At 39.9% G+C, this 129,011-nt stretch overlaps 9 protein-coding genes across 9 annotated transcripts; 2 read left to right on the top strand and 7 right to left on the bottom strand.

Moving 5' to 3' along the window:
• The first annotated feature begins 2,459 nt into the window (after nt 1-2,459).
• On the top strand, nt 2,460-6,143 carry pym1 (PYM homolog 1, exon junction complex associated factor). The gene is made up of 3 exons (XM_083894531.1): nt 2,460-2,690; nt 5,031-5,124; nt 5,335-6,143. Exons 1-3 carry the CDS (start codon nt 2,660-2,662, stop codon nt 5,849-5,851), a joined length of 642 nt encoding a protein of 213 aa, XP_083750657.1. The 5' UTR covers nt 2,460-2,659; the 3' UTR covers nt 5,852-6,143.
• Nucleotides 6,144-8,055: 1,912 nt separating this feature from the next.
• On the top strand, nt 8,056-11,854 carry LOC310932276 (matrix metalloproteinase-19-like; the record flags this gene model as incomplete). The annotated part of the gene is made up of 9 exons (XM_083895569.1): nt 8,056-8,136; nt 8,551-8,639; nt 8,732-8,862; nt 8,932-9,144; nt 10,031-10,276; nt 10,371-10,469; nt 11,022-11,186; nt 11,358-11,485; nt 11,570-11,854. 9 exons carry the CDS (start codon nt 8,056-8,058, stop codon nt 11,807-11,809), a joined length of 1,392 nt encoding a protein of 463 aa, XP_083751695.1. The 3' UTR covers nt 11,810-11,854.
• Nucleotides 11,855-12,099: 245 nt separating this feature from the next.
• LOC310931876 (transmembrane protein 198-like) lies at nt 12,100-18,151 on the bottom strand. The gene is made up of 5 exons (XM_083895116.1): nt 18,015-18,151; nt 16,047-16,337; nt 14,402-14,977; nt 13,935-14,068; nt 12,100-13,355 (listed from the first exon to the last, which is right to left on the bottom strand). The coding sequence occupies exons 2-5, from the start codon at nt 16,177-16,179 to the stop codon at nt 13,200-13,202; spliced, it is 999 nt and encodes a 332-aa protein (XP_083751242.1). The 5' UTR covers nt 16,180-16,337; nt 18,015-18,151; the 3' UTR covers nt 12,100-13,199.
• An 8,919-nt stretch (nt 18,152-27,070) lies between these two features.
• Nucleotides 27,071-29,106, bottom strand: LOC310932275 (thyrotropin-releasing hormone receptor-like; the record flags this gene model as incomplete). Its single annotated transcript, XM_083895568.1, has 2 exons — nt 27,071-27,469; nt 28,330-29,106. The coding sequence occupies 2 exons, from the start codon at nt 29,104-29,106 to the stop codon at nt 27,071-27,073; spliced, it is 1,176 nt and encodes a 391-aa protein (XP_083751694.1).
• Nucleotides 29,107-35,418: 6,312 nt separating this feature from the next.
• ocstamp (osteoclast stimulatory transmembrane protein) lies at nt 35,419-37,031 on the bottom strand (the record flags this gene model as incomplete). Its single annotated transcript, XM_083895567.1, has 3 exons — nt 35,419-35,772; nt 35,863-36,871; nt 36,991-37,031. 3 exons carry the CDS (start codon nt 37,029-37,031, stop codon nt 35,419-35,421), a joined length of 1,404 nt encoding a protein of 467 aa, XP_083751693.1.
• Nucleotides 37,032-38,717: 1,686 nt separating this feature from the next.
• On the bottom strand, nt 38,718-53,469 carry LOC310932273 (Na(+)/dicarboxylate cotransporter 3-like; the record flags this gene model as incomplete). The annotated part of the gene is made up of 13 exons (XM_083895566.1): nt 53,219-53,469; nt 52,592-52,770; nt 51,556-51,625; nt 49,757-49,936; nt 49,554-49,679; nt 49,317-49,409; nt 49,097-49,201; nt 48,917-49,014; nt 46,781-46,893; nt 45,555-45,716; nt 44,628-44,765; nt 43,893-44,045; nt 38,718-38,858 (listed from the first exon to the last, which is right to left on the bottom strand). The coding sequence occupies exons 1-13, from the start codon at nt 53,452-53,454 to the stop codon at nt 38,718-38,720; spliced, it is 1,794 nt and encodes a 597-aa protein (XP_083751692.1). The 5' UTR covers nt 53,455-53,469.
• Nucleotides 53,470-53,532: 63 nt separating this feature from the next.
• On the bottom strand, nt 53,533-66,261 carry LOC310932272 (Na(+)/dicarboxylate cotransporter 3-like; the record flags this gene model as incomplete). The annotated part of the gene is made up of 18 exons (XM_083895565.1): nt 53,533-53,550; nt 54,464-54,598; nt 55,463-55,544; nt 55,762-55,899; nt 56,567-56,712; nt 58,073-58,225; nt 58,524-58,661; nt 59,249-59,410; nt 61,065-61,177; nt 61,864-61,961; nt 62,037-62,141; nt 62,251-62,343; nt 62,488-62,613; nt 62,696-62,875; nt 63,814-63,883; nt 64,645-64,823; nt 65,181-65,446; nt 66,154-66,261. 18 exons carry the CDS (start codon nt 66,259-66,261, stop codon nt 53,533-53,535), a joined length of 2,310 nt encoding a protein of 769 aa, XP_083751691.1.
• A 16,324-nt stretch (nt 66,262-82,585) lies between these two features.
• On the bottom strand, nt 82,586-83,702 carry tcf15 (transcription factor 15; the record flags this gene model as incomplete). Its single annotated transcript, XM_083895394.1, has 2 exons — nt 82,586-82,778; nt 83,226-83,702. The coding sequence occupies 2 exons, from the start codon at nt 83,700-83,702 to the stop codon at nt 82,716-82,718; spliced, it is 540 nt and encodes a 179-aa protein (XP_083751520.1). The 3' UTR covers nt 82,586-82,715.
• Nucleotides 83,703-105,398: 21,696 nt separating this feature from the next.
• scrt2 (scratch family zinc finger 2) lies at nt 105,399-109,745 on the bottom strand (the record flags this gene model as incomplete). The annotated part of the gene is made up of 2 exons (XM_083895720.1): nt 105,399-106,198; nt 109,583-109,745. 2 exons carry the CDS (start codon nt 109,743-109,745, stop codon nt 105,399-105,401), a joined length of 963 nt encoding a protein of 320 aa, XP_083751846.1.
• Between the last annotated feature and the right edge of the window lie 19,266 nt (nt 109,746-129,011).

Below are 129,011 nucleotides of genomic sequence, written 5' to 3'. Positions count from 1 at the left end.
TCTAAAATGTACTTAAGTTTTAGAAATATAAAGTCAGGAGGAGATTGAGCCATGGTGGCTCAGTGGTAGGGCGAGTTGTCTTTCAACTGGAAGGTTGTGGGTCAAATTCCTGGCCATGCTAGTCTATAATATGTGGCTGGAATTGGTAGTAATGAGTAATAAAGATAGTTATTACATTACAACACAGATTACTGCCTGTTTTTTTTAAAAAAACAGTGGTATAAATAGACAAGCTACATGCTTTTCACAGGAGGCTGATTTATTTATTCCCAATAGCTTAATTTGCTCTCTCATCTTCCTCCTCTTTCTCACATACACATCACACACTGTAAATATAGTGAAATTAAAGTCTGTCCCACACTACAGGATAATCTGTTTAAATCAGCCTAAAAGAAGACACCCATCATTGCTGGAAGATCAGCACCGTAATCTGGCCAATTCTGCTTTAGTGTGGAGCAGGCGTAAAATAGAGTGAATCTAATTATCATTATTTTATTTAATTTATTATAACTTTTATTTTATTTTATAAGTTATTAATTTCGTTTTTTTTTAATGTATTCTAGTCAAAATTCCTCAGCTCCACTCTGCTCATATACCCATGCACAGTACAACAGTATTTGTAGTGGCGAACGTACACTCAATTCCAAGGGTTCCAATGGGCTTGACTAGAAAGTACTGTTTTAATTAATCAATCACAAAGGGAAGAGAAGGTCGTGTGAAGGGTGTGCACATTTATTTCCACTTGCCGTATATATCCAAGTTACATTACTGTCCACGTGTATCCAAGCATGTCGAGGATCACAGATGCATAGAAATATTCCCTTGATGTTCCAGGTTGTGAATGACGATCAATGGGTTCGAACAGTAAGATGACGTCATCCAATATCACAGCTGCCTGATGGTCAAAAAACCTTATTTCACCAAACTTAGCACAGCTAGAGCGGACGGACACAACCTGCTAGATATTTTCAGTACATATCTCCCCGATGCGTCTTTCTATCATAGCCGTCAAAGATATCAAAGTGTCATCATCATGGTAACTTTTATCTAAAGAACTAAATTAAATTAAAACCGCAACAAAGGGCCACAAACCCGTGCATATTTAATCAAAGGCTTAAGGCCAACAACAGTTGACATTAGCTGTTCACAAATCACGCCATTACAAGTAATCCTGCACCAACCACCTGAACCAACTCCAAACTAACCCCACATTGGCTCCTACATTTCCATTGGGAGGGAATTACTCTAAAAAAAAAAAGTAGCAAGAAGCAGCCTACAACATACATATATATGCATACATATACACCCCCCCCCCCCCATACACTTCAGTTATATGAGTCCATTTTGTTTTGACCAACACGCTGCAAACAAGTCCCTTTGCATCTGGAATGGTTTGGATGACTCGACCCAAGCTTTTCTTGGTGAAGTCGTCAACAATCATTACTCCAGAACTCGGGTTTTTGCCTGACTTGAGTCCATTGTTGACACTCACTCCTGCAGAAGTGACAGATATTCACGTATCCATCGCTTCCAGAATAGGTCGGCTAGGTACTGCACTTGCTTCCACCTTCTGCGGGAATACAAGTCATCCTTCCCGAAACAATCCTGGTGGCAGCAGTGGTTCCCTTTTCAAAGCTTCAAGGTCGTTCAGGTCATCAGATGAAGTTGTTGTTGGCCGCTCATTTATTATTAATTTTATCTAATTTTCCTCCAGGTACCACCAGAGGAAGCTCATGTACCACGAACATTTTTAAATCAACGTATTCGTTGTCTACCACTTTATCCTCCAGATATGGGTCCACACACTGTCCATATGAATCATTATCATGGTTATTATTATTGTAAGATGATTAAAGACTGGTTTTTGCTCTTGAGTGAAAGTGAAACAACCCATTTATTGTGGTTTTAGACAAGGAAAAAAAAGCTAACATTTCTGAGGTGATAATTCAACATTTGCAATGTCTCAAAGTGTATTTTTTCAATGTATAAACAGTAGAATAATAATGTAAATTTCCTGCACAAATGCAGTTGATGATGTTAACTATCCATGTCTTTCTCTGAGGAGAAAAAGCTGCAGAAAATGTAAAATATAAACATTTTTAATGGTGAAAATGTTATAAACAAGCAAACATTTTGACATATTGGTTGTTCACTTGTAACTGAGTATTTCCACAGTAGTATTTGCACTTAAATACCCAATACTTTCAGTTGATGTTATATCTGTTCCTATGTTTTGTTGCTGTTGCTCACAATATTATTGTTCGTTCACAAGCTGCATCAAGCGTTGCATTGGGAAAAGCGTCTAAAGAGAGAAACCTGGCAACCCACAATCCACGTCGTCATTTCCGAAGGCGAAGAATTGGGTTCGTTTGATTTGTCGTCCTGAACCCCCCGTCATTATACGCACACTTTAGCGGCCGTTGATTGTTATCCGGGGCGACGGTCTTTACACTAACAGCCGCATGTAGTTGCTGACATGACAGCTCTCGCGTGGAGGGAAGACACGTATCCACCGCAAATGTTTTAAATGTTGTATTATTTGTACGGCGTGGGGTCTAAGTGAGCGGGAGGACATTTGAGGACACCGTTTACCGTCCGTCCGTCTGAGCCGAGCCGAGCCGAGCGAGCCGAGCGGAGCAGCAAACTCCACTCCACCAAAATGGCAACCCCTTATGTGACAGATGAGTCTGGTGAGGCTGCTGCATGTGTCAGACCTTTGTTTAAATGAAACACAAACACATTCGTTAAACACAGAAAGTACAACGGAGGCCAAGTTGATTTTCCGATCACATTATCACCAATCATAACATACTTAGCGCCGTGATCTTACAGCTAGCTCTTGCTAATGTTAGCCGACACGGCTAACGTTAGGGTATCCTCTTTAGCTTAGCGTGTTGCTAATCGCGCGTCCTTTAGTGTGGACACACAGCGTGAGTTAAATGTGATCCGCGGGAAAGATTCATGGCTTAAAGTTGTAATTTTACGTCTGTGTACAATAATTCGACTGTTGATTGCAAAGCTGCGAAATGTAGCAACAACAAAGGAAACTGTGTGGCGATCAAAGGTGTTGTGTTATTGTATTTAATGTAGTGTTTATTGTTATTTCTCAACTGACAGTCAAAGCAAGGACTGTCCTGCTCATTTCACACAGTATCCGTTACTGGGGGATGGAGATGACGATACACGGTGCACGATGCCAATCACGGTTCTGTGATCGTCAATACATTGCAAGACAATCGTATAGCGATATGGCACAATATGTGTGTCTACCTGAAGAGAACAAAACCATCTGTGAAAAGTTAAAAGTGCAGGATTTCTCTATTTATTCACAACATAGAGAATACAGTGCATAAAGTAGTGAACGTCATAACATCAGTTTAGTTTCACCACAGAAGTTTATCTTAGTGTATATTTAATGCTATTAAAACTGTCAGGGAAGCCACTAAAGGATTTATAGAAAAGTGTCCAACGTGATTAGTGTACTGACTGTTTTAATATATTTTACTTTTGAGACCCTTTAAATCAGGGGTCACCAACGTGGTGCCCGCGGGCACCTGGTAGCCCTCGGGCAGCCAATATGGTGCCCGCGGGTTCACTTCACCTCAAACTCACTTGCATGCATCCATATATTCACTCGGTAAAATATCATTGATATTGTTTATAAAAACTGATAATCGTTAGGAGTAAGCACTGGAATGAATGTGTATGCAAATGAATGCATAATATTAATCATTTGGTAAATGGTAAAAAAAAAAAAATGGTGCATAAAATGTTTATATGGTAGCCCTCCATATTATTCTTTACCCTTCAGGTAGCTCTCGGTCTCAAAAAGGTTGGCGACCCCTGCTTTAAATGGACCTGACGCAGTGTGGAAACAACATCTAGTCGATCGTCTTTATTGATCATCAGGAGGAACAGAATGTTGATTGTTTTGCAGTGAATATTGGCGTTTTACCTTCACTAATATCATCAGAAAATGTTGTCTATGTATATATATATATATACACCTTGTACCTTCATTTTTGGTGTTAGGAGAGTACCACATGATTGTATGCGTTCACAAGTGCATAAAAGTTATCACACACACACACGTACACATGTTGTGTAACCTTGTTGTGTTTCCTTTGAAAGACTCTACATTGACTTCCATTCATTTGGACAGTAAACAAGGCATTATCCCTGTCCTCAACCCTAATCTTAACCTAATTACATTTCAAACCTTAGCCTAACACTTGACCAACTCTTCAAATATGAGGTTCTGTATTATTAAGGCCAGGTTTTGTTCAGTGTTTATGCCAGAAAAGGTCCTAAAAAATCTACAATTACACACACACACACACACCAAGCTAATGATGAAGTTTCACAGGTCAAAGCTTTGGTACCGTAAACTCTCACAGTGACATCTGGTGGTTTGTGAAATGTACTACAGTCCTTTCAATACTGCATCACACCACACTTCACTGACTTACTAACACATTCAGCCTGGAGTGTGTGATGAAAGTCCAAATTTAGGACCGCAATAAATACACAGTATTATAAGACGCCACTGTATTTGTAAAACCTACAAAATATTCCCACTAACACATTTTGTTCATCAAAAATAGACATTTAAAGATGTTTTTAGCACGTCGATCAACCTCAATCATCTTTGACTGCTTTATCATCCATAAGGTCTTGGGGGGGGGGGGTGCTGATGTCAATCGCAGCTTGACATAGGGCAAAAGATGGGGGTACTGGCTGAACAATTTGCTAGTTCATCACAGGACCACATAGAGACAAACAACCATTCACTCTCACTGTCAAACCTACAGTCAATTTATAGTGACCAATTTAGCTAATCCCCAAATCTGCATGTTTTTGGACTGTGGGAGGAAACTGGAGAAAATGCACACATGCAAACTCTATGCAGTCTTGAAAATATTACTTCTATTAATAACAACCTTATTGGTTAACCTCAGAGGGATCAACAACATAAGATTTGTTATGCAAATAAATCAAGATAATTGAAAATGTTGTACATGTTCCTTCAGGGAAATACATCGCTTCCACTCAGCGACCTGATGGGACATGGAGGAAGCCGAGGCGGGTGAAGGATGGTTATGTTCCCCAGGAGGAAGTACCAGTGTAAGAGCACCTTTTCTTTCCCTGCAACAATTATAGTTTTTTTAAGTTAATTTAGTTCTCTGAGATATTATCATGCTATACTTTTTTTTTCTTCCAAATATACCAGGAAAACATTTTTAGCCCATATCACTTACATTAGAATTGTTCAGTAATCCCTCATTAAAATGTAACTTTCGTTCTGATTCTCATTTCTGTTTCTCGCTGTTTTAGTTATGAAAACAAGTATGTGAAGTTTTTCAAGAGCAAACCAGACCTGCCGCCTGGCATGAGCTCATCTGAGGCAGCTTCACCCAAACAGCAGCAGATCCCCGGCTGTGTCGACAGTGAGGGAGCCGCTCTCTCCAAGTCAGCCAAACGCAACATGAAGCGAAAAGAAAAACGAAAACAGCAAAACCAAGACCAGGATGGAGACCCGGACATGGAATCTGTAAACGATGCTGTCGAAAATGTGTCCATTTCAGACAGCGGAGAGTCTTCAAACAAAGCAGCGGCGGCGGCGGCGGCGGCCCCCGTCTCTCCTCCCGAGGATTCCTCAGCAGCAACAGAAGACGCTGCCGAAAGAGTCAAGAAGATCAAAAACCTGAAAAAGAAGCTGCGCCAAGTTGAGGATCTGCAACAGAAAGTGGACTCTGGGGAAATAAAGCAACCAACAAAGGATCAGTTGGAAAAGCTGGGCCGAGCAAAGGGCTTAGTGGAGGAGTTACACGAGCTGGAGTGTGAGTCGTGAAGCAATAATGAACAACAGAATCAGAGTCAGACAGACTGAACATACACGGTGTAACAGAACGAAAGGGACCTTTGATCATCACACTTTCCATTTCAAGATAGTCTATCTATTTTATTTTCATCATGAACTTTGAAAATGAATGAATGATGGGATGTTGACGTAGCAGGCACTACACCTACAGGACTGACAGGCCTGTGGGATTTTTTTTAGACCCAGATCTCTAAATGACATCATGTGTTCTGCTCATATTCTTCTATTAACCAGGCCATTCAGTTATAAACGTCTGTAATAATAAAAAAAAAAAAAGGACCTCAGCGTGAATTGTTTTGTGCATGTCTGTCTTTTCCATTTTGTACCTTTCATACCATCATGTAGCTCTTAGACACAAACAAACAAACAAACAAACAAAAAGGATTTGTTGAAGAAAGCATATTTTTGTTTTTCTGTTTTAACATTTTTGGCTGGCCTCTTCTCGTCACTCTGTTGTACAGTCATTACATGAATTAAAGTTACTTACTGTGTAAAATGTTAAAATGTCATTGCTTTGCAGTTTACATCAATAACAGACTTATTTTGGTGTCATTTGGTACTTTTTGGGAAGTCGCCCTCTCTTAAAGATGAGGCCGGTGATGTGTAATTTACAACAAATATCATGAAACATCCAAAACCAGCAAAACACAGACAGTATTACTGCAAACAATCCTGTCCCCCCCCCCCCAACATATTCTTACTTCACTGTAGAGATGCTACAAACCGTAAATGATACATTAATAAAAAAAACAGCAAATCTATACTTTCTGTGACCCTTTTCGTCTTCTTACGTTTAACGGAGCGTCTGACTCGACTTAGTGCAGGAAGAACTGGAAGGAGCATTTTAATTAAGTTTGCTCACTGCAATTTCTTAAAGCCTCGCATTTTACGAGCGGAACTCCTACAACGCTACAGCAGAAAAGGAGGCGTTGACCGTCACCACTGAGACAAGTGTTGGAGGCGCTGGTTACATGGGGGCGTCATTGTTACTCCATGAATGGGCTCCTGCATTTTGGAACAATATAATTAACTGTTGTTTCACAGAGGAAGTGTGGTTAGTTGTTTTCTTCACAGAGCTGCATTACAGAGAGCAAAGAATGTCCAGATTTATGCATCTTATCACACACATTAATCACAATGGAGCAAGAGTGGCAGTATTTCTGTCATGCAATCTGGACAATGATTTTTATTTTATAAAGTTGTGCAGCTTGACTTTGTTCACACCTCATTTAGTCGACGCTATGGCTGTAATTTCTACGCGAGTACATTTTTCGTTTCGCTTCCTTTGACGTAAACAAACCTAAATCGGAAGTTCTTCTTGAATAAACAGTCACGTTGACAGACGGCTCTGAGTGATTGTGTAAGAAGGCGTGATCGCGATGTATTGTTTTCTTTTGTCATCCACACATTCCTCATAAAAGGTTTGCAATGTGGTTTTGAGGCCGGTCCCGGAGCAGATAAATGATGGTATAAAAAGTGAATCCATCAGCATCAGCTCTGACACAGGACTCACAGACGGACGGATCCACAGACGGTTGGTGCACATGGACCTGCAGTGTTGTTCCTCAGTGATGCTCAGAAACATCGAGTGAAAAAGATCCAACTTGATGTTTGTGGATCATACTTTTATTTGTATCTCTCATTAATGGAACAAGATCCAAACCAGAGAATGGGATTTACACTGGAGTTAATGACGCTTGTTGTTGTTGCTGTGGTGATGAAGCAAGTTTCATGTGTTTCCCTGAGCAGAGAAGAATTCACAGAAGCAGTGGTAAGAAAATGCAGAAAAACTGGAGATGGAGATGCAGAAATTATTATTTAGCGATGTCGAAGTTAGCACGGCTAATAACCAAACGTTCCCTCTGATAATGTCAATGCCTGATAATACTGTTCATTCTTGTTAACAAAAAGCTGGCATCTTGAGAATTAAGTGCAATCATTTTTAGAGGCATTTACAGTTATGTCAATAACATCAATTTCTGCTGTCAAGAAAACAGAGAGCGTAAACATCTGCCAAGGCCGCTCAGTTTTCCTCACGGTCAGTACATGAACCTGAATCTCATGGTTAGACAACTGTACAAAAAAAATAAATAAACGTAGAATCCAGAAAGCACAGGAAGACTTCACCGTATGAAGGGACCATTGAATGGAACCACATATCATAGAGTCTAAAAATGGGTAAAAACCAGTGTGAATATGACCCAAAACATACGGTCAAGACAACAAAGGAGTGGCTCAAGAAGAAGCACATTAAGGTTGTGGAGTGGTCTAGTCAGTCTCCAGACCTTTAATCCAATAAAAAATCTGTGGAGGGAGCTGAAAAGTGGAGTTTCCAGGCGATATCGACCTCACAAACTTGGTGATCGACCACAAGAAACGTCTGACCTGTGCTTTGCCAACGGTTTCTCCAAGTACTAAGTCACATTTTTTTCTCTTTATTTAAATAGAGCTACCATGAAAATTCAGTTTATTTATTTATCAGGTGTAATCTTGCAAATTCAGCGGGGGATCAAATAATTATCCCCCCCCCCACTGAGATTGAGATTGTTTTCCTGTACATTAACACATCTAACATTATTTACACACGTTAAAATTACCTCCAAGGCCATCATTTAAATACTGTCTGAGTGTGAAAGCATTAGTAATGATCCAAAGTGCCTTCTTTTCAGGTGTATTTAAGAAAGTACGGCTATCTGCACATTCCACTGGACACTAAAGGCCCAAACCATCCACCAGAGGCAGTAGCTGAGGCAGCGCGGTGACTGCATTTTCAAACACATCTGCATTTACCTTCACCCCACGTCTGTTTGCTTGTTGCGTTTTATATTTTGTATTGTCTTTGTATGTCAGAATCTTTCAGAGAGTAACAAACCTGCAAATATCAGGGAAACTAGATTCAGCTACGCTGGTGATGATGAACAGACCTCGATGTGGACTACAGGACTTTTTCACTGACAAATCTCTCAAATATCGAGTCTTGGGTGAGTAACTGCACTCATATTACACACATGTATGTTCTCAGAGAGCTGATTCATTTCTCCGCTGAACAGGTTATTGGCGTAAGAAGATGCTGACCTACCGCCTCTATAACTACACACCAGACTTGGGTCAGGGAAAGACCCGCGTGGCCATCCAGAGCGCCTTTAAGTACTGGAGCGACGTGTCACCTCTGAGGTTCAGGGAACTGCATCAAGGAAGAGCAGACATCAAAATCTCCTTTCACAAGAAAGACAAGACATGTCCAGTCCCCTTCGATGGTCGAGGTAAGAGAGTGTTTTATTACAAGGATATTAAAGCTGCAGTAGGTAGGTTCATGACCTGAGGTTAGCTCTCCATCACTTTATTGTCAGACTACTCTCTTCTTCTCTTTCGTTGCAGCATAAACAGTAATGATCTTTCCATTGACGCTTTCTCTAGTAGGAAATAGAACTTCCTCTATACAATCTTTTTTCATTTGCGTTCCTAGAAATTTCTTAATATACTGTGTATGCCAGGAATGTGGTGCTGTAACACTTCACAGAAATAAACCACAAATGGAGAAGACCTGGATTATTTGTGTGTCGACACTAGAAACGTCTGCAGAGAAGAAACCGTCTTTTGTGTGAAACCGTTTCTACAACTTCTTCTTCAACAATGATCTGGCTGGTGGTGATAGACGCGATTGGCTCAGAGCGACATGTGAACACAGCATAAGTGAGGAGGATGCTAGTCAAATTAAGAAGGTATAGGAAACCAAATTAAAATACAAAACAAGGCTATCAGAGATTTCTCAGACTTCACCCCCTTCATGCAGCAGGCCTCTGGCGGCCTCTGTTGGACATTGGAAAGTGCAAGTGCAGAAGCACAAACAGACAGACACACAGAGCCACTAAAACAATACTTCAGTCCCACTCTGTCGGGTGAAGTAACAAGAATAGCACCCCTAAGTCTGACATCGCAAGACAATGAATATTTAAACTAAACTAAAAGACAGGTCCAGGCCTTCAACACCAGTCAAAATATGCCGCACAGCCAAAAGCGCCAAAACAAATCCTGCCTGCAGCATCTTTAAAACTAAACATAGTAATCCCGGAAAGTTTTCTGATCTCAATGATACTTGGAGTCAGGTGTGAGTTTGTGTGTCCAAGTACATGAGTTCTTCATCTTTAGGTCACATTTTAGCCCATGCTGATGCCCCCGAGTCAGGCATCGTGCACTTTGATGAGGACGAAGTGTGGACAGAGGGGAAGAGCCAGGGATCCAACCTGAGGATTGTTGCAGCGCACGAGATTGGCCACGCCCTCGGCCTCGGCCACTCGCAGTACTACAGTGCACTTATGGGACCTCTGTACAACGGATACCGCTCCAACTTCAAGCTGCATGCTGACGACATACGAGGGATTCAAGCTTTGTACGGTAACGCAAAAATACTTTTATTCTGCTCAAGTGCGTACGTGTTTATACTCTTTGACAGATCAGTCATGTAATAGTCAGTGTTGTTCTCTCTCAGGAAAGCCTGACAAATTTCCTCCACCCAGAAAACCAGCAGCAGGAGGTGGAGGAGCTGTTGTAGATCCCTGCAAGGCCACGTTGGACGCAGTTTTGTTAGGTAAAGACGTTGGGGGCTGCAGGCATGAAAACCCACTGTGTCTCATTTTTTCCCTCTCTGCTTTTAGCCTTTACTTTATTTAATCGCTGACTTTTCAGACACAAGTCCATGATTCATACTCTGCCACTCTGCATTTATGAAGCAGAAAGCTATAATGGCACAGGCTGTGGTGTGACCTGGCCTTGTTTCAGATCTCAGCAGCTGATCATAAAAGTTGTGGCTGTTCTCACAATCTTGCTGCATGTGGACTTGGAAATAAAAAGAATCACCAGCTAGAGCCGATCTGCTTCGAGTTTGACAGTTTGTGCATTCAGAAATGGTCGAGATGGAGATGCTGTTTTCATCTCTCTGTAAACTCTAGAGATGACTGTGTGAAAACCAATTCTTCTTTAATCAGCCGACTTCCCCATTCACACGTTTAGTTTGAATTTCTGCACAAACTTGACCTCAAGCTTACATACACATACAGTAAGTGTATGAAAGTGTTCAGCAACTTCCTCCTTCAATGACCTGTATCTACAGATAGTGTTTTTCCGTGTCTTGTCCCTGCAGGTCCTCTGCATAAGACATATGTCTTCAGTGGCCAGTACGTGTGGACAGTGTCCAAATCCGGCTACAATTCTCCCACACTGATCTCTGCACTGTGGAAGGAGCTGCCCGGGAGCCTCAATGCAGCTGTTCACTCTCCGAGGACTGGCAAGTCCTATTTTCTGAAAGGTGGATTCATATCATAGTTTCTGAATTACTCAACCCCCCCCCCCCCCCCGACCAGAGGGTGGAACAATGTACCATTCTAGCAGGATGTGAACATTTTCTGGAGCTTACAAAATTTGCCATCCAGTTTTCAGCAGCACATTTGTCTTTGTCTCTCCAAATGTTCTCTCACAGGAGACAAAGTCTGGAGATTTACAGGCTTCAAACTTGACCACGGCTTCCCCAGACGCTTGGTCAACATCCCTGCAAACGTTAACTCGGCCTTTTACTTTAACAAGAACAAAAAACTGATCTTTTTCAAAGTAAGCTTTATACAGTAAGCATCACTTGATTTGTTTACATGCAGTTTCTGTAAAAAAGAAAAAATCATATATTCCATGTGTTAGGGTTCTGGATACTGGCAGTGGGACGAAATGGGTCCAACGGACTTCAGTTCATATCCCAAACAAGTTGGACAACTCTTCCATGGGGCACCGAGTAACACCGACGCGGCCGTAACATGGACAAATGGTTATATATACATGTTCAAGGGCACACAGTACTGGCGCGTAAACCACAACCAGCAAACAGTGGAGAAGGCCTCTCCTCAGAACACTGCTAAAAACTGGATGCAGTGTGATGACTGAGCCACCAGAGGTCACCAGGGGTTCACCATAAACCTTACTCCTTCACCGTGAAGAGCAGTGAATGACGCTTAGTCAATGTGCATCATACTGTATGAATCACACAATAATAATTATAATTAGTGGACAAAAATGTAATAAATACAACAAAAATAATTAAAAAAGTGTTATGTTTATTTTTTTGTTGTTGTTGCAATGATATGAAGTTACTCGAAAGAGAATAATACAAAGACTTTGTGATTCAGTGACCGTTTGTTCTTATCCACTGATAATAGTCGTCTCTGAAAGCAGTGACGTCGATGAAAAGGTAAAGTAGAGGCAACAGAAAACTTGTATTGCTTTCGTTTGATGTCGTGCTTTTCTCGTTATATTATGGGATTTTGTCAATTTGACAGGGACACTTATTATTTACATTGTTTACTTTAAAAAAGAAAGAAAGAAAGAAGAATTTAAATAACAGCGAATCTCTCACATGAATAGAAGAGTTGTGTTTTGTTTTTTTCATACGACATAACCATGACCAGGCTACTACTTCAATCATAATGATGATTAAACAACACCAGAAAAACTTGCAGAGTAACATTATCTGCAGTTTATGTACAATAAGCTCTAATTATGAATATTTGATACTGTACTTTGCTGAATAAGCGCAACTTCTTTAATGGGCTTTATTTAAGTTTAGTGACGGTGACAATTTAGCAACAAAAGGCATAATATGAATGATATGTACATGATATGCTGTTTGTTCTGTGTCCAAAATGAGTGCATGGATAATTAAACCGGACTTTTGTACCTTCCCAATAAGAGCCTTTTAAAAGATTAAATATTACATTCGCCACCGTACAAATTAATTGACTGTAAGCAATTACTAGATAATATTCACCATTGTCTTTTAATTGCCCACAGTTGTAATTTCATAAATAACTTGAGCAGAAATGTAAAATAAGTCATTACTGCTGTTAACAAGCTGTGCTGCAGTGGTTCACTGCTTTATTGTCCGTCCTTAATTTCACAGCATTTGCTGGAGTTCATTTGTTTTTGCAGACATTTAATCTCGACATTTTTGTTTTCCAAGAACGAAATAGTGTAGTGACAGTAAAAAGAAATGTGTGTGTGAAGATCAACTGCTCCATGGACTTTGCGATGAGATGAATTTGCTCACCGTGGACGTCGCAGTCGTTGATCATCTCCGAGCGTCTCATGGTTATGGAGGATGATGACCTTAAATCACACAGTGATGGTTATCTGATGAAGTGGGTTGTATTAGTTTCAAGGGAACAGTCGCGATGATTGCCGTGAACAGCTTCAGATTCACAGATCCAGGTCCAACATAATGGATTCCTCATTTGGTGTGTGCATACCTTTACAAATATTTGATGCAGGTTTGATTCTTTCAGACTGTAAAAGCCGGGGAGGCTGCAGTCAGAGGCACCATGGAGCCCGTCTCAAAGTCAAAGTCAATTAGAGTGTGTGTGATCGTGCTGACGCTGCTGCTGCTGCTGGAGGAGCCTGTTCCCATACGACGCTCCTGAAAGCTCTGGATGTAACTCTGAAAGGCGAAGGATGCGTTAATGCACTGATCATTTGCAGGAAGTTTGACAAAAAAAGAAAATCACACACGATAGAAATAGTTTCATCTATTAGACTGTAATTCTCTACAGCTGACTGATACATTAAAGTGCATATTATCTGATCTTACGCAGCTCTCACAAATATTACGTTATTTTTGCTGATCATGCATGCAGAAATATAAATAGCACTTTTCTAGTCTTGATGACCACTCAAAGCTGCTTCATACTAAAGTTGTGCCATTCATCCATTCACACCCGTGCACTCACACATTCATACAGCTCATCAGGACAGCAGCAACTTGGGTTTAAATGTCTTGCCCAGGGACACATCAACACGTAGACTAATGGAGCCAGGGATCAAACCTTCAAATCCATGGATGCCGCCTTTTTAAACATTTCTTTGTATTTTACAGCGTTTGTGTGTGGCTGGTTAGTCTTAAAACTGATGATCAGGCTAATTCTTCCTCTTTCTTGTAATTGTTCAATCATCAGTTTATCAGCATTTATCGTCAGCATAAAACATTTCAGTCTGAAGAAATGAAAGCAGGTGTACTAACCGGTGCCAAGACATCTCCTGTGTAGCGTTTCAGGGGCGGAGGGCCCCTCCTCCTCCTCCGGTGCGACTGAGGGCGTCTCCTACACTCTCTGTATCTGTACTTGTTGGCGTCTTTCTTCTGTTTTTCATTTGCAGCTGAGAAGAATCCAGAGGGAAGAAAAGAGGAAGTCGTGAATTCGAATGAGGAAAATCACCAACATGTACCCTACCGAAAGTTTCATAGGTTTGGGGTCACTTAAAAGATGTTCTTATTTTTGAAGTAAAAGCACTTTTTATTAAATGAATATAACATTAAATGAATCAGAAATACACTCTATACATTGTGGTAAACGACTATTCTAGCTGTAAATGTCTGAAAAGTGTGATATTTAACGGAAAACACAAACATTTTTTTAGGTGACCCCAAACTTTTGAATGGTAGTGTATGCAATGCAGATTTAACATGAAAACAAATGGGACTGAACTCACCTTCTCTGTGTGATAGTCCTTTTGCAGTAAATTTCCACTGCACTAAAACACCCAAAAGACTCAACGCAGGACAAATGGCGACGATCACCCAGTCAAACCAACACAGTGGGTTCGGGACAACTTGGCGAAGCAGATCATAAACCTGATCGGGCAACATAAAGGTCCCCACCAGGTGATCCACACCCAACATCACAATGGTGGCTCCAAACACCGACGTGTACAAGACGATGAACAGTTTCTGCCACTTCAGCGCAAAGACAGCGGTGGTGATGCCGACGACCAGGATGCTGGTGAGAGGCACCCACGCAGGAGTGAGGCTGTAAAACTGTCCGATTACCACCAGGGTGATGAGGGTGAGCAGGGTCCCCAGCTGTAGACCGCTGAGGACGAGACCCAGTGTTGACACTAATGTTGTCATCAGGCCACAGAGAACGCCCACGCCAAGGCAAATCCCCGCCTTGCTCTCTATGCCCAGCTGGACGTCCAACAGAGGCTCTTTGTGGAACAACAGGAGTACGGCTGTCGTGCCAAACATGAAGCCAGAAAGAAACATGACCATCTTAAAGCAGCGGTACCCTGGAGAGATGATTAAAGACAAGGTCAATGATCTAATCAGAAACTTAAGGGCAAAATATTCATTTTTGTTGTAATGGTTGAGCCTGTCATTTGATTTTGGTACACTTTGTTTTTATTTGTTTCGTATCTAAAAGAAATAAACGACAAATAAGAAGAGAACCTGGAGTCTCACAGGTTACTCCTGTATCAAAACACTGAGGAGCTTCATTGATACACTAAACATGATCATAATGAGCCACACTGGCAGACAGGTTGATCAATGACAGCTACACCAACAAATCAATCAACTTGTGAATCAATCACTCATGTTTATGACAGTATTGTGCTGACTTTATAGAGTTCATATCCTCCCACAGAAATGTATTTAGTGATAGCTATCAAGATGTGAAGAGGATAAAAAAATATAGCCAATAGCTTTACATGAACACACACTTCACTGGAACAGCAACTTAACTGATCCTTGACTTAAGCCTTTATCTGAAATCTCACTGTTTCGATTTTGGACTATCAAAAACGGCAATAAATACACATTAATATGTTTTTTTCTGCTTTTCTACTGTGTTTTTTCATAAATAACAAGTGAAAAAAAGCAACAACAAAAAAAAAAACATCAATTTTTAATGTTTTGGAAGTGGATATTGTTGTTCTCCAATGACTTAGCGTAATGTCCATAATGATGCCTGAGGGCTAAATTGTCTTCAAACAGCTGATCTGCTGTCGCATGAACAAGCTGTTTATTTCTACAAAAATGAATCAGTCACGCTTAGTTTAACACAACACTACACAAAAGAAGTGATGCGAGTCGGTGCAACAGGTGGCGCCTCATATTTGCTGCCTCTGTCAGATTCCTTCTCAGGACTAACCATCTGTCTTCTCAAGATTTGGGCTCATCCACCCTAAAGCCTTGGCAGGCCGCATACACCTGCCAGAAGGCTTAAACCATCAGATGAGGAACTGAATCACGTGAAAGTAAGATGTTGAAATCGTGATTTTAAGGGGGAGTGAGGTTTACTGTTAAAATCTTATCATCTCCACTTTGATACCGCAAAGTTTATCTCAGAATACATACCCAGAAAGCAGTAGATGAGGCCGAATGAAAGGCAAACGGAGCAGACAACATACGACATGACTTCATATTTCATATTAAACTCAAGCATGCATAAGTCCACTCCTGGCTCCTCTGTGTTTAAAGTGACAGCCATCTTAGAGGATTACTGCGCCTGTTGTTGTGTGGCTGCTCTGGACGCAAATCTGCTTTGTTCACTGGAGGGAGGAAACTGCAAAGTCCTGCATGCAACATCCAGGAAAAGAGGAAACTCCTGACTGAAGAACTTGATTCAAAACGTTTCCTGCTGAGCACCTGCAAAAAAGATAAATGTTTTCAGCTCTGTGGCAGCACGTTAAAGCAAAACAGTTCAGCTCTAGGTTTTTTCTGACTTCAGTTATTAATCATCAAACACTTTAATTCTCAGCTTAAGGTTGACATCAACAGTAAAAGACAGAAACCATCTGAGTAATGTGGAACCACATTATTGGTACATGCTTGAAATGACCTTCTCAGACTGAGAGAAACGTGTCCTACAGAAGGCAAAATAATGTTACGCAAAATAATTTGATCCCTCAACTATTAAACTACTAATAGCAGCATCAGTGCACATTGTAATCTCTCCGTTAGCATGGCTGTCTTTAAGCATGTGGAAGTGGCTTTTTTAGTTATCTAACCAAAGTCACACTTGCCAAGTCTGGCTACACAAGATGGCGTCATCATAAAGCAAGGCCCATGCCTAATGCATGCATATAGAAGCCAGGGTTAGGGTTGAACATAACACCCTTACAAACATTGCAATCTTGTGACCTGTGAGGTTTTGTCGATACCACCAACAATGCTTAGATTAATAGAGATGGTCATCCTCAAACGAAATCCAGTCCAAGTACGACTTAAATTTAACAGGAAACATGTTTCTGAATGGCACGGTTGTTATTTGTGTGCTTTTATGAACGGATATAGCTTTTTTTCCCCCACGTGTTAACATCTGTTCAGGAACCAGTGAAGGGACACAGATGAGGAAACGTCCTGGTGGCTCGATGCCATCTTCGAACAGACTTATTGTTCCAGGAATAATGGTTTGGCACTCACAAAAAACTAATAACTCTCTACAATAATTCAGTTTTAACAAATTAAAATATGCAGAATGGCCCATTTTCTAATAATTAACTTAATGTTGTATTACTGGAATATCATTACTCATGCATGTACTGTACATTATGAGACTGACACAGAGGGAGATTATTATTTCATAAATGTAGTATTTAGTAAATAGTATTTAGGTCATCCGGCATCATCAAATATGCAGATCATCGAAATGGACCCCTCGAGAGGGAGAGTCCAAAAGAGTAAGAAAGAAAACAAACATTATTAATTTGATTTGGAACAAACATTTTAGTTGTCAAATAATATGTACAATGTTTGTCTGAGTAGTAGAATTACTTTGAATTAATAATAAAATCATCATTAACTAAGTTTGTGTAAATATATAAAAGCACAAATTAACACGCCTTCACCTTGGCTCACACGACAGCCACTGTGTGTTATTGCACTGTAAGGACCTTTTAAGACGTCCAGGCAGATACCCTGGTCAGCAAATGGAATTAGTGGCGCTTAAGCACGTGAGTGATCCTCTTGTCTGTTTATGTCAAGGCTGTGTCCCTTCACAAAGGTGAACGTTGATCACAAAAACACTTACATTTTCTACACTTTACACAATAACAACTGACGCTCTGTGGAGGATGAAAAGCTCCGGAAATGATTCTCTTTTTATTGGTTTGACGTGTCTTTGCTGTAGGAAAACTGTCATTAAAAACAGTTCCTTCTGTGATTTTATTCTGCAGTAAGGGCATCAAGAAGAATCACACACACACACACACACACACACAGTCTATACATCCGAAGGTTTGCCCGCGGAAACGGGATCAAGAAATTCTAGGTTTATCTATGGAAAATGAAAACTTGAAACATACTAATATTTCAGTGGCCTACCTGGATCGAGACATTATCTCCACAGAGCAGATGGTATCAGCTAAGTGATGTCAGTGATATGTTTTTTCTTTTCAAGGTTTTTTTTTCCGCAAATTCCAGTATAGAGCCAGCAGAGAGCGAGCCGTCAGGAGTCTGTTAGCTGTGAGTGAGACTCTAACTCTAACTCTCACCTCGTCTGTGCTCATATGCTCAACAGCTGACGCCTGACTGTGGGAGAAACACCATCTGCCCCCAGCGTCAGCACAAGGCTGCTGCTGCCAAGTCCAAGGCCAGACTCTGGAGTTTACCTTCATTATACATGAGGGTAGAACACTCAGGTGTTTAACTGTGGATTTGCAGCTATAAGGAATGACATCATGCATAATATCAATGGTGTTTTTTATCTGCTGTAACTATGTATAATCCTCTTTGTTAACACGACGGGGTTGTAAAGCTTCTGTCATCCAGTTTAGTGTATTCAGTAGTAGTACACAGACGGGGACAACAGGGGCATTAACAAGGGTCAGTTATATTCAGTCTGTCGGGTTCTGGGATTGAAAATGCGCAGTGAACTGTGATGTTAGGCACTTCATTTGTTGCAGAAGCTTCTGCACTGCCAAACGTGACAGTGTAAACAAACTGAGCCACGCTATGTTTGGAGCTCTACAGGCTTAGTTTATCCATAAGGCAATCCTGCCTTTATTACTTCCTTATTTTGGGTCCTACAATATTGCGGTAACACTTTAGATTAGGGAACACATATTCACAATTAACGAGGTGCTTACTAACATACATATAAGTAGCATACTAGTGCTTTCTCAGTTAATATTAAGCACATAACTCCTTATGTAGGAAAAATCTTAATTCATGTCATAATAGAGGTAGAATAAGGTGTTAATACATGCTTAAAGGTTACTTATAAAGGGCTAGTACGCTACTTATATATGTTAGTTAGCACCTAGTTAATGGTGGATATGTGTTCCCTAAGTGGCGTATTAGCTAGTAAGTGCAGTACGGACATTTTTAATTAATTTACTAGTTACTACTAGTAAAAACTACAGGGGGTTTCTCGTGATATCTACACTTCAGCACTTGCACTTGATAGAAATGAATTCAAACACATTACTTTGCTGTTGTTTCCTTGCATATTTGATTTTTCCTTTCAAAAAGAAGATGGGAAAACCAACCACCGTCTCTGATAATCAGTTACCAAAGAACGTTTGTGTTTTAATTTGCCAACTGATCATAAACAGACCTGATGTGGTTTATTATTTTTTGTTTGTTTTTGTGCAGAATCTGGAGGAAAATGTGTCAATATTCAGAAGTTTACATCAGAATTCTGGCGTTATTCTTTTAAAATTCAATTGGCCCGAACCCTCTTCTGTATTTAATATGATTTAATATGAAAATTCAACAGTTTCAATATAATAGACTAAAAGATTAACAATAAAAACCAAAAAATTAATTGATCCATATATATATATATTTATTTATTTTCTTCCTCCCAGGTCGGTGACACTACCAGTGATATGCATAGTCACACTTCTACTTAACACAGAGGTAAAGTACATACGACTGCACCGTTTGAAGATTATCCATTGGCTGTTGATATTATTCATCACTCTCAGGTCCCCTGGCTTTACATTATACAGCAGTGAGATACCGTATATGATGTGTGCCCATACGTAGATTCAATTAAGTGGAATTGTAAAAACATGCAGCTCATGCAACACGTTTTAATTCAAATTCACTCAAACCATTAGGTTTTTTTTCCTCGCAGCACTATAGAAGAAAATGTAACAGTGCAGAAAATAATATTGACTTTAAACCCAAAACAGGCCCCAGAAACGTTCAAAGTACACTGCGATAACCACTAATCAATATGAAAATGTTGGCCGAGGCTGTACAAAGTAAAGATGAAAGCTCTGCTCGTGGAAGCATCCATTCACATTTGCTTTGTAATGACACGTTTTCATTGTGCGTATCCACTTTATAGACAGAAAATACATCTCACATGATGAACAGGCTTAGGTTTGATGTTTGATTTCATTTTTCATCTGTTCTCCTTTATGTATACACATCGATTCTTTAAACATCCTTATGTCTTTACTCACCTCAGTGTTTCTGCTTCCAGTCTTTGTAACCTCTGGAGACAATCGAGGACCACTACTGACAGGAAAGAAAGAAATACAATATCCCAGCAAACAAAGGCTGTGCTTTTCTTTAAGATGTGATGAGACAAGATAAGGGAAATTCACATTGACATAGACATTACCTTTGCAGCAAGAAGACCTGGGTTAGCAACCAGGTTGGAATGAGGGCCTTTCCACGTGGAGTTTGCATGTTCTCCCTGTATGTGTGACAGTTTTCTCCTACAATCAAACAACATGCAGATTTGGGGATTAGGCAAATTGGACTAAATTCACAGTAGGTATGAATGTGAGAGTGAATGGTCATTTGTCTCTATATGTGGCCCTGTGATGGACTGACGACCTGTCCGCCCTTCGACCCATTTCAGCTGGGGTTGGCACCAGCGCTCGCTGCAACCCTGAGCACAAGAAGGCAATAAAAGATGAATGAGAACAGATAATGAAACAGAAACAAAGTGACAGCAAAATACATGTATATATGTTTAATAGAACAATCACATACAAAACAAACAAGATGACAGTTTGACAGGGTGGCAACCAACATCTATAATATTCTGGCAGCTATACAATGCAGTGTTTGTTATGTACAGTTCAAGGGTTGTAAACATCACCCCTGTCCTCCACAGAGCCTGCACTGGTTTCCCATCCCACAGCGTATCCAGTTCAAAGTCCCCTCTTACCTCATAGGGCTGGGCGGAATACCGGTTCACACCGAATACCGGTTTATGAATTTTTAATATACCGCCATACCGCTGTATTTGATTACAACGTTTGGAACGCTGTGCCGAGCGACGCTGTTTCAGATGGAGCCCTTTTCAATAGTTGTGCATCTAAACACGCATGGTGAGACTGCGAGGTTTGAGGTTTAAAGCACTCTGTTGTTACGTGAAGGTGAAGATGGATAGGATATACATGGAAAGTTACGAACTCGAACTACTAGTAGAACATGCTGACACAGAAGAACTTGGAAAAGGGAATATTTGAATATCATGCGAACCTGTACTAGTGTGGAGTTATTCTACAGTATTCATGACAGTAAAATAGACCGTCCTAAGTTAATCTACTGCAGTAATTCTGTTCTTAACCAATAGAAAATGCTGTGAACACCTGATTATGCATGAAAAAAAAAAATACCGTTAGAATTTTGAAAAATACTGCGATATATATTTTTGGTCATACCACCCAGCACCATCACCTCACAGAACTTCTCCAGTCCTCAGACTTCAACCTGCTACAGCCACAACCCAGCAACCAATCACAAAACCTGAGGAGACAGAACCTGATCAACACCCCAACCAATCTCCTCTAAACTTACATTTCAAAATGTGTCTTTTCCTTTTTTCATTCTTGTGCGTTTAATGTAAAGCAAAATATAAACATATTTATACATCACACTGAGTGAACACCTTAAACAAGCTGAAGCATGTAAACATATCATACAGTGTAAACGTCAGTAAAAAAAGACACTAAAGAGATGAGACCCACTGAGCTGCTGAAAACACGTACATGTACACATATATATTGCATACACCGCTGCACACGTTTTATCCACCATCAATATAATGTACGACACGGGATAAAAGATCAGGCCGTCTCATAGCAACCTCTCCTCAACCCCGGTTTCTATAAGACTGTATATGAAAGGTCTGGCACAGGATATAGAAAAACCCATGAATCATGAAACACACAATATATGGCTTCTTTCAGCGCTGCATTGTAACTGGTATGCTGCAGGTGGTGAAGAATTTTAGAGCATAGGTTATTTATTTACAGCACATTTTGAACATACCACATACATTTCTACCCAGTTATGAACTGATGTGCAGCATCATTACAAAAAGTAAATACATTGGTAGTACATTCTGTCTTTAAACAACACATATTGCATTTTCATTTCAGTATATTCAGCAAATCAGAAGCCAGTACCTTATGTTTCACGGGGCATATCAAGTACTGAATCCTTCAACTCCCACATACGTGCTCTGTCTTGACAAAATCTGCTCTCTGCATGATGTAGTTTCAGTGAAGAAGCCTCTAGAACAGAGAAATTGATTAAAACATTAGAGGATTAATGAGGAAACACAAAAGAGAAAACAAACACAGTCTCTTGAGCGTGACATAATGGGCTCTTTAAAAACAACAAGGCTGTCCTTCAGTATGTTGATACTAAGAGGACAAGAGCTCTTCACTAACACGGTTTATAAATGAGCCATTGTCACGGAATAGATCTTCATTTTCCTTATAATACAAAGAAATTATAATATAGTACAGGTTAGCCGACAGCAGCTACTCATCCTATCTTTTATTCATGATCTTTAAATAATTGGTACAATGGCGTTTCTTTCTGAGTTTCACATATTACATATTCAATAGCAATATATGAATACAAGACAGAAAGATATGAGATATTATAAGAGAGCCAGAGATGAAAGTTCACATAAATATCACCACATGAAAAGGCTGCGGGATATTCTATTCTCACTGATAAGGATTTAACTGTCAAACCTAATATTATCCCACCATAATGGCACATTATTCAAACGGTATGAAATGTAAAGCTACACATTTAAATCAAACATAGCAATATGATACTTTAAATACAGATATTGTATCACAAGTATAAAAAAAAGTTGTGCTTTTCATCATCTTTTCCCCCCATTACCATACTGTAGCTATTATCTGCAAGTCCTAATTAAAACAAAACAAAATGTGACCAAAGTGTTTCTTTGTGTATATTTTTATTATTGCTATTTATTATATTACTACTAAATCTGACACCCACCAAGCAGAGGGAAGTTTTGTGACTGTGTTCCAGAAAATAAAAAGTTGAAATGTAATATTCAAATTTCTATTGACAAATATAGATTATTTTTTTTAAAATTCCAAATATTGTTACATGTGAGAGGTGAGATATACAACATATATAATATAAATGCCACTGTCAGAGCATCATTACTCCTCTGTGACTCCTCTTTTGTCACAAACCCCTTGTATGGAATTACACAGCCTATAAAATGTACAGAGACAATGACAAGGTTGAGTGATGTCAGGAAGCTCAAGTGAAGGGCCACACATTATTTGTTATGAAGGTCTGTGACATGTAACATGTATGCTGAATCGTTTTGTTTCCTGTGGCTATTTCAAAATAAAAGCCTGGCTGTCTTTCACTAGTCAAATGAAAAAGTGAAATGTTTGGTCTGTGTTTGCGGTGTTTCATTGTGCCTTTCACAACTCTTTAGATATGTCAAAATCCAACCTTCATAAATAAAAAAGGCTCCTTTTTGAGGCAACTCTTCTGTTTTGGAGGACGTTTCTCGTCTCTTAGCTCTGATTCCGTCATCAAAAATGCTAAGCTCACAAGCGTGATCTGTCACTGCCGAGCAAGACCAACGACTCGAGGTAAACCCGCGACGATGTTGCTCTTCAAGAAGCTCTTGAAAACCCAGCTTTTCCAAGAGCATCTTCTGTCCTAGCACTTACCCTCCCTCTGCACTCTCACCCTCCATCAGTACACTGTTCCCATCTAGTGGATTTCTTTACAAGACTACTTCTATGTAGCGTATTCCTCTTTTGTGAGTCACTTTGGATAAAAGCATCTGCTAAATGCTTAAATGTAAATTTTGACCATGTGTGCTCTTCATGCACCAAGATTGAGAAGTTCAGCACTTACAAAGCGCATGTTGCTGCGATTGTCTTTTTTGTCTGACACATGCTGAATGTGTGTCTTCACTTTGATCTATGTAGCTTAGATCAGCAACACGATACAGGAGAAAGAGGAAAACTGGTTTGCACGACGAAATGATGACAATGAGTTATGACTGAGACCTCAACATTATCCGTCCATCTCCAGTTTAATGTGGTTATAATGTTATATATGTGTGTAAATTCATGAAACAAGAATATAGTGGGTGAATAACTTTTGAGATCTGTTTTAATTCAACACATTACTCACAGTCAGTAACATGTATACATTTGTAGGGTTGTAAAGATATTTGTTAATCCCACAGGTCAGAGTCTGTATACAAAATGCAATTACATAGGATAAACATCTGCTTTAATCATGTTATCATGACAGGGTTCGTGACTGGTGTTCTATAATAAACACCAAGAGCTGGAGATGTTGAAATACAGAGACCTCCAGATTTGTGGCTACCAGCAATAAGATGACTGTAGGCTGTTCAGGCAACAAAAAAGCAGAAGGCTACATTTTTAATATACCTGCTGTAAGATCTGCTGCTCATATACAGCTGCTGAAAATACAACTTTATTTCCCTTCTCTGGAACTAATCTGTTATTCCATAGCCATCAGTCCGTATCTATCAGACAGAAAGTCTATTGATTCAAACTTTATTAATTCTCTTGTCAGACTTAATTTGAGCAGATGTGCTGACCCTGAGTTATAGTTTATGTTTTGCTTTTTTTGTGCTTATTATTGACCTAAATTATAGGAGAAAAACATGAAGCAGTTTGTGAATGAGAGAAAACACTGAGTGAACCCATGCACTCAATTACTCGGTCTGATCAGACCTCCATGGGCTGTAATTATGGACCTAGTCTAGATATCACACATTGTTAACAAACTCCGCTGAGTAATTATAACAATTAAAATGGTGTCAATGGTTTGTTGGTGCAAGCAGGTGAAACAAATACAGCACAGTAGTTCTTATAGCTCTTATCAGTGGTGTTTTTAAATACATACTCATCTTATAATGTGCTGAATGTGACAATGTTGGTCTGCTGACGGATCACAGGTGTGAATAATCTAATTTATGATCATTATGTACCATTTAGCTTTGTCATTTTCAGGGTGCGTTGCTTAACACGATTAATAGACCACCTGTCATAAAAATTAGGGGGGGGGGGGGTGATTTAGACAGGGGGCCCCAAACTTTAAACAGTGTTGGAAAAAAACAATTGTGGTTATAATAATGATATTCGTGGCCATATTTGACAGTATTCCATTTAAACATGGTGTTTGTTTTGATTTTTTTTTTAAAAAACAACGCAATATAGTTAAATAAAAAACATATTAATGATGCAAAATTAATAAAAACAACTCTTGGTATTAAGTGATGGGCCACATAAAATTGATTGGGGTCCTCCGCAAGTTTGAGACAAGCACAAACACAAGCACTGTCATATATAGCTACTATAAACTTACTGAACACAAACAAGACTAATGTTCAGGACAAAAGCTGCCATGACGAGCCTGAGTTTAAATGTATTTTACAAACACATTTAAACTCAGGCTTGTTGTTTTAGTACAAACACATACAGTTAAAATTGTCCTGAGCAGCGTGAGTCTCAATTAGTCTCGATAAACATCTCACTTAATTAGCACTCACAGCTCACATCAGTCTCTGGACACACTGAGCAAAACACACCACCCGTTTAAAAATAAAATAAAAATGATTAATAAATAAAATACTGGACTCACAATAAGAAGAGTTGACACACGTCCTGTCCTCTGTCCTCTGTCCTCTGTCCTGCTGACCGGGGACAGCGGGGCACTAGCTGTAGAGCTAACGCTAATGCTAGCTTGCTATTCTGTCGAGATTTCGACGCTTTCTCCTCCCGGAACAACTGTCTTCTGTCTTCTGTCTTCTGTCTCCAGACTGGATTGACTCGCTTGAAGTCTTGTTGTGTCTGCTGCCAAATACGCAATTGTCGTATATCCATCTTTACCATAAGTGTCTCATTTAGGATGTGAACGTCAACTTCTGACGTTCTTTGAGCGTAAACCTCACGTGACCTGATGTCACAGGTTAAAGGTTAAAGGTGAGCGAGAGTTAGCTAAAGACTTAGCTAAACACGAAAAGCACCAATACAAACTAATATCTGCATGATAATATCTAATGAATCCACAAATACAAAACACAGACATTTTTTATTTTTATTTAGTCATTGTATAGGGTTAGGGGCACGACAACAGGCTAAAGTTATTTAACTCAACCACAATTCTGCACCATAGATGAGCAGAATAAGTCCATCCAAGCCGATAACTAGAAGTAGCTTAATTTAAATTTAGACAAATGTATACATTTATTTTACCTCCAAATACTCATGGTTATTTAACTCCCTAGAAAAATACTTTGACTAATTAACACTGACATTAAACATATGATCGGTTCCTGGTGGAGCAGAACTACAGTAGAGTCGTCTCTGGATAGAACAAAACTTTAAACATTATTTTGAATAACAATCCATAACATACACTAATAACATTATTTATTTAAAGGTGCATTATGTAATAAATCTAAAATCCTCCTAATATGTCACAGAGACTCAGGAATAATGTTCATATAACAAACTGAACTCACCAACAACAACAGTACAGACAAAATATTCACATTTAAAAAAATATGTTGCAGACTGCAAATCATGTTTATGTTTTGAAATCATGTTTTGGCATGTGGCGCCACCTACCGCCATCTTCCAATCATTGCAGTCAGTAGAGTCTCAGCTGCAGAGCAACCACGAGTTGCCAGTTACGTCAGAAAACGAAACCTAAAAGACCTCAGTATTTTGAATTTGAATGTAGTAACTGTTTTTGGCCACATTCTTACATATGGCACCTTTAAAACATGTATCACATAAAATTACATCGTCCACTAAAATTAAGAGTATATTTATTCCAAAAACATTAACTTATTCTCTTGAAGTAGTGATGCACAACTTAATGTTATCACTAGACATTTCGAATAACATCTTAAACACCAGTTTTACAACACAGTAACGCGTTATTCAAGCGTATCACGGCGAAGAAACCAGAAACAGAACTTGTGTAACAACAAACACAAAGAACATCTACAAGTTCCAGTGTACAAATACTTTTTTCGATAAGGTGTAAATAACATTCAGTCAAAACAATAACATGAACCTCACACAGTTTGCCCTGAAGGAGCCAGAAACTCAGAGAAGCCTTTATCAAGAGATGCTGAAATTGCATGTGTCCTCATCCTTCACTTTGAACCTCCTGGTGGTTTGGCCGCTCACATGATCCTGATCTGTGAGCGGATCATTGCTCTCATGGGACGAATCCTTCATCACGCTGTAATACATGGGCACGTTATACTTGGCTGCCTTCTCTTTGTTCTGCCAGTCGCACTTGCAGAGGTTTTTGAAGGCAACCCGGAACTTCTGAGACATGAGGTTGTAAATGATGGGGTTAATGGCACTGTTGGTGTAGATGCACATGCGGCAGAAGAGCAGGAACCACGTGTTATGGTAGGGAGGTTCGATGAAGGAGTTGACCACCACCAGCGTCCGGTACGGCATCCAGAGCAAGGCAAAGAGGACGACGACCACAGCCAGCATCTTTGTTATCTGGTGATACAGAGATGGAGACGGAGGAGCAAGAGTGATGGAAGAAAGAGCATAAATGTTTCATCATACTTTGATCTAAATAACAGTTCGATTTTGTCAGAAAAGAACTAAAGGTTTTTAAACTAAACAGTTTGGTGTTGAGGAAAAATTAGGTGAAATTTCAAGAACCTTAGGAAACACACTAACCTTTCATCAGTTTTCTTTCCTGGAGATTTTCCTGGTATATTCTCACATGAGGCCAGTTAGACTTTTTGTGGACATTTTAAGTGAAACAGTTCCAGAAAATGAGTAACATTTCTGGACATTTGAGGATTGTTGTTTTTTTTTTTACATACATATACACCGTTAGTTGTTGAGATATATTTTCTGGACCAAACTGGTAAAACCAGTAGAAATGATAAGAAACTTTTCGGATATTGTTTACAGTGAAGTTTAACCCTTTAAAGTACACACTAAGAAAAAATCAAAGGAAAAATGATTTATTTGCATTTTTTTTTTATTTACTTACTATTGTCGTTTACTTAATAACGACAATCAATATTTTTTTTTGTTTTTTAAATTAGACAGTACAGTACAGTACAGTACTACAGAAACAGACCTCTACCAAACGGTTGAGACGTCTGTTCATAATAAACCTGGTTTGCATAATTCATAAAGTACAACATTCAGAACAAGTAACATTAAGTGTTAGTGAGTTCAGTTTGATGCATTTTTCAATGAGATATAATGATTTAAAGTGTGCTCGACCAAATGGTTGAGTTGTACCTTAAAGGGTTAAAGAAGAGATTTCATAAGAAATAGTTTCCTCCCTTTTGATGTAAACTTCATTCCAGTCAGTCCGTCCGTCAGTCAGTCCATACCTGCTTCCTTGCAGAGACCGATCCCTTGTTGGCCTTGTTGTTGCTGCTGGACTGACCCTGGTGAACCGACCCTCCGCCAACTCTGTCGGTGAGATGCGACGGCAGAGGACTCATAAACAAAATCCTCGCGATGAGCCAGTAGAGGACTGTGGCCACGATTAGGGGGATCACATAGAATAGGGTGAAGTCCAGGAAGTAGATTGGCATATAGAGACTCCTGGAGACACGGTAGCCACAAGTGACCACCACTCCGTTGGCATAGACGGTTTCGTGTGTGTCCACCAAGAAGAACCACATAATGCAGTAGAGCGAAGTGAAGATCCAGACTCCAGCGATGATCCTCTTGGCACGGGAAACAGTGCATAAGAACTGTGCCTTAATGGAGTGACAAATAGCAATGTAGCGTTCAATGGTGAAGGCCATGATGGAGCAGGACGACACGTTGATGCCCAAGTACTGAAGATACGTTATGCACAAGCATCCCGTGTAGCCGTATATCCAGAAGGCCACAACATCGGAGATATTGGGCAGCCCTGCAGCCAGGAGCACAATGAGGTCTGCGACGGCCAGGCTGACCAGGTAACAGTTGGTCGGGGTCACCATGTGTTTAGTGCGCAGCACGACCAGCACCACCATGATATTCCCCGCGATCCCAACGCCGCAGATGAGCATTGTCAAAAATATTGTGATGACCTGCTCCTCAACACGTTTCAGAGGCATTTCAGCCTGTGTGAAAGTCCGAGTGACATCGTGAAAGACGGTCGTGTTGTTCTCCATTGTGTTTGCACCTCTGGCCTCAATTCAACCGATCTCCAGTGGCACAAAACATGAATTCTAAATGCAGGTATTCAAAGACAGATTGGTCAGGCACTGTGCTAACTTTATGGGTGTAAGGAGAGAGAGAGAGAGAAAGCAAAATCAGCAATAAAATCACTAAAAACTTAGAGAAACTTTAGTTAGACAGGCTGCAACTAGCTGTGGATAATGTGAATAGATTTAACACGAAAAACTGTCACATCGTCAAACCAGTTGCTTCTGGACTTTCCTCTCCTTGGCTTTAATTCTATGGTGCGGCTTCTTCCTTATTTTATTATATTATATATTTCAATATGTATCTTGTAGTTTGTTCTTCACCTGTTTCTGTTGTGTATTTGCTGTGCATGTGCAGAACTTTGGTCAATTAAGGTTGTTTTAAAAGTGCTATATCAATAAAGTTGACATTGACATTGACCCTCCTTATACTGTATAGTGTAGTGAGCATACACACAGAGAGAATACAGTACACACACCTGTCTATAGCGTAATAGAATATCTACACAATAGGTATAAATATAGGCAGATTTAGTGTAAAGTTGAATTGAAAGATGAATGTACTGTAAGAGACAGATATTTCAGTCAGTTTAATTGTCAGAATGAATCCCTTACACTCTGCACTTACATAATATAACAGATGTCTATTTAATACTGCCCTCATTGTGTGTTCTTTCATTACTTTTAAGTATTTATCTTTATTATTATCTATTATTATGACTATTTCTTTTTTACTTTTATCTTGGCATTTGTGTGGAGAGCAAAGAAAGAATTTGTTACTGTACACATGACAATAAACTCTTTATAATAAAAATCTCTGGATGTGTATAAAAGCAACCGTTTGCTGCATCGTGTAAACACCAACAAAGTCTTAGCGATGTGTTTTCTCAAGTGTTCAACAGCAAAATGGTGAAAAATTATAAATTATGAGAAAAATCATCAAATACCACATTTATAGAGGGATAAGAAATGTTTAAATTCTGGATATTAGAAGTAATAAATATAATGCAGATATTGACTAAGAGAGTATTTACACAGATTTTATTTGAATTGCTGAACACTTGATATCCAGCTGCAAAGATTCATGTGTACAGAAAACACTAAAACATCAACAGCATTTATCATAATAATAATAATAATAATGATAAGATATTGTACAATTGGGGTGACTGAAATGAAAAGATCTGCTCTTATCGAGAAGTCCAACAAACCTCCACACAACAAACATATAAAGAAAAACACTGGTCAAATCAAGTCAATAAATATGATGAGAATAAGAACATAAATATTAGAAGAGAAGAAAAAGTGGCAGCTTACCATCACTGACATGGTCACAGCATAGTCTCAGGTTCAATCAACCAAGAAACAACTGCTTAGTTCATCTCCACAGCTGCTCTAGTCATCCACCTCTCTCTCTCTCTCTCTCTCTCTCTCTCTCTCTCTCTCTCTCTCTCTCTCTCTTTTCTCAATCCACCACTCCCTCTCTCATCACACTCTAGATTACAGTAGATCTTCAGTGCAACACAAAGCCTTGTTCCGTCTTTGGAAATCAATTCCACCTCCTCACCGGAGCTCGTAATATCACGCCGTCCACCGCTGTCGTGGCTGTGACTAAAGAGCCTGTAATTATCCAAAGGGTCGAGGATGTAGTGTGTAATTGAACGCATCATCAACTGCAGTAACTGGTCATTTTCATTGAAATGGAAAGAGAAAAAGGGTTTTGTTTTGTTCATCTAGCTGATATAATGCACTCGTTAACACTTCATCTTGGGCAAAATTAGCAAAATAAAATGTGTTGTGTCTTGAGGAAATGTACATCACCAGGTTAAGATTCCTGCTGGGAATACTTTCACAGCTCCAGGCCGCCTTACTGTGAGATGTTAAACTTTATAGGTGGACGCTGACAGCTGCTCGTGATCACTGAAAGTATTAAAGTAAAAGTAAAACTCACTGTTGAAAGAGGGAGAGAAATAAATGCAGTGAAAGCAGATTTTAATAAACCACTAAAGAGCTGGGAGCGCTCGCTCTCTCTCTCTCTATATATATATATATATCTGCATGCACATGACGGGCACTTGCATTTTTACAGAAGAATAATTTTCCATTTGCAGAGAGTGCAGTCCAGCAGACAGACTCTAATGAAGGGATAACTTCTCAGACGGGAAAAACTCGTAACAGCCTTTCTCCAGATTATTGTCTGATTGAATCTTTGCATTCTAAGTAGCAGAAATATATTTATATATATATGGAGTTATAAAATGTTAAAAGCCTGTCCATGCCAATGGAACTTTAATATACCGTTTTGCTACCCTTGAACAGATAGACAGAACAGAACAAATGTAAAACATAAAGGCACTATACCGTTATATACAAGTTTCGAATCCATATAATGTTTGAAAGAAAGAAGAACACTGAGGTGAGACTCACAGCATCAGAGAACACTCACCCTTCAATGTATTAGGTGCACAGGACACAGAATAAAGTGTTTTGCTGCTGCTGTAGATCATCTGCTTCAAGGCTGTGCATTCAGAGATGTTCTTCATACATTGGGGTCGTAACGGGGGGGTTTAACTGTTGCCTTTCAAGTCAAGTCAATTTTATTTATATAGCACAACGACGCAAACACAATTTGCCTCAAATGCTTTTACAAGTCTGCACAGAAAGTGACACCTTTGTATCCTTAGACCCTCACATCGAGTCAGGAAAAACGCCAGAAAAAAACCTTGGAAAAATCAAACCCAGGACGCACAGACGTAATAAAATAAAAATTAAATCATCACTGCTGCAACTTTGAGTCTCTTTTCACGTCCTGTTTCTTTTACCTCTCTATTTAATGTTTTTACAAATATACTCGTCTAGCTCACGAAAAACATCAAATTCGCAAAGAAAACACAGAATTTTAGTTAGAGTTTAAATGTAGACAGTGACAGAGTTTATAACAGAAGCTGATAGAGAGACACATGGTTCTATCATCTCTGACCAGTCTGACCGTTCTCCTCCTCTGATCAACTATACATTTACTGTATATTTTCTCCAGAGCTGGTTGTGTAACAGTCGATCAACAGTGTGAAACACTCAGACCAGGTCGTCAGACACCAGTTACAGTCTGAGCCACATTAAAAGTCACTTACATCACATTTCCTCCCCATTCTGATGAGTGGTTTGAACCTCGACAGAACCACCGGATGATTAGATATTTGTGTTAGTAAGCAGCGGTAACAAGTGTACCTAATATAGTGGCTGGTGAGTGTATGAATTATTTATCGTTCGCATTACATTTTGAATCAAATCATTTTGAGACAATTATGGCGCAGCCAGGAAGTCAGGAGTAAAAATAGATGATAAGGAGTTATTCTATTATTACTCGAGTCTTAAAATAAACTCCTGAAGCCTGTTGGGAATTTTCACGCAGGAGAGTGTTGATATTCAAAGGACGTGATTGTGATTCTTAGTTGTCAAGTTACACTAAAATAGACCTAATGAAGGATTAGATGTGTGCATGAAACATGCATCTGGGGAATTAAATCTGGGGAATTATCTAGGCCAATGCTGGCATCTAGTGGGGCTGCAGAGTAAAAATCTATCTATCTATCTATCTATCTATTATCTAACTATCTATCTATCTATCTATCTATCTATCTATCTATCTATCTATCTATCTATCTATCTATCTATCTATCTATCTATCTATCTATCTATCTAACTATCTATCTATCTATCTATCTATCTATCTATTATCTAACTATCTATCTATCTATCTATCTATCTATCTATCTATCTATCTATCTATCTATCTATCTATCTATCTATCTATCTATTATCTAACTATCTATCTATCTATCTATCTATCTATCTATCTAACTATCTATCTATCTATCTATCTATCTATCTATCTATCTATCTATTATCTAACTATCTATCTATCTATCTATCTATCTATCTATCTATTATCTATCTATCTATCTATCTATCTATTATCTATCTATCTATCTATCTATCTATCTATCTATCTATCTATCTATCTATCTATCTATCTATCTATCTATCTATCTATCTATCTATCTATCTATCTATCTACTGAATACAAACTTTTAAATAGGTAAGGTAACTTTATTGATAGAGTAAAATACAAAGACACTCTGAAAAGGTATATAACATGAATATTATTGCTGCCTTCACATCACTCACTCACTTCACTCAGAAAAGTGAAATCCGAAGTACGAGTGCGTTACATTTGTAGATTCACCTGCTCGAGCATTATCGTTAACATTTTGTTCACAATCAACAATAAAGGAATTATAATAATTATAATAAATGAATTGGAAAATCACAGGAACTAGTATAGTTACCTTAATTCCGATGGCACCTGAAGGCAGCATAATGGTAATAATGTAATTCCATGCATAAATCAGCATGTGTCTCACAGTGGCATAATAGTGATAAAATAAAAGATATAGTATTTACAATAAAACTCTCAGGTAAATTATTCCGAGGGTCACATTCACAGTAATGATTGCGATGATATTAAATGATCACAAAATTAGTTGGAATTCGTCCAAATTTAACCACAATCCATTACAGCTGGAGTCATTTCCCCCAATATGACAACTCACAAATCAACTCACTCACTCGTCTTCTGCCGCTTTATCCTTTACATGAGGGTCGCTGGTGCCAATCCCAGCTGACATAGGGTCACATAGAGACAAACAACTATTATGGTGGTAAATTTCAAGTCATTCCGAGATACTTTTTGTTTTCGAGAAGAAAGTCAGCTCACTGTCAAAGTGCATCAGGGCAAATGGATAATTTCCTGAATTTCAAAAATTCTTTAAAATTATTCCTTAAGAGGTTTGCAAATATTTTCAACAGATCCTTGTTCAGGGTGATGCCGAATATCATGATGGGAAATTTCAAGTCATTCTGAGATACTTTTTTTTTTTTTTTTTTGAAGCTCACTGTCAAAGTACTGTACTGTGTGGAAGTCCAAGAACATCGGCAGGAGAATTACGGCTCACTCAAAGACACCAGGTTTCTCAATCCTGTAAGTAGCAGTGACAAAAACATCTACTGCATCTGCAATATCAGAGAAATGTGTGTAAAAAAATCCAAATACAAATGAACAGGCAATTGCACAATGCAAGATGGAAAAACAGTCAAAGTTACAGCAAAGCAAATATTCTTCAGTATTAAATTTGTGATCCAATGATTATCTTGAAAATAAACTTGCCTTTATTTGAATCTGCCCTATCACACACAATAATAAGCATGCACTGTCTTTAAAGTGTCAAAAGCTCTATTCGCACTGGATTAATTACCTGGGGTCACCAGAGTTCCCCAAGTAAAACTATTCTTGAATAGAGTAAATTGCATAGACGGTAAAATGTTTACACAAACTATCATAAAGTTTAATTAATTCAAACAAAATGCAGGTGCCAACAAATGTTAACTTTGTAGAAAACTAATCAAATCAAACAATATTATATGTTATATGAATCAATATAATAAAGTTGCTACTCACCAAATAATTGGTAAGATGGAGATGGATCATGTAAATAGCTTCACATGTGCAGCTCAGACAATGCTCTTCTATCTAATACACTTTAACGGTAAAGTGCTGTATAATATGAATACATCAGAGTTCTGTTTAAAAATAAATAAATAAATGAGCTGTAATTTCACTGATGTTCTGTAAAGCACTGTTCATTAAAAAAAACAACTTAATACTGTTGAAATTCTGCCGTAAATTTACAGAAATGATTTACAGTGTCCACCAGAGGGTCACACTGTAAATACTATGTTTGCTGACAGAGGGCGATAGAGGCCTAGAGTGACCAATTCACCTAATCCACAGAAAACCCACAAACACACACGAGGAGAACATGCAAACTCTTTGCAGAAAGGCTCTTTGTCTCACAACCAGGGATCAAAAGCCAAAATCATTGTATTTTAAAACAGTTTTCACTGCACAAGTGAAGACTGTGACCATTGGGTGGCGCTGCCTGACAAATCAAGGGATCACCAAAGTCACACTGATCCATTGTCTGGAAACAACTTTAATAAAAACCTGTTCGTTAGCTGTGGAGACATTTCACTGCTGCTCAACTCATGTTAGCACTGAAAGTAAAGCAAACACACAAATCTATAGGTTTAGTTCTCTGTAGGTTCAAAATACAAAAACTTTCATTCCAAAACCACCTGATTATGTTATAATCGATATGTTATTCTTGAATTAAAAATCTACTGACTAGTGTCTCAATGTGCTGCTAAACATCTGAAACTTCACCCACTGTCAACCTCTACAAAAACTGTCTCTTCCTGCTCCTTTACATTCTGCTTCTCCTGCACTTTCCTCATCATGTAGGTCGTTCTCTTCTCCTGCTGCTCTCTGAAAAACGATGCAGAGATTTTCCTGCGCAGTCGTCTGGCGTAAACCTCGAGGAACACCAGGGAATAGCTCGTCAGCCAGAGACATCCCAGCAGGAGAGCGACTCCCGGGCTCGGCGCTGAGGTTGTCACGTCGCAGAGCGATGGCTCGGGGCTGAAGGTCCACTTATAATCCCTGTGGAAGTTTGTCAACTCCTGTGTGACGCAGTATTGTGGGATGAGACAGAGAGCTGGAGCGAACCACTCAACCTAAAAATAAAACACACACAAGAACAAATAAGCTGATACTTAAATGCTGTTTGAGCGAATAAAAGGAGACACAGAGACAGTTTGTCTCACCTTATAACTGACACTTATGCTGGCAGACGTAGGCGGAAAGTCCAGCAACAAAGGCAAAATCACCTGAACTATATGATACACGATATGATCCAAAGCGACTATCAAAGTGATCGCAGTGTAATATAACGTCACCACGACCAGAGATATGAAGCAGGACGTACACTCCTGAGTTGTTATTCTGCAGCACGAGGCCTTGATCTTATTTTGAGTTCGTCTTTTGCCGCCGACAGGAGTCGGCAGCTCTTTGGAGAAGCGGCCGTTGTCAAACTGAAGTGACGTCAGGTAAGATTTCAAGTAGCACGAGGCTTCAAAGATCAGCAGAGCAACAAAAATGGCAGCAAGGATCCTGTTTGACAGCAGTTTGCACTCTTTGATCAGATCCCTGGCGTAAGAGAAGTTGACCTCCATCTGCACAATCATCTTATTAAACCTGCCTTTAACCTCTGACACATCAATGTGAGTGAAATGGTCCAACTTCCTTAAATTAGTGACGAAGCTCAAGTCTTCCCGTTTCACTTTGATGGTTTCTGCGACCAGGTCTTGTTTGGCCTTGTTCAAGGGTTCAGATGAGTTTATCAGAGTCTTTGTAAATCCCTCAGCGCTGCACTTCAGGATGTGGGCCACGGCGCCAACGTTCACCGTGATGTTAGGGATCACGTTCAGCACCAAAATCATGACGGAGGCTGAGATGAGGAGTTTGCGGCCCTGTTTGGTGCAGACGGTGGGAAGAATCATGGTCAACACACAACGCAGAGGGTGAGACAGGAACGAGAGCATGAACACAGACACGCTGTAGACAGACGCCGTCTGAACAGACGCCTCATGGTCGTATCTCAGAGTCCTGAACAGCCAGTGATGAAGAAGGACGCCAGTAATGATGGCGAGTGTGAAACAGAGTGACAACAGAGTGAGGACGTCTCTGCCTGAAGGTGAACGTGAGGAGTAAACATCCCAGAGATAAAACAGCACAGATTTTAGAAACTGTCTTCGAGATCCTGATCTGCTGCTGCTGGATTAAAGAGAAAGAAAATACAAAGTGAACAACATTAGGTCAGGGGTCATGTTTTCCACATCTGTGATTCAGCACATTTCTCATTACTTTGCCCTTTTTTGAGCAGTGAGTTGTACGTGTGGGACTTCCTCATATAACCTTTAGCTTTAGTTTCCATGGTTACAATGATCTTCATTGGCTCTGACTAGACTGTACCACTAACTGGACGGGTCAGTGTCACAGGGAGCTTTTGCAGTGGACACACAGTCTGTGACGACTCAAAATAGAGGCTATGTTTTGCATTATGTTCACTTTAGGTCCAGACGCAGACATGGACGAGCATCTGTCCTCAAAGTTAGGGCGGGAAATCATTTTCTGGAGCATTATTTTTTTTTACTGTATTACTTAAAATCCTCTTCACAGCCCGATTGTAACCAATTCATTACTGCATTACACAAAAAGGAAAAATGTCAGTCAGTTGTGTTACAGACAGGTCTGTAAAAACACCATCACAATCATATTGAACGGCCAAACGGCGCGGATGAAATAATTGGATCGTGATCATCATCAATTAAACTGTATTCTAAGCCCCTGTCCCTCTCTACGGTGGCCCTGAGGTGCAAATCACCACCACAAATTAAAAAACACAGGAAAACATTAACTTAGGAAAGAACAACATTAACAACACAACGTCATTAACTCAAAACACGACGACAAAAGCAGTAAACACACAATTAGCTAAAACACTCAGACATTTACTAAAACACGACAACATTAACTGAAACACGACAACATTAACTAAAACACGACAGCACTAACTTAAACACAACATTAACTTAAACACAACAACATTAACTAAAACATGACAACATAAAACACGACAACATTAAAACAACAACATTAACTGAAACACGACAACATTAACTGAAACACGACAACATTAACTAAAACACGACAGCACTAACTTAAACACAACATTAACTGAAACACAACATTAACTAAAACACGACAACATTAAAACAACAACATTAACTGAAACACAACATTAACTAAAATACAACAACATTAACTGAAACACAACAACATTAACTAAAATACAACAACATTAACTAAAACACGACAACATTAAAACAACAACATTAACTAAAACACGACAACATTAAAACAACAACATTAACTAAAACACGACAACATTAAAACAACAACATTAACTGAAACACGACAACATTAACTGAAACACGACAACATTAACTAAAACACGACAGCACTAACTTAAACACAACATTAACTGAAACACAACATTAACTAAAACACGACAACATTAAAACAACAACATTAACTGAAACACAACATTAACTAAAATACAACAACATTAACTGAAACACAACAACATTAACTAAAATACAACAACATTAACTAAAACACGACAACATTAAAACAACAACATTAACTAAAACACGACAACATTAAAACAACAACATTAACTGAAACACGACAACATTAAAACAACAACATTAACTAAAACACGACAACATTAAAACAACATTAACTGAAACACGAATTGTAAGTGGATCAAAAAAGTAAACTTAAATAAATGTCTTGTCCACATTCTGATCAAACACATTCTATCATCATCTTTATATATGAACCTAACATATGAGCTGATATCAGTGACAAGACGTGCAAACTTACAGATGATCAACATCAAAAGTGACTCTGTCCAAAGTTTAGAATAATAGTTTACCAGTAAATCCATAGATCACTCATTAACATATTAAACCTCTAACACTTTAATCCTAAACAAACACTAGACAAATCTCTCTAGATATCACAACCCTCCACCAAAGCTGTTCCCACAACAGTGTCAACAATCTTGAGTCTGGATCTGGATCTGGATCCGGATCTGGATCTGGATCCGGATCACTACTTCCACCAATTCCTTGGGCCATAATTTACATTCCCAGAAATGTTCATACAAATGTGCTTTATGGTTATTGTTATACATCTGCTCACACACAAACACAACCTCTGATAAATATGAATTGTTAAAGCTCCTAATGTCACTTATTTACTTCATATTGACACAGAAAAGTGACTTTAAGTGAAAAGAAATGGTTACAGTTTTATCATTATGACACATTAACACACACATAAAATAGGATTATTATATTTGAGTGATAAAATCTGACTTACCTTAAAACTGTGTCTGTGATCAACTTCATCATCGCTATGAAATAATGAACATGGAGTCAAAACAGAACTGGGAAGGTTTTATAAAAAAAAGGGAACTTGAACACAGTCACAGTCACAGTCAGGGTGATGTTTGTGGGTCACTGACATGTTTCCACGTGAAAACACACACACACACACACACACAGTGCTCTTCTCCATTGATGACGCAAAATCATATGTAGAGGGGTATGATGATGCACTCACACACACACACACACACACACGTGACCATGGCGCACATCCAGAGTGACGAAAGTATGATTTGACAGTGGATGTGAAACAGACCTGACGTTGTTTTAAATGATGTGACGTATGTTTTTGGACAATTAGCGGCTGTATATTTCATGTTCATTTTTATTGATTGTAAGAGCCATTTTTTGTTGTTGTTGTTTTTGGAGCCTCTCACCACTTAGGCAAAGGTGATATTACACTACCGTTCAAAAGTTTGGGGTCACCTACACCAGTGTTTTTCAACCAGTGTGCTGTGAGAGATCGTCAGGTGTGACGTGGGAAATGATCCAATTTCACCTAATTAGTCTAAAAACATTTTTTGAAAACAAATAATTAATTATCTGCAAATAATATGGATATAAATATTCAAGACACTTTGATAAGAATGACTAAATGTTAATATAGGCTACAGAGTATCATTTTTTTAACATTTTTGTTTGGTGGTGCCTCGTGATTTTCTTCAATGAAAAAATGTACCATGGCTCAAAAAAGGTTGAAAAAAACTGACTTATACAAATGTTGCTGTTGTTTTTCATATAGTCAAGACATTGAAAAGATGAGAAATAATGATTTTTGTTTGTTTTTTAAATAATAATTTTGCTTTGGTCAAAAAACCAACAAAACTGCACATAGGTTTTCAAGAGTTTTCTAATCATCAATAGTCTTCTAACACCATTATCAAACACAATGTACGATTAGAACAGTGTAAATGTGCCTCTATACACCTATGTACATATTACATTAAAAACCAGACGTTTGCAGCTAGAATAGTCGTTTACCACATTAACAATGTATAGAGTGTATTTATGATTGATTTGATGTTGTATTCATTAAAAAAAGAGCTTTTCCTACAAAAACAAGGACGTCTCTAAGTGACCCCAAACGTCTGAACGGTCGTGTATCTCAATCAGCTCAATCAGGAGAAGAAACAAGCCTTTTTCTGACCATGTATAATGCTTTGTTGCATTATAATTTGACTGAATAATTGTTTTGCGTTAAGTTTAGGGAAGGGAAGGAATAAATACTTTTATTTTGGGACTTCGTTTCCTGGTTAGTTGGTGTCTAAAGTTGTTGTTTACCAACTTACTCACAAACTTCTTCTGTGTTCAAGCAGGAACTTTTACAAGTTAGTCTCAGTGTTAATTAACCTTGTGGCTACAAAACATAACACGTATATAATGAACCATATTTATTGTCCACCATGTTCACTGCTCACTACTGACTGACCCACAAGTGGAATAGTGAAGAGTGAGTGATTGATGTTTCACATGCACTTAAACAAATGTAACATGTGTGTGTGAAATTGTGTAAGTATTACTCAGTGTTGCTTTGTGATTGTTGATGCGTTACAGTAGCTCACTCCTTACTAAGCTAACATCTGACTCGGGTTTTAAAAACGTGGCAGAGCACAGACACGACGAACTCTGTGACCGATTTTCAACGTCTTAATCCTGAGTAAACACAGACTAGATGATCCAGTCAAGACACAGGACCACACACACAATCAAACCATTTCAGGGAGGAGATTCCAGGGATTTGGAATATCGCAGAATCTTGTGTGATCTACTTCACACTGTCAGTTAATAGCTGTTGTGTGTGCGATGTTTTGTGTTGGGAAATGCAAAAGAAAATGGTGATGTTGACACGTCTCTGCAGAGTCCCGCAAGGCAAACAGTATACGGTTCATACGGCTCAGTCTTCTCCTGCATCTACAGCAATATCTCAAAAACTAATGATGGTAATTTCAATCAATCAGGTTTGTTGGAGCAGGAGAACGTCTAAAACATGGACCAGGATTGGGAAACACTCTTCTATAATGTTCTAAAAAATAATGTTCCTTTCACTCTAACTCACTCCATATGGTATGATATGGTACCTTCATGGACCTTCATTTCCTACATGAAAATAAAACAATTTGAAAAATGGAACATGTTAAAAGTCTATCCTCCAATAACACTCTGCCCTCTACAGGATTAAGTTAGGTACTTTACCCAAATGTTAGCATTTTGATTTCAAAAGTTTCATTTTAATGTACAAGTGATACTTTTTTTCATAGTTGCATGCAAAGATTTAAAGACTTTTGCAAACTTCATTACTGTTCAAAAGTTTGGGGTCACCTATACTGTACAATTTTTGTTGTGTTTTCCATTAAAAGTCACTTTTACTCATCAAAAGAGTTGCGAAATGAATAGAAAATATGGTCAAGACATTGACAAGATTAGAAATAATGATTTTTATTCAAAATAATCATTTTACCCTTCAAACTGCGTTATAATCTGTTGCCTTTGCTAACGTTGACTCTTTGTTCAAAGGTTTCCACAGAATCTTTGTTCTCAACATTAAAACTTTGTAATGCCAAGTTCAATTTGTTTTTCTCACCACTGTTTCATTCATATACATATATATATATACACATATCTATACATGTATACGTATATACGTATATATATATAAATACATACATATACATGTAGTATTTTCCACCTTTATTGAAAGTGCAGTATACAATACACACAGACAAACTTCAGTGTAGAATCACATTGTAATTACATTCATTAAGTGATGATTCAAACTTACAGTGTGTTTAGACATTAGAGTTATTAATCTTGGTTGCCAGGTTGGGCTCATAAGTGATGACAGAAAACATATTTTTAATGCCAGGGTGTAAAGAGAGTTGTAAGAGTTTTGTCTCTATGTTTATTTGTAACACCATGTCACTGACATGCTCGCACTGACCTCGCCGACACTGAATAACCACATAAACTCGCACAAGTTAGCCATTGTTGATCGTAAAATCCAGTCCCACAGACGGCTAACAACGGCAAATAAATATTGTTAGGAATTTACGACGCTGTGCTCTCGTTCTGAGGCCACAATATGTCAAATATGTTCAACGCGGAGTGATTTATTGAGAGTTTTATTTCGGTTTCTCCCAAAAAACATAATTTAACTTGCAGAGTCTCTCAATAATACTGTATACCTGTTAGACGTAGGTATTAGCAGCAAATACACAAACCACATTTTGACTAAATTACCACAACACAAAGAATTTAAAATAGCAGCTGAACTGAAAAGAACGTGAATCACTTTGTGAAAACAATGACAAACTCATTAGGTGATGTTAATACTACACAGAAAAGACAATAAGTTTTGCTCATTAAAACAACAAATAAAGAAATATTCACAGATGCCTCTCATTCTTTAAGCAGAGGACAGTCGAGTCGTACCTTTCGTAAAAACAGCTATCTGACACAGAAAATAATATCGTTTCTTGTTTTTATTTGTTTATAAATATAACCCTTTAACGACACTTTGCTCAAGCGCACTTTGCATTACCGTAATTACACCACGGTTCGTGCTATGGGAAAAGTCAAAGTCAACATGTGGTCATTACGGTAATTTCCTCGCAATTTTGCACAAAGTCTGCCAGAGAGGAGAGAGTTGGGAAAATTCCTCAACATAGTTTCATTTTCTGGTGTTCATGTACGACAGCTTTAAAATAAATTGTAAATACACTATTTTAACATGCAGTAAATTGTAAATAATTGGCAGTTATTGAAACATTTCCTGTAAAAATCTGGCCCTTATATGGTTAAAATAAGCACACAAAAAAAGTCCAGACAGACATTTTGAGGCTTAAGTGTTAAAGGGTTAAAAGTAATTATTCCAATTAGATCTGATAAAGGCTTAAGCTGCAGTGGGATTCTGTGGCATCTCCATCACGGCCCCTGTACTCATCATTTTCCACAACAATCAGTGATAATGTAAAGATAATACCTAGTAGTACCTAGACTGACATGTGCTAGTGACAGCTTTATACAGTTTGGAAACTGATCTCACACACGTATAAGTTATGTGTAAACACACAATATACATTCATTGTATTAAACTACTGTCATCAACAACAACACATAGCGTCAGTTGAATAATGAAGGTGAAGAAAAAGACAGATGCAGTGCAATGATACAGATGTGATAGACACACACAGACAGTCTGTGGAAAGAGTGAAAGAGGTAGAGGCTCTGATCAGCTCAGGTGTTTGATTAATGCACTTCCTGTCTGAGGCTGCAGGTCGCTTCATAACAAATGATAACTATTGTAGCGTGACGACTCAGATCATGTCCTCAGTGCGGCTGAAAAGCTACAGTATTCACTGCCGTCAGTCTATAATTTGAGTTTGTCCTACGTCTACTCACGACTCAACGAGTGAACACGATATTCAGCCCACAGCAAAACTTCAAAAGTTAATTCCATGGTAAAAAAAAAAAACTTCTCCAGAAAAAGGAGTTATAGGTTCATTCATTGTATTGCATATTTATTCATACTTAACATTAACTTCTATACCTACTCATAAGTTGATGTTTTAAGTCTAATTTTCTAATGATGGTAGGTTTGGTTCCTCCATTCTTGAATATGAAAACTCATTAAAAAGCCGTTTTTGTGACTGTGCAGACATCTACAGACACACTCTTGTCCCTGTTTAGTGTTAAATCTTTACACAGTCCTTTGGGATACTCCATTTATGCTCACGCTGTGATCGGCTGAGCGGTCAGAGAGTACCGTTGAGCAAACCCACAGACGAGCGATGCACATCTGTAAAAACAGTGTTGTTGCCGTCGTGAGCCCACTCCGGATACGTGTTCAAGTCAAACATCGCGACACCCCACGTGTTCATGGCCAGAGCCACTGAGAGGATGCCCAGGATGTTCATGACAAAGCCAGTCTTCACCTGAGTGAGTGGACATGAGAATATGTGATGAACCATTATACGTACACTACCGTTCAAAGGTTTGGGGTCACCTATACCATTTTTTTGTGTTTTCCATTAAAACTCACTCTATTATTCAAAAAAAGAGTTGCAAAATATATAGAAAGTGTCGTCAAGACATTGACAAGATTAGAAATAATGATTTTTATTCAAAATAATGATTTTGCCCTTTTGTCAAAGAACCAGCAAAACTGTTTTCAGCTGTGCTAACATCATTGCACAAGGGTTTTCAAGGGTTTTCTAATCATCAATAGTCTTCTAACACCATTAGCAAACACAATGTACCATTAGAACAGTGGAAATGGGCCTCTATACACCTATGTACATATTACATTAAAAACCAGACGTTTGCAGCTAGAATAGTCGTTTACCACATTAACAATGTATAGAGTGTATTTCTGATTCATTTAATGTTATATTCATTGAAAAAAAAGTTATTTTTCTTTAAAAAAAATAAGGACATTTCTAAGTGACTCCAAACTTTTGAATGGTAGTGTATATGTGCCGCATTAGTGTTAAAGTGCCGCAGCGACCTTGTCTTACCATGTCTTTGACCATGAGGTGTCCCGAGGCAAAAGCGATGGAGTTGGGCGGCGTAGACACTGGCAGCATGAAGGCGTATGAACATCCAACTGTAGCAGGTATCATGAAGTACAAAGGGTTCACTGAGACACGATTAGCCTGCGGAGACAGACAAAAAACTGTTTTATTGGTGTTTGACTTCCTGTTGCTCTGTGTTCTGCCATATGGAAAAAATTGTCATTGACTAAAGTGGATCACTTCTGATGCTGCAAGATGCATTCATCGGAACCCCACAGGGAAAACACTTTGAAATCATATATAAGCGGCCGAGACATTCAGATTGCAGATCAGAGAACAGATCTGCAAGAAATCACATTGAAAACCACTTTCCATATGTGGTTTGAATCAGTTTTTGAAAAAAATAAAAATAAAAATCAGATCTCAGAAAGAGAAAATTGAACTTTAATTCTAGTTAAGAAGCAACGCAGTCCAGATATATAATTCTGTTGAGCACAGCAGAAGAGAAAATCTTTCATTTGATGCATCGGTGCAGCCATGCAAATAATTAAATCTTTTAGGACAAACCCTCTCCTCCTCCAGCCCACAACAACATACTCACTGAACCTTCTATACGTCTTGTAAACGATTGTTTGAATGGATACTTTACAGTATAGACAGCATTGCACAGCACAAAACATCCAGATAATAATTACTAACAACAGTTAATGTCCAACACATCTATTTCAAAGTGCTTAACAAAACCCACTCAGCCTTTAACCAACATGAAGAACGAGGTCAGCAACAAACCATTCTATCTGTCCACCTTACATGTTTCCACTGAGCCTCACCATTTATCTACCTACTGACCCATGACGGCCTGTTACACATACAGTCGGTCACTGAAGCTGAACTCTCTGTGTGAGCTCAAAGTTGAAGACCAAGCCTTACCAGTTCAGCAATGACGGGTAAAAATATGATAATGGTGGCTGTGTTGCTGGCAAACTCAGTGAATGCGGCCAGGAAAGCAGTGATGAGCATCACAGCTGCAGCAGGAGGGACCTCAGCTAAAGGTTGGAGGTGGCCCCCGATCCAGACGGCGAGGCCGGACTCCTGCCAAACCACACATGTTTGGGTTAAGGGTTAAACATCACAATAAAAGCAGAGCAGATCAACAGAGAGACAACAGAGAAGAGGAGATACCACAGATTATATTACCCAGAAACAACTGTATGATTAATACACCTTACTCGAACACTGGAACGACAGCCTGTTAGCTTAGCATAGCATAAAGACGCAATGAAAAAGCTATGTATCATAGCACATATGCAAAAATAACTCTGAATGGAGGTTCATTCGAAAATAAGGCTGGCACATGGAACATGTGAGTGGAGACCAGTGTGACTGATAGCTGGTATCGTCCAATAGGAGCCTGGCTATGTCTGTGAATCAAAAAAAGAAGATATTTTGCAACCAATACATCCATTTTTATACAAAGTACATGCTATGTATCTGGTTCTGTCAACCAAATCTACCTTTGGGTATAAATAAAGTTTCCTTGACCAGCAACACTAACATGGTTCAGTGTCTTACATACAGCTGACTGCACTCTGCGCCCCCTGTGGTGAGAAGCTACAGGACACAGCCAGGCAAACACTCAGCAAAAACATGGCTGCCAGCAGGGACATCAGAAGAAGATAAAAGAAGCAGATTCAAGCCACTTAACAAATAAAATATACACCATCTTAAGTTATTAATAATATGTTTGCTGCTATATCTCATCATTAGACAGCTTAATCTGACAGGAAACTAAAGTTGTATAACTCTCCTGTACCAAACATCCAGAAAATCATAGATTTTAACAAAAACATACAATTGATGATCTACTGACTCTTTCAATTGGAAACTTCAAATGAGTTATATTGTAGTTTTGGCATTTCCAAAACTTTACTTTACTGATATAACCTTACCAAACATGACACCAGCAGATCAGTTCTCTGTGTATCTGTGAGATAAAAAACCTCACACAAACATCAGCCTCCTGTCTAATGGTCGTCTAAAACACACACTTAAGATTTTATTTTGGTATTTTTGCAAATATGTATATACTCTTTTAAGAGAGAACAGAGAACATGAGCATTTAGGACATTATTCTATTTATTATTGTGTGTGTTTACCTCACAAGCTTTGGCCATAGCGAAGCCACCTCCGAGTAAAAGGATGATATTCCAGGGAACAGAGTCCTGCGCTTTCTTCCATGATAAGAGAGGAACATATGGAGTGTTTGAACCTGAGAGAAAAATACACAGGGAAACATAATTATTATTATTCTATATCAAGTTGTTAAAGTTATAGATGCGTGATATTTAGGATGTGTTGTATACACGAGACCATTGTTTTTTCGTCTTTTACATCATGCAAACTGGATGCATTTACAATTTATGAACAATAATGTGAGCTGGAACAGCTTTAGTGACTGAAAATATACACTACTGTTCAATAGTTTGGGGTCACCTTCCTACACAGTTTTGTTGAATAGAAATGAATAGAAAACAAAGGCAAGACATTGAAAAGATTAGAAATAATGATTTTTCATCAAAGAACCAGCAAAACTGTTTTCAGCTGTGCTAACATCATTGCACAAGGGTTTTCTAATCATCAATAGTCTTCTAACGTACTTCTCACTGGAAATAGGCCTCTATACACCTATGTACATATTCCATTAAAAACCAGACGTTTGCCGCTAGAATAGTCGTTTACCACATTAACAATGTATAGAGTGTATTTCTGATTCATTTAATGTTATATTCATTAAAAAAAGGACATTTCTAAGTGACCCCAAACTTTTGAACAGTAGTGCATTTAAGAGAAATGCATAGAAACAGTGTTACTGTTTCCTGCTCTGCAGTTTTCTACACTGGTTGGTGAAAGAGTTTAAAGCAAAGCACTGAACCCGATGATTACTTTTCTGGCAAGTCTCCAGTGGTTTATTTGACCAGCTGAACATGATATACACACAAACACACACACACGAGCCTTCAATACATGCAAGACACAAACACACACAAATGCACATGCACACATGCCTGGAGTGTGACAGCATTATCTTTAAGAGCTTATTCTAATCACAGAAACAGAGAAACTACTGTCTCACTCAGACTCCCTAATCTTAATTTTTCACATTCCAAAGGTTATTTCCACAGTTCCACAGCAACAACTGTGCTCGAGGCACAGACCTCACGTTTTAGAATCGATCACAAATATCGACGTTCCGACCGAGCTCAGAGGCTGCACGTCACACTCGGTTGGACCGGTACATTTATTGTGTCCCTTCGTATTATTGTGAAACAATTGAAGGTGTCAAATGGAGCAGCATATGTGAAGCTGTGAGAGTAAAATTAGATGTTGGCAAATGTCCTGCCATTACTTTACCTGAGTAAGAGAGACTAGAACAGTGTATAACCTGCAGCCCAGAGAAAAGCTACTCATCCAGGACCAGAGTCTCTGCTCACATAAATGTGATGGATTGAAGAAGGACATACTCAGCTGTATATCTGCTCCTGGTCTCTTTCTTCTGTCTCAACCTCATCTCCCCCTTGCACTTTGCAATGGTAAATTCAATTTCTCTGTCCCAGAGCTACAACTGCCCATCACCCTATACCTGCCTAACACAGAATACCAGGTCCTTTTGTGTATTGTGTTTAGCCTGAACTGACACCTTCCTACAACATCCACAGGGAGTCGGCTCCCCGATACCTACGGTAGACAAAGAGGTGTGAAAACACCGCCTGGAAAGGAAGACTCTTTGTCTATTGGAGGAATGTGAAAGGGGAGTTGCTTAGGTATAAATGTGGAGGGCTCATGATGCTCTGGGTCTTTCTCCAGCTATGATCACTCCTGTGAAGACTGACCTTTTCCTTGCAAAGATAATAAAAACTTGTCGGCCAGCAGAGGTTTTCTATTTCATTCTTCACCAGCAGGAGAGGATTTCCACAACACCCTTCTCTCCCCCTTTCTCTCCCCCATGTTTTCTTTCACCCCAACCGTTTTCTTTCCTGTTAAAATTGAGTTTTTTCTCTCCACTGATGCCTAGTGCTTACTCATTGTGTGAATTGTTGGGTTTCTCTGCTCTGCATGATGTTGTCTATGTACAGAGCCTTTAGATGATGTATGTTGTGATTTGGCGCTATACAAATAAAATTGAATGAAATACTTGGTGGTAAAAGAAGGCCTTGGTCTGCACTCTCACCTCTGTTTCCTTCCTTCATTTCTTATAAATTAAAATAATCCCTTCACACTTGTGTGTCACTGACCTTGAGGGTCAAACCACCAGCTCAGAGAGGGTTTCTGTGAGGGGAAGAAGAACAATATGGACACAATGATCACACCGGTCACTGCGTCCGAGACGTACCTGCAAGACAACAACAAAAAAAGTTAATTAATTATGATAAATTATTTGCATGAAAAGTGACTGTAATATTAGTCTCTCTTACCCCTTTTTGAAAAACACAGACCAGCCGGTGACAAATTTAGGATCTCGTGTGAACAGCATAACGGCAAACAACACAAAAAAGAAACTGATGGCTCCCTCTGCAAAACTGAACGTGAGTATACGGCAGAGAGAGAGAGAGAGAGAGAGAGAGAGAAATATTGATGAAATGTACTGGATCACGGTCCACTGCATGAGATTTGAAAACATACACAGGTCCTCACTTTATGGGCCCCAGTTTCCGGTAATCTTCCTCTATGAGAGCCTTGGCTCTGGCCTCTGCCTGGGCTCTCTGGTCATATTTCTTGAAGCACAATCTGTATAAAATGTCAACATTTCTGTGAGACACACTGAATTTAAGGAAAAAGGAAGTGAGAGAAGAGTTTTCGCAGCATTTTACTGAAACACTACAGAAATCAACCGTTTTCTTTCATCTACAATGAATACATTTGACATATTACCGTGTATTCAATCCTCCGTAGAGAAATGAAATCCATAGCCATCCCAAAAACAGGAAGAGAAGCATGAGTGGGAAGGCAAATGCAAACCAGGAGCCAAAGTTGATCACATCACAGTCTGGGAAGGAGCTGTAAAAACAAAAAGAATTGAAGTCAAACAGCTGCGAAATGACCATCTCTTTGTCCAAATGCTGCGAAAATGTCACCTTTTCAGCTGTCCAATAAATATGAGGTTGGGCGCTGTGCCTGTGAGTGTAGCAGTTCCTCCGATACTGGCTGCGTATGGAATACAGATCAAGAATCCCTTCCATATATTCAGCTGATACTCGGCCTCTGATCGGATCTCCTCTGCTGTCTTTATGTCAGTCTGCTCTGCCCCATCCGTCCTTTCCAGGAAAAGTAAGAGGCTTATCAGTGTTGTGCATTCATCATTTTAAAGTTCAACAATTCAAGAAATAGTTTCACATGTTGGTTAATTCTTTCTGTGTCAGCAGAGGAGGTGTGGTGAAATATAGATGCTGAAAAGAAAAAGGAAGTTGGAGGAAGGAAGACAGACATGGCGGTCAGTGTGGATACTTTTCTCCTGGACAGAGACGCAAAACAGGAAGCTCCTTTTCTCTCTCTACACTTTGTTGTTGGATGTCATCATCATCATCTTCATCATCATCATCATCAAACATTATTCCACTTGTGGCAAAGGACACATCATCATGAAAATCCAAGTACATAAAACAACAATGAAAAAGACAAGACTGAGATCCCTCAAAATGAAAACCATATACTGTAAAGAACAATCTAAAAGAGTAAATCCTTAATCCTCAGACAGACGTTTCCTTATTGTGGTCTTGACGTCTCCTCCCATCATGTGATGATTCTCCACTGCTGCTTTAACTAAAGCAGACACATGAAAGTTAAATAAATAAGTTCAGTGTCCCATACACAACTGTACACAACTGTCCCTCATTCAAACCGCTGAAGCTCACTCTTATACATTGTTTAATTAATTAAAAACAAAAGATGAAGAAACAAGACAGGTTGTATTTTTCCTGTAGTTCTCCTTTACTGTTTTGTTTCATGTGGTCAGAATCATTTCCCCCTTTTTTTCTAGTCTTTAAGCTGAGCTAAGCAAAATAGTTGCTGAGTGCATTTTCATAATAGCACTGGTTCTCCCATAGGTGTGAATGTGAGTGTGAATATAGATGTGAATGTAGGTGTGAATGTGAACGTAGGTGTGAATGTGAGTGTGAATATAGATGTGAATGTAGGTGTGAATGTGAACGTAGGTGTGAATGTGAGTGTGAATATAGATGTGAATGTAGGTGTGAATGTGAGTGTTAAAGTGAGTGAAGTTGTGAATGTGAGTGTGAACGCGAGTGTGAATGTGTGAATATAGATGTGAATGTAGGTGTGAGTGGATAGTAGGTGTGAAAGTGAGTGTGAATGCAAGTGAAGTTGTGAATGTAGGTGTCAATGTGAGCATGAATGTACGTGTGAATGTACGTGTGAATGTGAGTGTGAACGTAGATGTGAATGTGAATGGTTGATCATCTATGTATGTTGGCCCCATAATGGACTGGTGACCTGTCCAGAGTTGACCTGACCTTTGGTCCTATTTCAGCTAGGATTGTGCGAACTCATTTGACATTGGTTTGAATGTTAGGAATATTTAGGTACTGCAGTTGTAAATGATTGAACACATTACACAAGACTGGGAGAGAGAGAGAGAGAGAGAGAGAGAGAGAGAGAGAGAGAGAGAGAGAGAGAGAGAGAGAGAGAGAGAGAGAGAGAGAGAGAGAGAGAGAGAGAGAGAGAGAGAGAGAGAGAGAGAGAGAGAGAGAGAGAGCAGGGTCAATAAGCTGCAAGATGTATTTGATGGCTGAAAGCTGCAGGACTTCCAGCTCTTCCAGGTGACCTCCTTGACCATATTTGCTCAAACACGCCATCACAACACTGATATAACACTAATTTTGAAAGGATTTTGTGAAAGCAAAAGTCTTCTTCTTACCTTTCAGTTGACAGTATTTGTTTTTCCAGAGGCTCAGAGGGCAACGGATGCAACTTCACAGTACACTGACCTGAAAGAAAGTGAATCAGAGAGTCTGTGTCAGGAACACGGGTCACAATTAACCTTTGATAAAGTCCCAGATCTCCAAAAAGCTATAATATAATATGAGTTTCAGTCAATTTGAGCAATTGATATATTGAATAATATTCAATATATCAATTGCTCAAATATATCACTTTAGGTCAATAAAGCATCATTAATCAATGACCACTTGAATATAAACTAACTTTCTAACTAGCTGAGGAAAAACTGTGCAAAGTTCACACAGTAGTTTACATATTAAAAGCTTCACGAGAACCAGTTTAACATAATGCAAGAATGACATTTGCTTGTCTTACGTCTTTTCAAGGCAAGTCAATCCACAAAGCCCAACGACAAACATTTTAATTTTAATAATTTAATTTCAAATGGCTTTATAGTCTGTACAGAAAGTGACAACTGACACATCTTTTTCAAGTCTGGACAAGTGACATTTCTACATTAATTAATATCTGAACAGTATTGCTCAATAACCCACATTTCAGGTATATCATGTGTTTTGATTGGTCTCCAGCAGCATGTGAGGGAAACAAGTAAACTGCTAAATGCTCCACATTATTCAGCAGTTGTTTGCTAAGTGTGTACGTGTGCTGTAAAATGCTACCATAATATTACAGCACACATACACATACAGTCTGGTATGAAGTACCTAAATGGGATACTTGCTTCCCAGAAAATGACTTAGATAGAAGTTGAAGTAACTTAGTCACTAAGTAAAAGTATTAACAAAGTGAGGATTTAGGATTGAGTCATGGTAGCTCAGTGGTAGGGCAAGTTTTCTTTCAGCTGGAAAGGTGTGGGTTCAATTGCAGACAGGGTGATAACTCTGTGAGGGTTCATCACTTTGGGGGTCAACACCAACAGTTCACACACAGAGAATTAGCCTTATTGTTAATAGTTAGTCAAAAAGCGTAAAAAAAACCCATATACAACATACCAATTATTCCATCACTGTCTGAATCCTTTCTGGACTTGCACTTCTGTTTCAGGGTTTCCAGGTCTCCAAACAGACTCTCCAGGATAGCATTAGCGATGGGTAGCATCATGGCTGTCGTGGCGGTGTTGCTGAGCCACATGGACAGGAAGGAGGAAGTCACCATCATTCCCAGAATGAGCCTGGAGGTAAAAAAACAATGGAAATCCAAATCTTATATCGATGCATCAACAGCATGACTGATGACCTGCAACTCTTGCATAGAAAAGGCCAAAAGCAACCATGTTCAACAATCAGACTGCCCTAACCCATGAAGACTATTTTTCTGTCGTTTTTAGCACATACAACCCAAACAGGAAGCTTCATCATGTCTTGAGCTGTAGAACGTTGCATGAAGTCAAGTCAAATTTTTTTCTTGAGCACATTTGAAAACAACCAGGGTTGATCAAAGTGTTTTTACAAAGTAAAAGGTATAACAACAAGGTATGAAACATAAAAACAATAAAAAGGTAGAAATCTAGATTTAAATATGATACTCAGCATCATAAAGGAAAGTGAGTCTTAAAGCATTGATCCCAGAAAGCAACAACTTGTTGAGGTGTGGTCTTCTTCTCCAGTTTGGACACTCACCAGGCAGGTTTTACTCCAACAATAGTCAGGACCTTCAGAGCAATTCTGCGATGCAGACCCCACTCCTCGATGGACGAAGCCAAAACCAGGCCGCTGAGGAAGAGGAAGTTGGTCTCGAGGAAGTACTGAGGGCACAGAGTCTTGGACGAAACAATCCCCAGTGTTGGAAAGAGGCAGATGGGGAGCATCGCCGTGACGGCCAGAGGGAGAGTCTCTGTGCACCAAAACATCGCCATCAGAACCACCACATAAAGACATTTTCCCTCCTGAAAGACAAGCAACGTGTGGTGGTTAATGTCCAGAAGATGTAACAATCATTGAACTGATTCACACTGAGAGAACAAGTTAATACTTAGGAATAAAGACGGATATTAATCTGTGTTTGTTAGACTGATCTTAGAAACACAAGTCTGTATTTTATTCATCAAGAGCTGCAAGATGAATAAAAAATATATTCAAGACATTGACAAGATTAGAAATAATGATTTTTATTCAAAATAATAATTTTGCCCTTTAGTCAAAGAACCAGCAAAACTGTTTTCAGCTGTGCTAACATCATTGCACAAGGTTTTCAAGGGTTTTCTAATCATCAATAGTCTTCTAACGTGATTAGCAAACAATGTACCATTAGAACAGTGTAAATGTGCCTCTATACACCTATGTACATATTACATTAAAAACCAGACGTTTGCAACTAGAATAGTCGTTTACCACATTAACAATGTTTTGAGTGTATTTATGATTAATTCAAGGTTATATTCATTAGTATTTAAAAGTGCTTTTCCTTCAAGAATAAGGACATTTCTAAGTGACCCCAAACTTTTGAACCTATGTATATAATATTTTTCTAATAACACATTACAGTAACAGCATTACATGTGATACTATGTGTATTTTGGTACTAGTGTTCCTAGTTTTAATGTAATGCAAATAACTCCACCCTGGTAATTAGAATGGTAATGGTGTGGTAATAAGGTGAAACTAAGATAGTCATGATAAGGATAGTTTGGTGATGAGCTACAATCAGTGTTACACCTTCACATGAATATTTTCTCTGAATCAAACTAATATTACAGAAATATTTGGAATTCACCCTCCCTTGTGACTCACTCATTTTTAACTGTCATTTCCAAACTACACTTGGTGAATATTAACGAAATTTGACTTCCCAATTCAAAAATGATCACTACACTGACTCTGTCTTCATCAAAAGCTCAAATATTGTTCAGAATTCACAGCACTCACCTTTTCAGGCAGAGTAAAGATCAGAGGCAGGAAGATCAGCGGAGTGAGCAGCAGGATCAGCTGTTTGCGGACGCACCACAGCTTCTTGGACAGCACTGAAATCTTCATCTCCAGGGAAAACAAAGTTTGTTGCTTCTTTGCAGGGAAAAAAAAGCGCAGCAGAGTTGCACACACACGAACCTGTGGCTGCGCTATGAAGCCTCTGAGCTGAGCTCGGGGGAAGATTAACTCCCAACACTTCAGCTACAGGTTAACTCCTCATGGGGGGACCATGAAGTTAAAGGAGACCACAGCAACTTTGAGGAGAACTCTCTGGAGAGGCTGACGCACACTGGCACACGCGCGCAGCAGCAGGAGTCATTTTGCGGGGGTGTTTGCGTTACTGGCCATCAGTTACATTACTTTACATTTAACTTTGTGTCCTTGTTAGTGTAACATTTTCCTTGAAATTATTTACAGTGAAAGGTTGAAAAGAAAAACATTTAAACAAGGACTTAGAACAAGTTACAGCGCACACACACACACACACACACACACACACACACACACACACACACACACACACACACACACACACACACACACACACACACACACACGCTGCTGCAGGACTAGGTCACACTTATGAAAAAAAAGTAAACCAAAATGGAAATATTGATATTTATTTATGCAAACATTTTAGTTGTTGTGAATCTGAGCATGAATGGTTGTTGTTGTAACCTGCCTCCAGTGCACTGACTCTATAGCGCTCCCTGCTGGATAAACTTGATAAACTCCCCCCTCCCACTGAATTCTAATACACTTTCCATAAAATTCTGGACATTTGCATTTTTATGTACTTTCTCTCATGTTGGCAAATTCCATTTAAATGCAGAGGTCATAGTTTCCTGTAAGCAGAAGATTTGGTTATTATGAACCGTTTAATTATTCTAGTCACATTCCAGTTTTTTAAACATCTACATTCCTCAGATTTGATATTCACTAGAATTATAATCTGACCGTGTTGTTGTTGTTGTCTGAAGTGGCCAGAAGGTGGTAATCTTTGCACATGCTTGTGATGTTGTTTCCTGCTTTGGTCTGACTTTGGGAAGCAAGAACTCAATGTTACTCAGAAGTGTTTGCCGGATAAAAACAATCGAGGACATGAATGCAGGGTCTGACAGAGCGAGCTGCACCTTCACTTCAAAGGATTTCAGACAAACCAAAAAGTCTGAAAATAGCAGGAAATCCTTCACTTCTTGTGCAAACGATGTGGACTTTGCAGGACAAATCCTAAAATAAGTCGACTGACCTTGTACCATATCACAGAGAGGTAATCCATGCGGGCAATATCATTGTGCGGACACTTGAGTGTGATGTCATCAGCTTCAGATTCCTCCCTGACTCTAGGTTGTGTAATACACACATTCAGAGTCCACTTTATCAGGTACACATACCTACAACAAAAACATACCAAAGTATTAACATTCACTTTTTGTTGCCTTATGCCTATTAGATTTTTTATTTTTTATTATTTTTGTTACACTCTCGAGTAAAGAGCGGTTTAATTCCTAGTAGGACCTGAACATGCAGGGGAGACAGATCAGGAGTAAACAAGGTTCATTGCAGAAATAGTTACTAGTGATGGTAAGGGGAACGAGAAAGGGAGGGGGGCTCGTAGAGGCGGCAGATGCAGCTGTGCCGGGAGAATGGCGAAACCCAGAGGCGCAGTTTGTGAACAGGCCAGGCAGGCAACTGCTTGGGGCCCTGAGCTGATAGGGGCCCCCTGACACTAGGAGCCTGAGGGCTGTTTTTACTGTAATGCATCAGTGAGCAGCCGCCTCCCCGTCCCCTTTAAAAAAAGACAATGGGCGATTTTGCAATGACATCTCAGTAGTAAACCTCCCTTGAAAGCTATTTACAGTATTTTATTGTTCTTTACATTTATATTTTCACATCCTTTTTAATTACAAGGTTTTTCCATGTTATTTCATTCATTTCATAAAAAAAATATATTTTGAACTCATACATTTTTCGTTGGTGTCAGATTTATAACACAATAGTGATGAACACTGGTTGGAAGGAAGGGCCCCCTGGGAATTTTTGCTTAGGGCCCCTACAGACTCTAGAATCGCCTCTGGCGAAACCCCAGGGTGAGAGTTGGTGAGCAGGGAATGTCCAGAATGGAACAGACTTACAATGGTGAATGGAGACAAGAGAAGTTCCAACAGCGGAGATGGATGGTGGTAAAAATCCGCAGACGTGGCGACCTGAGGCAGAACAACGCAAGTGAGAAGTCAGGAGGTCAGAGTTGGAAATGTCACAAAAGAACGTCATCGACATTACCACTGGTTGAGCAAAAACAATCTGACGCTGGTGACTGGGGCTTAAGAAGCTTCCTGATTGCTGATCAGGAGCCGCCGCAGGTGTTGCTGATCAGCAGCATCCTCAGTGGAAGTAGGTCAGACACACCTGCTGCAGAGAGGGGAGAGAGAGAGCAGCATGGAGGAAACCACAACAATAATAAAGGTAGAGGAGAGTGTGATCGTGACAATTTTGTCCAAAGTCTCATCTCTGTGTAAATGTTTTGACAGCACATCCTTAAAAAAGGATCATAAATCAAGACATTAACAATTCTAGTTATTATGTACATGGTCTACATAATAAACTGTGTGCACAACATCAATAATCACACAGTAGATGTTGTGGTCATGTGGCTGATCTTATCAGTAAACCACTGATGTAATGCTATGAGTTTCACTGTATTCGCATTAAAAAGAAACCTTTTCTCACCTCGATGAAGAAAATCACCTGAAGCATCTTTTACTTTTCCTCTGGCCCTGGAGTTAACTGTGACAACTTTTGCAATGTCTCTCTTTTTTTTTACCTCAGTTTCCTGTAAAAGAAACTGAAGGTGTTTCTGGGAGGCATCGGTGAGAACATGCGCCACCCGGTGGTGGTGGTGGAGAACACAGCATCATCACTGAGTCATGACTGGAATTCTCTTGTGACTCATTTCTTACACACAACAGAATATTCTGAACACCCACTGTTCACTTTAGAGCTTTGCAGCCCCCATTTGTGATTAGCAAACACAATGTACCATTAGAACACTGAAATGGGCCTCTATACAACTATGTACATATTACATTATAACCAGACGTTTGCAGCTAGAATAGTCGTTTACCACAATAACAATGTATAGAGTGTATTTATGATTCATTTAATGTTATATTCATTGGAAAAATAAGGACATTTCTAAGTGACCCCAAACTTTTGAACGGTAGTGTAAGTGCTTTCAAAAATAAATAAATAAATAAAAAAACCTCCAGACAAAGGAGCAATACGTTAATTAATTGTATTGAATATTTATTCATAATTTCAAATAATTTCTATACCTACTCATAAGTTGATGTTTTAAGTCTAATTTTCTAATGATGGTAGGTTTGGTTCCTCCATTCTTGAATATGAAAACTCATTAAAAAGCCGTTTTTGTGACTGTGCAGACATCTACAGACACACTCTTGTCCCTGTTTAGTGTTAAATCTTTACACAGTCCTTTGGGATACTCCATTTATGCTCACGCTGTGATCGGCTGAGCGGTCAGAGAGTACCGTTGAGCAAACCCACAGACGAGCGATGCACATCTGTAAAAACAGTGCTGTTGCCGTCGTGAGCCCACTCTGGATACGTGTTCAAGTCAAACATCGCGACACCCCACGTGTTCATGGCCAGAGCCACTGAGAGGATGCCCAGGATGTTCATGACAAAGCCAGTCTTCACCTGAGTGAGTGGACATGAGAATATGTGATGAACCATTATACGTACACTACCGTTCAAAAGTTTGGGGTCACCTATACCATTTTGTTTGTTTCCATGAAAATTCACACTTTTATTCATCCAAAGAGTTGAACGTTTACCACATTAACAAAGTATAGAGTGTATTTCTGATTCATTTAAAGTTATATTCATTGAAAAAAAGTGCTTTTCCTTCAAAAATAAGGACATTTCTAAGTGACCCCAAACTTTTGAACGGTTGTGTATGTGTTAGTGTTAAAATGCCGCAGTGACCTTGTCTTACCAGGTCTTTGACCATGAGGTGTCCCGATGCAATAGCAATGGAGTTGGGTGCCGTAGACACTGGCAGCATGAAGGCGTACGAACATCCGACTGTAGCAGGTATCATGAAGTACAAAGGGTTCACTGAGACACGGTTAGCCTGCGGGGACAAACAAAAAGGCCATTATTTAAACAGAAAAAATAAAACGTAACTTTAATTTAAGTAACGCTGTCCAGATATATAATATCTGTTTGGGTTAGCAGAAGAGAAAAGCTGCTCATTTGATGCATCGGTGCAGCCAGCAAATAATGAAATATTTTAGGACAAACCCCTCCTAATCCAGCCCACAACAACATACTCACCGAACCTTCTATACGTCTTATAAACTATTGTTTGAAGGACCTGGAACCATTTGCTTCTGAAAAACCCTTTCACGAAGAAAGGGTTTATCAAGGGTTCTTGGTAACACTAATGGTTCCAGTAAGAACCATTTTGATCCAGAGAACCCTTTAAAACCCCTCTCCTGAATAAAGGGTTCTAAAAAGGTTCTTGGTGGAACCCTCCAAAAGGGTTCCAGGTGGAATCTTTATAAAAAAGTTCTACCTGGAGGCAAAAAGGGTTCTCCTATGAGGACAAGCCGAAGAACCTTATATGGTTTTACTTAGTACTTTTATTTCTAAGAGTGTATAGACAGCATTGGAAGCTGAACTCTCTGTGTGAGCTCAAAGTTGAAGACCAAGCCTTACCAGTTCAGTAATGATGGGTAAAAATATGATAACGGTGGCTGTGTTGCTGGCAATCTCAGTGATGGTGGCTAGGAAAGCAGTGATGAGCATCACAGCTGCAGCAGGAGGGACCTCGGCTAAAGGTTGGAGGTGGCCCCCGATCCAGACGGCGAGGCCGGACTCCTGCCAAAACCACACATGTTTGGGTTAAGGGTTAAACATCACAATAAAAGCAGAGCAGATCAACATAGCATAAAGACGCAATGAAAAAGCTATGTATCATAGCACATATGCAAAAATAACTCTGAATGGAGGTTCATTCGAAAATAAGGCTGCCACATGGAACATGTGAGTGGAGACCAGTGTGACTGATAGCTGGTATCGTCCAATAGGAGCCTGGCTATGCGTGTGAATAAAAAAAAAGAAAATATTTTCCAACCAGAAAACTATACATCCATTTTTATACAAAGTGTGTACTATGGATCTGGTTCTGTCAACCAAATCTTACCAAAAATATACCAAATACCAAAAATGTGGGTGTTACCTTGACCAGCAACACTAATTTTAAACCAAATTTCCGACCCGGTGGAGCACGTCAGCCTAAAGCAATCGAACTATAGGTGTGAAAGTGCCCCAACATGGTTCTTCTGGTTTGGTTCATCTGAACAAAAACATGTTACGGTATAGGTCACTGGAAATAAACAATCTTAGGGCACCTTGACACCTATAGTTCAATAGCTTTGGTCCGCACCAGTTAGAAAAATGTTACAATGTAGCAAACAGACGTGGGTACTGTTAGCTTTCACATATGCATAATTCTAAAGGAACCAAAATAGACCGCGAAGACCATCGGCACCAGAACCTGACTAACCCCCGAATTTCCACCGGGCGCGTCACCACCACGGAATGTAAACTCATCGCTGGCTCGCTGAATACGGCTGGCTTGCAAGGCCCGGTGGGGTTTGGCGCTGGGCAGAGGACAGCGCAAAACCGCAGCGCTGACATTCCGCACCACTGACGTGCCCGGCGGAGATTTGGGGTAATCCCGTATCTCATCTCATATCCATAATGCATAAAACTATACCGTTTCGTCCCATTTGGTTTGGTTGCTTTCACACCAGAGGAACCGTGCCAAAGTAGGTCAGATAAAGAGGTCCGAAGCCTGCCTGAAGGGGTGGTCTCTCTTGATTTAGTGTGCACCAAAGTACCTAGATTACATTCACACCTACGCAAGCGAACCGAACCAAGGAACCAAACACGTTTGGTGCGCACCAAATGCTGTAGGTGTGAACGCACCCTCAAAGTTGCAGTTGAGTTCTTTTTTGGTGTGAGGTTTTATAGACGGCCAGTGTCTTACATACAGCTGACTGCACTCTGTAGTGAGAAGCTACAGGACACAGCGAGGCAAACACTCAGCAAAAAAGATGGCTGCCAGCAGGGACATCAGAAGAAGAAGAAGACGCACATTCAAGCCACAAATAAAATATACACTATAGATAAAAAAAAAAGCTGACCCAAGCATCAGCCTCCTGTCTAATGGTCATCTAAAAGTGAGATAAAGCAGCAAATGCATTCTTAAAGCAGCACACACTTAAGATTGTATTTTGTTATGAGGCTAAATACAGCTTTTTCTGACTGAGAAGGGTGTCAGTGCCAAAGTTGGTTGTAAGTACAACCACAACTCAAACAACCACACATCAAAAATGTGAACTAACCCAGACAGAGCTTCTTGTTTGTCAAGAAGAAAGCACTATTTATAAACTGCTTTAAGAGAGAAAAGAGAACATGAGCATTCATTTCAGGACATGATTCTAATTATTACTGTGTGTTTCCCTACTTCACAAGCTTTGGCCATAGCGAAGCCACCTCCGAGTAAAAGGATGATATCCCAGGGAACAGAGTCCTGCGCTTTCTTCCATGATAAGAGAGGAACATATGGAGTGTTTGAACCTGAGAGAAAAAACACACGGTAGTTGTTACGTTTCAGCGTTTGAGAAATTTATAGATGAGACCATTTTTTTGGTGGTCCAAAATGTCCACATTAACAACGTCTTTTACATCATGCAAACTGGATGCATTTACTATTTATGAACAATAATGTGAGCTGGAACTCAGCTTTAGTGACTGAAAATATACACTACTGTTCAAAAGTTTGGGGTCACCTACACAATTTTGTTGTGATTTCCATTAAAAGTCACACTTTTATTCATCAAAAGAGTTGCAAAATGAATAGAAAGTATAGTCAAGACATTGACAAGATTAGAAATAATGATTTTTACCCTTCAAACCTTGCTTTCGTCAAAGAACCAGCTAAACTGTTTTCAGCTATGCTAACATCAGTGCACAAGGGTTTTCTGATCATCCGATAGTCGCTGGTTCTTTGACAAAAGGGCAATATTATTATTTGGAATAAAAATCATTATTTCTAATATTGTCAATGTCTTCACTATGTTTTCTATTCATTTTGCAATGATGAATAAAAGTATGACTTTTAATGGAAAACTTTAAAATGTTATCGGTGACCCCAAACCTTTGAACGGTAGTGTACTTCCTGCTTGGTCTGCACTCTCACCTCTGTTTCCTTCCTTCATTTCTTATAAATTAAAATAATCCCTTCACAGTTGTGTGTCACTGACCTTGAGGGTCAAACCACCACTTCAGAGAGGGTTTCTGTGAGGGGAAGAAGAACAATATGGACACAATGATCACACCAGTGACTGTGTCCGAGACGTACCTGCAAGACAATAAAGGTAATTAATTATGATAAATTATTTGCATGAAAAGTGAATGTAATATTAGTCTCTCTTACCCCTTTTTGAAAAACACAGACCAGCCGGTGACAAATTTAGGATCTCGTGTGAACAGCATAACGGCAAACAACACAAAAAAGAAACTGATGGCTCCCTCTGCAAAACTGAACGTGAGTATACGGCAGAGAGAGAGAGAGAGAGAGAGAAATATTGATGAAATGTACTCGATCACGGTCCACTGCATGAGATTTGAAAACATACACAGGTCCTCACTTTATGGGCCCCAGTTTCCGGTAATCTTCCTCTATGAGAGCCTTGGCTCTGGCCTCTGCCTGGGCTCTCTGGTCATATTTCTTGAAGCACAATCTGTATAAAATGTCAACATTTCTGTGAGACACACTGAATTTAAGGAAAAAGGAAGTGAGAGAAGAGTTTTCACAGCATTTTACTGAAACACTACAGAAATCAACTGTTTTCTTTAATCTACAATGAATACATTTGACATATTACCGTGTATTCAATCCTCCGTAGAGAAATGAAATCCATAGCCATCCCAAAAACAGGAAGAGGAGCATGAGTGGGTAAGCAAATGCAAACCAGGAGCCAAAGTTGATCACGTCACAGTCTGGGAAGGAGCTGTAAAAACAAAAAGAATTGAAGTCAAACAGCTGCGAAATGACCATCTGTTTGTCCAAATGCTGCGAAAATGGACGGTCACCTTTTGAACTGTCCAATAAAGATGAGGTTGGGCGTTGTGCCTGTGAGTGTAGCAGTTCCACCGATAGTGGCTGCGTATGGAATACAGATCAAGAATCCCTTCCATATATTCAGCTGATACTCGGCCTCTGATCGGATCTCCTCTGCTGTCTTTATGTCAGTCTGCTCTGCCCCATCCGTCCTTTTCAGGAAAAGTAAGAGGCTTATCAGTGTTGTGCATTCATCATTTTAAAGTTCAACAATTAAAGAAATATTTTCACATGTTGGTTAATTCTTTCTGTGTCAGCAGAGGAGGTGTGGTGAAATATAGATGCTGAAAAGAAAAAGGAAGTTGGAGGAAGGAAGACAGACATGGCGGTCAGTGTGGATACTTTTCTCCTGGACAGAGACGCAAAACAGGAAGCTCCTTTTCTCTCTCTACACTTTGTTGTTGGATGTCATCATCATCACCAATCGTTATTATCCCACAAAGGACACATCATCATGAAACCCAAGTACATAAAACAACACAATGAAAGACAAGACAGAGATCCCTCAAAATGAAAACCATATACTGTGAGTAAATCCTTAATCCTCAGAGAGACGTATGGACACTTCCTTATTCTGGTCTTATATTGTATTGGACGTATTGGAATAATGGGAAAGGGGAGTTGCTTAGGTACAGTCTGAAAAGCCAGACTCCTTGTCAATTGGAGGAATGCTAAAGGGGAGTTGCTCGGGTATAAATGTGGAGAGCCATTATACTCTGGGCCTTTCTCCAGCTATGATCACTCCTGTGAAGATTGACCTTTTCCTTCTAAAGAAAATAAAACTTGTCAGTCGGCGGATGTTCTCTATTTCATTCTTCACCAGTAGCAAAGAATTTCCACAACACTGTCTTTGTGAGTAACGTGAACAGTGTCTGAAATTAATTTAATTTTAAATTCTTTATTATTTGACTATTCTACAATAAAAAGGTGATTGTATCATTGTGAACATTTAGTTGAGGATTTGGGAGGTGGGTGGATGTTTTGAAATCTTAAGTGTGAGTTATATGACCAATTGGCAAACATGCCATCTCAACACTGGTATAACACTGATTTAAAACGGATTTTGTGAAAGCAAAAGTCTTCTTCTTACCTTTCAGTTGACAGTATTTGTTTTTCCAGAGGCTCAGAGGGCAACGGATGCAACTTCACAGTACACTGACCTGAAAGAAAGTGAATCAGAGAGTCTGTGTCAGGAACACGGGTCACAATTAACCTTTGATAAAATCCCAAATCTCCAAAAAGCTATAATATAAATATGCGTTTCAGCCATTTTGAGCAACTGATATAATATAATTATAATATATGACTTTAAGTCAATAAAGCATCATTAATCAATGACCACTTGAATATTGACTAACTTTCTAACTATCTGAGGAAAAACTGTGCAAAGTTCACACAGTAGTTTACATATTAAAAGCTTCACGAGAACCATTTTAACATAATGCAAGAATAACATTTGCTTGTCTTATGTCTTTTCAAGGCAAGTCAATTTAATCCATAAAGCCCAAACACAATTTGCCTCAAAGGGCTTTACAGTCTGTACATAAAGTGACAAACGACACACCTTTTTCAAGTGTGGACAAGCGACATGCCTACATTAATTTATCTCTGAACCGTATTGTTTTATAATCCACATTACAGGTATATCATGCGTGCTGTAAAATGCTACCATAATATTACACAAGTACAGATATGTGCATTTTGCACACAAGTACAGTCACAACGTATTTGTACATTTAAATTACAACACTCACCATATCACCAGGGAACTTGCAGACACTGGTGATAATTATCTGAGGGTTTATCACTTTGAGGGTCAACACCAACAGTACACACAGAAATTGAGCCTTATTGTTAATAGATGATTATATAATTAAACCGTAGGGAAAAAACGCCAAAAAAAACAACATACATAACATACCAATTATTCCATCGCTGTCTGAATCCTCTCTGGACTTGCACTTCTGTTTCAGGGTTTCCAGGTCTCCAAACAGACTCTCCAGGATAGCATTAGCGATGGGTAGCATCATGGCTGTCGTGGCGGTGTTGCTGAGCCACATGGACAGGAAGGAGGAAGTCACCATCATTCCCAGAATGAGCCTGGGGGTAAAAAAACAATGGAAATCCAAATCTTGTATCAGTACGATGCATCAACAGCATGACTGATGACCTGCAGTAGGTCACTTAACCATGTCTTGAGCTGTAGAATGTTACATGAAGTTAAGTCAAATGTATTTCTAGAGCACATTCAAAAACAACTAAAAGTGTTTTTACAAAGTAAAAGGTTTAACAACAAGGTATAAAACATAAAAACAATAACATTTAAAAAATAAAAAGGTAGAAATATAAATAGAATTTGATACTCGGCATCATAAAGGAAAGTGAGTCTTAAAGCATTGATCCCAGAAAGCAACAACTTGTTGAGGTGTGGTCTTCTTCTCCAGTTTGGACACTCACCAGGCAGGTTTTACTCCAACAATAGTCAGGACCTTCAGAGCAATTCTGCGATGCAGACCCCACTCCTCGATGGACGAAGCCAAAACCAGGCCGCTGAGGAAGAGGAAGTTGGTCTCGAAGAAGTACTGAGGGCACAGAGTCTTGGACGAAACAATCCCCAGTGTTGGAAAGAGGCAGATGGGGAGCATCGCCGTGACGGCCAGAGGGAGAGTCTCTGTGCACCAAAACATCGCCATCAGAACCACCACGTAAAGACATTTTCCCTCCTGAAAGACAAGCAACGTGTGGTGGTTAATGTCCAGAAGATGTAACAATCATTGAACTGATTCACACTGAGAGGAGAAGTTAATACTTAGGAATAAAGATGGACATTAATCTGTTTATAGACACACTTATTAGCATTTAAAAAAATTGGGTTGGTTCACAGGGTTGGTAACATCCTCTGTCCTTAGACCTTCGACCGGGGTCAGGAAAAACTACCAGGGAAAAAACCCTTATAGCCTAACAGGGAAAAAGGGTAGAAACCTTCGGGAGAACCACAGGTGAGGGATCCACTCCCTGGACAGACAGACATGCAGTAGATGTTACCCAAAATGTTCTAATGGTACATTGTGTTTACTAATCACGTTAGAAGGCTATTGGATGATTAGAAAACCTTTGAAAACCCTTGTGCAATGATGTTAGCACAACTGAAAACAGTTTTGCTGGTTCTTTGACGAAAGGGCAAAATTATTATTTTGAATAAAAATAATTCTGTCTAATCTTGTCAATGTCTTGACTATATTTTCTATTCATTTTGCAACTCTTTTGATGAATAAAAGTGGGACTTTGTGTCACACTCATTTTTCACTGTCATTTCCAAACTACACTTGGTAAATATTAACGAAATTTGACTTCCTAATTAAAAATGATCACTACACTGACTCTGTCTTCATCAAAAGCTCAAATATTGTTCAGAATTCACAGCACTCACCTTTTCAGGCAGAGTAAAGATCAGAGGCAGGAAGATCAGCGGAGTGAGCAGCAGGATCAGCTGTTTGCGGACGCACCACAGCTTCTTGGACAGCACTGAAATCTTCATCTTCATCTTCATCTCCATCTCCAGGGAGAACAAAGTTTGTTGCTTCTTTGCAGGGGAAAAAGGGTGCAGCAGAGTTGCACACACACAAACCTGTGGCTGCGCTATGAAGCCTCTGAGCTGAGCTCGGGGGAAGATTAACTCCCAACACTTCAGCCACAGGTTAACTCCTCATGGGGGGAACATGAAGTTAAAGGAGACCACAGCAACTTTGAGGAGAACTCTCTGGAGAGGCTGACGCACACGTGCAGCAGCAGGAGTCATTTTGCGGGGGTGTTTCATTACTTTACATTTAAATTTGTGTCCTTGTTACTGTAACATTTTACAGTAAAATACTATACACAGACAACTGTTTACTAGGGATGAGTCGATATGACACTCAGTATCATTCCAATACTCGACTGGATCAGATATTGGACTGATAAAAATGTAAAAGCCGATACAATCCAAAAAAATAAAATAAAAATGAGACTGTAAAAATGTAAAACTAAGAAACAGCATTTTAGCCGAGTCATGTTTGTTTGTTCTTTAAAGGGAGAAGAATATTTGTTACACTGAAATGACATGACTCAGCACAAATTTGTTATTAACAGCTAAAATATCCAAAATAACTGCATCAGACTGATATCTGTATCTGCAGATAATCAGGTTTGCGATATTGGTAACTGTATAGGACACAAAAAGGTCATATTTCACTGTGATTTAGCAATAGCATTTCCCTGTAAAAATGAAGTACAGTGAAAATCGTATTTGAATTTCCTGTTGTAACCCACACCCATAGTCATTTCACAAGAAAACACAACAGTACAGAAGCTGTGATTTGTCCCAATCGAAGCCAGTAAAACAATGATCTGTGAAATCCTTGAAATTATTTACAGTGAAAGGTTAAAAAGGAAAGCAGAAGGGGCTAAAAAATCAGTGCAACCAGGAATTGTGCAAATTGATAGCAATGAATAAAATTGTATCCGTTAGTCCCGAGTCTGGACAGCACGTGCATCTCTGTGCACAAGTGAATGATCACAGTTACGCACTTGCTGCGTTTGAATAAAGACGAGACACACTTTCGTCCCGTTTTTCATATTCAGCTGAAGCAGCAGGAGAACAGGTACACCTGCCTCCGTGCACTTTTACGCACTGTGCACACACTCCAGTTAATTTACGGACTTTTTGTTGGACGAGGCGAACCGGCTCTCATAATATGTCGACAGGGTTCTGCTTGAAGAATTAGAAAAATGCGACTTTGAGATGGTGACGTGAGCAGCAAATGTAAAACCAATCCTAACCTTAACCATCAGAACTAAATGCCTAACCCTAACCTAACCCTAAAGCCAGGTATTGACCCCCAAAAGCCCTTTACAGATATGAAGAGCAGCCAAAGTGTCCGTATTTTCCCCAAATGTCCTCACTCCCTTAGGGTTATAAGTTTTGTGGTCCTCACAAAGATACACACGCGCACACACACACACACACACGCACACAGACTGTTTAGGTCACGCTTAGGTCACAACAAGCATGAATGGTTGTTGTGACCTGCCTCCCTGACTCTATAGCACTCCCTGCTGGATAAAATTGCTAAACTCCCCCTCCCACTGAATGCTTTTATACTTTCCATAAAAGTCTGGATATTTGCATTTTTATTTACTTTCACTCCGGTTGGCAGACTCCATTTAAATGCAGAGGTCATAGTTTCCTGTAGGCAGAAAGTGTTTGGTCATTATAAACTGTTTAATTATTCTAGTCACATTCCAGTTTTTTACATCTACATTCCTCAGATTTGATATTCACTAGAATTATAATCTGACCGTGTTGTTGTTGTCAGACGTGGCCAGTAGGTGGTGATCTTTGCACATCATCGCCCCACACTGTGCTATCAACGCCCTCTAATCAACATTGATGATGCTTGTGATGTTGTTTCCTGCTTCAGTTCAAGTGAGAACTAGTAGTAGAACTGGTAGATGAAGTGTTTGCCAGATAACAACAGTCGAGGACATGGATGCAGGGTCTGACAGAGCGAGCTGCACCTTCACTTCAAAGGGTTTCAGACAAACTACAAAGTCTGAAAATAGCAGAAAATCCTTCACTTCTTGTGGAAACGATGTGGACTTTGCAGGACAGACAGCTTAGACGTCTATATTTATCTATATCTTCATTTCTTTATGTATATTAATTGCATGTGGACATGCATCTTTTTTTGTCCGTCACATATCCCTGTCTGTTGACCAGTGCTGAATCTGAAACCAATGCTGTTGGCATGTTTTTAAAGATGAAAACGGGTTCAATTGCTGCTCATGGTAACTAAATGTCATTCTACTTTCACACTTGGTTTAAGACAGGAACTAAAAGTGCGAAAAGGCAGAGGGTGAAAAACCACAGCAAGGCAGGAAGTTAAAGTAAATGTGCAATTTTACATTTGGCATTCACATTAAATGTTAAAATAATACAAATAAAATCATTTAACAAATAAACCTGACACAGTATATGCATGTCATGTGTGATAAAGATGGCTATACTCTCATGTGTGGAAGTAAATGTAATAAAAACATGTAAAACAGTGCAAATAAAGATATCAAAATGAAACCCCTTATGATTGACTGGATTCATCCGTGTATTTACATGATCTCTGCAGAGTCCAAACATTCAGCTTCCCCACCGACTTTTTCTTGAAGACCTGATACGAATAAGCTGAAATGAAAGAGACAAAAACAACACAATAAATCAGTTCAGATTTCTTCATTTTCGGAAAAAAAAAAGTCCACCTACAGAGGAAACAAAAATCCATAACGGTAGAAAAGATGTTGCTGTTCAAGGAAACAGTAACTCAGAGCAGGTTCATCTTCCTACAGTCTGTCCACAAACAGCATTACCAGAAATGTTAAATTTCCACTCATGACAAACATGCACAGGATGCAGAGTATATATATATATATATATATATATATATACACACACATATACATATATACATAAACATATATATGTACATAAACATATATACACTGTTAGAAATGTTCCTGTAAAAAAACAGTAAAGAACTGGCAGCTGGGTTGCCATTATGTTATTGTAAAAAAATTTTTTTTACTGTCTGTTTTGTCCTGTAAATGAAAAATACAGTGTAAACTGATATTTAAAATGACTTTCACTGTATTTTACAATGAAATGACTATTTATGATTGCACCGAGTTAAAGGCACTGTTGTAAAGAAAAACATGTTACATGTCATTGACTTTAGGTTTCACAAAATCTCTGTTTGAAACTGGCCACAAGCACAGAAGGCAAACCATTGTTGGGCCCAGCCATAATAAAATTAACCTACTGATTTTTCAATCATGTGATTAAAATGTAAGAGAAAAAGCAGCTTCTTATTGCACTTTACTTTTATTTGAATGTTAAGATGACATGTAAAAACTTCACATGCTGAACAAATTGAATGTTAAAAACAGTATTACGAACATATATACAATATATTACATAATTAACATTATTACGAAAATATGCCGAATATTATGATGGGAAATTTCAAGTCATTCCAAGATATTTTTTGTCTTTGAGAAGAAAGTCAGTTCACTGTCAAAGTGCATCAGGGCAAATGGATAATTTCATGAATTTCAAAAATTCATTAAAATTATTCCTTAAGAGGTTTCCAAATATTTTCAAAGGATACTTGTTCAGGGCAATGCCGACTATTATGATGGTAAATTTCAAGTCATTCCGAGATTCTTTTGTTTTTGCGACTAAAGTCAGCTCACTGTCAAAGTGCATCAGGGCAAATGGATCATTTCATGAATTTCAAAAATTCATTAAAATTATATATTAAGAGCTTTGCAAATATTTTCGACGGATTCTTGTTCAGGGCGATGCCCACAATCATGATGGAAAATGTCCAATCATTCCGAGATACTTTTTGTTTTTATGAAGAAAGTCAGCTCACTGTCAAAGTGCATCAGGGCAAAAGGATAATTTCCTGAATTTCAAAAATTCATTAAAATTATTCCTTAAGAGGTTTTCAAATATTTTCAACGGATCCTTGTTCAGGGTGATGCCGACTATTATGATGGTGAATTTCAAGTCATTCCGAGATACTTTTTGTTTTTGAGCCTAAAGTCAGATCACTTTCAAAGGGCAAATGGATCATTTCATGAATTTCAAAAATTCATTAAAATTATCAAACTGATCATTTGAGTAACAAAGATTTACAGTTGCTTAACATTTGGAAAATAAGATGGTATTTTCTAATACTTATGTCGTCATTTTCTTTTATTCAAATGAATAGTATTAACTTAGAAAATCACTATATATGTATATATGACAGTGAATTACATCACACTGTTGCGATTGGTTCAACAAAGACAATAGAGTCAGTTCCTTCTCAGCTAAGAGTCTCTTCACCATTATGCTACTTTTGGTGTTCCTCAAGGTTCCAGTTTGGTAACTATTCAATTCTAATGCACATGCTTCCACAGAAGGATGTGTAAACAAGAGGACTAAAATAGGTCATTGCACATCTGTGGGTAAACCACCACAGTAAAAATACTGAATTGTCATCATTTCTTAAGAACTGACACAGATCCTATTCTCGCTCTCTCCCGCTCATTGGTGAGAACATTATGTTTGTTTGTTTTTTAAGCAAACCCAACTCATATGTTGCCTCTGGCAATGGATATTATTACTGAGCACAGTTTTGATGCATTGGCCTGTACAAAACTGATGATATAAGTTAAGATGTAAACTAACACAGCACCACAAGAGTCTGAACATCTGTTTTGAAACCTCCAGAATCATGAGTTGGGAGACACCACTTTGACGTTACTCAAGCGCAAGTTCAAAGATGCCCGTCACCTGCAACCAGACACGTGTCTGACATCATGTTGTATTCACACTTAAATTGGAGGTCGAGACCATTAACTGATCACAAAGATGTTTACTCACATTTCAAGTGAAGTGAGAAGGTAGGTTTAATTTCCCCATAGACTTCCATTCAAACAGAGCTGCCCCCTGATGGCTATATACTAATACTAAATGTATAAATAGATAATATTATAGAAATAAATAAATAAACATGGACGTGAACAATGGTGAAAACCTAAGTGGAAAATGTCCCACAATGCAATACAATGCAAAAACAGTAGTTTTCGGTATGAATGTGCAGCAGAGTTCGCTTGTCTACGACACAGGAGCATGAAATCATATTAACAGCATCAATCTAGATCTTTTTTTATTTTTATTGTCTTCATCAAGAGGCCACTAGCAGAAGAAAGTACATATGCTAATAAAAAACATAATTAATTTTGTCACAAGTTTTAGAAGAGAACTAATAAATAAGAACAGTTTTTGCTTTTTCACATCCAGATCCCTGAAATAACTTCATCAGTTTCCTGAAAGAACCCGTTTTTCAGTGTGTGAAGATAAAAAAAAAGTTTATTTACCCAAATGCTGATCAGAGATAAAGCAATTTTGAGGAGCCCCATTGCCACATAGCCGATGACGGTCCACATGAGTGGCAGGTCCTGGGCTTGCATGGGACATGTTACCGTGGACCGACTTATATTCTGCACAGTTGTCACTGATGTCGCGACAGTCTGAGTCACACACTCTGTGATTAAAAAACAAAAAGACAAAAGACGAAATCGGTGCGATTTTCCGGTCCAAACTATACATGTCTTACCACAATGATCCACATTAATCAGAACATTTTCAAAGATTTATTCAACAAGAGATGAGGGTAAATGTGTAAGCATGAAATGGAAGTAAAACTCGTTATATACAGAAAAAAATAGAGAAAGCTTAAGATTTAGGCCAGAGAGGAAAATGCATGTGTTTGAGGAGATCATCTTAAAGTCTATGTTTCCTGCTCTTTCATGTGGCCTCTGTGGCTTTGCTGCAGATGCAGAAATGATGAGAACTCAGACATTTTGTCAAAGTTTGAGACATTTGTCAGATTACGGCACTTGTGAAGCAAAATGCAAGCTATGCAAGTTAGAACATTAGAAATAATGGACTGTGGAGTAAAGACTGAACATCATTTCTCTCCAGTCTCATTTTTCAGGACTTTTATTAGGTGTTTTTTTTCTCAAAAAAACACGCAGGAAAGCTCTGCCACTAAAGTAAAAAAAAAAATCCTAAACAAGTAGAAATGAAGCAGCGAAAGTAGAACAGAAAGAAGAACAGACTCCTGCTCTGAGGCTGCAGGTGACACTGATGAAGAGCGAGAGGGCAGAACTGCAGCTAAACCCGCTACGAGTTTGTGAACTCTGTCGTTAAACTGCAATTTAAAATGGTGAAAAATGTTGCCTCTCTACCATTTTTATTGAGCATGTCTGTTGATACTTGAGGGTTTACATTAATATTATGTACAAACATTGATGAACACCTACTTTTGGTCCCAATTACCTGGTCCCCACTAAAAAGTGCATGCGTGTTCTTGTATGGGTATCTTTGTGAGGACCAACTAATCTATAAACCGTAGGTAGTGAAGACAGCTGCTCATGCATCGTGTCTAAGAGTGTCCTCAGTTTGAATGCTGTCCAAACATCCAGTGGATACGACCCCAGTGTCTTACTGAGAGCAGAGAATGTTGGATTTAACATGATTTCAAACCAAATTTTTTAATTTATCTTTTTTTTTTTTTATCATTCAGATATGGAAAGTTGGTGAGTAACACAGTTTCCTGCGCAGTGAAAACAAGTTTTTATTTTTATTTTAAACACTTAAAACCTCGATGAAAACAGATTGCACTGACGTTCAAATTTAGCGCATCTTCAATGGTGTGCACGGCGTTTCAACACCACAACAGTCATGATGAAAACAATCTGTCTCACATGTAGCCGACCACAAACGTTCCATTTAGCATCAGAAATCAGGAGTTAAAGATGAAAGATGAGAAAATTCTGGGCAATTTTAATTTATGCTATATTTAATTTCAATTGTCAATGTCAATTCTATTTATCTTCATGCAAACTTAATATGATATTTCATATTTTCTCATGTTTTTTTCTAAATCATGCTTTTATTTAGATTTTCCCATAGCTGCTTCAACAGGGAAATGGAACACGAGTGCTTAAATCACTGCACCGGTGTTCAGTGTCCCGTACAATTGATTTTAAAACTTTGCCTATTTTTGGAGCGGAACCTACCATTTTTCTGACCTTCTTCAGTTTTATGAAGCTCTCAGGTGACCAGGTGTTGGTCTGAGTCAGAACAAAGTATGGAGAAGCCAAACTGAGGTCTACTTCTGCTTTAGACTCTTTTGAATCAGATCCTAAAACTGTGTTGTGTGCCAGAGCAGTGTGTCATCAATTTACTTTGGAAAGTGTGATTGCTGTGTGTATTCTTTTTATCTTACAACGTCAATGTCGTTTTAAGTTTTAAGTCGTTTTTATTGCCATGTCCTTTTATAAAGCTTTTTAATTGGTTTTCTTTAAAGCACTTTGGATTAGCACAGCGCATAAAAAGTGCCACAGAAATAAAATGGCTCTGCCTCTATCTGGTTTTATGATCACACTGAACTGTGGCTCAGTGACTCAGCAACAGATGCTGCAGTGATTGACAGAAATTAAAAATCATAGCTTACCACGAACTGTCAGGTTGACTTCAGAATACAGATTTTCATGTCCAATATTTGCCATGACGGTACAATCGTAGGTGCCTGAATCCTCCGGCTTCACGCTGAAAAGCAACAAGCTGAATTTCTCTCCAAACTTTACTCTGGCGTTTTCTTTCGTATTCAGGCTTTGACCATTTCTTTTCCTGATGAGGCCATATTTCTCTTGGTCCTTGCCCTATATGAAGAAGCCAGAAAAAAAGAAGCAGGAACTATTTTGATATTGTAGACATTTTTAATATAATATAAATCTATTCAACTGTCTTCATCACAGTTTAGATTTAGCTAAAATGTGTCTGACCTTGTACCATATCACCGAGAGGTAATCCATGCGGTCAATATCGTTGTGCGGACACTTGAGTGTGACATCGTCATTGCAGTCAGCTTCTATTGCTCCCTGACTCTGGGTTGTGTAATGCACCAACAGCAGCTGAGAACATACACACACACATTCAGACTCCACTTTATTAGGTACACCTACCTAAAACGACAACATATCAAAGTATTAACATTCACTGTTTTTGTTGCCTTATACCTGATAAATTATTTTTTATTATTACTTTGTCCAAAGTCTCATCTCTGTGTAAATGTTTTGACAGCACATCTTTAAGAAATATCCTCATAAATCAAGACATTAACAATTCTAGTTATTATGTACATGGTCTACATAATAAACTGTGTGCACAACATCAATAAACACACAGTAGATGTTGTGGTCATGTGGCTGATCTTATCAGTAAACCACTGATGTAATGCTATGAGTTTCACTGTATTCGCATTAAAAAGAAACATTTTCTCACCTCGATGAAGAAAATCACCTGAAGCATCTTTTACTTTTCCTCTGGCCCTGGAGTTAACTGTGACAACTTTTGCAATGTCTCTCTTTTTTTTTACCTCAGTTTCCTGTAAAAGAAACTGAAGGTGTTTCTGGGAGGCATCGGTGAGAACATGCGCCACCCGGTGGTGGTGGTGGTTGAGAACACTGCATCATCACTGAGTCATGACTGGAATTCTCTTGTGACTCATTTCTTACACAGAACAACAGAATTTCCTGAACACCCACTGTTCACTTTAGAGCTTTGCAGCCCCCATTTGTGAAAAACAGGATTAATGTAGTTTTACAAAGGCAGCTTAAAGAGTAAATTAAAGGGGCAATCATGCTAATATGTGCACAGAAATGCTACTTTTCTTTTAGGCTGTGGAGGAAGATTTTCAAGCGACAGAGCATCAATTAACTTGTGTAAGCTTAAGTTTATTGAAATTTAAAGTGTAGTATCCCCATAAGCACGGTCTCAAAACACTGTAGACAGAAACACCCTATGACATCATGAGCAACCACATAAGTACAATGTATGTGGATTCACAGATTCAAATAACAATAAGTTAAAGTCAAATTCATGGGTTATTGGGTCGGCCATAGTGTTTTGAAAAGAGGAAGGTTTTTAGTTTGCTTTTAAAAATACTTGAGTAAAAAGAGAATATTGATTCTGTTTTTGAAATACACTACCGTTCAAAAGTTTGGTGTTTTCCATTAAAACTCACACTTTTATTCATCAAAAGAGTTGCACAATAAATAGAAAATATAGTCAAGACATTGACAAGATTAGAAATAATGATTATTATTCCAAATTTTGTCCTTCAAACTCTGCTTTCAGCTGTGCTAACATCAAGGGTTTTCAAATTTTTTCAAACAGCCTTCTAACAGCCTTCTAACGCGATTATCAAACACAATGTACCATTAGAACACTGGAAATGGGCCTCTTTAAAAACCAGACGTTTGCAGCTAGAATAGTCGTCGTACCACATTAACAACACATACAGTGCATTTCTGATTCATTAAATGTTATATTCATTGAAAAAAAGTGATTATCCTTCAAAAATAAGTGCAAACTTTACAACAGCAGTGTATTTAGATATGAGATTTCTAATGGTTTAAATTTACAGTAGGCTGGATTATTTTTTTTTTTTTACTTTGTTGGGTCAGTGAGATGTTCCTCCAAGAGGCTCACATTACACACACTCACACACACACACACACACACACACACACACACACACACTCTCACACAGTTATGAGGCTGGCTCATCCTGTTGTTTTCATCTCAGGGAACTCCCCATTGTCTCCCTTCAAGCATATTATTTGTATGTGTCGCTCTTGTTGACAAAGGAGGTCGATATATGTTATTAATAGTAGCAGACTGTCTTTATGGAAGAGGAAAGAGTGAGGTCTTTGGATTCCACCATCTGCATTAAACAATGCGGCGTTCAGCAGCTGCTGGCACAGCGAGCTCGACATAGAATTTTACTGATGTTACAACTGAGCATCAGTGGAAATGAGGATTTTTTTTTTCTTTTTCCCTTTAGTCGCTTCCTATTGGACACCGGTGCCTGCAGCTGTGAGCGGTCTTTAAGATTTATGACAGGGAGTCAGCTCAGCATGAAAAATAAATGGCACATACAAAAGCATGATACTCCACATTCTTGAAATATCTCAGTTGTTGGTCAGCACAGGTGTGTTTGTGTGAGACTCGAGCACCAGGGAGTTTACATTTATACATACAACGTGTTAAAACGTGGCATTAAACTTGTGTGTGGGACAAAAACTGCTGAAACTCAAGAGTTGTGATTCTCTGAAGGGTTTAAATGTGGGTGCAAAAGTGGGAGCGAGTGCACATGCATGGGTGTTTGAGTAGCGCTCTCAGCGCTGCAGCCGAAGGGTGTTGCACGCCACAGTGAATCCCCGAGGTTGTTAGCACGCCCAGCTGCTTGTGCTGGCCTCCATGTTTCTGTCAGCGAGGTTGTTCAGCACACTCTTTAGCCTCTGATTGAGGAAATCCTCTGACTGTTTGCTCTGTAGGCCCGAAATGAAAGGTCCCAATGGTTCCGCCGTCCCCTCCCCACAGGCCCTGTACGCAGACACTTTCCCATGAAGACTCAACATGTTTACTGGGGTTTGACAGATATATAGCTTATCTTTTTGATCCACCCACAACAATACCTATGTTCCAGTGCGAGAGAGAGCTGGCTGTTTGTAAAATAGTAATTAAAAAAAGAAGATCTACAAACTGCAATCTTAATCTCTAAAGAAAATACATTTATCTCAGTTTGCATATGATATGGTTGAACAAGGATTTGAGTGTCTTGCTGTGAGGCAACAGTGCTAGCCACTACAACCCCATGTGGCCCAAGTTGCATTTATTTGCTAATGAATGCATCAAAGGGTTATAGTTATAGTTAGTGGGTTTTTAGTTATATTGTGTTAATATTGTGTTGGTTTGGTATTTATGTAGCGCTTTTCCAGTCTTGATGACCACTCAAAGCTGCTGTACACTACAGTTACCATTCACACCCATTCACACCCATTCACACCCATTCACTTACACTTTCATACATTTTTCTATCACTTATCTTTCGAACCCACAACCTTCGAGTTGAAAGACGACTCGCTCTCCCACTGAGCCACCGTTGCCCCGTCGTCGTTGTATTAATACCAGAGACTGAGATGTTATTTGAACTGTGTGACATTAGTGTATTTTTCTTGGTAAATATACTGCAGTAAAGAATCTGGATCAGTTTTTTGGTAACACTTTAGATTAAGGAACACATATTCCAAATTAAGTAGGTGCTTACGAACATATATAAGTAAGTTTATTAGTAATTATTTAGCACGACCTTATATAACCTTATTCTACCTCTATTACGGCATGAATTAAGATTTTCCCTACATAAGGTGTTAATATGTGCTTAATATTTACTAATAAAGGGCCAGTATGCAACATACATGCATGTTAGTAAACACAGAGTTAATGGTGAATATGTGTTCCTTAATATAAAGTGTTACCAAGTATTCACACTAAACAGAGAAAACAACTAGAGTGTGGAGGACACAACCTGGACACACAGGAGGTCGAACTCGGATTCAAGCCGGTGACCGTCTTGCTGTGAGGTAACAGTGCTAACCACTACAACCCCATGTGACCCTAATTGCATTTATTTGTTAATGGATGGTGTCATAGGGTTATAAAATATGGTGGGTTTTTAGTTTGACTTTTTTAACATTAATATAGTAATACTAGAGAAGGACTATGTGACATTAGTGTCTTTTTCTTGGTGATTTTACGACAGTAAAAGATCTGGATCAGTCTGATATAGCACAACATGAGCCTGATTTCAGTGTGTTGTCAAACATACTACAGAGGACGAGTTTTGTTTTTTTATACATTTACTCAGAAGGGTGTGGTTTGCTCCGACTTTGTTTTTGAAATCTGTCAATGACTGTAAGTGCCTGACATGATTCCTGTCTTTGTGGAGAAGTCGTGGCTGCAGAGCTGCATCACGGCTGCCTGTTCAATTGTTTTTTTAAAGGAAGCAGCAACACCTTCAAGTCTGCGCGGCTGGATTCTCACCTCTGGGCTTTGGCAGGCTGCTGGATTTGCCCGAGCCTGCATGCAGCAGAGGCAGAACAGAGCCGTGTTACCACTGATCTGTATTGTTCCCCTGATTTCTTCTCTGGGATTTCCTCTCACCAGCTCCACACGCCCACAGCCTCCTATTTACCGCACGGCTCTCCATCATCCTCCCTCTGTCTGGAGGCCTTGCCAAACTCTCTGACACATGAAAAACAATTGTTCCTATGCATGTTTGAGGAGATATGATCGACCCCTCAGACAGACTTCTCTCCCCCACAGAAGCTCGGGCCGACGGTCGTGCAGACAGACTTCCTCCTCCTTCTCCTCTTTTTTTTTTGGAAAAGTCATGTTCAGTAAAATCAGAAACGAGGTTTCTGAGTCTCGAGCCACAAAAGTGACTCAGAATCATTAATTTCTTTTGACATGCAGGTGGAGCGGGGGGGGGGGGGCATCTCCCCAGCCGCTGAGTGTTTGAAACATGCTGAAACAGACTCTGAGAGAGCAAAAGCTATTAAAATATTACCATGTGCAGGTTTGTTTCTAACAAGAGCTCTCTGGCACGACTACAAAATCTCGCAGATAAGCACTCATGTGGGAATCGGGCCCTGTGCTCCCAGATGATGCTGAAAAAACGCTTTACATCCTGCCCCCTTTCTGGATCATCTATTTTAGTGATTTTTTTTTCCTCCTGTGGAAAATAGAGGACCATGTTTGACTGAACAGTTTGATTGGTGTTTCTGTTTTTAATGCATCATCTCGTCCCATAATGTTAATTAATGCATCACTGTGAAACGTTTATACATGGATTAAAATTAAATTACAGTCAATAAAAACACTGAGCTTCTCAATGAGACATTTGACAATGCTTTAGGTTTTATTGTGCAAGTGCAGTCATGTTGTATTTAATGATGTAGCATTAAAATGTGATTCTATTTAATCTGTTTTAGCGTCTAATGCTAAAAAATTGCTGGGCTAGAAAATACTACACGGGTTGTTTTCATCCGTGTTGCCACAGTTTGAGTTTGTGTTTTATAACATGAGTGGGTGAAACTCATTTTGGGTGACCAGGTTGTGACTGTTTTGACTCCCTTGTTTATGTTTAATCAGCTTAGAGAGGGAACAGAGGGATTTTATTAAAAGGTCAGGTTCCTTCAAGTTCACTGTCCAGCAGCTTATGTAAGGTTGTAACAGTGTGTTCCACTGAGACCAAGTCCAGATTTTCCTTGAGCCAGTTCTCCACAGTTGGACTTCCTCACTGAATAAGTACAGTCCTCTTAGAATATGGACTTTTTAGAAATTGTTCCTCTTTCCAAAAATTGTACCATCACTCTATGAAGAGTGGCAATTATTAATATGTGTTATATTCCAGATTTTTATGTGGAAGTTGATAAAGTGACTTTTTGTAACACTAACCCTTTGATGTTTTATTTATTTACAATTTAAATACTAACTACATTGAACTTAACTATGGTTCTGCTGCACACACACTCATCGTCTAATTACACAATCACAATAATTAAGTAATAATAATACACAAAGATAACACAGTCGTCTACTAATTAATGACTAATTAATAGTGTTTTTTGCAAAAGTCTTCTTGGGTCACCATTAGGTTTGATGTTTTGATAATGCTACAGTGACGATACAGTATCATTATTTATAAATCACTTTATTGAAGTTTTAAAATGACAAATTCTCCAGGGGGAAAAAAAACAGCTTCAACAGGTTAAAGTGTCACATATTTATTGTAACAACCTCAGCTCCTACCCTTAAAATGTCAAGCCAACTTAACATACCGTTAAATTATTATTTTTGTCAAAAATGATTGTTTGTAACCCGTCTCCCAAAACTGTAACATTTACTATGATGTGCACTGTTGACCTTCAGGCCAGATCACCTTTGGAAAAGAGAGAGTTCAATCTCAAATTTTTTTTTTATCGGGTTAAATAAAAATAAAACAGTGGGAAACCAGAATAATGTTAGTACCTAAACCTGTTTGTCCTACTATAAGAGTATAACAACACATTTCTGTTGTGTAAAACCAGTCATTTTTATTGTGCAGGAGAAAAAAAAGTTTCTCTTTTTCTCTCTTTACTTTGCTTCATGATTTTTTTATGTGAAATTCCACGCGGTGACAGTGAAATATAACAGACAGAAAATAAAGAAGTATCGATATCAGCGTGTTTTCCCCCTTTCACAACACAACAGACCTCAGACTATAAAGGTCATTTTTCATCTCAGGTCACAACTGGCAGGAGGAGGTGGAACGGCCGTCTAGCTTCATTTCATCTCCGCTGAAATTCTTCCTGTTGGAAATCTCTGCTGGGATTAAGAGACACGAGTGTCCGCAGAAGAGGGGGGAAAACTCACCAAAGTGAAGTAGTAAAATCTCGGCAGTGGTCCCCAGGTGTGTCCTCGCCTGTCAGACATGTTAAACAGATCCACGCTGACCTTATTTGCTGCCTTTACTTTCCCACCACATCTCCTCTGATGCTCTGTGTCATCAATTTATCACCTGTCACCATGGAGGGCGGGGAGGGAAAAAGTCTCCTTCCGATTTTGTTGAAAACTTGCTGCTTTGGTTCGCTCGCTCTGAGAAGCAACACCGGAGAGATGTACATCTGGGTCCCAGCACTGGATGATGTCAAGACTGGCGCTGACCCAAAGCCCGCCGCACAGAGAGTTCCTCAGAGAGGTCGGTGGGGCGTTGTTTTTCCTTCCTGTGCCTCCGTGACATCTTCCTGCCGGGGGGAGCCTCGGGGAGCCATTTGGGGAGGCCCGGGCCATGAGCATGGAGAACTTGGCACAGCAAATTCCAATTAGCCTGACAGTGCAGGTGGGGGAGAGAAGAGGGGGATGCACTAACCCCCCAGCATGCACCTTTAAATTTCTCTTTCCATGCAGCCACGTGTGTCTCTGGGGAGCATTGCGCCGTCATCTTTAGGACAAGGTTTGCGGTATGATTCAGAGCGATGCTAGACAAGAACTCGGGTTCAGCCGTCTGAGCCACAATCTGCCTTTTAGAGCCATCACCAAAGCTGCTTTTTCATAGAATGAAGAAGAGAGAGACTCCTCTGCCAGTTCCATGAAAGCTAAAGGTGCAGTGTGTGTTTTTTGTTGTTGTTTGTGTTATAATTCTGCCTCCGTTTGGTCTTTGTGAACAGACACGACGTACTGTTATTCGTTTGCTGCGACAGACGGAGCAATACCATCAGCACTGACTTCTGAAGCATTTCAGGGACACTTGTCGCAGGGGTGTTTTCACCCGTTTCCCTTCACTAACACAATCTGTGTTTAAATAAAATGAATCACATCCTGTGTGCAGTGTGGGAATGTCACCAGGAGGCACTGATAAAGACAAAGAGGCTTAATAAACATTGTGCTTATTAAGTTTTGACAATCATTGGAATTTGTAAATATATCTAAAATATACAATAATTACTCATCATATAGTGATCGTAAGAACCTGAGTCTTCTGATGACTACAAGTCAACAGGGTTTCCCTTCTGTGCTCCACCATAACCTTCGACCTCTCACCCATCTCTCCCTGCCCATTGGGCCGACAGCGATGATTTATCCCCCTGACATACCAACAGCTGTGTTGGGGGCCTCCAAGCAGAGAGTGGGCTACTATTTGCCGTGACTAATCGATAACAGACTTCAAAAAAACACCAATCGTAAGATTTGGAGGAAGAAAATACAACGCGCAACAACACCAGAAAACCTGATCATTCTAAGGCTCTGAAGGCTCCATAAACAACATTACTGGAAACAATGGAAATGTGTGTGGGTGCAACGTCTTACCATAGAGACATTTTATCCCTCTACTTAAATGATAAGGCAAATCTACTGCATGGAAACTACTGTAGCACAGAGGAATACAATGTTTACTTGTGCTTTTAGTGGTTGAATAAAAAAAATTAGTTTCTACATAGAAACTGCAATGTTTTCCAAAGTGTGGTGCAGATGCTTGTTCAGCAAAAACAAGAGTCATTCACCAACTCCACAGCTCAACAAAAACAGGCATTTTATACTCATTTTGTACCCGAGTAAAATCAGTATTAAAACTAACAGGTGTGCTACTTTTTTCACATGAGGAAAAAAATACATTAACATCCCACTTTAGATTTTAAAAGGAATAAAAGGAACATATGCTTTTATTTTGATAAAATATATTTTTATTTTAAACTTTTGAAAAACAAACACACAAACAAACACAAAAAGGACAAAAACGCATAAGTTTCAAACAAATGCACTGCATCGAAAGTCTTATGCTTAGAGTTCTCAATCAAGTATAAATAGTTGTTTTCCTCCCTCTCCTTTTCTTCCATCACTTGATCCAGCATGTGTTCATACTGTGTGTGTGTGTGTGTCTTGTAAATCCAGCTTTGACTCTTCCCTGAGAAAGTCTTCGATTATTTTCAGGTTGCTGATGTTTCGCTGGTCTCCAGTCAGCGTCTCATTCGCAGTGGACCCAGTCCTCGTATTTTTAAACAGTCTTTCCCATCCTTTATCTGGAAAGCAAAGACACACGGCTCAGTTGCATACAGAGATTCAACAATAATACTTAACTTCAGTTTGGCACAAGGCCCAATTATTTTTTATTTTTAGTAGAAATAAATCATTCTCTACAAACAAATTACCCATTTTAAATCTTATCAATTTATAGGTTAAATTCATCTCCAAAAAGGTATTCAGCTGGAAATGATTGTCTCTTACATCATAGTTTTCCACAACAGCGAATAAAACCAACATTAGCGTGACTGTGAATTCACAGCTTGTGTCAGGACATGTGCAGTGCGTAAAAAGCAGTGCGTAAAAAGCACTTTTACGCACGCGTCCAGTAAAACTGACACGATTATAATTCAAAAAGACAAAGTCTGCGTATTATGCCGAGTTATTTCATTTTATGTGATATAATCAGAGAAAGTATGTCCGTGAAAATACGTTGCATTATTTACCCCTTTCCTCTGGTTGCTCAAGCAGAAGGTGCATATGCTGCGCGGCTGCTTTGCTCCGCTCTCTCCTTGCACATGGACCGCGCCGAGGCACGGCTGTCCGTCCGCGCAGGCGTCTCCGATGAGGAGCACGTTGGCCAGATGGGAGATGTAGCTCGATGCCAGGCGGAGAGTCTCAATTTTGGAGAGCTTTCTGTCCACTGGCTCAGTGGGTATGAGAGTCCGGAGCGCCGAGAAGGCGGTGTTGACGCTCTGCGTCCTGCCTCTCTCCCTGGCGTTGGCGGCGATCCTCTGCTTCACCACCACCGCGGGCTCTCCCTCCAGCTTGCGTGAAATCCTCCGGCGCTTTTCGCTGGAGTCGCAGGAGCTCTGTTCCGAGCTCCCGTCGCTCTCGCTGCGGTTTTCGTCGTCCTCGGACATGAGAGACAAGTCCGAGTAGATCAAGTGCGTCGCCACAGGCCGCAGCATGGCATAAGCCATCGTGAAGGAAGAGCAGTCCCAGTCCCAAATCCCCTGTCAGTCGGAGTATAGTCCGAAAAGAAGATGGGGGGGGGGGGGGAACAAGCCACACTCTCCGGGAAGCCTTTCTACATCTTAGTCCGGCGCAAAAGCTGAAAATAAACCGCCCGAGGGGGAAAAGTCTTCAATGCGCTGAGCGTGTTTTCTTGAGTCAGTTTTCACTGACCATTTTAAGGATGGACCATGAGTACCTGGTCAGCTGGGCTCTTATAGCTGGATGGGAGGAGCTGTAGCTGCACACAGTGTTACAGGAGCAGCTCGATAACTGCTGGAAACACTCGACAGCTCTCCCCAAATTGAATTAAATTGAATTGTTGCGTAAATCATTGTAAATATACAAAGTGTTGAATTGATGAATAAAGTCATAAAGCTTGAACTCACACACAAGTACACTTCAAGCTCTTAAAGCTTTTCTATTTATTTTATTAAAAAAAAAAAAAAAAAAAGTAAATTACTTTAAGGAACATGCTGTATGGATTATGGCTACATATCCTTTATCTAAATCGGTGCTTCTCAAACTTTTTATACCAAGTACCACCTGAGAAAAATGTTAAAATACAGACTTTTCACAGGAGGCAGATTTATTCCCAATAAGATAATTTGCTCTCTCATCATCATCCTCCTCTTCCTCACATATACTTCAGTCACAGGTACAGCAACAACCAACAAAAAAGTGAAATTAGATTAGATTAGACAGATAAGGTGGTATTTGCATTATTTTCTACGCAGTACCTCCAGAAGAAGCTTGTGTACCACTGGTGGTACACGTACCACAGTTTGAGAACCATGGATCTAAATGAAAGTAGAAACGAAACCATTCATTTATCATTTTTTTTAAATTAAAGTAAAAGCAGGTCAGTGAATTGACTATCATTACATATTATTAGGGTGTGGTATTAAATTACAATATGTATCTTGGTATAATTTTCATTGATATCAGCATAACAAAGGTTCAAAATTGCTATGAATGTTCCTGTATTCATGGCACGGCTGTTGGTGGACAGAGTATTTCAGAAACGGCCGTTTTTCTGTGATTTTCGTGTACAACCACTTCAAAAATGTTTACAGGTGAATGGTCGAAACCACATGGACTACAGCAGCCTGAAGACCACACCAGGTGCCACTCACTCATGTGTCCCTAATGAAGTGGCTGTTCAGTGTATACAGCTTTTTCTTTGAGGGTTGAGTGGAGAGATGAAAAATAATAACCTTTATAATTATATTACACAAGTAGTCAAAGTGTAAATTAATCTATAGCCCTTAATGCCAACAGTCAATTGTGAACACTCTTCTTTAAAGTAAAGAGCTTGCACATTTCATATCCATTTAGTTAGTTATTTTACAGGTTATTGATATATTTCCGGTGCTTCCATTCCCTGAAGTTTGTTTAGCATCAGTAACAGTACAGTAAACACAGTAAAAACCAAAGTTCACTTAATTTATCCATGAAACTCCAGTTTGCTTAACATCAAAACACAAGTGGTTGTTTGTGAAGGAGTAGCATAGGTGCTATGTATTGTATGTAAATTCTGTTTGACCTGCAGGCTCTTGCATTTCCTATGGAAATTCTCGAGTCAAATGAAAGAATTTCTTTAATTTGAATATCTTTCTTTTCCCCATAAAAAGTCTGCCTGAGTTTGACTTTGTATTTCACAAAAGTGCAGAGTTATACAACAGTACAATGCTACCGTTATGCCCCCTTAATAAATCCTTCTTGTGGCTGACGCTCAGGATCACAGGTCAGACAGCAGCACGTTTAGTGTGAGTAAATAAACGCTGACCAGATGATCCTGGAATGGCAAGGATTTATTTGTTTGCTGCCCCGAGTTCAAAAAAACAAAAGTGGTGGAAAACAGATGATTTAGTCCCTTTTAAAGGCACTTTGGCAGACACGAGACTCCTGCAGCCGCAGCAGCCTGCAGCACACTCGTCCACTTCAGTGTTCCTCAGCTGCATCAACAGTCAGACATCAGACACCAAAACTGTCTGCTGAAGGAGCGCTGAGGTCTCACTGAGGACGTGAACCCAACACAGGAAACTGCAGCGCCAAAGGCTCTGTGAATATCTCAATTAGCTAAAATGATAATGTCTGTCTCCGTCTCCAGAGACTCAACCATCATACATTTTAATTAAAAAAAACAAAGAGATTTGAAAGATTCACTGACTCATTTTAATTTGTAATGATATCTGATGATCTGATGTAACACTACATTAAATGTCACCTCCCAATCACCCATCCCAAAAAATGGCATTGCAAGTCTTAATAGAGATTGGGTTTTGTTAGATTATGGATAAAGGTTTGGTTAGCATGTCCAAATGAATGAGCGTTCATGTTACATGTGTTATTTGCTTGTACAAAAGAAGTGGATCCACTTTATCCGTCAGGATGAGGTGACAGAGTGTTTGGTTTGCCACCCGTTGAGTTCAGCGATCTCTACAGAACTGTACTTCTGTCTGAACCACATAGTGACGTGATCGACTGACAGCTTTTTATGGCCTGATGTTTTTCCAGGGCTGTGTGGACACGGAGAACCAACCGTCAACCCCAAAGTCCAAATCACACCTCAGCATGTGGTCCTATAGACACATGGCCATGCAACATGAGTCCCAACACACAGCAAAGCCAAACAACAATGGAGAACATTCATTCACATGAATGTCACTTATGACCGTGAGCTCTCAAATATGATCTGTACTGGATCAGAATTGGTGTTGAATAATGTGGCTGGTAATGTGAATGGAGCCTTTAAAATCACAGCACACTGCACACAATGTAGGGTCGGTCCATCGCTTCACCAAATGGACTGTCATGATATTTAGTTAGAGCTGCAACTAACGATTATGTTCGCCATCGATTAATTTCTCGATTAATCGAGTAATCGTTTGGTCCATAAAATGTCAGAAAACGTTAAAAAATGTTTATCAGTCTTTGTCAAACCTTGAAATTATGATGTTCTTGTTTTGTCCACAAACCAACATGATTCACTTTTAATATTTTTTTGTTATATGGAGCAAAGAAATTAAGAAAAATATTCTCATTTAAGAAGCTGAAACAATCATAAATCTTAAAAAATCTTAAAACCGATAAATCGATTATCAAAATAGTAATTGTTTCAGGTCTATATTTAATTAAATATTAAATAAAGATTTATTTAAAGACATTCATTGTCCGAGGAGAATGAATTCATATTAATCTCAATGCCCTACTTTAATATTTCCTTTTGTGCCCTCACAGGTCATTAAAATAGCTTGTATTGTATTTCGTTTTTTTAAGTCTCCCACAGTGATGCGTTTAAGGAATCATTACGTACAGCTGGGACAGATTGTTGTGCATCTCTTTATACGCAAAATGATAGAATATTGGCACAGATAAACTAAGCTAAATAACATTCTTGTCAAGTTGTATATAAGGTTGCTCTGATTGGCAGAGCATATCCAAAACTACACAAGGGTTTAAAGAAAGACAAGACCCTTCACCAGTTTAAGGCCCACTGCTATTCTACAGTACACATGTTTACTCTGACAGAGTTACCAAGAAATGGAGGTTTATGTACAACGTCTCTGTGGTGGTGAGGTCACAGGGTGACTACAGCCGTGCAAATCTGGCCCAAATTACACGCCTGCAACCTCTAGTAGTCTGAGGGAATTCCGGATAGGAAGCTGTGAGAAGCCCTCGTCGACTTGAACTCCTAAAACTTAACTCTTTCAAGAGGATTTGGCTGTAATGCCTCCCCGAGTGGAACAAATGGGTGAGCTGGCTAACCAGAGATCGTTTTTCAGCTTTATTTTAAATGTACACAGACTCTTCAGTAGAGCCTTGTTCTGCCACTGGACCACTTTTATTGCCCTGACAGTTGTAAGAAGACAGAGATAAAAGCAGTGTTTACCACATTATGATGTGCTGTGATAAAACAGAATTTAACAACTGGCAGATTTCTCTCTTTTTAATACACTCCAGTGTCCAGTAATCTAAACAAAACAGACATGCTACAAGACCAAAGAGCTCCATAAATATGATTTCAATGTGTATTTTAAGCAGGTTTAGCATCACTTCTATGGCCACAATAGGCAGAGATAATAAAACTACAAATAAATACTGTTTCTCAGATGAAAAGGAGGTGCATTAAACTTAACTCAAGAGTTTGAGTGTTATCTTTAACCCTTTAAGGTGCACACCAAGAAAAAAGCAAAGGAAAAATGATTTATTTGCATTTTTTTATTATTTAATTTACTTGTTATGATAACAATAACCAAAATCAATATATATATTTTTTTCTTCTTTGCATAATTCATAAAGTACAACATTCAGAACAAGTCACTTTAAGTGTAAGTGAGTTCAGCTTGATGCATTTTTCAATGAGATATAGTGACTTAAAGTGTGGTCGACCAAATGGTTGAGTTGTACCTTAAAGGGTTAAACTGTACATTTGTCCAGAAAGTTAACCAAACCTTGCATGTTGTCTTAATGGTAAAAAGTGCTAATTATCATGGGGTATCATTATAATTATCATGGGGTCTTCGGGTAAAAAAAAAAAAAAACACTTTGGAAGTCTGATCTACTTTCAATTTTTATAGCTACTGAATTCTGGGGTTGCTGTGCCAATCTCAGCTGACATAGAGCTGGGTATAGGTGCGGTACAACCTGGACAGTTTGCCAGTCCATCACAGGGACAAATATAGAGACCAACAACCACTCTCACACTCACACCTACAGTCAATTAAGAGTGTCCAATTTACCTAATCCCCAAATCTGCATGTCTTTGGACTGTGGGAGGAAACCGGAGAACCTGGAGAAAATCCCCGCTCACACAGGGAGTGGCCCCCAATCCATGTGTGAAGGTTAGCACAAACACTTCCTCTTCTTAGTTCCCCCCTAAATCTCCCTGATCTGTCCATATCCTCAAAGATAAAGAGCAAAGAACCACCCATGGAAACCATTCTGCCAAGCAACAGGTGCAATATATTTTTTTCCATACGGGTGTTGCGTGTCAAACCCCCTTTGAGGATAAGGTTACTTCCAGACAGTGAGCGAGCTACAGGAAATCTTCTCACACGCGACGACAGAGGAGAAATTTAGAGTCTTACACGGCCGCTCTGGTAAAAGCTGCCCCGGGTCTCCCTTCACTTCCTCGATGGCCACAAAGGGAGGCCATCAACGCAGCGATGAGCTGTGGCGTGGAGGCACTGACATCGGAAAGGCCTCGTTTGTGCGTAATGACCTGCAATGCACAGTATGGCTACACTGCAATCCTACAGTTCCTTCCTCCAAAACAGAGGCAACAGAACATGCTGTCGGGCTTGACTTAGGAAGTAGAGTCAGTCTCAAGGGTCAGAACACAACAAATAGGGTATTATGCAATATATACTTCCGCATTTACATATTTTTTTGCTTTTATCTATTAGGGCTTTAGAGGAAGTCTTGATTTTTCTGGGTTTTATATGAAATCAAGACATTTCTCATGTTTCTGTGTGGGTTTACAGGAAGAATCCTGTTCAGACACCGCAAGCAGGAAGGGCTGATGATGGGCAGAAGGTGCAAGCTTGGCAACACTCAGCAGCATCTGACACAAGCCGTTGTCAGTCTGGCGTTCTCATAAACACCTGACTCCTGCTGCAAACCATCTGGTCTATAGGCTCCTCTCTATTACCTCCTCTTCTTATGCTGTCTGAAACATCACAATCAAAGTTGACTGTGCATGAACAAAGCGGTGCATGTCGCAGGGAAAGCTGGGAACCGTTTGACACCAGAAGAGCTGACATCTCACAAAGTTTGGGTAAATTTAAGAAAAAGTACTTCGAGGCATCTGATGTAGAATGTTCAAAACTAGAGGAACGATATAACGATATATAGAACGATCGATCGAGATATATAGACATAGAGATATAGATAGACACATAGAGACAGATATAATTTGCCAGCATTAAATTTGATTTGTTACTGAACAAAAAGTACCATACCTTTTCTTTACAACAGCATAACAACTGATCATTATAAAGAAAACAGGTCTCTGATATCTGACATTAAGGCTGTGAAGGTTCTCATTCATCCAGAGTATCTAGTAATTGCGACAAGTCGCAAACTGCATCACAAACTCTTGTGTGGCAATATAAAAGTGCTCAAAGTCAGCTAAATGTTTCACAATAATGTTTTTACTGGAACTACAGTGATGCAGCCTGGCAGCAGTTCACTTTACAGTCGGTCTGACCATCACTCACTTCCTCTCTGTTTATTGCCAATTCCAGAGAACAAAATAAAACAGTTTGCTTCCACCTAAGAGATTAGTGCCTTAATCTCACACTTGGTGAATTTCTCTTTTTTTCCCCCCTACATATTTCCACTGTTCCTCAGGCAGAAAGCACAGGGGAGACGTTTTACGGTCATTTGCATATTCATTTTTTAGTATACAGCAACTGCTGGAAATTATTATTAGAAAAATTCATTTTTGTGAGGAACCAGCGCAAGATGTAAACAGGTACATGTATGCTCACGTTTATGTTGATTGGGATATATATATATATACACATATATATATATCCCAATATATATACACATATATATATATATATATATATATATATATATGTATATATATATATATATATATATATATATATATATATATATATATATATATATAAAAATATAAATATAAAGGAGAGTGTGCAGGGTTTCATACATCTGGATATTTCTGCGGATATTTCACATTTTGCGAGTATACCATTTCTTAATATAAAAGCTGTGGAGACTTTTATACATGACACAGGTCCAGATGTAACTAATGGGCAACTGGATTTAATTGACTATTTCTTTTTTAATTATTATTTTAACAAAAAACAAGGAAGTCCAGCTCCTGATGTCAAACTTTGTATTAATTTGCTGACAAAAATACAAGGCTGATGTGAAAACCCAACCACACACAAAACGTGCAGAAAAATCGCAAGATTCCCGCACACTGTCTGAACTCGCAAGAATACTTTTATTACTGCGACATTTTACTACGAGACCTAACATTTTCATAGCCACACCCTATTCAACATGGCTGCTTCTCATTTTCAAAAATGGTTTACCTGATGAAGGTGAGTGTTTATGCCAGAAAAGGTCCTAAAGAGGTCACAAATACAGGTACACACAAACACACTTCAGATTAAATTTGAATGCCATGTTCTTTAACTGAAGAGTTACGTTTCCCCCTGCTGGTAATTATATGCTTTGCAGTCACCAGCTGCAACAGAAGATTTATAAATGTCAGAGGAAAAAGAACTCTTCAAGCTGCTCCAGCGTCATAACAGATCTGGTGTTGAAGCTTCTAAGCAAAAACTAAAGTCTGAGATGTTTGATTTGATGATCTTGGCTGGAGGGGTCGGCATGTTCAGCCCCTGAAATGCAGCGAACCTGTGAATACAGTATTCCCCCCCCGCCCCCCCCCCCCCCCCCGTCTACCTTTGATCCACAGGATTCCTGAATCAATGGGAGGAACAGCGATGACGTCCGACGTCTCCTGGAAGGAATCCATCCATCCATTATCTACCGCTTTATCCTCCACCGGAGGGTCGCGGGGGGGGGGGCTGTGCCTATCTCAGCTGACATTGGACAGTTCGCCAGTCCATCACAGGGCCCCTGGAAGGAAACAGAAACTGATAATTACTTAATACGCCAGATAGAAGCAGGAGAAAATTGTATAGGAAATTCAATACTGTAACAAAAATGTCTCGTCTTTATTGATTTATATTATTACTTTTATATAATAAAGTATATAATACTATTGTTACTTTTTATTTGATTGTTCGTTTATTTAATTTGGAGAGGCATTTAGCGATTTCAGTCCACACCTGTGGAACAGCCTGCCAGAGAAAACCATAACATTTTTAAATGTAAATGTACACATTGTTTTATATGTTATTGTTATTTTTATCACTGTCATTTTTATTGCATTGTATTTTATTTCATAACCTGACTGTGAAGCAACTTGTATGGCTAATTTTGTGTAGAAAGTGCATAGTATTTGTACTTTGTTGGAAAACATCTTTGTTTCTCACAGATCTGCACAAATACACAGTAATTATCTTCAAGGTGAAGTAAGTAGTTTATAGTGCCATCTAGAGGAGAAGCTGAAATTAATACATTTTGAAATTAATACATTTGAATTATTACAATAAATACATTTTGATTTGTTTTCTTATAAAAAGAGAAGCCCAATATTTTTTTATATATAAAAATGTATTTTGTCTGTGGTACTAATTGGGTTTGTGGGTGACATGACATTTTATTTTCTTTATTTTCTTCATTCGTTGGGAAACAAATACAATCATTTCCCACTGAAAGGGTAATTTATTGACAGTCCCTAAGTGGAAGCTCTGTGAGCTGGAGTGAATGTGGACCAGTTCAAGTACGAAGCAGCTGTGATTAAGAACAGTATTAAGTAAGTAAATGTAACTTAAATTATTTTCCACCATTATTCAGCTCAACACATGCAGAGAAACACAGTAGCTGTTACCTTTATCGTGTTCTTTTAGACTTTGGACCTTCCTCTCGTCCGGTACCGGTAACCGCCGGAAGTGGGTCTAATGAGGACGTCGACGAGTGAACGAACCGGTTTCCACCGGTTGTAACGTCAAAGTCTCCGAGGACGTGTTTCTACTTACAGACGCCAACAGTTCTGTTCTACTAATGGAGTTTCATCTTTATCGTCGAGTCACAAACACGATGTACCACATTTACACGCAGGTAAGAAAAGCTTCACTTCCGTGTTGGTAATTTGTTTGCCGCGCGCGTGGCTTTGAAGACGGTTTTGATTGGTCTACGCGGCTGTCAATCACTGATGAACAACCCCCCCACGGTAGTTACTTTCATACAAGAGGGAATGGTAATGTTCGCCCAAAATCATATTTAAAGGGACACTGTGTAGTATTTATGGGTTTATATGACCCAAAATCCACTTTTTTATACATATTATGTGCTCCTGCATTGTCTAGTCGCTGTATAATAGTTTTTGTTTCATTTTCGTAGTGTTTCAAAAAGTCATGTAAAATAACATGGTCGCGGGCCGCGGTTGCATAGCCACTGTTAGCAGAGAGACGCCATGTTTCTACCGGAGCCTGTAAGGACAAACGCGAGAGAACAAATCAAGCGTCTCTTTACTTGTAGCAGAAGTCCCGCCTCCTCTCTCTCCGCTTCGTCTGCTACGGCCGCGGTAGCTCCGCCCTCTCCCTCGCCTCACGAACCTCATCTGCTGACACGGAGAAAGACGACGAGGACGACATTTGACCCTCTGAGGATACCGTAGCGCTCAGGGAAGGGAGGGGGTGAGCAGAGGAGCAGTTCTTTGTTGTAAATTTCAGCCTCTCCTCTAGATGGCACTATAAACTACTTACTTCACCTTGAAGATAATTACTGTGTATTTGTGCAGATCTGTGAGAAACAAAGATGTTTTCCAACAAAGTACAAATACTATTTTACTCTACTGAAGTACAAAGTTCACATATCTGTAATTTACTTTGTTATCCATGTTTCTAGCAACTTTTACTCTACAGCATTTCCTCTAACTATCTTTGCTACTCATTACTACCAAATACAATCAGTTGGTAATTCATCTGTATTTAGATAGAGCTTTCCTAGTCTTGATGAGCTGCTTTTTACACTAATGATAAGTAATATTATAAAAAGTGACATTTTCTTGTAACATACAAGACTGCTTAGTAACAACGGATATGAGAGAATCTCTCTGGCCTTTTTTCCACGTGTCTTTCACACGTTTGTAGAAGCCGTGTGTGAATGATTCTCCCTCAATTATCAAATATTTATTATAATGCTAATTGGTGTCGTATATCTGTGTTGTTATTAAAGCCCAAGTTCATGAAATATGAATGTGTAAATAGGGCTGAATGATATGGCCAACAAAAACGTGTGTGTGTTTGTGTTGTATTGATGTACAATACATTTTGTTTATGGTTATTAAGGAGAATTATAGTGTGATAATTAGTGTAAATTAATGTTTGCCAATAAGAGCAAATGTGTAGTTTCATTCACAGGCAAAGAAAGAGTAGTATTATAACCTGCTGTAAATCTACACTCTTAGAAATAAGGGTTCCAAAAGGGTTCTTCTACAAGGGCTGAGGTTCTACCTGGAACCACTTGCTTCTGAAGAAAAGGGGTTTTCTGAAGAAAAGGGGTTTTCAAGGGTTCTTGGTAACACTAATGGTTCCAGTAAGAATGATTTTGATTCAGAGAACCCTTTAAAGCCCCTTTCCTGAATAAATGGTTTTGAAAGGGTTCTTGGTGGAACCCTCCAAAAGGGTTCCAGGTGTTTTCTCAAAGTTTTGATACCTGAGAGCCAATTTAGGAACCCAAGATTGGACTGAGGGCGGCCCAAGGAAGAAAAAACTGAAAGAAATCCCATTTTTAATCATTTGAATGACCAGATTGCAGTTCTACAGTTTACACTTGTTCCCTCTGGTGGAGGATTAAGCGGTAGATAATGGATGGATGGATGGTCTGTATCCAGTAATGTCCAATAAACATTTAAAGGTGACATAGAGTGGTCCTGTTGCACATATATGTTAGTTATGGAGGTCTACTTACATATATTAACTTGTTTTTATGCTCAAAAACCTCCTAGTTGCTGGAAACAAGCCGATAGAAATCTGTCCTTTTTGAAGCACTTGTCAGCTGCAATATTTCAGACATAAATCTCGCCTGAGAAGACAGAAAAAAAAAACAGCGTTAATTGGAACTTCTGGTCTAGTCCTGCTTTAACAAGCTTAGTAGCTTCTGGATTAAAACTATCAACTGTAATGCATTGCTGCCACCAGAAATGTTTCTGTGGGCCGCCATTGGCTCGTGGGCCGCACTTTGAGAACCAATGCAAAAAGGGATCTCCTATGAGGACAAGCTGAAGAACCTTATATGGTTCCACTTAGCACTTTTATTTCTAAGAGTGTACAGTGTTACAGCAACAACACAGAAGAAATGCATCATTCTCTATGCTAGACTTCACATTACATGATATATTTTCATCAGTTTATTGAACAGCCTGTAAACATGTCGACTGTTTCATGGGGTACAGTTTAAAAAACACAGCACAAACTTTTGTCAGCTAACTTCAAGTGCATTCAAATTCACTCTAACAATTAGTGTTACAGTTGAAAAGAGTGACTACCAGTGCAGAGTCTTTTTGGTTTTTAATCTGTTTTTTTGTGTGTGTGTGTGTGTCGTCTGCTGTTGCAGGATATATATTCGTCCTCCTTCAAACGGCACTACTTGGCGATATTCTATTTTCTGCAGTTCGACTTCAAAGGAACAGCCGGGTTGCTGTGGTTACAAAAGAAAGAGAAAGAGAAAGGACGTCTGGGCTCACAGCTTTGCACAGGTAAGTGGAACGCTTCAAAGACCTCGCTGCACTGGAGCAGAAACAGAAACTATTGTTGTTTCCTCCAACTCGCAGCGAAAGCACCTACTAATGAGACAATTAAAAATGATTTCCTGGACAGAAGAGGCAGACTACACTGTATATCGGATTATTATAAAATACTTTGAACTACAATGGCGGCGTCTTTTATCGTGATTAATTGGTCACACAGGGATCAGTTACAACATGAAGGAGGCGCTATATATAGTATGGAATAATTTATATGTACCAGTAGATAAGAGTGGGGGGAAAACTGTGTTGTGTAATTAAGGTTATGCAGTGAAGATCATTTTTTTTTAGCTTAGTGTCAAGTGATGCTTTTGCAGTAACAGCAACAATCTGTTTGCACCAAAAACAGCTTATTGCTGAAGCACATATATATATATATGTATATATATATGTATATATATATGTATATATATATGTATATATATATATACTGTACATTTTCTTTTTTCTTTGAAGAGCAAATCAACTGACAACAGCGTGATGTAAAAACAAAAACAAAAAAAAAAAATCCAATTAGGGCTGTTATATGCTGACACGGAACATGCGGCTGGCATCATCATGACTTAGTGTTTCTGTGTGAATAAGTACAGTATAGTAAATATGTATGGGTGACATATCCACCCCTGGGGCATTCGCCGCCTTTTTTATACGCCGTCAATGCTTTTGCTGTCAATCAAACGCCAAGACAAAGCAGCCGCACATGAAGGAGAGAAGAAGAAGAAGAAGAAGAAGAAGAGACCCCGTCAGTCAAAAGCATATAGACATGTAAATCACGCGCGGCGCTGCAGAGTCCCACTACACTCTGCGTGACCCTTCTGCTGTCACAGCAGGACGGCGTTCTCGTCGCTAACGTATCTCGATTACTCAGATTGAGTTAGTCACACAGGTCGCAGAGGAGCAAGTTCCCACATAATGATTTGCTGTTAATATTAGATTTCAGTTCCCCACGGGATTGTCACACTTAGAGCAGCTGGAGAAAATTACCTGCCAGGCTTCTGACAGGGAAGTGAGCTATATTTATTTATACCCACCTCTCCTCTAAACCCCCCTTCTCTTTTTTTTTTTACACGTTGACATTCTTTTAAAGTGATAATTATTCTGACGGCAATTTTCCGTCTTCAGATTTAAACTTGATGATGGATGAATGTGTCTGAAATCATGACACAGTTTAGCAACAGTGGGTGTTTGTGTGTGACTGATATGTTCAGTGATGTTGATCGCTCACTGGCGGCGCTCGCAGCTTTATGAAATGATTCCCTTTGCCTTATCTCCGTCGTCTTTATGGTGCAGCAATGGGATCTCTTTTTAATGATCTTCTGTTTGCCTCGAAATGAATTTGCTCGCACACCATGAGAAAGAACAGGTGGTGCTTTTTGGAGTGAGGTTATTTAGAAGTAGATACGAGGTCTTTCTTTCCATTTACACTCTCTGCTCAGTTCATTAACTTTACGCCCAATAACAACAATTTCATCAAAAGATAAAAAGCCACATTAAAATGATGTTATTTGTCTCTGAAACAATTGATAAGACGTCATATCTGTAATTCTGCCTGCGTCGTATACACACACACACACACGCACACGCTGAAACGGGAAGCTATTTCAGGAGTGCCCTCCTTGACTTTTTTCCCCGAGTGTTGGTGACAAGTTGGATATCTAAGATGCATAAAAATGCAATTCTGACATGACTTCAAAAAGAGAAGCATACGGATGAGGTGGACCCTCTGCCAACAGAGAGACGAGGAAACAGATGGGTTTTTACACAAACAGCGCAAACATCAAGAACACTGAGTTAAAGAGCTTGGCAGTCTCTCTTGATGAAACATTGAGGAATGGAGGCGCTTTTAATGAGCACGTCTCCTGTGATGCAGAATGTGAAAAGACAAACTGTTCGCTCTTAAAGGGCCAGTTACCGTTGGTCAGCGCTGACCGGGGATGAACCAAAGACGTCCCCCTGGTGACGGACTTTGTTACAGCCAGGTTTTATTTAATGAAATGAAATAGATTGGAGCAGGATTTTTCTCTACTCATGGTGTCAACATCAACCAGCAAAGCCTGTTCATTATCGTTGAGTTATACTTGTTGTTGGTGATTAGCCAACAGATGGCGCCAGATGAATGTGAAGGGGTCAGAGGCAGGGCCAGTGTTGGCTGAGAGGAGTTAGGGATTACACTGAACACCTAACATGACATTAATACTTCTTATTTATATTCTCTTTTTAATGCAGCAACTGCACGATGTTAGTTATATTCAGAGGTGGAATGTAATGCATTATCGCGTTAACGTGCCCAGCACTAAAATTGTTAGACCAGTACTTGTTTACTTGTATGTAAGTAAAATGTTATCAAATAGTGGTACTTTTACTTGAGTAGAATATTTCAGCACTCGTTCCACCTCTGCTTTAAAGTATCAGTGAATAATCACATCACACTTTCCCTAAAACCCAAGGATCACGTTCTCAAATAATCAATAATCAAGTTTGCACCAAAACAAAGAAGAAGAAAAAAGAACATTTAACCTGTGAATAACTTTTTTTTATTATATTATTATGTTTTGACTTTTATCTTGGCGAGAAATGGACGATTAAATTTAGAAAAAGGCAGCAACGCAATATTACAGATGCCAACTGCAATTAAACACCACCACCATTTGTCTGAGTTCTAGGCAGTTATTTCAATAGGTGTGTGTGTGTGTGAGTGTGTTACCATCTGTCTAAATCTCAGTTTACCACATCAGGCAGAAAATATTTGCTTCACTAACTGTTACTGGGGATCTTTTGGCACCCTCTCTTTTTGTTGCTTTTGTATACCAATATAGCTGCTACTGTCATCTCACTGATTAATCAGTTGATAAATCGACTTAACCCGAAAAACGAAAAACGTCGTTTGCAGTGTCAGGTTTGAGTAATGGAAAGACACAATGGCACGCCGCAAGAATGCCTCTCCCTCTTGAACTTGTCATCTTAACCAACGGAGATAATTTGTCTGAGCAGGGTAGCAACTCGGAATGTGAATAATTACTGTTTTTCTATTAATAGCGGCGCTCACCGAAAACGTACTGTACGGTGTTTCTCGTCCTTCCTACACAGCTGCAGCTGTAGTGACACGGTGACAAGCAGTCACCACCGTCACAAGGCAGTTACATTTTCCTCTCAGACTGTCACTCAGAGCGCGGTGGAATTATCAGGTCGACATCTTTGAAGTAGGAGTGTGGCTCTCTCTCTTATTCTGAAAGGCTGTTCTTCAATAATTTACCCTGATAAGATTGTGTGTGTGTGTGTATTCCTTATGTTGTGGGGACCTGCATCTGTTTACACAGTCACATTAACAATCAAGTCCCCGTAAATTAAATTACTACATTTTAAGGTGAAGATGTGTTTTAAGGTTAGGCTGAGGTTAGAATAAGGATTAGGCCAGGAGTCATTATGGTTAAGGTTAAGTCTCTAAGTATGTCCTCTGAAGTCATGGAAACCTGTGTGTGTACATGTTTTAGTAGCCAGTAGGACATTGTGTCTGGGCCACACAACTTAAAATGGGCTTTGTGAGGGTTAAGACTTGGTTTAAGGGTTAGGGTTTGGCATTTAGTTGTGACGGTTAAGGTTAGGACAGGGGTCTGCAATCTAGTATGAATTCTTTTTGCCATTTTTGTTCCCTGTTCTTGTGAATAAATTGTATCAGGAGCCGCAAAATGTTTAATCACCCTGATCTGTAAAAATAAATAAATAAAATAAAATAAAAATGGAGCCACTGCTGAAGGCAGAAGCCGCACGTTGCAGACCCCTGGTCTAGAGAATGCATTATGTCTCTGCGTGTCCACACAAAGAATGCAAAACCAGCATGTGTGTGTGTTGCAAGCATAAGTATGCAGGGCCATAGTTACCCATACCTGCCTCCTGGTGCTGATCACTGATCATATACAGCCTTTGTCTCTCTCTCTCTCTCTCTCATCCACACACACACACACACACACACACACACACACACACACACAGCACACCCACGGGTCATGTAATTGGATTCCACGGGTTCCCATTTTACAGTCCATTGCCATGTAATGAAATCAGTTATTTACTTTCATCGTAAAATCAGATAAGAGACAACATCTGCCGGGGCGAAGTTTGAGGGAGTTGTGCACATGAATGTTGATGTGTGTGATCTGCAGAATCTGCTGCATGCACGACGACAACAACAACAATCAGCATTTATGTGTCGACTCGTCGTGTTAGCGTTCGAGGCGGCAGCGTGTAAAAGCAGGTATAAGGCAACAGAAAAAATATTTAGTCAAATAAAAATGTTTTCCTTTAGCAGACAGAAGTAACAGCGAGGGGGAAAATCACTGCCTCTCTACATTCCAGAGAGGAGTGTGCAGCAAAGTGTCTTGATTGGGAGCCCATGCTCTGCCCTGTGCTCTGCCTGCTGTCTCATTATACTGCCGCTGCGCTGCTGGAGGACACTGAAGGACACAAGCGATTGAATTCAAGTGTTGTATATTCCCTGGAAACCAATCAAGAAAAGCCCCCAGAATAATAATCCCTGTCCGCTGTCATGATTCATTTTTATTTTGTTCCATATTTTTCTCCGGCTTTTGAGTCACTCAGAAAGAGCAGTTCCAGCACCAAATCAATGTTCCATTAAAATTTAATGACCAGGAAGGGCTTAATAATGGTGGTACAGATGCCTGTGCTTTTGATAAGGGCTGACTTCTCAGCAGCTGTTATTCAAGGCTACACTGGCGTTTGTCAGGTCATCTCACACGGCTCCTGTTTCCGGGACGCTTGGCGTTTACGTGCCTCGTCGCCGCCAAATTAAAAGTTAGTCAATTTGACAATGAGACGTGAACACACTCCCTCAAACATTGACAGAGGAAGTAAGAGCTGATGGAACATTATAGCCATAAATATAATTACAGCGCTCGCTGAGTTATGTTGACTGAGGCTCGACTCACACACACTTTTCATTATGCTGCAAATGATGTAGTGAAGGAAACAAGAGTGTTAGTGTTACATATGGCTTTGTCCATAATGTGTGTGTGTGTTCTTGTATTTGTCGCTTTGTGAGGACCAACAAATCATATTAACCATACAGTGAGGACATTTTGGGAGTGACGGCTCGTTTTGCAGAAAGTGAGGACATGTTTGGGAAAGTGAAGACATTTTTGGAAAAGTGAGGACATTTTGTGAATGACGGCTCATTATTCGGAAAGTGAGGACATTTTGAGAAATTGAGGACATTTTTGGGAAAGTGAAGGCATTTTGGGAATGTCGGCTAATTTTGGGGAAAGTGAGGACATTTTTGGAAAAGTCGGGACATTTTTGTGAGGACATTTTGGAAAAGTCAGGGCCTTTTGTGTGGTCCTTACATCTTCGTCAGGATTAAGACCTTGTTTTAGGGCTAGGCAGGGGTCTGCAACCTGTGGCTCTAGAACCACAGGTGTCTCTTCAGCTCCTCTGCAGTGGCTCTTTGTAGCTTTGAAAAAAACACCTCTTATTTAAATAGTTACTTAAAATCTTTTAATATGTTGGACTTCACATCCATTGTCCTCGAAATATGGGAAGCTATTCCCGACACTTAAATGAAGTAATGTGTATATGAAGAAGTAAACATTTGGAGTCCTGTCCATCTTTGTTTATGTCAGGCAGTAAAATCAGATTGTTTCTTTGTTTGTTTTAAAGTGTGTTACTTTTAATGTTGTTAATTTGCCACAAACAGTTGAAGGACTAGGTTTACGTATGTCACTTTTTTTTTCTCTCTATTTCCTAAGAGATTGGGTTTAAACATCAATGAAATGTCAACAATTTTCTTTTTGTAATTCTTAAATTCTGTTTATTGTTCTTTAATACATATCGTATATTATATTATATTATTATCAGGACATGGGTCAAATAAGAGTTGCAGGTCCAGATTTCATCCTAAAGGTTGCAGACCCCTGGGTGAGGGAATGTATGGAGGGTCCTCACTTTGAATGCTGCACAAACGTGTGTGTGTGTGTGCGGGTGTGCGGGTGTGTGTGCGTGTGTGCGGGTGTGCGTGCGTGCGTGTGTTTGTGTGTTGTGATAAAATCATGAATAATAAACATTCCTCCTTAATATATACATCAAATGTGCTGATTTACAAGAGAAATAAGAGAGAACGTGTGAGTTCCTTGTGCTATTGTTTTTATTAATGTTATCATCGCTATTGTTGTCATCATTTATTAATTAGCAGAACAAGATAAATCAAAACACCCTTCAGTGATCATGGCTTAGGTTTCTTCAAACTCAGCTGAAACAGAGAGAGAGAGAAATAGAGAGACACACGGAGAGAGTGAGTGAGAGAGAGAGCGAGAGAGAGAGAGAGAAAGTGGAAAATCTTAATCAGTTTTTTTTTTCCTTTTTTTTCTTTGAGGACCATATGGAAGGTTTCAAGCAGCCAACCATATGTTGAAGGCTTTTGTCATGGAAATCATACTTTTTGGCACTTTTTCATTGCGCAGCCAAGCCGGGCACATAAATAAAAGAGAAAAAAACAAAAACAGAAAAAAAACAAGAACAGAGAAATCATACAAGAACATGATCAAATCTTTGAGGATACACAGAGTTTGAAGTTTTTCTGTTGGTAACTTACAACATAGCATTTTTAATCAAGACACTCCCTGATTCACATGGCCTCCTAAGACTGCAGTTGGTACCTGTATTTGTCTTTCTTTTTTTTGTGTTAATTAAAAAAAAGAAAGAGACAACATGGATAGAAAAAGAGCAATTAAATGTCTACATGCATTGTCATATTATTGCTGTGATGTATTTACAAATATATTTACAAAACTATCAAAGAGGAACAATGTTTCCCTGCACCTGAATTCAGACGTGTCAAATTTGACCTGCTGTGCCTTCGTCTCTGCAAACGCTGTGTTTTCTCTCTTTGTAACAACTGTGTCGCTCTTTGACGACAAAAGCCTGCAGCCAATTGTTTTTTAATGATCTCAGTACTTTTTCGTTCTTTTTTTTTTTGTATCAACTCGGTCCCCGGGTGTTACAGCGGAGGTACATTATGTTTCTGTTCCACAGTAAAAAATATAAAACGTGTAAAAAAATAATCTATTCGCTAGTGATGCTTCCTGCATTAGTGCGATAAAACGTTAATGTACCAAAGTGTGTGTTAAACGGGGGGACAGGTGCTTCTGAATGCAGTGATTCACTATTGACGAGATAATGGTGGGACAGCGAGGGGAGGACGAGAGGCACGGACTCGTCTTTTTTCTCTCTCGTTTGTGTTATTGTGCGTGGTTGGGTTTTTTTCTTCCTTTTTTTTTTTTAAGGACGAGCTCAGCATTACTGTGATCGTGTCATTGATTTGGAAATATGCAAATCGCTGACGGTGCATTTGCCTGCTGGTGCTCGACCTTCCCCTTGGAGGTCGCTCGCCGACTCAATTACGCTCTCCCTATCTGCAGTCTGTCTGCAAACACCTGTTATCCTCCCACACTCCACCACCCACCGCCATCCCCACTTCAACACATCTCATCCTCGATGCGTCTGTTTAGAGGCAGTTGGGGACAAGATGAGAGCGGATGGTGGGGGAGGGGGAGGGAGAGGGGGGGGGGGGCGCCAGGCAGGGAAAGATGATGGGGGAGTTAGAGGTTCATTACAGCGTTGTTGTTGTTGTTGTTGTTGTTTTTGTCACAGCAGTGTTGGAAACTTTTCATTTCCGGTAGATTTCTACTTTGTCATGATTTGCTGAGCTGATCATAATGATGTTAAAGAAACAAATGTCACCGAAATGAGAATGAATGTAAGTTGAGTCAAATCATGCCTGTCCTCAGCTGCCAGATGAGATTTATTTAATTACCTGGTTGCACTTGAAAACAAAAAAAGACAGTTAAAACAATAATAATTTTAATAATAAAGAACATTAGCAACAAACATCTGCGTTGCTCATAGTTACTACACGACATTATGTCATTATTGCTTCTTCACTTTTAAAAATCTCGCATCTGTGTGATTATGTCATTTTTTTTTATTGCCAAATATTTAGGGACAAAAAAAAGGGGTCTGGGAGAGGGTCAACTCTACTGCAATAAGGAGGCGCTGGACGTTTGGGAAACAGCAAGATGGAGAGTATTTTAGAGTTTCATTTTCATTGTTTCTTTTTATTGCCCTAAATTGACTGAAAACAGGACAGCTGTGATTGTTATACATGTCAGTTGCTGTGTCAGTAAAGTTATTGCCACCAAAAAACAAAAGTAACTCTGCATTCATTGTGTTTCCAAGTCTTCTAGCACTGGTACTTTACATTGTTCCTCTTTAAAATAAAGAAAACAAAAAAATAACAAACTAAAGAAAAAAAAACAAAAACTAAGTCCCGTGGACTCTCTACAGTTTTCATGCATATAAACATTTTTCTTTGAAGATCAGCAGCATCTTACAAGGTCAGTGGATGTTCACTTTTGAAATTATAAACAATAATAAATAAAGGACGTGATAAATAACAAAATTGGTAGGTCTTCAATAAATACACAAAATAAATAACAAAAATAAATAGATTAATAATAAATAGGTCAATAAATAAAGTATTTACATGATAAATAGAATAGTATGCATCTAAACCATGGGCGGAGCTTTAAGCGACATATAAAAACGGACAAACGGAATAGTTTGAATGTCACTTTGTAACTGAGGGTGTGTGTGTATATGTGTGTGTATGTGTGTGTGTGTGTGTGTGTCTGTCTGTCCGTACCTTCACGCTGAGGTAACACTGACGGCGGTGCGCGAGCACCTGGAACACTGGGTGAAGATCGCTTTGTTAAGACTGGAGGACGCAACCATAAAGGCAGCAGAGTTTATACAAGCCACCATGGTGGAGGAAGAACGAGAGTTTTCATTGCTATAGACAAATCAGTCGCACATGGCACTTATTAAAAACAGCAGATCATTTGGTCTGGCTCTCAGTGTTTGTGTGTCAGTCCAAAGTGTGTACTCCAGTGTGTTAATCTGTGTGTGTGTGTGTGTGATAACCTGTTCAACAGGCCTGCTTTAATGTTTTAACATCACTGCTCTTGGAGGATTCAACTGAATGACCTATGGCCTGTTATAATGGTGTATAGCTTATTATTGTCGTCATTATTATTATTTGTTCTTTCTTTTTTTTTTGAAAACCCACAGTTACAAAGATGCTTTTGATCAACAAGGGATAATAAGCACCAAAAAAATAAATTTAGAAAAATCAAATACAAAAATAACATCCATTGAATTGATACATTGGTGTGGAAAAAAAGGGTTTTGTCTTTTTACCTTTTTAAAATGATCTCCCTTTTTTTTTTGCAAATACTGTTATAGTTCACATTATCATAAAAAGTTCATGTTGGCAGTTGCAAAAGAATTCAATTCTTAGCAAATAAAAAGCAGCATAAAAATACAAGAGGTCATTTTGTCTCTAAAAAACAAAAAGAACACTGTTAGTCCTTTTTTATGTGTGTTTTTTTTTTTTTTACTTTTTTCATTACTGTTTGCTATAAAATATCAGGAATCTAAATATTATTACTATTGATATCAATATTATTATAGTCATTGATAAAAATTCACATGCCAGGCCTCATATATAATTGTTTGTGTGTAAATGTGAGTGTGTAAGGTATATGTATATGTGTGTGTGCTTGTATTCCTGTCTTTGTGAGGACCAGAGATAAAAAGGACACAAAGGAGGACACTTTTTTTGGAAAGTGAGGACATTTTTCTTTCTTTTAGAAATTGAAAACATTTCAGCTGTTCTTTAAAACCTCAAAGAGCAACTTGGGCATTAAGACTTGGGTTTAGCATTCAGGTTAGACGTAGGATTAAGTGATGGCTTAGGGTTAAGTTGGGGGGTGTTGGGGCTAGATTTTATCTCTTCTCACAAAGAGTGACAAGCACAAGGATGTGTCTGTGTGTATGTGCATACACGTATGTGCGTGTATGTGTGTGTTTACATGAGCTCGCGTCCATGCTAGCACATGTTGCTTAATTGTGTACAACTATCATCTACAGTCTCTATTTGGGGGGAAGGTTGTTTGATTGTATGTTTCTGTGGATGATTAGCTACTGTGCAGGGAAAAAATCCAGCATCTTTTTTTTTGAAATTGTCTTTGCCATAATCATTAGTTTCTTCACGTAATCTCAGTGAAAATATTGCTTTCTAAAAAAAGGGAAGAAAAAAGGCATGGAGGGCAGAGTGAACAGGGTTATTAGTGATGAACCTGCACGCGGGGTTCAAAATTTTGCTTCTTCCTCGCGGTTAGTTTTCTGATCCGGAGTCGTCTTCGTCGGCAGAGCCCTTGAAGCAAGCTGACTCATAGTGCTTGTTCAGGTAGGACTTGAGAGCGAAGGTCTTATTGCAGCGCTTGCATCTGTAGTGCTTGAAGGCAGAGTGTGTTTGCATGTGGGCGCGGAGGTTTGAACGGTCAGCAAAGGCTTTGCCACAGTGAGCGCAGGCAAAGGGCTTCTCCCCCGTGTGCGAGCGCATGTGACCTTGAAGAAGCCATGGCCGGCTGAAAGCCTTGCTGCACACGTCGCACTTGTGCTTGAGGTCATGGGTGAGGATGTGCATGGCCAACGCTGGCATGGACACGTAGACTTTGTTACAGGTGGGACACTTGCGGGCCATCTTGCTATCCAGGCTGCGGTGCGTCTGCTTGTGTCTGCTGAGGTTGGAGGAGGTGGCGTACGTCTTGCCGCACTCGTTGCAGGAATGGCGAGCCGTGCCGGCGACCCTCTCCGGAGCCCCGCCGTTGGCGCTGCTGCTTCTCGAGCCTCCTCCGTGACTCTCGGTGTCTCCCTTCCGCCTCGAGCGCCCGTCAGAGATGAAGAAGGCATCCATGGTGTAACCTTCGGCCAGGGCCTCCGATTCACCGCTGTAGAAGCCTCTGGCCGTCATGCCAGACTGGGGGCTGTCGGGGTGCTTCAGGTCGGGGTCGCAGTACTCCTCCCCGCTGCTCACCTGGGTGTAGAGGGGGTCTGACACCGGCGATGCCAACTTGTGCTCCATCTTCTTCTCCCCCTGGTATACAGATGGCGTGATGTAATCCTGGATGTAGCCTGGGTAAAAAGAGACACACACACACGCAGACACTGTTGGCTACAGGTTGTGATGGATAAGGACACAGTGACACAGTGACACAGTGGTGATTACATGATCATCATGTTGGATGATTGGCCTTTGTAAAAATGTTGAAAGAGTGAGCACCAGCACAGAGATAATTGCAACACAATGGTGCAGTCATGTGCACAGTTGCATTTCAGAGGTTTGAGGTAACAGCTCATCAAAAAGTTCCCTGTGTAAGAAGTTACACATTAAATTGTTACATTGATCATTCCTTCTTTTCTACATCTATGAGATGTTAGTCCTCTGTGGCCGAGGGCTTAGCGACCACTGCTAGTCTGATTAACTACAAACAAAATAGATTTTTGCACCTCAAACAGGTTGCATCTTATCAAAGATATTTATCACTGTTTGTTTTTTTTGCTGAGAACAATTACAGTTCATGTAGCCGCTAACATCCTGCAGCTACAGGTTTAAACATGATGCACCAGAGCAGTGAGCAACACAAGTGAATCCAATGTCCAACTGCACAAAGCAGGATTTCAAGAGAGAGATGATATATTTTTGTTGGCATCTTTCATGTCTCTCCTTCCTCTCATTCTGAAGCAGCTCGGTGCCAGAGGAGCTAAAAGGCTTGCTGGCAGCTAAATGCATCCACACAGAATTCAATATATTGTATATTCTTATTCTGTGACTCTCAGGAGCTGGATAAATATTAAATGCATGTTTACCTGCAGGTATGATATTGTGCAGGTTGAACATATCAGAGCAAGAATAAAATGTGGTCACATTTCTTTCCCCGAGAGAAATATAGTGCATAACCAAAAAAACATTCCTAAGCACTGTGTGCAGCAAGCAGTGGAAATTGGATATTGACTGCTTTTTAATGAAATTCAAAGTTTTGAACTGATCAATAGGCTATCATCTGTAAAATAGTGCAGCTGTGAGCTCGGGTCGAGAGCTGGAGAAGATCAAGTGTCAGCGACACACACACACATAATAGTTTATTGAGCACGATGCACTTGCAAACTGACAATAAGAGATGTGGCGTCGCACGCGCGCGCTTGTTTGTGAAGAGGGTCACCTGCCTGCCTTACAGCAGCAATGCACTCAAGTGCTTCCCAAGAAACCAGGCCATTAAGAAATCAAGTGAAGTGCCCTCTTTACTCCATGCATCTCCATTCCCAAGGGTTTCTCTTCTCCCCCACTTTGTCTCAGACATGACCGTGACACCCGAGGACAGGGAAACACCAGGACTGTGCACACATTATTATGCTGCACTGCATGGGTGCACTGTCTCAACCCACACAGATGGTGCTTGTATGTGTGTGTGTGTGTGTGTGAGTGAGAGAGAAAGCACTGTTTATCTCCCTTTTTTCATAAAAATCTAGAAATATCACTTGATTCTTCCACTTAAATAAAACAACTTCTATTGACGTTTATCCACAGCCACCTGTTTAACCATCGCACCACAGGAAATAAAACATTTGCAGCATGTACAACAGCATCACCTTTTCTCTCTCTCTCTCTCTCTTTCTCTCCCTCCCTGAGATTTATTTTTTCAGTAAGCAGCGTTGTTTACTGTGTTTCAATTACCCAAGGTCAGACATGGAGCTCATCATTCGGGACTCTGGCTGTATCAGCTCTTTACAGCTCATAGACTCATTTCTCTAATGCAAAGCAAGCATGTAATTAATGGACCCTCTCAGCCACCCCTCTTTGTTGTTCAACAGACACTCAAGTCAAATGTCTCCACAATGGGGGGAAAAGAAAATCTCCTGGCACGGCAGAAGTGCTGATGTCGGGTATTTCTGCCTCGCAGGGAATTCTTGTATTTTTACCTCTTTTTTTTTGACTCAGCATGAAAAAAGGAACGTTTCTTTTGTTTAGATGAAATGCCTTTTGTCAGCATCAGTTGTAGCACCTTATCGTTCTTTTCTCCCTTCTTTTTGTTATTATTATAATGCTTATTTTTTATGGTTGTTGAACAATAGCTTCAGGAACAATAGGGGGTGACAGTAAAATGGAAATGGATTCTTTAATGATAGCATAAAAATGCAGCAGGGGAGCTGAAAGAACATCCATCACTTACTGCAAAAATGTGCCTGGTAAATGTATTTATATTTATTTATTTATACACTTATTTGTCTTTATCCAGAAATAAAGAGTGAGCAGTGATAGTTTAGACTCTGGTTCACCCTTCACTTACCACAACAACAAAAATGTTTATTATTAATCCCCCACACTAATCCTAATCCATCTAAATTTCAATAGAGGCTGTTATGGACACGGTTGAATAACAGGTGGGCATCAACACAACAAGCCACCGGTCACTGTGTGAACACATCCTTACAAACCATAACAAAGACACACATATGGCCTCTCAACGTGGCCACAAAATGGAAGCAGCGTGCTTTAAGGCAGACCATGAAAGTGAAGGTCGCCTCTCGGCGCCCGACGACCGCTTCAGTGTGACTGGTGTGTGAGCGCGTGTTGACCACAGTGCAGCTATGTGCCTTTCTTGGTGTTTACTGTACAGCCGCTGTCACGTGATCGGCCTTATTGCTGCCCCAAGCATTTTTTTTCCTCTCCCTTTTTTCCTCTCCTTCCTCCTTCACTATCCCTTCAGCTCCGGCTCCCCACCTCCCTTCCAGCTGTACTGTACAGTGTGTTGATGTCTCTAGTGGCGACGATAGGCCTGCGCGGCTGAAACTCTAACCCCTGCTAGTTTTCAAATGCCCGGAAGGAAGAGAAAGATGTAGTGGAGCGATGGGGGTGGGGAGACTACTGTGCATGCTCCACTTGGATGGGAAGAGGGGGGCAATGGGAGGATTGGACCGTGATGGGAACCCAAGGACAATAACAGCTAAGGACAAATGTATCATCCGATACTCATCTCTCATATCCATGAATTTTTTAGTGCACATGATGACCAGATATAGTCACTCTATGTGTGTGCAGCGAGCAATTGGCTCGTTGCAATCACACACACATACGCAAACTGGAGCTGCTCCTGATTAGACACATGTTTTGTTCCCTATTTACATAAGCTAATCCGTGGCTGTGACCTGAATTGTGCCTGTCCTTCACTGGAGTCAAAAAACAAAAGTCTGGGAGCACGGGAGTGGGGGTGGGGTGCCTCTGGGGAGGATTAATCAGGATGCTGATGCAAAAAAGAAATCAGCTGGTAGCATTTCATATTCGTTCACACTCTGTGAGATTGTTAAGTAAGAAAAACTCAGCCCAACACACACAAAAAAAACACACAATCCGTGCTGAGTGTGGAGATAATAACTCATGCTGAAATAAGCAGTGGAGCAAGAGCGCTGCTCCATCTCTAAGTAGAGCAGAGCAGGACTAGTGGAGGCATGTTAACTCACCATTCTCACTGAGGCGAACCCCAAGGCTGGTCACCGAGTCTGTGATGGAGCGTGCAAAAGTGAAGGAGTCGTCCAGGTGGTGGTGGTGGTGATTGGAGGTGGCCACATTGGACGAAGAGAAATCATCAAGCTTGATTTTCTTGACCAAAAATGAGCGGGGCATGTTTCAATGGATAAAAACACAGAGCTGGGGAGAAAAATGCATGAGAGAAAAAATGAGAGACCCTCTGAGGAAGCACACGGGGCGGCGGAGTTGTCTCGGAGGTAAATCCTTGCGCTCGACGCGGACGAGAAAGAGCCAGAAAACATAAAATAAGAAAGAAAATGGAAACCCAGTGGAGGAACGAGGCTGACGGCAATGCTGTGTGATACTCTCTGGCTCCCCCAGCTTCCCCCAAGAAAAATAAAAAAATAAAAAATAAAAGCGATCCTGTTCAGCACTGGATAGCTCCTGTGATGCAGCAGGCTTAAGGGACCAGTGAGGAAGAGAAGAGATGGAGACAGACAGGGAGAGGAGGGAGAGAGAGAGAGAGACTGTCAGACTAGCTGAGATCAGCAATCACGCCAGCCTTTATATGGGACACAGGCAGTGGAAGATCAGGTGGTGCTGCGAAATGGAGCTGCTTAGCTTTAATCCATCAAATGTCCCCGGGGACACACATCAAATTACTACTGAACCGTCTGTGCATTCGCACACAGACAGAGGAGAAAGAACACAGCCAGACCCCCCCACACTAACCCCCCCCCCCCACACACACACACACACACTGCTGCTCCCCCTTCCCCTCCTCTCTTCTCCCCTCTCCTCCCTCTTTCACCCCGCTTATGCTCCATGCTCGGAGGAGGAGGAGTAAAAAAAAAGAAAAGAGAGGAGGGCAGACAATGGAGACGTGGATGAGAGTGCACTCAGTGTCCTGTCCCCCATTGTTTTCAGATGAAGTGGCACAGTTTATGTTTGCCTTGTACAGGCTCTGCCTCCCTGGTGTCATCTCTGTTACCTCACACAGCCTCACATCTTTGCGTCTCTTTGACACACACACACACACACACACACACACACACACACACACACACACAGAGTGAGAGAGAGGAAGAACTCTGCGAGTGCTGGACCTTGATTTTAAAGCTGAAGAGAATACCAGCAGTGAAGATGAGCGGACAGTCCAGGAAGCACCAGTGCTGCACCGCTCTGCCTCTCTCTCTCTCTCTCTCTCTATGTCTCTCTCTCCCTCTCTCTCTCCCCATTACCACCGCACAGATGTACGTCCCGCCATGCGTGGCAGTGAATTATCTGATTAATTAATTACATCTTTTTTGATTAGGGTGAAATCCAGAGTTAGACTCGCGCTGTCTAAATTGGCTCGACGTGTCTCTGCGTTTGTGTTTGTGCGCGTTCATTAGCTCACTGTATGGATTTTATGCTACATTATACAGTAGATTGTTTTACATTACAGAGCAACAGTTGTTGTTGTTGTTGTTGACGTTGTTGTAAAACACAAGTTCTACATCGATTTAGGATCATAAAAGATAAATAAATAAAGTTACCATGTGGCAGCGCGGGGGGGGGGGGGGGGTTTACAAGTGGAACAGATTTTTGCACCTGTGCGATTCGACAACTGAAAACGACTCGTTTTGGTTAATTAATGAATGTCTTGCAGCAACAAACCAATGAAATGAAGGTAATTTGTGTTTTTCTAATTCTCATATTTCACTCGTTATAGGAGGAGGGAGGAGCAAGTGCATCTGTTTGGTTTGTGGCTGTTCTGCTTGCACGGCTTTAGTGTTTGAGCAGCTACGGTGGAAATAGTGATTAAAGTCATCATTACTGCACAAGACAAGTATAGTACATTTAAAAAGTGATTTTTATGATACTAGTACTGCAAGTTTGTCAGTCGTTATAGTATTATATAGTTTTCAGTCATATAAAACAAATAAAAATGAGAGATTCTCACATTTTAGAGGCAAAAAACAAAATGGAAGAAGTATCTGCTTCATAAATACTGCTAATTGACAAAGTTATTGGGTACATTTAAAAGGGGTAACTGGTTATACAGTTCAGGTCAAATAGTTCAGGTTTGTGCTGTCGATCTTTCTAAGCAATTACACCTTAGACATTAACGACAGTTTGCTATTTTTCTTCACTTGAAACAACACATTTACAACAACAAGTGCTGAAAATCACGTGTAGAGTTGTGTTCAAAACCCCCAGAAAGTTCCTTTGACGATGAAGTAAAAGAATGAACCGTCTCCACGTTAACCTACAATTGTGTTTGAATGTCATTAAATGTGCTATAGATTTCTCCAGATGTTCAGGGATGCCTGCTGCCCCAGGTCGCTCCCTAACTCACCCTCCCCACACCCCGAACTCCAACAGTGTTCGCTCCCCACAGATCGGACAAGACGAGGAAGAGTTAGAGTCAGGATTCACACACATATACATATATATATATATATGTGTGTGTGATTGTTCCTTAAAGGACAAACTCACAGTGATGTCAGCTCATGGTGTCGAAGCAAGGACGAGGAAGGTCAAGGATGAATTGCTGTCGAACATATTGAGCTCTAGGGAAGGAAACAATATTTCACACATCATAAATTCAGTTCTCTTTTTTCTCTTTTTTTTACTTTCAAAAAAATACAAAAAATAAAAACCTGTGAAATCATTCTTCAGAATTGATTCCGCCGAGCAGGCAGGTTAAATTAGCGATGAACCTTCGCTGGCTGCTATTAAACTCTTTCAGCGTGGTTTGGAATGTGAGTTTGTATCATGATGAACTACACTTCACCTCTGACAGGAACTCTCATTATTCTGCTCTGTAAAAAAAAAAAAATATATATAAACACTGAACGTCTGAAGAGGAGATATTCAGGTGAAATAAATGATCACTGAATTGTTGTTGAGCCGAGTAAATCACACTGTGTTTAAAGGTGCATTATGTAATAAATCATAAAATCCTCCTAATATGTCACAGAGACTCAGGAATAATGTTCATATAACAAACTGAACTCAACAACAACAACAGTACAGACAAAATATTTGCATTAAAATATATATTTTGCAGACTGCAAATCATGTTTATGTTTTGAAATCATGTTTTGGCATGTGGCGCCACCTACCGCCGTCTACCAATCTTTGCTGTCAGTAGAGTCTCAACTGCCGAGCAACCACGGGTTGCCAGTTACGTCAGAAAACTAAACCTAAAAGACCTCTGTGTTTTGAATTTGAATGTAGTAACAGTTTTTGGCCACATTCTTACATATGGCACCTTTAAAACAAACAAAACAATACTTTTTTTTGATTGACTTTGATATAATTTACCTGTGCATAGAGCTGCAACTAACGATTATTTTCATATTAGATTAATCTATTGATTATGTTTTCGATTTATTGATGAAGTGTTTGGTCCATAAAATGTCAGCGGATAGATGATGTTCTCCAACGTCTTGTTTTGTCCATAAAACCAAAATGAAACAGTTTTAATGATTTCTTTGTTTATGTGGAGCAAAGAAACGAAGAAAATATTCACATTTAAGAAGCTAAAACAATCAGAAATCTTGTTTTAATCATGAAAAAAGCTCCAAACCGATTAATCCATTATCAAAATAGTTGACTGAATCGTTTCAGCTCTACCTGCTTTACCTCGAGCTGACCACACATGGTCATTTTGTGTATTGATCTGATCTCACGGTGAATGGAGGCTTAAACTTGAAGCGTGATGAGAGCAACAAGTCAGAGCCACAGGTTAGAGGTGAGTTGTGACCAAAACAACAAAGAAAAAAAGAAACCATGCTGTGATTGAATCATGTTTCAGGTTTACATGTATCCAGCAGCAGGAACCTCATTGTTTCCTCCTCCTCCTCCTCCTCATTCAGGGGCTTCAGTCCACTCATGGACCCCAGACTCCCTTTGACATGTGGTCACTGCCTCAGGACGTTACCATAGCGACTGACCCCCTCAGGCTGTAGGAAAGGTTTTTTTTTACTCCACTTTTCTGTAGCGGAGGCTTCACTCTGGTCAGATTTGGGGGTGTGTGTGTGTGTGTGTGTGTGTGTGCTGTGATACAATCAGACTCATTAACATCCTGTATGTCTCTCCAGGGTTGTGGAGATGACCTCCTCAGCCCAATGAATGAAGTCAATCTGGTTGATTTGTTCCACAGGAGACTCCTCCACAGACTGGTCTGCTGCAGTTAACTTTATTATTATCTCTATTTACGGACAAGTTAAGTCACTTTAAAACATTTAACTTCCTGCTAATTCAGACACCTGACAAAGAAAAAAAAGAAGATTAACTTGCCCGGGGAGGGAAAAAAAAAAAGATTTAACATCTCGTAACAGGCGCTGCTTATATAAAGACACTCTGAGCTTGTTGGACTAGGTAAAGTGAAGCTAAGAGTCCATTAGGCAAAGCCATGTATAATTCACCTCACTCTTGCTTACTGGGTCACTTCAACAAGGCTTTTTTCAGCTGCTATAGTGCAGGGGTGGTGGTGGTGGTGGGGGGGGGGGGGGCTGTTGTGCTCTTTGGAGAGGCAAGAGCTGATACTTTAAACCTTAAAATACAAAATGAATGTATTAATTAATATTATTTTTATTTTATTTATTTTACTTTTACGATATCTTCTGCCAGCCTTTGGTGCACAGTCATCTTGAAAAAAGATCTTCTTACACAGACACTGATCACACACACACACACACATGCCTCAGTGAATAAGGCCACAGAGGCAATATTTTAACATTTTTCCTGTGGATTCTCAGTCCAACATGAAGTCTGAATGGACCTTAACATCCTCTCCAGCTGTACTGTATCTAATGCCGTTTGGCAGATAGTTCAGTGTATCACTCATGCCCTATTTGGCTTGTGTCTGCCTGTTGTCCTGTATTGCATTTCAGAGCGTGTGTGCATTTGTTGTCCATGGGCAACTGTTCAGTAAATAGGGCAATTAAGTGTGAAAAGCAGAAACGAGCTAGCGTGCTCCTATCTCTTTGGTGGGGGAGATAATTTATGTTAATAACATCTCTAGCGCTCAAGCTGCCCAAAAATGATAGCAGACCCTTTTGGCTTCAGAAGAATCTTTTCATCCTCTTGGAGAAAAAGAAAGAGGAAGAAAAAAAAATCGGGGTTTCTCAACACCTTGCAAATAAGACAGCTGTGTGGCACAGAATCAATCTCTCTGGCTTTCATCTGCAGATGATAATCTCTTCTCCTTCACTGTCTTGTATAGTACTTGTTTGTTCTTCGTTTAGCCTGTGGAATACTCCAGACCTGGTTTCCCCACCACCACCTCTCCCACCCCCCCCCGCCCTCTCACAGCCTTGCACCCTTACATACAATCTATCATCATTTTCCCTTCAAGAGTCATGATAGGAAGTCGCAGCATGTGTGAATGTATTACGGTAAATAGTGTCCTGTGCATGAATGATGCTTCTTAATAAAAGGTCCAGCTCGAGCTCAGTAGGCTGTTCATGTGACATAAATTCCTCGATCATAGTGAGGTGTGCAGAGGCAACGGGTGGTGGCTCTGCAGAGCAGGGGCCAAGATGGCAGTTCAATAAATAACCTCAGTGAAAGTGGGAGCAATAAACCATATGAAATCTCTACCAGCTCCTCACTATCATGCACAGCGAGGAGTTCTGGTGTCAGCCACCAAGAACAAATGTGTCACCTTCCAAGGCTAACATCATTTCTTTTGTGCACTGGCTACAAGAGAGTGTGGGCTGCACATTTTTCTGTGTGCTGGCAAAGGTTAGATGAGAAGATCGATATCTCATGGCTGTACAGACAATATATAAAGCCGCCACCTACAACTGTGTGGTGTCATCTTTACCAAAGTTTGGAGCTCAGTTGGTGTTTGTTATCAGGGACAAGACGTGGAAGTGGTAACAGTCAGAGGACGAATACAACGGCAAGGTTGTCTTACGTACGAATGTTATCAGCTTTACGATATGTGCATGAATGACCTGGTTCTGTATGGAGTTGGAGAGACTGACGACCTTTTACAGCATGACCTGGTACGTTTACATGCACAGATTAATCGAGCTAAGGCCTTAGTCCGACTAAGACAGGCAATCGGACAAATTGAAATCGGAGCTTCCATAGGTGGTGCTTTATCTCTCTATAAGCTAGTGCGTATTGAATTAGTTTACCGTTGACGTTTGCATCACAGAAAAACAAACAAACAGTCGGACAGTACGTTTACATGCACAGTTTAATCCAGCAAAGGCAGTAGTCTGACTAAGACAACTTGCAGAGTCAGAGTATGAAGTACATGGGGAGGAGAAAATCCTTGGCTGTGTACGTCTGACTCTGCCTCCATAGTTAATCGAACTAAGGCCGTAGTCTAACTAAGAGAAGCAATCGGACAGCTTGCCAAGTCCAAGTATACATGCGGAGGAGAAAATCGATTGATCTGCCGCGTACGCCTCACTCCGCCTCCATAGGTGGCGCTTTATCTCTATATAAGCTAGTGCGTATTGAATCAGTTTCCTGTTGACCTTGTTGAACGGTGAGATATGATTTCCAAGAGTACTGCAGTTTGGCGGGGTACATCCTTAATAGATCGCCCTGAAATGCGAATATACAAAGATAGAAAAGTATCTTGTCATTGATTCAGTTGCTGGTTGGGACAGAAACATTAAAAGCAAGAGGTCCTGTGGTTTGCCAGTCCATCACAGTGACTTGGATATTTTATTTCATTATGTAACAAGAAAACAACAAACATCTTCAAGAAGGCAAATCAGCCCAGAGCAGCAGGTTAACATACTGTAGCTCAGCATAAATACTGGAAACAGGGGAATCATTGAGCTCGGCTCAGTCGGATAGAAATAAAATGAATCCCTCACTTGCTCTAAAGTTGAATAATTAACATTTTTATGTTGATGTTCATATTATTTTGTCTCTGTTTGATCGTCATTAACAGAAATGATGTAATTTCACGTGTAGACTTGACTGAGGGAGCATTTGTATGTATACGCCAATAGTGCTAGGGGGCAAAGAAGTGTTTTTCCTTTGCATGGATTTGTGTTTTTCAGTCAAACTCCAACCTTTGTTTGCTGTCATCGACAATTTTCTTTGCCGTCTTGGCATAAAACATCTCTCTTCCTGTGTGCAGCGTGAGAACGCAGCAACGGCAAAACCAGATCTGAACTCTGAAAACTATAGTGAGAAACACAGCGAGTCACGAGCTTTAACGGCGTTGTGTGAATTAAGTTGACAGAGGTTTGAATCCAACAGACATTTGTTGATGTTTATATTTGCATTCGAACAAAGGGTTTCCTGTTGTGGGGGGTGGGGGTGGGGGTGGGGGTGGGCGGGGGATTCCTTCAAATGTGATACATCTTTTTACACAACAGTGGATTCTGTGCCATCGTAGTTGTATTCCAAGATTCATTGTGTGTTGCTGCTTAACCACTGAGTCAATTTTTTGTTGTTGAACTGAAATGGACGATCATTGGAATGTTTCATTTTGGGCTTTCTTACTGGTAGATGGTTTTGTATTTATATAGCACTTTTCTAGTCTTGACGACCATGAAAAGCTCCCAGTTTTTGCCATTCACACCCATTCACTCATCTTTCACACCCATTCACACGCTGCCAGCGCAGCCGTCAGGACCAACGTGGAGTTAAGTGTCGCGCCCAAGGACAAATCAGCATGTAGACTAGCAGAGGCAGAAATCACCACATCCTTTGAAAGACTCCAACCGAGAATTACATGGTACATTACATACAAACAATTTGTCTCATATGTATATATAGGCAGAACATGTAGGTTGTCCTGTATACTAATCTTCCTATTAACGCTCAGTGAGAAAGCGCTGTGTGAATTAAACCTTCCCTTTAATGCGTTGAATGGTTTCCGCGGCGTCATTGTCAGCTATAATAGTTTCATTCAAAGCTAAATACATTCACAGAAGTGTTCCACTGTGTTCCCAGCAAAGTAATTTCACTTTTGAATGCTGTAATTAAACCAAAACTGTAATAGTCATCATCGCACCTTGCTCTGATTAATTGAGAATTGATTGTTCAGATAATCTTAGTCTAAATTAATTGGGTTAATTAATCTCCACTGTGTCGCCCTCCTCCCCCCCCCCCCCCTCCAAATAAAGGCATTGTAGGTCTTTTCACATTATGTTCCATCACGAAGGTCAGAGCAGTGGGTAATAGACTGTCGTCTCCAATTTGTACTTCCATGCAAAGGAAGAGTAACTGCATTAGCGAGATGGTATCAGGCCGTTTTAAAATTAGACAACAAATGGGAAGATTTGCCTGCACGTAGCACGGAGGGAAGCAGCTCGGCAGAAAGATTCCTCTGTATTCGTTGCTTCTGCTGCAGGAGCAGAAAGAAAACAATTACACACCGGGCGACAAATGTTCTTTTTGAGGATCCTCTACACCTGTTTGCAGCCGCGGAGACAAACAAAGAGCCGAGTCTGACGACACAGGACAGTGTGGTGTTATGAGAAAAGTAAGACGTCTGCAGCTAAACAAATTTTCCACCAGGTAACACTGTCACAGGCTTTTGCCTCTTATGCGTTTTTTTTTTTCTTTTCCCCTCGCAGTGCATGTCAAGAAGAGAGGTGAGATCAATTTCCAGCGGATTAGGCAGCCTAGGGAAAATGATTGCTTTTTCTAATACTTAGTAACAATTTTTCAATTTCCTGTGGTCTTTGTTACTCTCAACATTTTTGCAAATGAGCAAAACAGAGGCAAGCGGCGTTGCTGCTCTGCGAACTTCACCTTGGGACCAGGCATCATTTGCATATATATTGAGAGCATACGTTTTTGGTTTATAATAGTCACCATTCTGGGGTGGGGGCGGGGGAACCGGGGGCGGCTGGCAAGCATTCTGTCACCTGTTATGAGGCCCTTGTCCATGAACATCCCTGGGAGACGAAAGCAGGCGATAATTACGGTGCTGGAGCTAAACTGGTGTTGCTCTCTCCCTTCACACATTGTTTTAAATCTAAGGAGAAAAAGTAAAACAAAGGCGGCTGTGGGGCACGTCTGGTTTTTTTTTTTCTCCAGCTCCCCGAGATTTTCAGGGAGCTAACAGAATTCACAGAATTAATCTAACGGCACAGTGCTGATCCTGTGTGATTACAGTTTTTTGCCCGGCACTAATAAATTCACACGTTCCACTCTTTGCACTTTCACTGTGCACAGGGGCTAACTATATTCAGGCAGAATCAGGAGGAGATGCACTGCAGATGGTCACATGACAAATGGCTTTATTGCCCCGTTATGGAGATTTGAATCATAATTGAGTGTCTCTACAGTGATGCGTGCACTTGCTGTGACTCATAGTGAGTCTCTTGCTAGAGGACAGATGAGCTCTGTTGCTTCTACTTCAATCTGCCGCCGCACATTTAGATTTCACCTCAAATCTCTTTAAAACAGCCTCAGTGTTTTTGGTTCTTTCTCTCTTTTTTTTTCTCCATTTGTTGGAGATTTACATGCGAATGAAGGAGAAATTCAACAAAAAGTTCAAAACAAAACTGAGGAAGGTGGAAAAAAGAAACAATTAGTTGTATCGGGGTATCACAAGTTTAAAAAAAAAAAAAAAAAGAGTCATGTGAGCATGCACATTTACACACGGATGCATGTGCAGCGCGCATCACTGCCTCTGACTGTGCTGAGCGCTTTTCAAAGGGCATGCTTTTGTGCAGGCACAGATGATGCAGCTGGCAGCAGCAGGACTATTGCTGGAAGCACGTCCATGTTGGCACACTTACAGAAAGCCCTGGCTCCTGGGTCATACTTTATATAGGCTACATAAAGGCTTCCTGCCTTCCTGCCTGTCTGTCTGCTGTCTCGCCCGTCAATAATGTATCTGACTGGAAAAATGCAGAGAAAGTCTGAGTTGGACAGTTTTCCTTAAGTGTTGAGCTGAAACAATTAATGCAATGATGGTTATTACTGTCAATCTATTATGAAACTTTGAGAGGAAACATTCACATGTTATGTGATCATGAACTTGAGGTCAATGGACGGAGAAAGATGCTATTAAGAAAGTAGCTCAGTGCTACATGAGCTATTTTAAGTTATTTACTATATACTGTGGTTTGATTGTTTCTGCTCATCTTTTATGTTTCTGTTTAACAACTTTTAACCATAAAAGGTCCTGTGAGTCAGTGCTTAGGCCCATTTTTCCAGAATAACTTTCAATATCTGGCAGTTTTTACAATTTACTGCATGTTACTGCATAGTGTATTAACAATTTAAAATTAAGACTTTTATTTTTTTTTAAACACTGTCGTTGTACACAAACACCAGATTCAGCGTGTTACACTTGAACATTTTAACAAAAAAGGAAACTATGTACAGGCTGTTTTTCCAACTCTCTCCTCTCTGGTGACAAAGTCGCTGATTCACCGACTTCCTGCAACAACGCAAGAGAAATTACCGTAATAACCACTTTGTTGACTTTGATTTACAACTTCCCAGCTTTCAGAAACAGTTGGAATTTTTCCTTTAACACAAACCGTCATATAATTACGTTCATGTATAAAAAGGTTCTACCTGGAGCCATAAAGGGTTCTCCTATGAGGACAAGCTGAAGAACCTTATATGGTTCTACTTAGCACTTTTATTTCTAAGAGTATTCACACTGTGTTAAAGGGTGAAAAAGTGCAGGTCGACTAAATGAACAAAGATAAATAAATAAAAACATTTCTCACTATGAAATCAGCAAACACTTAAAGTTTCCCTGCGTCAAAATAACACATACGTTGCCCTTTTTGTTACCCTGAACATCTTCTCAATATTCAAACTCAATCTCCGAGGAGAATCATTTTCTCTCCTTTTTCCGAGGATCAATCATGTTTCCCCATGTAAAGATAGCTCAATTTATTTTGTAATTGCCTGATAAATTAACCAGCTCAGACACCTGTCAAAACAGCAGACAATCGTTGTGAATCCTCCTCCCAACAGGCTCTTCTTGATGGGCTAAGTTGGTAATGACAACTCTCCAAGTCTGTCGCCTCAGGCTGAAGGATGAGAGCACCAAAGACTTCTCCTTTCCTCTCCATCCCTATTAGGATAATGCATCAAATAGACATTTTAATTTGAAGTTCATTTTCTCCTCAAGGCTCTCTAAATGTCTGCGAGCACACATGCTGGAGGAGATAACCTCTCTTTACTGTATGTCGTCTTTTTATTTTGGTGTCCTAATGAAATTACCACTTATCATTTGCTGTGGGTTTTTTTTAAATCCGAGTAAAGCGGCTTAAAAACAACAACAAACCAAAAAAAAAAAAATGAATCCTGATGTTTTTTTTGTCACAGAGCTCCGTCTCCAGCTTGACTAGAAACAAAACAGCAGATGACTCATTGATTTCCACAAACAAACGCGATTGCCAGGAGTGGTGTACACCAGTGTGAATCGTAGGAAACCTCATCACTCAGCACTTATATTGTTGTGCACCCGGCGACCTCCTTTTTCAAGCGAGCTAGTGTGGCGATAATGTGCGTGAAATGAGCGCCGAGGCCTGCCAGCGGTGCCTGAGCCCTCGATGGGCCCCGACACCTGCCTGCGCTCAGCTGTTCTTGCCACGCTTGACCGCGTGTGGCTAATAAACAGACCTGTCCTTATCACTGGAACTCCATTAACGGGGGTCGCAGTCACCTGAATCCCTCGCTGGGCTGACAGCAAATTACAAAGCAAATGTAATGGGTTTTGCTATATTGCCACACACACACACACATACACACACGGCGATAGTGAATTACACCAAAGGCCTGATGTTATTACGTGTCCCCGGGATGCTGCCTGTGTATTTTATGATGACTACACTGAAAACCAGGTCAGTGCTCAAATTGTCATGGCCGCCGCCACTGCTGCTGCTGCTGCCGCTGCTGCTGCTGCTGCTGCTGCTGCCGCTGCTGCTGCTGCTGCTGCTGCTGCTGCTGCTGCTGCTGCTGCTGCTGCCATTGCTCCACTTCTATCTATCGCGTCCTTTCAAAGAGAGGACAAAGGCATGCAGCAGGTCGTACGCTCTTCACATGTCGGTCGGACAAGTGCCTCAGTCTGGGATCTCGCTCTCTTCATCTTTATCTCAACAGCATCTTGAAAGAGAGAATCGGCAGCAAACAGGGTCACCGCAGGGTTCAAAGGAAGGGGTTTTATTGATCAATAATTCCATATTGACTTCTCAGCAAAGATGTAAATCAAGTGATCTGGGAGAAAAGTAGGTCTTTTGTTCCAAGGCTCTGTTTATGATGGGAGAAACTGACCAATCATAGGCTAATTCAGACAGAGGGGGGTTGGCTTCGCAACCTTTCAGGGTAAAGGCTGCCATTGTATTGTTAACAAGTGCTTTTACAAGCAACCTTAGGCCTGGTTAATATTGTCCACTTGATCTGCGTGGCATACATTTCCTCATCCTCCCATTTCAGTGGTCGTCTGCATGGACCTGACATGGACTAAGGCCAAATCAAACCTTGAGTCTGAGTTTGTATGGACTAACTGTGCGTTCTCCCCCTGTAGTGTAGCACGTCACTTTCCAGTGCAGTTGGTGTTTGTTGCGCTCTTGTTTAGGTCAAAAGAGACAACGTAGAAGACCTATGATACCTTTGGGAACATGCTTGAGATTTTGTGAGGAAGCTTGTTGGTATCGACAGATATACAACTCAGCACTGACAGAATACAAAGGGTTAAGCCCAATGTATACTCCTGTGTAAAGTGCTCTACGTAGGTTACGGAGACCCCTCTACGTTGTCGGAGAGCCTGTCGGTCCTCCGTGTCCGTCACTCCGTCAGGGGACAACGGAGACGGCAAGGGCTGCGATTGGTCCTCAGGACAGGCCGAGATAACGCTGCTCTGTGCCGGGCCACAGTGCGCACCGAGCGTCCACAGAGGCGGAGCTGATCACCGCCGACAACGTCGCTGCCGAACAATAAATACGTCATATCTTAATACACACAGCACATGTTTAGACTCTAAATGGACAATTTCTTGCCTCAAAGATCTTAAAACGGTTCCGTGACACAGAAAATATTTATTTCAGGTGAGAAACGGCCACTGTTTCAATGTTATTCGGCTGCAACACCAACAACAACAGTCTTTCTCTCTCAGACGCCATTGCTCACTGTAGCAAGAAGCACAACAGCCTTGCGTAGCGACCCCTACTGATCGGGCAGGAAATTGCAGCGCGTATCCGGCTCCACGACGGAGAACTATGAAGGCTCGAGGGGTCTCCGTGGTTACACAGTCGGATAACGCATAAGTATACTGTGACCTTTAGGGTTAGGTTAGAATGGAATGTTAAATCAAGTACATGGAACGTTGGACTGATACATGGAAAGTATGACCTGACTTTAAATCCCAGAAAAAGAGTCGGCTAATCAATTCAATAAAGTACATGTCCGTATGAGATTGCCTTCGGTCATCTGTCATGAATGAATCAAATGCATCTGTTTCATTGGTGAGAGGTTCTGAGGACAGATGTTAGTATCCGTCCTTCTTACTGCAGCTTTAGAGAAACAGCACAGTGTCTGACTCACACCTGTGTGTCGGCTTAAGACTCAACGCTGAGCAGATCTGTCACTTGGTGCAAGACGTGGCGATCAGAGGTTATCAAAGCAGTGTCTGTCATGCTGATGTGATGTTGTTGGGCGAACTGTGGCCAAACAAAAACGGGGAGAACAGCTCTGTACAGTGTCTGAACCAAACGTGTAAATGTGATTTGATTGGCTCGCACTTTTGTTGAATTATTTGCATCATGTTTTGAAAGCGAAGCAGCTCACCCATGCTGTAATAGTTGGGTTTAGGGTCGATGCCGCACTCTGTTCAAAGAGAATCAGTCAGCATGTGAGTCAGCTGTAGCAATACATCACATGACAATGTAAGAACAATGTGACCTTGTGGGAAATCCTTCTGGGGATAATTAGCTGGATCTTTGTGCTGGTGTTTACAGTTTAAGTGTCAGCTCATCAGGTTTGTTAAAATGGCTGTTTCAGTTCATTTTTGCCACGTTTTTCACAAACAGTTACTCAGTGAATGTAGTGTGAAATATTCAGCAACTGAAAGAGCATATTTTTTAGCTCAGTTAAATGAGGCCAAAACAAAGAAATATTGGACTTTAAAGTCATTCAATACTGAAGACTCTGTGACTCTTAAATGTTTCCTTACAAGATCACAATGCTCAGTCAGCCAATCAGAAGAGAGGCTCTGACACTGGTCAGATCTGTGTAAAATGAGTCCTTTATTAGGCCCGCATGGGAAATTTCTTCTCATATTTAACCCATCCTCTCCTTGTATTAGGAGCAACAGGCATGTTGGGTACCTTGTGCTGCCCTTTTTGGACCTGGCAACCCTCCAGTTACAAGCCAACTTCCCTTTCCACGCACTGCCCAAAGTTGAACCATAGTCTTCGTCCCTGGGTGGACTCAAACCACCAGCCTTTCGGTCAACAACCGAACGCGCTAACCAGATTGTGCCAAAGAGACGTGTGTTGTTCTCAACTTCCCGTTCGCTGCCAAGCTAAATCAACAGTAAATCAATACATAACAAAATCATAGTATCCTAGAGTATCCTTTTTGAATTACATGAGCTGTGCTTTTGAATATTTATGAACTGATGAGATTATCTGGGAACTTTCACCTGAAATGCGTATTGATTAAATGAAGATATTGATTAACATTTTTATGAAGTTTTTTTTCTGAGTTTCAAGAAGGAGCTTCCTGCCAAGTCACACACTCAACACTTTAGATCTGAATGGTACGATATGTTTCACTTAAATGTGATTAAAAAAGAAATAAAAAAGATGGACATTTGATTCTCTGTGGTTTGCATGTGTCCATGTAACCAAAATAATCAAAGACGAGCGGTTTGTGTTTTTGATTAGTGGACTATCTTTTGTGGCCATACATCTTCCTCTGCCAGCTCTCCCAGGGGCTTCAGGACATCCAACGCCACAGGCTAGCTCTTGAGAAGGAGGCAGGGACATTGATACCTGCAGGTCCATACACCAGACTCAGGAGATACATGTGGGGCCTCAGTGACAAATTGTCCTTGTCTGGCCACATGAGAGAGTGGGGCTTGTAGTAATTGCATATTTCCTCTAATTGCATTTCTCACATGTGGGGTCGCTGGTCTGAGGCCCTCCTCACTGATGTGTTAAACCAAACAGCTGAACTCTCACCTGCACCACAAGAATGGGATGTGCAAGAAGAGGCCTGTAAAGAGGGCAATAAATTATGCAGTGGCACAAAACATCAGCAGTGTAGTCGGGCACAGAGGCTACTGCCAGACAGAGACATGCTGCAGGTCCATTAAAGCCTCAGTCGTGGTCCTGAAGGACTCTGTGATGATGTTTAAGGACAATCAAGGGCTTCTGCCTGCAGGAGCACATGAAACGAGGAGGACAGGTTTAATTCTTCTATTCCAGCACAACCACCATTGACAGCTTCTACCAAGGCAGTAATGTTGTCGCTCTACTGCGACAGTTTGATTATGTGAAGTGTCTAAATTTAAATTAATGTGACTGAGGGATGTTAGATTAGTTCAGCTACTGGAAAATAATATGTTTTTCTCATCAGAATATAATTAACTGAATCTTTTTGATGTTTAGCTGCAATTCCTCAGTCAATCATTTCACTTTTTTCACATGTGCCAGGTGTCACACATCAACATCTTCAAATGTCCTGCTTTTGTCTTAGCAACAGTGGAAAAATCTAAAAATATTCATTTAGCGACTATAAATCCGAAATGAAAACGCAGCTACAGTGTGAGGCTGAGTTAGCCCTGAACGGTGACGTGACCTACGTTAAAACAAAAGTCGTCTTAAAGTACATTTAAGTTTGTGCACTTTACTAAATAAAGAAAACAATCTCTGACAGACTGTATAAGATGAAAATGGATATTATCATACACAAAACTAAGATATATAACGGATATTAATAGTGTAAAGTGCTGGAGCTAAACTAGCTAGTTAAAAACATAAGCTAGCTAGCCTAAAAACATAAACTAGCTAGTCTAAAAACATAAGCTAGCAAGTCTAAAAACATAAGCTAGCTAGTCTAAAACATAAACTAGCTAGTCTAAAAACATAAGCTAGCTAGTCTAAAAACATAAGCTAGCTAGTCTAAAAACATAAACTAGCTAGTCTAAAAACATAAACTAGCTAGTCTAAAACATAAGCTAGCTAGTCTAAAACCATAAACTAGCTAGTCTAAAAACATAAACTAGCTAGTCTAAAACATAAGCTAGCTAGTCTAAAAACATAAACTAGCTAGTCTAAAAACATAAGCTAGCTAGTCTAAAAACATAAGCTAGCTCCTATAAAAACATAAGCTAACTATTCATGTGCACATGAATAGGGCGTTGGTTGCTCAGTGGCAGAGCGAGTCGTCTTTAAACTTGAAGGTTGTGCGTTAGATTCTGCTATAGCCTCCATGCTCCTGAAGGTTGCGCTGTGCTGTGTGTGAATGGGTGTAAAAGCAGCTTTGAGCAGAAAAGTGCTTAAAAATACAGACTATTTATTTTTTTACCATAACAGGTGAATTTATCCAACGCCGGAAGTGACATCTTCAGAAATATAAATTATCTCCTATAATTCAGTTTATTAAAATGTGTTTTTAAAAATAAATAAATAAATAAAGTGAAAAGCAGCAATTTCCCACTGTGAATATTTGGCTGAGCCAAAATCACTGTCAACAATTCACATCAGCACTTTCTTTCAGGCCTGTTTCAACCCAGTTCTCCTGCTTCAGCAAAGTTTCACATGGGGTTGAGAAGGTGCGGTGGGGGGGGGGGGACGATCAGGGGTGCATGGAGGGGGGCAATAATAACGAGCAGCCCCCGTCTTGGCTTCTGCTGCCTCGTGATATGCAGCCTGCCTGCTGCATTATACAGAGGGGTTGTACAACTACATTTTAATCCACTCGTGTTTCGGGCCTGATAAAAGGATTCTCTCCATCTCTTTCTGTTTAATTCACACCATCATCAATCAAATGTGTCCCTCCTCTGCCCCCCCCCCCCCCCCCCCCTCCTCCTCACCTCCTCCTGGGTTTTGGGGGTCTGCCGCAGATAGGTTGGGGGGGTCTCCCGAGGGGGTTAGGGACATGACGGACTGGTCACAGATGCCACAGAAATTAAAATGCAAGAGTCTGTGCAAGGTGTTACATTTCTCAGACATGCTCATTTGCAGCAATATCCGAAGCAACATAAGGAGGCTTATCTATGATTTCACATACGACTCTCAGAAGATTATGTGAATATGATAAAAAACAGGGTGTGTGTTTGTGTGTGTGGGGTGGGGATGGGGATGGGGGGGTGGAAAACATGCTATTTGTGAGTGCTATCTCCATAGTGTGGCTACAAGTGTGGAAGATTCCCTGTGTGGTAGATACACTGTTTTTGTCTTCCACCATTGTCTGCACATGACAGTCGCCACAGGCTACTTAGTAATGAATATGTGCCTGTAGCATGTGTGGCTGTGTGGAGCCTATGAATAGAATAAATATGCACATCTCTGCACAACAGGTCAGCTTCTGAACACAGATAGAAGAGAATATGATCAACCACAGAATGAGCTCCTGAAACTACAAAGGAATTATGTATAAACAGCTGCTCAGTCTGTGACTAGAGTGTCACACAGTGATGTCTGTTATCTGAGCAAACCCTCTTTTTTTTTATCTAAATAAGGCTACACTTCTGTGTTCTTCATTGTCTTTCATAGATCCCCACAAACCTCTGATGGTAGTTCTCACTCTGTGACACGTGAATATACACTGCTGTGACAGGTAATACAGACTAAAATAGCATGTTTGTAAAAAAATAAAAAATAAAGCTTATGTCAAAGCACCGCGTGACATGTTCATAAAAGAAACGCAGATTAGTTAACGTAACATACAGTAGCTGCAACTTGAGGTGTTGTATTTTCGTGTCTTACAGTAAATCAGAGGAGAGGAGAGGTGTGTTTGCTTTAAAGGTAATGAGTTAGATTTAAAAAATTGGTTCTGTGATGAAGTGTGAAGCTTTCCACAGTGTCTGGAGTCTGTGAGTTGTTGCCCGTTATTGGAGCATAATGAGAGGATGCATGATGGATTCAGCGCCTCAGAAGCTCTTAAATAAACAGATTTTTCTAATATTGCATTGAGGGTGAAAACGAGATTGGATGACTCTGCTGATATGCAATTCAAAATAGCACCTATGTGTTTGTGATGCTGGAAAAATATTACGTGAGAATTGTCAAGTGTTTACACAGAATAGTAGAAGTAGAAGTAAACATACAGTTTCAGTCAATTTAATATTCTATCTGAGGTACAAAGTGGGGTTTTCAGGATTCAAGGGTATAAATAGTTGTGTATCATCAGCGTAACGGTAGAAAATGTGGCGCCACCTACCGCCGTCTACCAATCATTGCAGTCAGTAGAGCCTCAGCTGCCGAGCAACCACGGGTTGCCAGTTACATCAGAAAAGGCGCCTTTAATTGTGTGGTATAATGCAGATAATACAAGAGTAACATTTACAGCATCAACGATGTGTCTTGTATCGCTGAAAAGAAAAAGTGTCTTACATGTTGGACACCTGTAAAATTGACAGTAAAAAGAATTCAACATCATAACATTTTCACTCTTCCGAGCTGATACAAATCTACTGGCCACAATCTGCCGGTGAGTGTAGGTTGCGGCGTCTTCATATCAAGTTATTGCCGTAATTTACTTTGAGAATCAGAGCTGTCATTGATTCTATCTGTGAGTTTCCTGGCAGTTGCTAATATTATTTCCTCCAGTGAGGCTCAGCACACACACACACACACACACACACACACACACACACACACACACACTCGCTCTCCCTTTCATGTCACGTATGAAAGATTTGTTTGCTGTCAACATTTTATCTGCATGAAAACAATTCAGCCATGCTTTGTGTGGCATTTTTGTCAGTACAAAGGACACACAAACGTACATGATATGGTCATTTAATTTCACAAGTTGTTGTTTGTGTTTCTCTCTCAGTCTACTCGCTCTGAAACACCACAGCAGAGGTGACAGGTGTGAGGAGAGTAGAAACGCCTCGTCTTTCCCACCTACAATGGTTTTTGAGCAGTCCGTTTGAACAAAGGATAAAGTGTCCGTCATTAATCATCGGCTAATCTTGTAGATTTAGGCAAGTGGTTCCTAAAAGTCAATATCGCTCTAATTTAATCAGCGAGTGTCATCACATTTTATGGAGCAAAATGGAGAGCTTAGAGACAAGGTCCTGCACAATGAGCTTTCAACTGATCACCTCTATGTGCACAAATTACAGGCTCAGTGGGAAGACGCTCTGTCACTTCACAAGTTTTATGTTTGAGCTCGACGGCGAAGTAAATCAGTTTGGAGTAAAAGGCTCAAACACAGACTCCAGACAGTTTAAACAGCTGCTAACTCTGCAGGATGAGAACAGGAAACTGTACAAACATACTATCATGGGTTAGTGTG

Source organism: Microchirus variegatus (assembly GCF_963457635.1).
Source record: "Microchirus variegatus genome assembly, chromosome: 9".
Classification (NCBI taxonomy): domain Eukaryota; kingdom Metazoa; phylum Chordata; class Actinopteri; order Pleuronectiformes; family Soleidae; genus Microchirus; species Microchirus variegatus.
The sequence above is the reverse complement of the archived record's forward strand: the minus strand, read 5'-3'. Positions and strand labels throughout refer to the sequence as shown.

Excerpts from the sequence above, each read along its gene's own strand:
- pym1 (XM_083894531.1), top strand. The coding sequence starts at position 2,660 with ATGGCAACCCCTTATGTGACAGATGAGTCTG. Across the intron at positions 2,691-5,030 it reads TTATGTGACAGATGAGTCTG|GGAAATACATCGCTTCCACT; the intron begins GTGAGGCTGCTG and ends ATGTTCCTTCAG. Across the intron at positions 5,125-5,334 it reads CCCCAGGAGGAAGTACCAGT|TTATGAAAACAAGTATGTGA; the intron begins GTAAGAGCACCT and ends TCGCTGTTTTAG.
- LOC310931876 (XM_083895116.1), bottom strand. The coding sequence starts at position 16,179 with ATGGCTGTCACTTTAAACACAGAGGAGCCAGGAGTGGACTTATGCATG. Across the intron at positions 14,978-16,046 it reads CCTCATCTACTGCTTTCTGG|GGTACCGCTGCTTTAAGATG; the intron begins GTATGTATTCTG and ends TCATCTCTCCAG. Across the intron at positions 13,356-13,934 it reads CAGGAGATGTCTTGGCACCG|AGTTACATCCAGAGCTTTCA; the intron begins GTTAGTACACCT and ends TTCGCCTTTCAG.